The sequence below is a fragment of the Bos javanicus genome, chromosome 28 (genome assembly GCF_032452875.1).
Source record: "Bos javanicus breed banteng chromosome 28, ARS-OSU_banteng_1.0, whole genome shotgun sequence".
Taxonomy (NCBI): Eukaryota; Metazoa; Chordata; class Mammalia; order Artiodactyla; family Bovidae; genus Bos; species Bos javanicus.
The window spans coordinates 44986350-45112354 of NC_083895.1; the positions used below are offsets into that span (position 1 = coordinate 44986350).

Genomic DNA, 126005 nt, shown 5'->3' on the forward strand with positions numbered 1-126005 from the left:
GCTCACGGATGAGAACGAGCGGAGCCTTCCGCCCACTCCCACCCCAGGGCTCTGGTCAGGCATTTGCCTGTCAGGCTCTGGAGCTCAAGGCCACAGATGGGAAGGGTGAGCAGCACGGGAAGATGAATGAACGTAGCTGGAAGTGGGAAACATACAGCGGCTGCTTGTTGGTCAGGCGCTCGGCCTTTGAGGAGAGTGGGCCCCTCCGGGACCTTGGAGAGGAGGTTGCCGGGGAAGGGAGATGACAGGGAAGGGTGGCTGGAGGGAAGAGGCACTGAACTCAGGCCTTGAAGGGGGTCCTCCTCGAGCAGGAGCCATAACCCGAACTTGGCCAGAGAGACGGAGCCTAGGGAAGCTGGAGGGGCCTAACTTCCCAGTGACGGGGCAGAAGCCCACTGTTCAGAGAGCTGCTGTGTAGGGTTCAAGTCCAGGGGCCTGAGCTCAGGGTGTCAGGACAGGAGTGGGTTCGGCCCTGAACGATGGGGCTGGAAGGCCACCAGCAAAGCATCAACTTTGTGTGGGGTCAGTGCCCAATGCTGTATGTATGGATGTGAGAGCTGCACCATAAAGAAGGCTGAGCACCAAAGAACTGATGCTTTTGAACTGTGGTGTTGGAGAAGACTCCTGAGAGTCCCTTGGACTGCAAGGAGATCCAACCAGTCCATCCTAAAGGAGATCAGTCCTGGGTGTTCATTGGAAGGACTGATGCTGAGGCTGAAGCACCCCCTTTTTCATGCCATTTATCTTTGTAAGAAGAGAACAGGGATTGAACCCACATCTCTTATTTTTCCTGCACTGGTAGTCAGGTTCTTTACGACAGGGCCCCATAGATAGGCAGAAACAAAGAAAGAGAGAGAGAGAGGGAGGGAGGGAGGGAGGGAGGAAGAAAGGAAGAAAGAAGAAAGTTAATTGCTTTCCAATTAAATAGTTAAGACAATTACTATCATATAGTGGTAGAATTTTTTAATGAAACAAATATTTACAAAATAATTCTAAACATCTAAAAAATAAACAACTGGGAAATGTTGGAAGCATTTCTTAAAAGAACAGAGAACTGTTCTGCCAAATTTTAAAATGTGTACTAAAGTTCCAACAATTAAGTGTTTTATTGGCGGAAGAATTTGCAAACAGATCAATGGAAGAGACTAAGTAAGCACAGAAAGAAATCTTCAAAATATGTAAGAACTGAGAAGATGATAAAAGGAGCATCACACCCAAGGGGAAAGGAAATATATTAGTCATCAAATAGAATTTTTATTTATAATGAAACCTTAGAAAATAGAAGGAAATATATGTCAATAATTACTAATATCAGGATGGTGGAGGCACTTCTAAGGTCAGCAATAAAAATTACTACAGAAGAAAATGTGATAGATTAAGCTGCACAATCTATGTGTATATATATAGCTTATATATGCTATATCAAAAATACCACATTTAAAAAATAAAAGGATAACACAAACTGAAAAAAAAGTAGTTTCAACAAATATGACAAAGGAGTCAACATCCTTATCATTTAAGAGACCCTTACAAATCAGAATGGTATGGATGGAGCACAGTTTTGTTTAACTCTTCACCAGAGGAGCCTGGCTCCAGTCCGTGGGGTAGCAAAGAGTCGGACGTGATTTAGTGACTAAACCACGAAGTGGAACTTACTATAAAGTTACATTCTTTCCCTAAACCAGGGAGTGTTCCTGGCAGAATAGCAGCAGCAGCATCTTGACAAGAGCTGGGCCGGACACTATTCTCCTGATGGTCCTCCAGGTAAGGGGCATTATCCCCATTTCCCAGACCAGGAACCAGGCTCACCATGTTGAGAGCCAGCATCAGCATCACTGTGGGATCCGAGGCCAGATGTGTCCGGCTCCCAACCTGTACCATTCCCACCAAACCATGCTGCCTAGCCTGAACATCCCCTTTAAGCAGCCACCAAAACATTCTTAATGCTTTAGGACCCTAGAAGACCATAGGCAACCCCCACAGACCTTGGCTGACCAGACCTGCAGGCCCACGTCTTGAAAACCACAAAGATGCCACTGATGTAAAGCACATCCATCACAGAGGCTGTGTCTACTTGGAGAATGCTGTGCCTCTGTTGCTGGCTGAGCCCTGGATCAAGAATTCCCTGAGAGTAGGGACAACCCCTGTGCTAAGATGTAGGTGCTGCATAAGTGATAGCTAAATAAATAAGAACTGAAGCACGTTCCAGGCACTGGCTGGAGACTTGGCGCCCATTATCTCCTGGAATCTCATGGCAGAGACAGTGATTATCTACACCAACCATGATCCTCCTTTCCTCCCTAGTTATAGAACCCTGGTTTTTAATTAAGAGAAGATATACCAGCTAAAATCTTTATTCACCTCCCTCCCTTGCAGTTAAAGGTAGTCTGACTGTTTCTGGCCAATGGAATGAAAATGAGCTGCTCTATGGGAATGCCAGAAAATGTATTCAACTGGGAAGAGAAAGCTCTGTCTCCCCAGCACCCCTACCTTCTTTCTGGCTGCCAGCCTGGAACGCTGACATGATGGCTGGAATTTTCCACCAGCGTGGACCGTGAAGTGACCTTGAGGGTGAAAGCTATATGCCAGGGTGTGAAGAAAAAGAGGGAATCCTGCCCTGCAATGTCACCATGGGACTGCCTTTCTAATGCTGGGGAGTCTGGCTCCAGACTTTCTTAAACCATCAAGACTTAATTTCTCTGCTTGATTGCATTTTAACTTAATCCAAAGCCTTATGAATTACCTCAATGATTCTGAAAGGCGGACTACAAAGGCGGACTGCTAAATTTTTCACTCCTCTGAAATTGGGGAATTTGGGGGCCTCTAGTAAAGTCGGGTAGACTTTTCCAGCACTGTGAACACACCCAGGTGTCCTGGAGTGTGCTCTTCCCCTCCAGTGGGAAATGATGGCTGAAGACTGAGAATTAGGGTCAGTGTGTTCTTCATGACATCTCTCTGCTGCCTGGGACTAAAGAAAAAGTAAAAGTCTACCTTGGCTTGGGACTTCGCTGGTGGTCAAGTGGTTAAGAATTTGTTTTGCGGTGCAGGGGACACGGATGCAATCCCTAGTCTGGGATGACCCCACATGCCACAGAGCAGCTAAGCCTAAGCACTGCATCTGCTGAGCGGGTGTGCTCCAGAGCGCATGTGCCACGTGCCACAGCTCCTGAGGCCTGCACACCACAAACAGCGTCCACGAGCTGCGACCGAAGTCCCCACATGATGCGACAAAGGTCCCATGTGCCACAACTAAAACTCAACGCAGGCAAACAAATAAATAATTTTTTTTAACTAGCAGATAAGATTTACAAAAAGAAAAATCTGCCTAGGCTTAGCCTTGTCGTGAAAGAAAAAGATATTTAAATGCTCCCTTCAGCAGACTGCTTTTAGCTACAGAAGAATTCACCACCATTAATTATGATGGTGATAATTATACAATGTATCAAATATACCATGTAGTTAAAGTATATGATTAAATAATTATCACATTTCATGATCTCTTATGGGTCATTCCAGGATAATGAGCAGAGTTAATTATGTCAAATTACACCTACCTTGTTCCCATGCCGATTGCCCAGGCGTTTACCTTCCTGGACCCCGGTATCCTCACCTGTAAGATGAGAGGTTTGAATGAGAGGCTCAAGGATCTCAGAACAGGGCTGTTCTGAGCCCCGGGAGAGAGCAAGCCATTTCCTCTGGGTCGTGGGATTAGACTTGGAAACTGTGGAAGATCCTTACTACAATGCATAGCACTTCTTGCTTCCAATATTCAATGTGGTTTAAATGTCACATCTCACCCTTTCCTAAATTAGGGCACACGTGGGTTACACGGAAGTAGACAAAAGAGGCTGCTTGTGACTGGAGGTGATCAGTTGCCTCTCCCCCACGCCTGCCCGCTGCCCCAGGGCCAAGGGGGACAGGATGCTGGCACTTTTCTAACCCACTCATGGCACGCCAGAAGTGCTGAATCCAAGGACCAGAAAATCTAGAGGCGTAAACATTTTTAGTACATTTAGTTATCAAAATTACTCTTTGCTCTGGTTTTGCCTGCAATGCGAGCACAGAGGCTGAGACCTTGTAACAGTCTATCCAAAAGCAGCTCGAGGCAAGCTGCCTGAAACCCTTGGCCTTTGTATCCACGTGTCCTGTCCTCTTTGCTTATACCCCAGGACCAAGCAGCCCCTTGGGCTGGCCAAAGTTGTCCAGACATAGGGTGGACAGCAGGGTCCAGCTTTCATTCTGGGGGTCCTCAAACTCAAGGCCAGGTTAATTTGATCTGCTGGAAAAGCTCTGTTCTTCCTCTTGAGACCCAGTGACAAGATTCCCTAGTTACAATCTTCCACTCAAAGGCAGGGCTAGGGAAAGGCTTGAAAGAGAGAAAGCCTAGTTATCTTCTTTGGATGTTGAAAGATGAAGCTGATTTTGTTTGTACCAGCGGCCAGATGCTCATCACCCAATGACCTCCTTCATGGACTTAATTGTTCATAAGTAGAGGTAAGAGAGAATGGCCTGGGATTTGGGAGTTAGAGGGACCTTTGTTCTAACTCTAGTTCCTCCATTTACTTCACTTTCCAAGTCTTGGTTTTTTCTGTGTGAAAGAGAAATATTCCATCTGCATTAATAAATATTTATTAAAAACCTATGATGTGTATATCCTGCGAAAACCATAATTGAAAAAAACACATGTACCCCAGTGTTCATTGCAGCACTATTTACAATAGCCAGGACATAGAAGCAACCTAAATGCCCACCGACAAATAAATGGATGAAAAAGTTGTGGTACATATACCATCGGATATTACTTGGCCATAAAAAAGAACACATTTGGGTCAGTCCTAAAGAGGTGGATGAACCTAGAACCTACTATTCAGAGTAAAATAAGTCAGAAAGAGAAAGACAAATATCATATACTAACGCATATACATGGATCTAGAAAGCTGGTCCTGGTGAGCCTGTTTGCAGGGAGCAATGGAGACACAGATGTAGAGAACAGACTTGCGTGCACAGTGGGGGAGACGAGAGTGGGGTGAGCCGAGAGAGTAGCATGCAAACATGCGCATTCAGTTCAGTTCAGGCACTCAGTCGTGTGCGACTCTCTGTGACCCCATGAACCGCAGCACACCAGGCCTCCCTGTCCATCACCAACTCCCGGAGTACACTCAAACCCATGTCCATCAAGTCGGTGATGCCATCCAGCCATCTCATCCTCTGTCGTCCCCTTCTCCTCCTGCCCCCAATCCCTCCCAGCATCAGGGTCTTTTCCAATGAGTCAACTCTTCGCATGAGGTGGCCAAAGTACTGGAGTTTCAGCTTCAACATCAGTCCTTCCAATGAACACCCAGGACTGATCTCCTTTAAGATGGACTGGTTGGATCTCCTTGCAGTCCAAGGGACTCACAAGAGGCTTCTCCAACACCACAGTTCAAAAGCATCAATTCTTTGGCACTCAGCTTTCTTTACAGTCCAACTCTCACATCCATACATGACCACTGGAAAAACCATAGCCTTGACTAGAAGGACCTTTGTTGACAAAGTAATGTCTCTGCTTTTTAATATGCTATCTAAGTTGGTCATAACTTTCCTTCCAAGGAGTAAGTGTCTTTCAATTTCATGGCTACAATCACCATCTGCAGTGATTTTGGAGCCCAAAAAAGTAGTCTGCCACTGTTTCCACTGTTTCCACTCTTTCCCCATCTATTTGCCATTAAGTGATGGGACCAGATGCCATGATCTTCGTTTTCTGAATGTTGAGCTTTAAGCCAACTTTTTCACTCTCCTCTTTCACTTTCATCAAGAGGCTCTTCAGTTCCTCTTCACTTTCTGCCATAAGGGTGGTGTCATCTGCATATCTGAGGTTATTGATATTTCTCCCAGCAGTCTTGATTCTAGCTTGTGCTTCTTCCAGCCCAGCGTTTCTCATGAAGCACTCTGCATATAAGTTAAATAAGCAGGGTGACAATATACAGCCTTGATGAACTCCTTTTCCTATTTGGAACCAGTCTGTTGACATATGTATTACCATATGTAAAATAGATAGCCAGTGGGAATCTGCTGTATGACACATGGAGCTCAACCCTGTGCTCCCTGACAACCTAGAGGGGTGAAACAGGGTGGGAGATGGGATGGAAGGTCAAGGGAGGGACATCGGTCCACCTGAGATTTACTCATGCTGATGTACGGCAGAAGCCAACACAATATTGTAAAGCAATTGTTCTCCAATTAAAAATTAAAAAAATTTTTAAATCCTATGATATGCCAGGTATGCCAGGTACTATGCTGGAGTCAAAGGAAATGATGACGAACATAATATCAGAGAATGTTGCTGCGCACTGCCAAGAAGCCCCAGGGAGGAAGGACCTGCCGCCCCAGCTGCTGGGGTGCTAGGAGCAGGGGTCCCTTCACAAGTCATGTCAGCACAGAGCTGCCAGGCACCAGGTCCCACCTTTCCCAGGGTGGCCACCATGCAATGACCGATCGAAGCCAAAGGGTGAAGACTTGGCCATCTCTACCCAAATCAGGACACCTCTGGAGGGCCACTCCAGCCCCACAGCTCCCAGAAGTGTCAGACAAGATCAAAGTTTGATTCTCCTTCTTCCCATACCTGCTGCTAACACCTCCTTCTACAGGGTTGGCCCCAAAGAGCCCTCCTTAATAGAGATCCTGCCAGCTAACCCCCATCTCAGAGTCTGCTGCCTGGCAGACCCAACCTGCAACAGAAACAACCTCCAGTCTCTCAGGAAACAACCTGGAGAAAGAGATGATGGGGTGGTTTTATGAGGACCATTGAGAAAAGCAAGTGGGAGGCGTGTGGAAGCTCTTCAGCGGTCCAAAACCAGCCTTGAAGGCGTGCGTTTCTTTCTTTTTCTTAATGGCTTGAAGTGAGTTGAGTTGCAATGTGAAAACCTTTCTCATTTCTTAGAAAGAAAGCCTCCCAGTTCCCCTCCACTTTGCCATCTTCAAAGGCTCACTTCTCTGTCCTCAAAGGCTCAGTCTCAGTAGCCTGCAAGGGGTGACCCCCCACCCCGAGACAGGTGTGACATCACCCAGAGGGGCACTTCCGGTACTCCAAGGAAATTTCTTGGCTCATGTCTGCCAAGTGCCTGTCATTAGTGAAGCCCAATTTCAGAAGCTACAAAAAGAAGAGGGCCGCTTGACCCCATGCCCAGCTGCCAACTTTCCAAGTTCCCCAGTGCTACAACCGACTCTGCAGAAGCAGAATCTTTGGCTCCAAACCACTAATGAACTCCTTCTAGCTCCAGGTTTAATTAGTTTTCATTGCAATATTAATGATCCTAACAAACCATTTCAACTTTCCTGTTGCACAGCTGGAATTCTTTTATTTGGCATTTGGTCTCTTTATAAGAAAATCCCTCACGCATCCTCCTCCCGGCCGGCCCCATCAAAAGGGAATAAGATCACATTCTTACTTTCCTTATCACTTTGGCCAACCCAGGGACAGTAGCTTTAATAATTTTGAAACTGGGAGCTTTAAACACATCACAAACTGCCATACAAATAACGTATAATATAACTCCAGGATTTTAATTACAGTGACTAATATATGTACCAATCTTAAAATCTCTATAGTACCATTAGGTCACACGCATGGACATTACTGGGAGGTTTAAATTTTGCACAAGGTATATCATTAGTTGATCCAGGACCTTCCAGATCTAGAGCTCTCGCCCGGGACTCAGAGCTCATTTGTTGGGCACTTTGAACTACGCAGCCAGAAGCAGCACTGTTTTCATTAGCGACTATGAAAAATGATTAAACATTGCTACCAGTTCATAGTGGTTTGTGTTGAAGGTCGGCTTGCTGCATGGCTGAACAACTAAGCATTTGCTACTGGATTCCAATGGTTCTTTATTTTCTCTGCCTTTCCAAAGAAGAGAGAAGCAACAGTAAACCAACGCATGATAGAACTGTTTTCTGCCTGCTCCCAGAAATGCTCCAGCCCAGCCTTAATGGAATTTGATCTGGATTTATATGAGAACGTGCTGGATTTTTGCTACAGTGTTCTTCTAGCCAGAGATTTGGATTTGGGTGGACCTGCTGGATGATGACTGATAGAAACTGAATGGAGACTCCCAGTGGGCCTCTCCAAAGAAAGGCTAGCAGCCTGTGCTTTAAGTTCAAGGACATGCGGTGAACTCAGATTCAGCTCAGCCAGCATCAGCCACCCAGGAACTATGCTATGTGGGACAGCAGTGCTGAGCTTGTGGTGAGGCTCCAAGGTCAGGGATATAGTCAGTGTAAGTTGGTCCCAGTGGACTCCAGGGAGGGAATAAAGAACAGGGAGGTAAATTGGCCAGAAATATGGAGCATAAGTAAGTGGAATTTATTCCAAGTACACAAAGGTTTATTTAACATTCAAAAATTGGGAGAATGGCATTAAAACATGTATAATATTGTATAAGAAACAAATCACCAGTCCAGGTTCAATGCAGGATACAGGAAGCTTGGGGCTGGTGCACTGGGATGACTGAGAGGGATGGGATGGGGAGGGAGGAGGGAGGGGGGTTCAGGATGGGGAGCACGTGTACACCCGTGGCAGATGCATGTTGATGTATGGCAAAACCAATACAATATTGTAAAGTAAAAAAAAATAATAAAAAAAAAATTAATCAATATAATTCACCACATCAATAGGCTAAAGAAGAAAAATCATATGATCATACTAATTGACACAGGAAAAAATTTGACAAGATATAACACCTATGTATGACAATTAGAAAAAGAAAACTCTCCAGTAAGCTAGGAATAGGGGGTTTCCCGGGTGGTTCAGTGGTAAAGAATCTGCCTGCCAGTGCAGGAGACATAAGAGACATGTGTCTGATCCCTGGGTCAGAAAGATCCCCTAGACAAGGAAACGGCAATCCACTCCAGTACTCTTGCCTGGGGAATCCCACGGACAGAGGAGCCTGGCAGCTTACAGTCCATGGAATCACAAAGAGTCAGAGACACTGAGCTATTGAGCATGCGTGCACACAATAGGAATAGAAAGGAACCACTTGATACAATAAAGAACATTTACAAAAGCCTACTCAATGGTGAAAAGTCAAACAAGGAAAGGATACCTGCTCTGACCACTCCTCTTCAACATAATTGAAGTGCTAGCCACTACAATAAGGTAAGAAGAAGAAATGGCTTACAGACTGAAAATGAAGAAATAGAGCTGTTCTTATTTGCAGACCGTTTGGTTGTTTGCACAGAAAATCCTAAGAAATTCACATACACAAAAAAATTAGAATAAATGAGTTCAGCAAGATTGCAAAATATAAGATCAACACACAAAAGTAAATTGCATTTCTACATATACAAATGAACACCTTGAAACCAAAATTTAAAACACAATACCATTGGTTATTGCTCCAAAGTAAATGAAATACTTAGGTATAAATTTTACAAAACATGTATAGGATCCATATGCCAAAATTATTAAATGCTGAGAAAAGAAATCAAAGATCTAAATAAGAGTAACATATTATGTTTAGGGGTTGGAAGCCTCAACACAGCAACCTGGATTCTAGCCTCAGCTGGATCCCTCTTGGTTGGACCCAGCGCCTGGTCTCCCTCTCCCTGTGTGCCCGCATGCTAAGTTGCTTGGTCCTGTCCAACTCTTTGCAACCCAAGGGACTGTAGCCCGCCTGGCTCCTCTGTCCATGGGACTCTCCAGGCAAGAATATTGGAGTGAGTTGCCATGCCCTTCTCCACTCTCCATGCCTGATCCTTATTTCTTTACTTTGGTACCAATGTGGTAAAGGGGACTTACCTACTAAGAAGCATTGGAGGATGTGGCAGGCTTCCCTGCCCAAGGCATTCAGTCAGCCCAAGGGAAACCTTTGCTAGGGATTTTAGGGTAAGTGGTTCCAGTAGAGACCAGGTTAAAGGGCTGATGTAAGTAGTTGTATTGGGGAGAGATCCCAGGAATGTGAAGTGTAGGATCAGGAAAGAGGGCAGAGAAAACATAAGAGGTAACTCAAGGATGCATTACGGGTTACCCACTGCTAAGGAGGACTGGTTCTCCACCTGACCAGAAACTTTCGAAGAACTTTTTGAAATGCCTTTCAGAATTGTCCTCCTGGGACTCAGGTGGAGAATAGCTCATCTTTTGGCTGTCCCCCTCCACAGGTCGGGGATGGTCCCAGGTACACAGACTCCTACACTTTGGGGCCACACCTGTGTGAGTGCTCAGTGGATCCCCATGGGTGTTGCCACATGCGCTGGTCCCAGGAAGTCTGAGACGGAAGTGAGAGGCGTGTGTGTGGAGTCCAGAAGGGATGGGGGTAGTTCCTGTAGAGCATATTTGTCACCCGTGGAGGTGGCAGTAACTAGAATGAGAATTGTGGACAGATTGGTGTGGTGCTCAAAAGGTGTCCAGCAGCGTGGAAGGTGGGGGCTGGAAGTTATCGATAGCCAAGGCCTCTGGAGGGCAGCCACTGGCGCACCTGGGTCTCTGGCTGGTGAAGCACCTCCTGTCCTCTGAGCGCACCCACACTGCCCTTATCTTGGGGCAGCATGATGGCTCATCTTATCTGACACCCCCCAGGCTGTCAACTCCATGACAGAAAGAGCTCCCGCTTAGACTAAAACACATAGTCATCCTCTGCGCTCTGCATGGAGTCACTCACAAAAGCTTCACAGCTGAGAAAGCAAGGCCCAGAGAAGTGCAGTGATCTGCCCAAGGTCACACAGGCAGTTCAGTCCCCAGCACTGGCTCCAGAGCTTGGGCTCTGGACCATGGCCTTTCTCTTCCTGGGGGAGTGCAGTCCGAGGATGCTGTGTCCACTGCAAGGCTCCGCAAGAGGCTCGGGACAGTGTGGCATGGTTGTGGGAAATTCAAGGTGCCAGAGGAGCAGGGAGGAGGACAGTGGGGGTCATGGGGAGGTTAAGGACAGGGAGGGGAGGAGGGAACAGATAAAGAGAAGAGGGAGAGTAAAGAGGAGAGTGATGCGGAGAAAGGAGAGATACTGAGGGCGAGGAGGCGGGGAGGGGCCGGCAGCTTGAGCCCGGCTCCTGGGCACTAGATCACAGCGCGGGAAGAGGAGCGGTGATCCCTGAGGCTGCCGTGTGGGCGGGGCTGATGCGGAGGGGCTCTGGTCCAGGCTCCAGCGGGGGTGAGAAATCATCAACACATGTGGCTGGGAATGTGACAAAACCAGAGCTTCCCTGGCGTCGGCTGCTGTGTGAAGTGGGCCTGGAGCAGGCAGCCTGGGGCAGCGAGGGTGCTCAGAAAACTGCTGCAGGGACCCCGGGGAGCAAAGGTGTGGCCGAGCCAGGGCGCGCAAGGTCAAGACCCCGCAGGACTAGGAGCCAGGGAGAGGAGGGAGCAGGCAGTGGAAGGTCCAGGCTTCTGCACACAGTGGGTGGGCTTCCCAACCCCAAATCCAAACGGCCATTTACTGGATGCCTACTATGCGCCAGGCCCTGGGCCAGGCCCTTGAGATAGAATCTAGGCTTGTAATCACAACCGTGTTTCCAGATGCGTTTGTCCCTCCTCATTTTACCCAGGAGGAAGCCTTGAGAAGTTCCCGTGGGTGGTAAGCAATGGCAGGGCCAGACCCAAGGGGTCTGTGGGACTCCAGAGTCCGTGTTCTTTCCATGCACCATAAAATTACACTCAGGTCATTTCACTCAGCAAAGAGCATGAAACCGTGACAGCTGACCAGGCTCTGTGAGTGTCACAGTGGCCGAGAGCCAAGCTACAAATCACGCCACGTCACCACAAAAGCCAAAATAACCAGCGCCTATGTGTGGTCTGCTTACTCCAGCTGTCTTAGCTCAACCGGATCTATTGACGATTCACTAATCCAGCCAATAGCTGAGTGCTGACCCACACACTCAGCTGAGCCGGAGACAACACGAATCTGTTTCTGAGCCCTCGGCTTTGCCGGGGAGAGTCTATCATTAAAGTCTCCTTCAGAAGCAGCGGGATTTACCTGGCCTGGCCACAGGGGAGCCCTGGACAGCAGAGCCAAAGACACCCCAAAAGGTGTCTGTAAAAAGCCCCTTTTCTTAGGGTTCCTCGTTTGACCCACCTGTCGATGGCCATCTCAGTAAATTTCATTTGTGACAATGAGCTGTAGTGGCTGAATGCTGGCCCCTAAAAGATACGTCTGTGTCTTAATCCCGAAACCTATGAATGTGGCCTTCTTTAGAAAAATGTTCCTACAGGTGGAATTAAGGATTTTGTGCTAAGTAGCAAGTTCGGTAGCCCCTAAATTCAATGACAAATGCCCTTTATAAGAGAAATAGACATTTGAGCCAGAGAGAGGGGGGCAATGCAACCACATGGGTTGAAGAGATGTGTCCACAAACCAAGGAATGAGTGGGGCACTAGAAGCTAGAAGAGACAAGGAAGAGCCCTCCCCTAGAACCTTCAGATAGAGCTACCCTGCCGACCCCTTGATTTCAGACTTCTGACCTCCAGAACTGTGAGACAATGACTGTCTGTTGTTTAGGCCACCCTGTACGTGGTCACTCGTTTGGGCAGCCGCAGGAAAGTAGTGTGAGACAATGACTGTCTGTTGTTTAGGCCACCCTGTGCGTGGTCACTTGTTTGGGCAGCCGCAGGAAAGTAGCCTCTGACTGTCCAGTGTGCGTTACTGTTTGCAGGAAAATCTGTGATCTCATCCTTCAGGCCCATGAGCCCGCCGGGTCCTGCTCTGCCCTTGGCTGGAAAGGGAATCCCGAGGTTGCATCTGCCTCTTGGGTGTGGAGCTCTGGGCTGGAGCAGGATGAGAAATGGGCCTATTTATAAACGAACAGAGCCAGAGGGCGGGAGCCGGGTCAGCCGAGGGCTTCACCAAGGTCACAGACCCAGTCCCTTGGGATGGGGGCATTGCAGAGAAGGGCCAGGCTCCAGAGGAAGCAGGGGGCGGGAGTGCTCAGGCCTCTCTGAGCGGTGGGGCCGTGGTCCATTTCTGAACAGCCTAACAGGAATGTCCAGCTGGCTTCCAAGTCAGATCTGGTGTCTCGGGCGAAGGGCAGGCCCAGCTGGGTGGGAGTGGATTCTTTCCCACTGCCTCATTGCCGCTCCGAGAAAGGAAGTGTGAGCGCCCGGGGCAGGCGCCCTGCACGCAGCCCATGACTGTGGGCGGCTGTGTCCTCCACGCTCCTGCGGCTCAAGGAGGATGCTGCTATGGTGAGTAAGCCTCCGTGCTCCCCTCGCTTCTCGCTGTAAAGAGCACTCTCTCAGCAGGGCCAGGCTGGAGGGACTTAACCGGGTGATACTTCAGCCCCAGGCTGTCTCTTGGAGGGCAGAAAGCTGGGCAGTAGTACCAAGGATGTGGGTGGATAGGGACTCTGCCGATTAGTGGCTGAGTGGGACCAGGGTCTACTTCCAGCGTGACTGGTGCCGGGCAGAGTTGTCCAGAGGAAGTCAGAGCACACAGGCTGCCGTACCCGGCCCCTCCCACAGGCCTGGGCCTGGGGGATGCTCAGCTCCACAGCACCAGGAGTCTTAAAAGCCAGCAGAAGGCTTTCCTTTACAGCAGGAACAGCTTCTGATCCAGCTAGGATGCCTACCTCAGTCACATCTGTGACCATATCATGTCTCTTGAGTCTTGTATGTCTTTAAGCACTTCTCCCTATAAGAGTAAATTTCTGAGTAGCTATCGCAGGAAGAAGAATGGGGCAAGATTTTTCACCTGCTTGTGTTCTGAGCCACAAGCTTCAGGAAGCATTGAATCTCAGCTGCATCTTCTTCTTGCTGTGTTATTCTGGACAAGTCACTTAACCTCTCTGAGCCTCATCTCCTAGTCTGTAATGTGGAGATAGCCCAGTTTATTTTGCTAAACTGCTGGGGAGGTTAGACGAGACAGTATGTGTGACGCTCCCATCTCCATCCACAGAGCCTGGGCTCATTTCCCAGGACTTTGGACATCTTTTCTGTTTAACCTTTCCCGTCGAGAAAGTTTGTTGGAGCTTCAGAGTCCCATCCACTCCAGCTGGGCACCTGGTCACATGGAGTGATCAGCACAGCCCCATGCTGTCATGGGGACATTCATGCAGCCCACGAGGGACTTACAGGGCTCAGGTACCTGCAGCCTACAGACTCCTCCTCTACCCTCCTCCCCTGACTCTGGACTCTGGCCTCTGGCCCAGCTGCTCATGGTCAGAACATTCAGATTCCAAGCCTGAAACCAAACCTGTATCCTTTTCATTCACTTGTCAAGCCCTGTCTTTCCTGCAGAAGCCTGCCTGTGACCTTCTCAGGGTTAAGCTTATACTAAAGTAGAAACAGAACCAGCATGCGGTAGGGATTGTCTGTGGAGAAGGACTTACTGCCTCCACTACAGAGGCAAGGGGGGCTGGTCCCCGCTGCTGATGGGACCCTGGACAAGTCGCTTTTTCCTTTCAGTTTCCTCATCTTTAAAACAGGTATGTGCTGTGCTTAGTCACTCAGTTGTGTCCGACTCTGCAAAGCTGTGGACTCTAGCCTGCCAGGCTCCTCTACCATGGGGATTCTCCAGGCAAGAATACTGGAGTGGGTTACCATGCCCTCCTCCAGGGGATCTTCCCAACCCAGGGATCGAACCCAGGTCTCCTGCATTGCAGGAGGATTCTTTACTGTCTGAGCTACCAGGGAAGCCCTAAAATGGGTATAATTTTATCTAAGTCTCAGAATGACTGTAGGTTGATCGTCAACCACCTGGCCTTGCCCCTGTCATGTATGAGATGCTCCCCCTCCTCTTGTCCTGAGCCCCAATTTGCATGAGTACAGCAGTTGGCTCAGTCCCCAGATACAGAAGCAGGCTGGCTCAGGGAGGGCCCAGGACTCAGGAGACCCAAGGAATAATAAGGGGCATGATCTCCCCTTCCTGGGAGCTGACAGTCCTTGCAGAGGCTCACCAGAGGGGTCTTGCCCCCAGGAGGGGGATTACTAGGGTGAATACTCAGGCCCACAGCAGGAAATGGGGATGAGTCAACTCAGGACCCCTGAGAGGAGCCTTCTCGGACTTCATATCCATTCCCAGGAAACCCGCACACCATTCTTTTGTGTTAATCACATCTGCAAAGCCGTGGACAACATGGCAACAGCACCCTTAGGAAACTCACTTGAGCCTCTTGGCTGCTCTGCCCACAAGGGGAGGTCAAGGGTGCTGCAGGAGGTGTGTCCCCCAGACTGCAGTGAGAGGGCAGGGAAGACCTGCTTGAGGGTCTCCTCGGGAAAGGCCCGGAGCTGAGGGTGGTCACTGGATCCACCAGCGCTGTTGAAACCTGTAGCATCTGATGGAGCGGATGCTGGGCTCAGACAGCAGGAGACCCTCGGGGCAGACAGCCGGCACCTGCCGTGCTGAGCATCAGCCCCTTCTCTCCCGCCCTCTGGTAGGGACGGATCGGTAGATGGGTTCTGTGGGGCTGTCTCCAACCGCGACTGGGCCCGGAAAGTACAGACAGGAGAGAGCCGTTGTAATCAGACAAAGAGGCCATTAAAACCAAACGTTTAAAATATGACTCCATGTATATAAAAAGATATTCAGGCAAATTAAATGCATTTAGGCCAAATGCCTGGGACAGAATCCCAGCTCCACCACCTGGAAGCCCTGTGACCTGGGGCTAAGAGCTGGTCTTCCTTAAGCCCTGGTTTCCTGGCTTCTGTGGACTGAATGGTGGCTCTCAAAAGATATGTCAACATCCTAACACCACAACTTGTGAATGTGACCTTATTTAGGAGGAATCTCTGCAGATATAATGAAGTTAAGAATCTAGAGATTAAGAGATCATCTTAATTACCCAGGGGAGCCCTAAATCCAGTGACAAAGTCTCTGACAAGTCTCCTTTTAGAAGCACTCAGAGGAGACAGACAGACAGACAGAAAAGAGAAGGTCATATGCAGACAGAAGCAGAGATTGAAGGCATGCGGCCACAAACCCAGAAACACCTGGAGCCGCCAGAGGCTGGTCAGGCACTTGAAGGCAGCTCAGCCCTGCCAACACCTTGAGCCCAGATTTCTGTCCTCCAGAACTGTGAGCGAATAAATATCTATTAACCCTCCCTCACCACCAGCTTGTTACAGTGACCACAGGAAGTATTCTTCAAAGAAAGAAGGTAAAGATCTGACAAGAGAGGATCAATATAGATCATGTGCATTTTTACATACAATAGAATTGTATGCAGTCATGCAAAGAAGCTGTGGACAGTCATTAAGGATGAAGCTGGTGTTGGGAATATCAAGCCGGAAAAACAGAGTACCAGAATACTAATTTGTAAATGTTTAGGAATCGAATTTTGTTTTTAAAAGTATGCCAAAACAGGAAAAATAACGTTGATCATCTCCAGGCCATGTTATACAATTTCCTTTATTTTCTTCTTTGCTATTTTCTGTATTTTCCAAATTTCTTCTCAGTGAGTGCATGCAGGATGCTGTGTTGAATCACTTCAGTCGTATCTGACTCTTTGCCACCCTGTGAACTGTAGCCTGCCAGGCTCCTCTGTCCATGGGATTCTCCAGACAAGAATACTGGAGTGGGTTGCCATTCCCTTCTCCAGGGGATCTTCCCAACCCAGGGTTGGAACCCACATCCCTTAAGTCTCCTGCCTTGAAAAGTAGCTTCTTTACCATTAAAGAAGCCACCCAGGAAGCCACCCGGGAAGCCCCTCAGTGAATATAACTTTTACTGTCAGAATATAAAGAGCCATTCTAAAATTTTCTTCCACAAATGTGACTTAGCTGTGCAAGAGCCCCCGAAGGCCCACTTTCTTTCCATCTATAATCTCATGAGAACCTTACAACAGCCCCACCATAAACTCACCTGTGATTCCATTCTGTAGGTGAGAAAACTATGCTTCAAGAGGTAAATAGTGAGTGCAGAGCCAGCCTGTGGCCAGAGTTGGGAAAGGAACACAGTCGCCCTGTCTTCTGAGCCTTGTGTGAGAAGCCACACTCCCCTACCCCACCGAGACAGCCACTGCTCTGCCCTCACCTCCCTCTCAAGGCCACAGCCAGGATCTGGCCTGTCCTTCAAGTCAGAATGACTGATCAGAGTCTCAAGTGCCCTCCAGGCAGAGATAAATAACAGAGAGCTAGATCCCGGGATTCCGGTTTTGTATTTTTAAATGGAAGGAGAGATAAATCATTTCTGCTAACTGTTTTTACCTGGCTGCAGGAAATGATGCATCGCCATCTTTTAAAAGAAAATTAAGCCTTTAATTCCATGGCACATGTAATAAAATGATACTTCAGCTCTCTGCCTTGAATATATGGCCCGTCGTGTCCTAATTTACTATTTCAATGCTGCCTGAAATGTTCTGAAGTTATTAATGTGGCAATATATTCAAGCACCAAACCTGGCCTTCAAATGCTGTTCAAGCGTTCAATTAACACAATGGATGGCCAGGCGGGAGCCAAAGGGGTCACATCGAGAGGGAGGCCATGCGGGTGGGGTGCACGGTCGACCCTGCTGTAGAGGCCACTGTGAGCCGGAGCGGGAGGCCATGCAGGTGGGGTGCACGACCGACCCTGCTGTAGAGGGCTACTGTGAGCCAGAGCCCCATTTTCTTCCTCTTGGGGGTGGAGATTGTGATGCCTCACTCACAGGGCAAGGTGCCAGGTACAGATCTGTGCCTGGGTCCCCAGTGCCCCCAATGCCACTCTCTTTATTCTGATTCTCTCGTGGCCCACAGGAGAGCTGTGGTGCTTCCACACACACACCAATGCTTAGCATGTGTGCACAAGCTCACACGTGGGGCACTTCATCCCAAGACTCTGAGCAGGCACATCCCATTGCTCTTAGAAGAACAGGCCTTTATGACCAGGGAACTGCCCAATGATCCATGCAAAGATATACTGGGGGGAAGTTTCAATGGAAGATAAAGGGCAGGGGCCTGGGGGCTGCAAGGCCCGTGCTCTTCACCTTGTGCGCCTCCCTCCTCTCCTGTGAGTGTGTGGTGCTGACCGGAGAGCACGTGCTAACGTCAGCTGCCCTCACAAGCCCTGCCCACTGGCACATGGCAGAGCCACTGCACGCGAGCATCCGGATGGGACCGCTTGAATGAGAGCGCCCTTGTTCCACAGAAACTCCCAAATGGGCTCAAAAGACACTGCTGGGGTCTCTGGGGTCAGGGACTTCAGGTCTTTCAGTGGGGCCCTCAGCAGGAGCACCGGGTCCCCTGGGAGGTTCAGTGCAGCCCCACGTCCTCTCCAGGGTAAATCTCATCTGTTTCAGAGACAGAGTTGGGACAGTTCATTTAGCTTTTAGCAAACTCACAAGGGGAATAATCGCAATCCTATGTCTAGAGGTGAAGATATACATGAAATTCTCCAGTGTGGACCAGATCCCTCGGCAGTGGGCAAAAACCAAGCCCCCTCTGATACTCAGAGCTGGGGGCCTGAGGGAGAGATGACAGCGATGGCTGAGACTAATTCTCTGGAGGAATCAGGGTGATACTCAGAGCTGGGGCCTGAGGGAGAGATGACAGCGATGGCTGAGACTAATTCTCTAGAGGAATCAGGGTGCTACTCAGAGCTGGGGGCCTGAGGGAGAGCTGACAGCAATGGCTGAGACTAATTCTCTGGAGGAACCAGGGCGCTGGGGCAACCAGACAAGTGAGCTGAGCAAGTTATTTAGACAACAGCAGCGCCTCTCTTGGGCTTCCCTGGCGGCTCGGACAGTAAAGAATCCACCTGCAAGGAGGGAGACCTGGGTTCCATCCTTGGGTTGGGAAGATCCCCTGGAGGAGGCCATGGCAACCCACTCCAGTATTCTTGTCTGGAGAATCCCCATGGACAGAGGAGCCTGGGAGGCTACAGTCCATGGGGTCGCAGAGTTGGATACAACTGAACGACTAAGAACGACATAGCACAGCACCTCTGTCTTGTAAGATTGCTGTGATTATGAAAATGAATCAACAATGCGATCAGTCACACAGACGTGCTCCTGTTAGCGGCGGAAACCAGCCCACTGCAGGTAGCTCCCTAAAACTTAAGCTGCTCCATTTGTGGCAGACAGTGGGAGTGAGCACTCGACGCCGGGAGTCCTGCTGGGGTCTCCTCTTCCTCATCACTCATATTCCAGTGCCCAGAGCCAAATTCTACCCCAAATAACCTCCCCACTCTCCTCTCCTCTCTGACCTTCCAGGCCACTTACTCCCCTCTGAACACCTACGAAGTCCTTCGACTGGCCCTGCCCCCATCTCATCCCGCAACATTCCATTTTCCATGCTGCAGTCAGAGAAATCTTTTTTACATTTATTTTCTCATTGAAGGATAGTTGATGTATATTGTACAAGTTAAAGGTGTCCAATAAAGTAACTCACAATTTTGAAGGCTACACTCTATTTATAGCTACTGTAAAATGCTGGCTCCATTGCCCGTGTTGCACAGTGCACCCTGTAGCTTATTTTATACCTCAGTCTGTACCTGTTAATCCTCTGCCCTCCATCGCCCCTCCTCCCCTCCCTCTCCCCACTGTAGCCGCTAGTCTATTCTCTATGCCTGTGAGGCTCCTTTTTTTGTTCTATTCACCAGTTTATTGTATTTTCTATGTTCTACATGTCAGTGGTACCGTACAGCGTTTGTCTCTTTCTGTCTGGCGCACCTCACTCAGCATAATGCCCTCCAAGTCCGTTCATGCTGCTGCAAATGGCGACATTTCGCTTTTTATTGCTGAGTAGTTTTCCGTTGTGTGTAAGCATGTGTGTGTATGCATACATATGCCACTTCTTTATCCATTCATCTGTTGATGGACACTTACCTTGCTTCCATATCTTAGCAATTGTACATAATGCTGCCATTAAAGCGTCTTCAAATGTTTATCAGATCCTATTGGCCCTGTGGCTAAACCCACCATTGGCTTCCTATAATACTGGATAAAATGCAAACTCCATGTCTCTGGCCAGCAAGGCTCCACATGGCCTGGTCCTGTCTGCTCTCTACTCTCATCTAGACATCCCCACCCTCAAGCCCCAAGTGTAAGTTCCATGAAAGCAGAGATCCTGTCTTGTTCACAGCTGCATCCCATTGCCGGGCCCATGGTGTTTACAGAACAAATGCTTCTAGAATAAATGAAGGATTCAAAGCCAGGATTCAAACCACCTATAGTGCGCGGTACCACCCGATGGGGAAACAGACACTAATAAAAATGAACCCCTTCAGTTAAGCAAATTTCAATCCCTCCTCCTAAACTGGGAGCCTGTGGAGCCCAGAAGGCTGGAGAAAAAGTTTGAACACACCCAGCCTGCATCTTCAAGGGGCCAAGACAGCCTTGGGAGAAAGTGACCCTACAGGGACCGCTGTACTCAGCTGCACAGGCTGAGGGTGGCCCAAATCCAGGGAGGGCACGGACACAGAGCGACGCTCCCCGGGTTCTCAGCTGGACCAGCGCAGCAGTCCCGGGCCCCTAACCTGCCGCATGAGGACTGAGCCCCCGTTGAGTCCCTCCTTCAGCCCTGCCCCTCTAACTTCAGTTGGTCTCCTCCTTAAGAATTCGCAGACCAGTAAACCCGAGGGCAATACAAGTGGTGTCCCTGGGTGAAAAGGGAGGGTGGAATGTCAGGTGTGCATCTCCTGTCTCTGCTGCATCCTGTCTGTGTGTCCTTGAACTCATTATTTTTTGGAGCTTCAAGCTCCCAGAACACAGAGATGCTTAAAACAATTTGTCTGAGCTGAACCAGATACCTGCATGACATGGCTGATGGAGAGATGGCAAAGCCTGTATCGTGTGGCAGAGTCTAGTTCCACTAGTGTGAGGACCTTCAACAGAAAGCACTTTCTTGTTTTCCTTTATTCGCTATAGCAGCGAGCATAAGGTTACCATGACTCTTTCCCACACATGAGGCCACTGTGGCTCAGAGGCTCAGTGGTTGCCCAATTGCGCACACTGCTGGTGATGAGCCAGTGACTTACCCTGGCCCTAAAGATGGGCCCGACAGCTCCTGTGAGGCTGCCGCGTTCCCAAGGCTGTTGGGCACAGGAACCCAAGACTCTGGTCTTGAGGACTCAGCTTGCTGCCATGCTCAAGTCTGCAGGTCCAGGCGCTCTGCCCCCATCCGACTTCCCCTGCCTTCTAGTCGGCCCTATGGGGTCTCTCCCTGGGTCTACAATTTAAGGGGAGGAGGGGAGGACTTCTGAAAACAAAATCCCTGCCCCCCATAACTGAGTTTAACTGAGAAGTTCCAGTCTGCAAACCTTGGACACACTGCTGACAGTCCCGATGACAGCCCAGCTGGGAGGGCAGCTATATTTAGCCACATGCTTGACCTACCATGTTATCGGGAGCAGAACCAAAATGTTGGGGAGGGAGGTAGCAGAAAACGCCTCCACCCCGTACCGCCCCAGCCGCGCAGCCTTAATGATCTGCTCAGCAAAGTTTCCTCTTTCTGAACACATGTTTTCCCCAATGTTGGGGACATTTGTGACTTGCCCAGTGCTTTGGGCCTGAAGGTAGAGGCCAAAAGCAATCAGCTCCATTTGTAGCAGGAGGAATTTCTGCACCAGGTAGTTAAGAAGCATGTTGGTTGTGGGTTACAAAGCCAAGCTTTCCTCCTGCATCCCTGGGTGCCTGCAACGATAGGAGGGAGTCCATGCCGACAGTGCTTGGGCACCGGGAAGGGGACTGAACCGTCAGCAGGTGAATCTTCATCCCAGATAATCATGCTCCCCGCCTCGTGGAGCTTCTGAAAAGAGCGAATGAAGCATAAGGTGAAAAGCACACAGCACAGCAAGCACCGTGCCTCCCTCTCCTCTTCCCTTGATCCTCACAACCCAACAAGCTGAGATTTAGCCGATGTATCCCCATTCTACAGACAAAGAAACTGAACGCAACACTCAGAGAAGGTGATTTGCCTAAATGCTCAGCGGGGGACTCAGCGATAGATGTGTTGCAGACACATGGATATTTCCCATCTCTAAATTTGACCTGCGTGTTCAATGGCCCAAGGAAATCAAGGTTGGGGGCAGGTGTGATGGTGCTAATTTCCCAGAAGCAGTCTTACCTCTGCTCTTTGAAGTGTCACAGAATTGGCTGGAAGCTGCTCCTGTCGGCAGCGCTGCGCGAGGCTGCTGAAAGTGCTTTTAGCACCTGATTAAAAAGGAGCCTTATTTTCCTGAGCAATTACCAGGCTCGGCTCTCATGATCTCATCCCAAAGACAAGGAAGAAAAATGATGGAAGGCTGGCCTCGAGACACTCACCCCACAGAGCACTAAATGGCCTGGCCTCACCCATGTGTGGGGTATGCCAGGCACAGCATAGGCAGTAACGTCCAGAGCTGCAGGGCAGCAAGCAGGGCTCGCCACAGGGGTGGGCTCTGTCCTTTCCAGCTCCAATGGAGACACTGCACTGGCCTGCATCCGGCTGTGACCTGACTCCTGGGGGATCTGGGAATGAAGCAGAAAGAAGAAAGGAACTAGCCTTTCTTGAAGTTCTCCTGTGGGAAGGTTATCCCTTTTATATCCCCAAACAGCTGTTCCTGGGAGCCTTCTAGTCTTGAGATATTTATTATAGAAAGCAGAGACGTAGGAGGTGACTTCGTGCCCAAAAGCACACAGCCAATAGTTTAGAGAAAAAATGGATTCAAACCCATGCAGAGCTCTAAACAGCCCCTTGCATTATACCGTGCTGTCCCGTAGCATCCCTGGGCCGCCTTAAAGAGGAGCCTGGGCCCTGCGCTCACCTAGGCTTTCGCCCTCTGGTCCCAGTGTGGGTAACAGCGAGGGCGCCTCGCCCCGTGCGTGGCTGAGAACTCCTGCCCCATTTGTCCTGTAATCGTGTCACCCCAAGGGCACTGTACCCCTGGTCTAAGTTGTAACCAAGGCTGTCTCTTACACCCATAGTAGCAAGGAGCCATAAAAAGCAAATGCCCTTTGCTGCCAGAGATGTGGTCACACAGGCAGGCTTACTCATCACTGGTAGCAGTGGAAAGCCATTTGGCAAGATGTATGCGTACAGGGCTTGATAATGTGAATCTCTTCAATCCAATAATCACACATCTGCAAATACATCTTGAGACAATAAATCCAAATAAAAAATCTTACCTATAAACATCTTCATTGTAGCATTTCCTAAGGAGCCAAATACACTGAAATTCCAGGATTTGGAATATTAAGCCATTTAAAATAATATTTTAATTGCAAATTTTATTTTAAAATAATATTTGGATTGCAAGGACTACATTGTCAAAATGGCCATGCAACCCAAAGCAATCTATAGGTTTTATGTAATCTCTATCAGATTACCCATGACATCTTTCACAGAACTGGAATAAATAACTCTAAAAATTATATGGAGTCACAAAAGATCCCGAATTGCCCAAGCAATCCTGAGGAAAATGAACAAAACCAGAGACATAATCTTCCGAGACTTCAGAAAATACCGCAAAGCTGTAGTGATCAGAACAACGTGCTATTGACACAGGAACAGGCGTATGGCTCAAGGGAACAGAATAGAGAGCCCAAAAGAAACCCACACACCTACGGCCAACTAATCTTCAACAGAGGAGGCCAGAATGGAAAACGGAGAAAAGACAGTATCTTCACCAAGTGCTGCGGGCAGGCTGGAGAGCTACATGTGAATCGGCGAAGCTAGAAAACATACCCACCACACACAGAAATAAGCTCCAAATGGCTCAACTCCAGTATAAGACAGGACGCCATAGAACTCCTAGGAGAGAACACAGGCAAACGTTCTCTGACGTAAATAATAGCGATGCTTTCTTAGGTCAGTCTCCCAAAGCATTAGAAACAAAAAGCAAAAACAAACAAGTGGGACCTAATCAAACATAAACTTTTGTACAGTAAAGGAAACCATAAAGAAGATGAAAAAACAATCTATGGACTGAGAGAAAATATTCACAAATGATGTGACTGAACAAATATACAAACAGCTCATACAACTCAAATAAAAAAAATAAAAATAAAAAATCAAATTGAAAAAAAGGGCAGAAGACTTTAATAGACATTTTTCCACAGAAGACGTACAGATGGCAAGCATGAAAAGATGTTCAACATTGCTGATTATTAGAGAAATGCAAATCAAAACCACAGTGAGGTGTCACCTCGCACAGCAGTCAGAGTGGCCCTCATTGAAAAGTCCACAGGCAGTGAACACTGGGCAGGAGGTGCTGACGAGGGAGCCCTCCAGCACCGCTGGCGGGAAGGTAGGTTGGTGCAGCCACTGTGGAAACAGTATGGAAGTTCCTTAAAAAACTGGATCCAGCAATCCCACTTCTGGGCATACATCTGGGAAAAAACACTCTAATTTGAAAAGATACATGCACCCCAATTGTACGGGCAGCACGATTTACAATAGCCAAGAAACAGAAGCAGCCTAAATGCCCATCAACAGATGAATGGATAAAGAAGATGTGGTCCATACATTCAATGGAATCCTACTCAGCCATAAGAAAAGAATGAAATAATGCCATTCCAGCAACGTGGACAGACCTAGAGATTATCATGTTAAGTAAGTCAAACAAAGACATGTATCAAATGATACCACTTATAGTTGGAATCTGAAATGTGATACAAGTGGTCTTATTTTCAAAACAGACTCACAGACATAGAAAACAAACTGTGGTTACCAGAGGGAGAAGGGGAGGACGGGTAAACTAGGAGTTTGGGATTAGCTGATACAAACTACTATTTATAAAATATAATACGCAAGCAACAAGGGCCTACCATGCAACACAGGTAACTATATTCAGTGTCTTGCAATAACATAAATCAAATATAATATGAGAAAGGACTATAATCTGTGTATAACATAATCTCTTTGCTGTACACCAGAATCTAGCACTATATTGTGAATCAACTATACTTCAGCAAAAAATGTTTCAGAAGAATTCATAATATGGAAATAAATGCTTTTGTTACAAAGTTTAATGGCAAAAGAAAGTTAAGAAGTTGTCCAGATGGTATGATCACAGCTATGTCCAAAAAAAAAGTGAATGAATAAATAGTACATGGGACTTACGGGTAGAGGGTGGTTTTTGCTTTTGTTTTTAACAGACTTTAGTTTTAAGAGCAGTTTTCTTTCAGTTCATACTAAGATTCAGAAAAAGGTCTAGGAATGTCCCATATACCCCTCCCAACAGGCACAGCTCCCCCATGTCAACCTCACTGGGTGGGTTTTTTCCCCTACTTTCTTTCCCCCACTCCTAAATTGTCAGATTGTCTGTAACGAGAAAAATAAATTCTATTAGGAAGGAAGGAAATACAAGAGGAAGTGAGGGCAGAAGGAAAGGCGAGAAGGAGCCCTCACCCCAAAGGGAGAGTGCAGATGGCTTCTCAGCCCTTTCGATTTCCAATACACCTTTTAATTGCACGAGCTGTTGGAATTCCTCACCATTTTAAGGTTGTGGCATCATTTCCCCTTTCCACATACTGCTCACAGACCATTTTAATGCTTTCTCATCCCCGAAACCACTCCTCAAACACCAAATTCAAGCCAGTCCCTGATGGATGCCTCCTCAGCTCATTCTCTGCCTCCTTGCGCCTTAGGCAACTTTTCCTAGAGAAGCTGAGCTCCCCGCGACCTGGGCAGAGATTCTCTGGCTTTACCACATGCACACACACACAGATCTCCCTGGTGATGGCGAAAATACGACCTGCAGTCCCCGCCTCCTGCCAGCATGGAGTGAAATGCTGAGCCCGGGTGGGGGTCAGGCCCAGGTGTGCATGTCAGGGCCTCCAGTACCCAGAGCTGTACAAGCACAGGCACTGAAGGATGAGCGGACGCCTCTGTAAGCCCATTTTCTGGCACTCTTTGAACTTTAAATTGAGACTAGATTTTTCCAGGCAGTGATGGTGGAGTTGAAGTGTTAGTCACTCAGTCGTGTTCAACTCTTTGCAGCCCCCTGGACTGTAACCCGCCAGGCTTCTCTGTCCATGGAATTTTCCAGGCAAGAACAATGGAGTGGACATCCATTCCCTTCTCCAGAGGATCTTCCTGACTCAGGGATCAAACCCGGGTCTCCTGTATTGCAGGCAGATTCTTCACCACCTGGGCCACCAGGGAAGCCCTTGGTCATAGAAGGTCATGTAGCAGGTGCCAGGTATACATTTACAGAGGTGTCTCATTGGTTGGCCCCTTAGTGCTTTTATTCATTTATTTACTCTTTCACTCTACAAATAATGCTCAGGCACAGAGTCCAGGTAGAATCCAGAGAGCCCAGCCTACAGGCTCTCTCTTGGCCAGCTCACGACCCAGCAAGTCCTTTTAGGGAGAAGCGGCCCAGCGTGGGGAAAGACAGAGGAAGATGGAAAGGGGAGCCAGGGAGACAAGAAGCCCGGACTTTCCAGGCTGTTCTGGAGCAGTGGGACTGAACAGATGGAGGAAGCTCCCTGTGGGACCTTGTCCGGGGACTGACTTCCAGGAGGCCTGAGGCTGTGTTTGCTTCCCTTGGCAGCCCCCATGCTAGCTCGGAGACCCAGCCTCAGTTGGCTTGTGACCTGGCCCAGTGCGTGTGTGTAAGTGCTCAGTCGCTTCAATCGTGTCTGACCTTTGCGACCCCATGGACTACAGCCTGCCAGGCTCCTCTGTCCATGAAATTCTCCAGTCAAGATTATGGAGTGGGTTACCATGCTCTCCTCCAGGGGATCTTCCTGACCCAGGGATTGAACCAGTGTCTCCTGCATTGCAGTCAGATTCTTCACCCAGTGAGCCACCTGGGAAGCCCTGACCTGTGAGAGCAGGGGCTAATTTTACAGGAAGTACAAAAGAAAAACATAGTCTGGGCCTGGGGGTGAGTTACAAATGCAGAGGAAGTTGCCCACACCTATTGCCCCAGGGGCCCCAAGAGGAGGCCACAGCTCTGCTTACCCTTGGGTTCTGAGATGCCTCGTTTGGGGTGGACAGCTCCTCTGCACGCACACCCATCTCTTCTCTAAGCCAGCGATGGATTGTTTTCATTTCATTCCAATTGAACTGCGAGACTAAACTGGGCCCAATTTCTGATCAGCGTCATTTCTCTCAGGCTTGCTCAGGGAAGACAAAATCCATTAAACTTCTGCCTGCTCCCCTATGAGAAGCGCTGAGCTCCCCATGGCAGCAAGATGGCAGCTCTGGAGGAGAGAGACTCATTTTATGTGGATCAGTGACTGGCTTATTGTAGGTGCTTAATAAATATTCAATCATAACAATCTTAATTACTGGATTACATCATGTCTGTCTTAGGGTAGGATATAAATAAATAATGCCATAATAATAATGAGGCTCTAAAGGAGGGCTGCTCGGTTTGAGTTCCCACTTAGACGCAGGCGGTTTTAATAAATTTGGGAGGATTTCATATTTCATGAAGACATATCTGCTCACAGCAGGTAAATGTTCCTGAAGATAAGCCTTATTTAGTATTAATGCTGGCAGAACACTTGCTAGTTTACATGCTCTTCAAGGTTTAATTCAGCTCAACGTGACACCCAGTTCTCTGAGTGTTTGAGGGTGCCCAGTGGCAAGGAGGTTGATGGGCAGGGTGTTCAGGGTCCGGCCCCCCAGATGGCTTTTGGGGAAACATTGAGATGTGTTAGCCATCCCTCTCCAGCACACCCTAAGCCATCCCCTGCTCAGAATGGAGTTGCAAACAGTCCTGGCAGGTATGAAAATGAAGAAGTTAGCTAGTGGCCAGCAGGAGGGCACATGCCTCGTCTGCAGGGGCAGCCCCGCACATCCCGCCACCCAGTGGCGCCCGACCTTCCGTTTGAAAAGGAGTCAGAGATGCCACTGTCCCACCCCGCCTCCCAAATCTCCCAGGCTTTAAAGGCTGCTACCCAATCCAAGTGACTTTAGAGCAAAAGCCCCCTGCAGCCTTTGGGGCCCCTCTGCCCATGGGCTGCACTAGGTGACCCTGGGTCTGGAGCTGAGAGTGAGGGTGTGCAAGGAACGGTGTGTGCTGGTTCCTCCAAGAAGGCCAGGAGACAGCCAGAAAGCCCCTGGCAGGCTTGTTGGGTGCCCTAGATCTGACCCCAGCTCTGTTATCTGCTGCACTCACCATTTGCCTTTCACAAGTCCCCAGGATCCCGCTCCCTCTGCAAGAAAGCGGGACATGATGAGGCTGCCTCCAGAGCCCTCCTCTAAGGGCCGCATGGAGAGCCAATGCCCCGTAAACAGTAGGATAGCCCTCCGCATGCCATTCACACCAACAGAACTCCAACTAGTAGACGCCCGTTTGTGTGTGTGTGTGTGTGTGCTGAGTCGCTCAGTCACGTCCAACTCTTTGCAACCCCATGGGCTGCCAGGCACCTCTGTCCATGGAGATGCTCCAGGCAAGAATACCCATGAAGTTGTGCAAAAACCTCACAGCTCTCTGAATTTGGGCTGCTGGAAGCTTCTGGAAGCAGTAGTAGTCTTGGAGGGTTGAGACCCAAATGCCAGGTAGTGAACCTGGAGCGGACATGGTGACTTGCAGAACTGCTCATCTCAGAGCATACAGTCTGGCTCAGTCCCAGCCTCCCAAGGCACCTGAGCCAGCTCCGGTCCCACCATGGGTATCTGCTTCCCCTACTCTTCTCTAAAACTGGACAGGACGATGTGAGAGGACCACCTGTGGAGGAGCTGAGGATGGGCAGGGGTCTTGACACCTTGCATTCCCCAAAAGGAAGCCAGAGCTCTGATGGGATTACAGGTACAAGAGCTGGGCAGCCCCCGTGGTTGTGAGCATGCCCTCCTCACTCTGAGGGCCCGAGGTGACCCTCTGCAGCAATGCCTAGAAAGGGTCCTTAACATGTGCAAGGGTCCAGAAGCAGCTTTTACCCCAGAAACAGTTATCACCTCACAGCACCAGCCACTGGAGAGTGACCTCCCCAGCCCTTGGGAGAAAGTAGACAGCTCTGGGCTTTCTAGAGAAACTGCCCCTGCACGGGGATATTTTTAGCTCCACCACCCCATACATCCATTCCAGGGGTGTTAACGTCACCAGTGAAATTAACCATCCACCTTGGCCAGGCAAAGGTGGCTCCAGCCGGGGGTGTGGGGCGGGGGAACGGAAAGTGTCTCACTAAAACTCTGGACTCAGGTTTCCCTGCAAGTTGGTCCGACCATAATCTCTTGTCAAAAGTAGTAACAGGTTTTCTTCACCCTGTGGCAAATCATCTCAATGAAAAATACACCATCATTTAAAAGAAAATAAAAGGAAAAATCAACACATGCACGTATTCTGCTGACAAAGCAATATTTGTTGGTTTTAGGCATCATTTTACCTATCGCTTGGCTATATATTATTTGAGAACTTTTTCCCCTGTAACTACATTTTTACAGTTTTAAAGTTTTTTCCCATGAATATATACACATTTTTACATTAATTATATAAACTCCATCTTTCTTGATTACTTAATGGAAACATGGAACCATCTGAAGTTGCTCAGCTGTGTCCAACTCTTTGCAACTCCAAGGACAGTAACCTACCAGGATCCTCTGTCCATGAGATTTTCCAGGCAAGAGCACTGGAGAGGGTTGCCATTTCCTTCTCCAGGGCATCTTCCCAACCCAGGGATCAAACCCGAGTCTCTGGAATTGCAGGCAGACGCTTTACCATCTGAGCCACCAGGGAAGCGATTGATTACTTAATACTCTTCCATAAATATTTTCTTCTATTTTAAATGTGTTAATGTTTAAGTCTAGCCTTAGCCAATCAAACTCTAAAATTGGGCATTTGGCTGTTTCTGATGCTTTGTGTACCTGCCAATATTTGTAGAGCTGTTGGCCTCGCTAAAGCCACTTTATATCAGATAACCCTAAGTGAGGTTACCAGACAGACTGGAGTCTGAGGGACCGGCCAGGCAGGCCCAGGTGCCACCTCCTCGGCCACGTGGCTCTAGGACAGTCTCAGGTCTCGCCCTGGCTCCCGCGGAGCCTGCCAGCGTCCTCCGGCTCCCTGCTGTGTCTCTCCTCTTCACAGGAGCTCCCACCTCCCCCTCGGTTCACTCTGACCTTCTCATTCTCTCCTTCCTGCCCCAGGGAATTTCCTATTTTCTTAAAATTATGGAACATTTCAAATGTATACACAAGTTCAGAAGACAGTGTAACAAATACCCAACCCCAAAAATCTTGCTTCATATACTCCAACTCATTTCTCCATGCACTGCATTACTCAGAAATAAGTCCCAGATGTCACATCATTTCATTCTTAAGTATTAGCGTGCATGCGTGCTAAGTCACTTCAGTCATATCCAACTCTTTGCAACGCTATGGACTGTCGCCTGCCAGGCTCCTCTGTCTGTGGGATTCTCCAGGCAAGAATACTGGGATGGGTTGCCACGCCCTCCTCGAGGGGATCTTCATGACCAAGGGATCAAACGCGCATCTCTTAGCATCTCTTGCGTCTTCTGCATTGGAAGGCGAGCACTTTACCACTAGTGCTACCTGGGAAGTATTAACGTGGATCTTGCTAAATAATAAAGCTGCTTTTTTCAAATACCGTTTTCATGTCTGAAACATTAGCAGTAATTCCTGAATGACATCAAATACCCAGGAAGCATTCAGATTACCCAAGTGTCTTATAAATGTTTGCTATGGAGGGTGTGTTAGAACCAAGATCCAAAGAGCGTCTGTGCATGGCACTTAATCCCTGTGTCTCTCAGGTGTCTTATAATCATGGCTTCCACCTACTTTGATTTCAATGGCTTATTTGTTAAAGAAATTGGTCGCTTGCCCCCTGGAGTTTTCCATACCCTGGATTTTGCTGATTACTTCCTCATGGCATCATTTAACCGTTTCCGCTGTCCCTGTTATTCCTATAATCCGGTAGTTAAATCCAGAGGTAGAGACTTGTTCTGATTTAGGCTTGTTTTTGTTTGGCAAGAACACATCATGGGTGTTGTGTGTTTATATAGGAGTCCCTCAGGGATCATTGTCTTGATCGTTATTTGTCAGGGGTTTGAAAAATGATAATCTTCTAGTTCTACCCTTCCTTCTTTATTGGGGCTCCCCAGGTGGCACCAGCGGTAAAGAATCTGCCTGCCAGTGCAGGAGATGCAAGAGACAAGGGTTCAATCCCTGGGTCGGGAAGATCCCCTGGAGCAGGAAATGGCAACCCCCTCTTCTTCACTCGTCACTTGGCTCTTTGGACTATTGGGTATCGTTCACACAGGAAAGTCAGGTGAGGCACTCGGCCCTGTTCACCTTTTCAGAAGGATGAACCTGCTCTCTCCATCCTCCAAGAGGACCATGGAGGGTTGTATGAGTTATTCGGGTTTTGATTTGGGGTTTTTTTCAGTATCATTATGAGCTCATGAGTTCAAACATGCTCAGTGTTTCGATCTACCCCGGCTTCTATTTGTACTAATGTAACCTGCTCCATCTGTCGCTGTGGGAACCTCTTCAGTTGACTCCGCAGTTATTTTGATATCATCCCAGCCATCTTTCTGAGCCTGCCTGCTTTGGTGTGACCAGAGGTTTCAGACTCTTCTTACACATTTTCTGTTAAGAGAATGTGTGTCCTTTTTAATGAGCTATCTTCAGAGACAGAAATGTTGGTAAAGAGGAGAGTCATTGCTCTGATGTTGGTTATTATTTTTAGGCCTTTTAAGAAATGCTTTTCATTTTTTAAGAGAAACTATATCTTGATTTCACACTTTTGCATATTTGATTTTATAGAATTTATATTGATATCAAATAAACATTACCAAGTTTTACTTACCATTTTGCTTTTATATTTGCAGCTCTTTTCTCTAACACTAAAAAATGACCTTGTTTTCTCATGACACTAACATACTTCCTAATTTGCTTTATCTACATCTATCTATATTTCTGAGAACAATTTAAGATTTTACTTTACAGTTGATTTTATGTTCAGGTATACCCTCCTTATGAATGTTAAAACAAACTAATGTAGTTTAAAACCATTTGAAATAATTCCCCTTAGCAAAATTATGCCCCCTACACATTAGATTCATTTTGCTCTTAATTTCTCAAGACTGCCTGTTTTAACTTTCTGGTTTAGTTTACTTCGGTCTTTAGGTAAGGTATGCGCGCGGCTGTACACGGAATCCACCAAACAAGGCAGACTCAGACACCTAGCTCCTCCTCTCATTTGCACACCTGTGCCCTCCTGTCCCCCGAGGTACCCATTTCAGTTTAGGGTTTATTCTTAAATTGTTTTCCTTTAATATAAGCAAATACATATAAATGCACATACATATTCTCTCCTGTTTGGGTAAATGGTAGCACACTTTTTTAAATTTATTTATTTTAATTGGAGGCTAATTACAATATTGTAGTGGTTTTTGCCATACATTGCCATGAATCAGCCATGGATGTACATGTGTTCCCCATCCTGAACCCTGCTCCCACCTCCCTCCCCACCCCATCCCTCAGGGTCATCCCAGTGCACCAGCCCCGAGCACCCTGTCTCATGCATCAAACCTAGACTGGCAATTTGTTTCACATATGATAATATACATGTTTCAGTGCTATTCTCTCTAATTATCCCACCCTTGCCTTCTCCCACAGAGTCCAAAAGACTGTTCTATACATCTGTGTAATTTGGGGCAAGGGATTTCTCCTCTTTGACCTTGTTCTCCATCTGGAAAGAGAAAGGCATGGCTTCCTCCCAGGGTGATTGTGAGGATCAAAATACACACCCTATACAAGACAGCTAACGATCCTAACAGTATATTCTATTAAAGCCAAAATATTCAAAGTATCACCATTTCAGCGTCATCAAGATCACCAATGTCACCATCATCAATGCAATATTCAATACAGAATACTACTAAGAAGATATTTTGTGGGTTTTTGGTACTAAGTCTTTGAAGTGCAGTGTATATTTTACACTGACAGCATTGCTCAGTTCAGACCAGCTAGGTTTCAAGCGCTCATTAGCCACATGTGGTTGGTGGTGACTGAAGTGATGGAGGGGCTCAGGTTTGGCACACCATGGCCCAAATCCACCTGCCCCTGTTTTTGCACAGCCCTGTGAGCTAAGAGTGAGCTTCCCAGGCGGTGCCAGTGGTAAAGAACCACCATGACAAAGGAGCCTGGTGGGCTACAAGTCACAGGCTCTAGTAGCAGTAGTGAGCTGAGAGTGGATTTTATGTATCTAAAGAGGAGAGAGAACCAAAACCAGAATATTCTGTGATATGTGAAAATGACATGAAATTCAAATCTCCATGTCCATAAATAATGTTTGATTGGAATGCAACCCCACCTCTTCATCTACAAAGCGTCTCTAACTGGTTTTCATGGCTGAGTAGAGCACTAACGCGGAGAAGGCAATGGCACCCCACTCCAGTACTCTTGCCTGGAAAATCCCATGGACAGAGGGGCCTCGTGGGCTGAAGTCCATGGGGTCGCTAGGAGTCAGACACGACTGAACGACTTCGCTTTCACTTTTCACTTTCATGCATTGGAGAAGGAAAAATCCACTCCAGGGTTCTTGCCTGGAGAATCCCAGGGATGGGGGAGCCTGGTGGGCTGCTGTCTCTGGGGTCGCACAGAGTTGGACACGACTGAAGCAACTTAGCAGCAGCAGCAGAGAGCTAACAAAGGCGGTCTGATCCACAGGCTAAAAACATATACTCTCTAGCCTTTTACAGAAAAAGTTTGTCAGCATGTGCTCCAGAAGCACAGCTGGAGCACAGCTCCTGACCCCTCACACTCCTCCTGACCCATTTCCAGGTCCCTCCTAGTGGCCAACCTCTCAGCTGGTCACCGTGATTTTGTTAGTGTTTGGTCGTATTTTAATAAAGTGGATTTACTTCATTTCTCAGGACAGGTTCTGTTTTTTTCTTTTAAATCTTTTATTGCAAAGTCCTAAGCCAAGAGTCCCAAAGCAAAGTCCTCAAAGAGAGCTCCCAGACCATGTATCCCTCAGCTGACTTTGACAGCCACCAATCTGGCCCCCGGTTTGTCAGACAGGGGGAGCATCTCTAAGGAAGGGTCTTCAGTGACCTGGGCCAGCGGCCTGTTTTCCAGCCACGAGTTGCAAACAGGGCCCCCCAATTAAATCCAGCCCTTCTGAGCTGGGCACCATTATCATGCCCCATCCCTTCACAAAGCCACTAACTCTGAGTTCCTGGTAAGGAGATCCATCTGATGAAAGGGTCTGAAGGTGAGAAGTGTCCTGCTGCCGTGACACCCCATTCTGCCATCAGCCCTGAGGACACCCTTTCACTGTGCTGACACTCAGGTACAGAATCCCACAGTTAACAAAACAAATCAGTAGCCAAGGAGATGCCCTGGCCAGACTTTACTCTCTCCCCCAGAGGGAGGCAAGCAGGACAGGTGGATGGAAGGAAGCCGTGTTCCCTGCGCTTAGGCTTAAAGAGTGATTCGCTAGAGCGGCTAGGATGGCTGCAAGGGACCTAGTGTCTAGACAGGTCAGAGGACAAACCCTCTTCTGCGTCCTCAGAGCCAAGCTTAGTCATGTGGCATCCAGGACCTCTGCAAGCCTCAGTTTTCTCATCTGGAAAGAGGGCGTGTGAACAGTCATCACAGACAGGGAGAAAAAAAGATGCCAGACAGTGCCTGCCACACAATGGGTGCTCAGCAAATAGAGGTTCCCCCGTCTTATCTTTCCCCAACCCTCCAGCAGGGAGCAATTCGCAGTGAAGGAACAAAATGGTGCTGGGCCCCAAGACAGAGTACAGCGGGAGGCTCATTTGCATAAGGGCTCAGAATGGTGCAGGCCACGGAGTAAAGGTTTTCTGTGTGCACCAACAGTACTATTGTGTTGTTATACGTATGATTATTAAGCTTTGCGAAAGCACCAACTTCCTGGAGACATTTATGGAAACAACTCATAAAGAAGACTGAGCACTGGTAAAGAGAGCTCAGACAAGCTGTTCAGCACAACCACATCTCGAGAGCGGAGGATCAGGGGAGCTGCCTCACATTATGTGCGGACATGTGAACTTCAAACACCCAGAAGTGGAAACTGGCCTGAAGGACCCATTCCACATTGCCCTCCTTACCAGCTTCTCAATGTTTCTAATTAGTACAGATGAAGAACAGAGCAGATCTATCCCCAGGTTAAGTTAGCAGCATCACGCACGTCCAGACGGGAGTGAGGCCATTTCCACCCATGCTGTCAGGCAACCAGGCAGCTCCCACGATGCTCCAGAGGTTCTGCGGAGAGTCGGAGCCAGTGAAGTCACCGCAAGGAGTGGACACCATAGCACGCCGCCTGAGGACAGCTTTATTTATGCTCTTGCAGAATGTACAAGCAGGTCTTGTTTTTCTGGATGATCAGGGAGCCGGCTCACATAGCGTTCGTGATTCTACATTTAGAATTGTGTCTTCATTCACATTCTTTCCACGCAGCTCACAGCTCCTGGACTGGGAGAGAGTGGCCACTTTGCCTGGGCCCGTCCCCTGAAAAGATGCCAGCTCCGGCTCACGCAGACCCCACGCTCTTGGTGGAGCTTGGGCTGAGTCGTCTGGCTGTGTTTTGTGCTTGAGGTGGTCCACACCGCTGCCCCACCAGGAGTGAGCCAGACATGGGGTCTCTGGGACGAGACAGCTGGAGGCACATTTTGGGGGAAATCAGATTCTACCGTGGTCAGCTATGGTCAGCCTAGCTGGATTGGGTCCCAGGCCAAACTCGGAGAGCTCCTGCTCCCAGGACAGGCTTTTGCCACGTCAACTGCGTTTTATTGTTCTCTCTCGACCCCTCCTGCTGACGTCATTGACAGAGCTGCCAGCCACTGCCCTGCCCCCAAATGTTCCCTGAACCATCCTTACGGTTCTCTTTTCCCAATCAGCCACTCCAAGCAAACACCATCAGCACCTGCCACACAGCAAAGCTCACCACTTCTAGGATCCTAAACCAGACATGAGGTCATGTTCTCCACCTGTGAAGAATTAAAAGTAAGCTGGGGAAGAAACGTTCTGAGGAGCGGGAGGAAAGTAAGGGGCCCTGTTGAATGGTTTCAGCTCAGGTTACTCATTCCTCAAAACAAACTCCTCCTTAAAATGGGATTTAGAAATACAACTTTTCCTAAAATCCAGAACAAAATGATTTGGGGCAAAAGCAGATAGCATACAAACTGGCTGTATATTTGTTCCAATGTATAATTGTAGGGGGTGGGGGGTGGATTTAAAAAACTAGAGCATCAAATCCAGGATTTCTCAGGTATTGCTGTTGACTCCAAAGCTCTGTTTTTTAAAAAATAAGTCAATCTGAATGCTCTTTACCGAAAGATAAGTAAACGATGGTACAGATGGTTGAAGATGTGGCAAAACTCAGGGAAAAAAATAACAAGTGAATGCCTACCATTTGAGAAGCTTTGTAATATAGAAGCATGTCTGTATGAGCTTATCTGATCTTCAACCCCACAGAGCGCAGGCAATCTGTCCATCTTAGAGATGAGTAAATTGAGGCACAGAGAGGCTAAGTGATTTGGCGGAAATACAAGGGGCTGGGGCTCTAAATCCCATTTATTGTTTGTTTTGTTTTGTTTTGTTTAATGCTGGTTGATCTCTCAAATCGATTCTTTTTATCTGCCAGGTTGGCTAGCATTGATTTTGACACTCAGGGGAGGTAAGTGGGGTGGGTAGAATCAAGGGGTTCACTTTGGGTGTCCCTCAAACCATCTCTGAGTGCTGATCAGTGAGCAGGAGTCCCCACAGACAGGACCTCCAAAGACAAGTTTAGAGGCTCCCAGGAGGAGGAAGGGCTGGATCGTCCTTTCGTTGGAGGTCTTGACCACTCCATCTGCAGGGCCACGAGGAGCTGTTCTTTGTGACTCGTTTGAACTGAAGTGCATAGACCCGTCTCCCTGGGATTCTGCTACTGGTAGGTTCGAGGCTGGAGGTGGTGCCAGGCCTTGAGTTAGGGCTGAGACTGAGGTCGCTGGCTGTGAGTAATCCACCGGGGCAGGCAGGGCAGTCCACAAATAGATTCAGAGGTACAGTGCAACACAGACTTCCAAAGGCTTTGGGCATCCACAAAGCAGGACACCAGTCTGAGACCAGGCACTTCGGCCTTCCCAGGCCCCAAGGAAGGGGAGTGTGAGAAAGGATCTTGAAAAAAAGAAAGAAATTCCTACATTAAAACTCTTGTGCTCTCCCAGGGTCAGCTTGGGGGGAGGTAAATAGAACACCCAGGAACTGGCATGGTGTGAGCAAAGGCAGGGGGTTGGAAAAGGTCTGGGGGGTCTGTGGGCAGTTTGGGGAACAGGTGACCTCAGGCCAAGATAGGAAGTGGCCATGGGAAGGCAGACATAAGCCCACCTCAGGGCTGTGAGAGGCCTGCCCTCCAGAGATGAGGAAGGGAGCTCTAACCTGGCACCTGGGCCTTGCCCACAACCACATCTGTCATGGCCAGGCTCACCCAGTGGGCACTTACCTTACCTGTTCTCTGATTATTTCATATCCTTCAGCAACTCTCATCCTGAAACCCCAGGCTAGCCTTCCCCCAGCCTGCAGCCAGGCATGTTATTTTGCTCCAAAAGCACAGCCCAGGACGGTTCCTTACTCGAGGAATGCAGGCTGCGGTCCTCCGAGCCGATGATGAAACGGGCTATTTCTGCCCCGGGGCATCAGCAGGCCTCTGGGCTCTGGTTCCAAGGCACACACCACAGTGTTTATAATGTTTCCCTAAACAAATGTTTTCCTTTGCATCTTGGGAGATTTTTATTCAAATCTCAGCACTAGAACAGTATTAAAAATCAATCTGAATAGAAGTTGGAATCCTGGGTTAGGATCCGGCTAAGAGGCAAGCAATTTCTCACTCCCCAAGTTATCTATTACCCGTGGCCGATCTGGATGTAAAAATAGCTGCTGAGGCTGTTTGTTTAATCTGACTGTTACATGACACCACGCGGGTGTTGCAGTGGGGACTGTTTGCCTCTTCCCCACCAAGAACACCATTTGGTTTCCCCCGGCTGGGTCTCTATTTAGGTACGCTTCCCCAACTTCCAGTGTCTGGCCAGCTTCTGGTCACTGATTTTCCTCAGGTGGGCAGGTTTGTGAACATTAAGAGATCTGGGTCTTGCATCCATTCCCCTCTATCTCTGGGCAGTCTGGCTGACAAGGGAAGAAATTTTGGCTGCTGGGCAAAGCCAGGCTGCTGGAAGAGTCAGGGTCCTGTCCGGTTCCTGGGAGGCCCGGAGAACAAGCAGCACGACTTGCGGAGAGCAGAAGGTAGGGTCAGATGCCGGTCTGGTTCCCTCGCAGAGGCTGGGAGGCACGAGCTCCCACGGGCCGCAGGGGTGTGCGCTCTGGGCCGGCGGGGCTGGGAGGCTGCCCGCCCATGTCAGGGAGCTGTGCAGGGCGCTGTGAGTGGCCAGGGCCATGTCGGGGCTGAGTTTCTCCGTGTGCTGCGTGTGCCGTGGCGACGGACTGCCGTCTGGACCGTGAGGAAGCAGAGGGTATGGTATAGACGGGTGTGACCTGGTCCTTCCGTGCATCTGTCAGGACACGCTGCTCCCACATGGCTGAGTGGGCACGAGTCTTGGGTGTGTCCAGGGCGCTATGGTGTCAAACGGGTGCGACCTTACAGGTTCTAGGGTGGGAGCCTGGCTCTCTTGTGTCCCCCACTGCGGGGTCAGGCGGGAGCCTACTGGTAATAAAGAGGACACTTGGTCCTCAGGGCCTCATGGCCCGTGGACTCCGAGCGCACGTGTGGCTTCAGCAGGGAAAGCCCCCCAGGCTGCATGTTCTTCCACACCCAGGGGTCCCCAACCAGACAGGTGGGCTGGCCTGAATCTACCATCGTATCTTTTCTCCCTCATGGAGAATTGATCCTTAAGAAGAACAAAATTGAATACGTGTGTAAAGTTAAATAGACCTTAAGAAGTTATTAACCTTAAGAAATTAAGAAGGATTTTTAACACCCCCATGGATATATTGATAATGCAGAGGGCTATGCATGGTGGATGAGGGACTATATGAGAAATCTCTGTAGTATAAATTTTGCTGAGAACCTAAAACTGCCCTAGAAAATAAAGGCCATTTTTAAAAAGACTGAATTATGAATCATTTCTTTCAACATATCTAGTCCAATTATAACAAACAATATTTGCAGTAATATTTTTTAAAACCCAAAATATAAGAGTCCTGGAGAGTAGATTAACAAATGTTTGTGTTAAACGAGGTCTAATTTTCCAGTATTTGTGCTCCCTTTACTACAGCGGTTGGTAAACCAAGGCTGTGGGCTGGGCACCTGGTTTTACAAATAAAGTTTTATTGGCACGCAGCCATACTCGTTCATTTACATAATGTCTTTGGCTGATGCCCACAACTGCCCCAGGCTGTGTGGCCAGAAAAAACTAAACCTTTACTACGCAGCCCTTTACAGAAAATGCTTGCTGACCCCCGTTGTACCACTCCTTAAGACGGATTGTTTTCGTTCACACACAAACAGCAGTAAGCATCCCAGCTTGTCCAGTCTGTGAGCTGGACCCTGCAGAAGCAATGACTCGCTCTGGAGCTCCTTGCCCCTCCACTGGGCTCGTCTTTCCAGTCTAGCTGGTGCAGGAAATGCTCAGCTTGCCCCTGGGAGAATTAGCTTTGCTGTGGAATAAGGCCTAGGTTGAGCAGGGCAGATTGTGCTTATCGGGATGGTTTATAAATAGACACGTCCGGGTGAGCCAGGTCCAGCCTGCATCTGCCCCCTGGTCTTTGAGAGGGGAACAATTGTGCCTGCTCGCTGGTGACCAGAAGCTCATTGGGGTGGGAGTGACCATAGCCTGCTGGGAGGACAGGGGCTGATGGAATGCTGGGTCCTAACAGTATAGGAACCTGGATCCCCTGGGAGCCCAGGAGACAAAGGTGTGCAGATGAGGCGAGGGAAGGCCCGGTGGCCCCGAGGCCCCTGAGGAAGAGTATGTCCACCCTGATGTCTTTTCCCTGGGACTCCAGCAAGTGATTTGGTGTTTTTTGCCTTTTGCTCCTGACCCTAAGGAAGCACAGGAGACCCTTACAGAAAGGGGAAGCCCCACGTCTGGAAATAGCCCTATTCCTCCAGCCTATGCCAGAAATCTCAGTAATTGAAACCAGCCAGCCAACAGAGCCAGGCCTGGGCCATCTTCCTCCTTGGCTTTCAGGCCTTCGCTCCATCTGCCCGGGGTTACTGGAGAGATGAAAAGGGCTTTCAGCGAAGACAGCCTTACGGAGACACAAGTGCTGACGTTTTCCCAACAGGCTACAGTGGTCTTGGTTTTATCTCTGTCTGAGAGTTTAAATCACATTTCAACAGACCCAGCCAATATATAGCCCTATAATGCAATCTCATGTCTCATTTCGTCAGTTGGGAAAACCCAAAACACCTCTTAGTTTCTGCTTGATCCCAGGGGTTGCAGAACATGAGCTGGGGGTATGGGGAAGGAGAGGACAAGACTCATTATAAATGCACAGGTCGAGGCCCGAAAATGGAATGTGTGGAGCACTGCTGAGCTGTGTCACCTCCAATGTAGGTCATCCCCATCATTCTGGAACATTTCCTGGAGGGGGCTGCGCGAGTGAGTACTACGTGGCAGCAATGTCAAGGCTGAGATGGAGTGGGTTCTTGGCTGCCCTCGGTTCCCAGGGCTGAAGAAGGCTTGGTGCGAAGCGCATTCCCTTCTGAGGTGCGGCTGTCAGAGTGTCTACAAATGTGATTCCAAGAGGAGCCAATGGAGCCAACGAACAAATGGCTTTCTCCCCAGGACTTGACAGACCACTCTTTCTCATTGAAGGAGAAAGCAGCCCTTCTGGACCACAGCCCATCAAAGCAGGGAGAGAACCTTCCGCGTAGTCTCCATTCTCAGCTTGGCTCTGAACTCCAGCCCAGAGAAGACACTGCACAGTGAGGGGCCTCTGAACCCATGGAGGTGCCCACGCCTGGCATCAGTAGGAACCCTTGGTTCCTTTGGGTCTCTGCCCCTGGACACTGTTCCCTGGCCTCAGTGAGTCCCTTCTGTCCCTGAGTGGCCCCTTCCCAGGTGGGCTTCAGCTGCTGAGGACTTCAAGGCTGAGTTAAAAGAAGGGTTTCATCTTAGCCACGTCCCATCTTAAAGCCTTTACCTGAAGCTTGATGAGGGAAGAGCGGAGGGGAACCTGAGATTCGCTTGGGCAACCAGTGCTTTCTCTACTCTCTGCCCAGTCTGGAGGTCAGTTTCGTGTCTCTGAGCCCTGCCTGCAATGGCCAGGTCGTGTTAGAGCTGCCGCCGGGCTTGCCCTGGCCTGGGGCGGCCTGGTCACATGCAGCACCACCAGCAATTAAGGGGCAGGAACTCAGACCCACTTGCTAAACCCACGGGCTCAGACCTGCTCCTTGCCCGCAGTGTCCCACCAAGTTCACCATAGGAATCTAGCTTTGTTACTCTGTATGCAAAATGCTTACACAGATCGCCTGGTTTTTTGTTTTGGTTTTCTGACTCATCTAGCATGCAATATTTCCTCAGACTGGTTCCAGTGATAGCTTAGGAGACGCAGGCATAGTTTTCAGGGAAAACAACCGCCATACAAACACTGATGCTCTTAACGTTCAGCCAATAAGCATTCAGATGAGGGAATTGAGCGGTTTGCTCAGTCAGAGGAGCCAGTCAGAGGGCAAAGGTGCGAGCTGGTTCCAAGGACAGGCAAGCGTTGGGGGCTCTGGGCACTCGCTGGCTTGCTTCTCTCTCTTTCATGTCGGGGAAAGGCATTGTCCTCGTGACCTCGTGCCCCTAGCCCTGGCTTGGCGTAGATTGTACGGCGAGGACGGTGATGAGACTGACAGTTACCAGGTGTCAGCCGCCTCACAGACACGGATTCGCTGGGTCCTCACGAGGACCCTGGGAGGCGGGTATTACGTTAGGCTCCTTTTGCAGATGAGGAAACTGAAGCAGAAAGAGGTTTTGTAATTTCCCTAGGGCCACTCACAACCAGTACAGCCAAGAACCATGCCCCGGGAGGTCTGGCCTCAGTCCACGCCCTTCTCACTGTGTTATAGCGCCCCCGTCTGGAGGTTAGAAATGTGGCAAGCGGCATTCAGCGAGCACCTACTAGAGTCTTTCCGACTGGCAATGGCACCCCAGTACTCTTGCCTGGAAAATCCCGTGGATGGAGGAGCCTGGAAGGCTGCAGTCCATGGGGTCGCTGAGGGTCAGACACGACTGAGCGACTTCACTTTCACTTTTCACTTTCATGCATTGGAGAAGGAAATGGCAACCCACTCCAGTGTTCTTGCCTGGAGAATCCCAGGGACGGGGGAGCCTGGTTGGGCTGCCGTCTATGGGGTCACACAGACTCGGACACGACTGAAGTGACTTAGCAGCAGCTAGAGTCTTTACATGCTGGAGCTCACCCTGAAAGCCTGTTGGCGGGTGTTAGCACCACAATGATAGATATGGAATTCCTTCTAAGGGAGGTCTGTTTCAAAAAGCCCAAGGTCTCTAGTGGTGTAAACTTCCATTTACTGAATCGTCTCTCTGTGTAGGTCTCTTCTGGGTCCTTGACACTTTTCATCTCTACCCTTCACCATCACACACAGAGGTGAGAACAGCTGCAGAGAATGAAGGGAGGCTCAGAGAGGTGGAGGGAACTTGCCCAGGTTGCACAGCGCTGGGAAACGGGACATAGTCTGGCTCTAATCTTTCCACTCCCCTGCTGGGTGCTGAGGCTGAAGCCAGCTGGGTGCCTGCACACAGACTGGCAGCAAAGCTTCCTTCCCAACTGCCTTCAAGCAAGCACTGCCTGGAGAGACCACCCTCTTCCCACATCCTGAACCCTGCAGATGGCACTGGTCTCTGCCTGTTCTCCCCCAACAGGCAACTGTCCCTTGGAGAGGGAAGCATTTCTGATTCATCTCTGTACCCTGCATATGCACAGCCTGCCCAGAGCCAGGTCTAGAGCCAGGCAGACACAGCCCAGACCAGTCATTGACCTGCATGCACCCCAAGTGGCCCAAGAGCATAGGACTCACCAGCACAACCTCCCAGAAAGAGGTCCAACCTCCAGTCGCTCGAGGCCTAGGGCAGCAGAATTCCAAGTGTGGTCCCAAGTGTCCCTGGATGCTCTAGCCCTGCCCCAACATCCTGAGAGAGCATCTCTGGGGTGGGCCCAGAACTCTGTTTAACAAGCCCTCCAGGGCATTCTGAGAAGCAAGGGCCACTGTCTTATGAAAGAGGAGAAGAGATTCCTTGTTTATCTCAGCAAGGAGAATTCCAAGAAACTGACTTTTTCCACTTCAACTCAAGTCATTGTTTTAAATAATCCTGTCTGTCTAAAGAGCACTATTCAATTTTTTTAGAAGGATTGCCTGGATGGTAAATTCTTTATCTCACCACTCTAAGCACTTCATAAGGAATTCTGTGAAAAACAGATGCTTGTCAGTTCTGTGACTGTGTCCCCAAAGCAGAGAAGTTCCCTTTCCTTCCCTGGAAGAGCTGGTCTCACAGCTGCCACATGGGTTGGAGAAAAGACAGCTGTCACTTACCAACCAGCCATTTCCGTTCTACGTCCTAGCCTCCAGCAGGAAATGAGGAGAAGGCCAGGGACAGTGGGGCTCTGATGTGTTTGTGGGGTTGGGGAGGGGTTAGAGATTCCCAAGGGCTCTGTGGGACACCCCTCCCCCAGCCCGGATACTCATATTCCTGACACTTCAGGGGCAGGATGCTGGATGCTGGATGCTCCTACGGGATGGCCGTGTCCAGCAGGTGCCTTCTCTAGCTTTACTAAAGCATATGCTCTCTGGTGGGGAGAGGAGGTGCTACAAGAAAGACCTCCACCCCTTCCTACCCTGTGGGGACACCATGGCAGAGGGAGACACCCACCCCGTAACCTTTTCTACTTTGGCTGCTCAAGGAGGGCAAAACTGCTTGGCACAGAGATTGGGGTCTGAATCCCAGCTCTGCCACTCCCTGGCTGTGTGATCTTGGGCAAGTTGCTCAGCCTCTCTGTTTCTTGGCTTCTACACCTCAGATTCCTTTGACACAGGTCCTATCTGACTTGGCCAGTGGTTGTCACCCCTGAGAAAGATGGTGGATGTGAACTTCATGGCAGTTAGCAGGAGCTGGGTCAGCTGTGGTGGCTCTTGCAGCTCTGCTTCTCTGCCTTTGCCACCCAGCCCTGTGGCACCAATTTACAGATGGGGAAATGAAGTCTGCAGATGGTGAGGAGAGCCCTGTGCCTCTCTGCCCTCTTTGTGGTTCCAGGAGCTCTTCCTGGAGCTTCTTCTCTCTGCCCAAGCCTGGGACTCCCCTCAGGGCTGCTTTCCAGGGGTGTCCTCCCATATGGCCTGGCTCTCTTCCCAGGGGCTGGAGAGAGGATGGTTGCCTGAGGGACATCCCAATCCCAGCAAACCCACATGCCTCTTCCTCTGGGAGTCTCCGAAGCAGCCTCCTCTCTGAACAAGGCTCTCCAGAGTGGAGTTACAATTGCCCCTGTAACACCCACTTCATAGTCCATAGAGGCTTCCTCAAGGACCAGGCTGTACCTTCCCATCAGCCCCAAGGCTGAGGCTCAGATTGAGTGATTTGTCCAAAGTCTAACTGATTCCACAGCTCTTAAGTGAACAGTCAGGTGTCCATCTACTGAAAGCCTTGCTGGGTGGCCTGCCAAAGCTGGACTCCCAGGTGGAAAGGGATGCCCAGGACAGAAGACGGGATAGAGTGACTTTGGGTCTTAAGATGAGCTCCAGGGAGCCCTGCGGGTGACAGCCAGGAGTGGGGGACTACAGGGTGCCCAGGGGTGGGGTGGGGTGGTGCCGAGCACAGTTTCTCGGCCTGAAGCAGAATCTCCTGGAGATGCCTCTTTAAATGTAGGATGCAGAGACCCTATCCCTCTCTAGCAGCCCCAGGTTCAAGCTCTGCACCACCAAGTATTAAATGTCTCTGGATTCAAGGTCTTCCTCTGTAAAAAAAGAAGCGTAATTTCTACTTTGCAGACTTGCTTCCTAATTACGTAATAAACAGGAAGCAATAATATAGTATATAAAGTGCCTATCTCATGCCAGGCCCTCTGTAAATGGGGGTTTCTTTTACTCATTCGTCCACTTGCTTAACAAATGAATGGCCCTCTGTTAGACCTAGGAGCTGTGCCGAACGAGGGAGGCAGCGGTGAAGCAGAAAGGCAAGGCCTGGCTCGTGGACCCAGCACCTGGTGGTCTTCTCCTCTCCCTAACAGTATGAATACGGTCAGACCCTAACAGTCCCTGTGTTTGGGCCTTGGATCTCTATTTCTCCATCCAAATGAGAACCTAGCATCACTATAAACAGGGCAACCCCAAACACAGCCTGATCAGGAATGATCAGATTCTGGTCTCAGTTCAGTTCAGTTCAGTTGCTCAGTCCTGTCCAACTCTTTGCGGGACAGTTTAAAAAAAAAAAAAAAAAAAAACCACTACAGACTATAACTCATTATTGAGACCTCAAATCACTTACTATGTTGCACCTAGATTTTTTTTTTTTTTAAATGAATGACTACTATGGAATAGGATGAAAATATCAGAGTGGTCCATGTAAGCAAAGTAAGTTTGCTTCATGAATTTTCCTTGTTTTGTATTATATGTCTCAGCTGACTGTATGCTGTAATGTAGATGTATTTCTTGCTGTGTCTTGAGGGGAAAACGAGGGAAACCTCTGCTCCTGGAACATACGCAGAGAAAGACTGCACACATTCCCCGTTGCCCAGTAGCCTGCGTGTGGGTAAAGTGCACGGGAGGGCGGCTGGGGCTCACAGGGCTCAGGGAGCCTTCTTCTGTGCAGGCAGCCCCCCGGGCTGGGGGAGGACCCGGGCCTGGGGAGTCTGGTGGCTCTGAGCATCTCGAGCAGTGGCTGCCTCAGGGGCTAATTCCATGACCATTCCTTTCCTCAGCCCACTCCAGCGCAGGAAGCTGCACACACCCCCCGACCAGGGCTGGGGGCAGAACTGAAGTTGCTGTTTATTGTCCCAGTTGCACACGCGCAGGTAGAGGTGACGCTGCTTTGGAGCAGGACCTCGCCCTGGTCTCCAGCTCCTGCTGCCCAGAAGAGCCTAGTTTACTCCTATCTTATGTCACTTCCTACCGTTTCCAGAATACAGGACAGGATGTTCCTGGGAAAGGTAGAAGGAAGGGAGGGATGAACTTACAAAGGATGCTCCAAAGGCCTTACTAATGTTCTTTTCCTTTCTTCTGTAAAGCAGTTCTCAGCCGGCAGTGATCTTGCCCCAGGGGCCTTGGCAAACTCAGTGGTACAGAGGCTGAGAAGCCCTGTTATTAATACACAGATCATTAGCTCCATTTTACAGACAAGAAGCCTGAGGCTCACAGACTCCCTGTAAGTTAGCCAAGGTTGTAGTCAGCAAACGCAGGGTAGCACTGGGATCTGGCCCAGACGCCAGATGGGCTCAGCATTTCAGTGGCCCCTGTATTTCTGAAAGAGCTTTATGCCCGCTTCTAGCAGCTCCCCTGCCCTGGCCTGGCAGTGGTGTGGCCCCTGGACTTTGGGTTGCATCTAGCAAGGAGGCCAGAGGGTCACTGGGCTGAGCATCAAAACCATTTCTACCAGTTTCGCGCTTCTCCTTTCTTAGCCTCTCGTGGCTCCATCAACTCCCCTAAGGCCCCCTCTGGCAGTGGCTGGCACTGACCCCCCTCTCTGGGAAGGCACGAAGGAGGCAAGGGCAGAGTTGTTTAGGCTCAGGTCTCTTCTGCTCCTACTTTTACCTTTGATGGCAGCATAGTCACTCCTATAAAGGTAAACTGGGGCACCTCTGAGCTCACAAGAGAGCCCAGTACTCCTCGTCCAAGGAGCATCTGGCCACCAAGGCTGGTCCCCCAGTGTCTGCAGAGAGCTCTTAGTGGAGCCGTGCCAAAAAGCCAGCCAGTGCTGGACCTGAGCTCCTTCCCGTGGAGGGGAGGGTCCAAAGACTGCACTGACCAGGAGGCTTAAGGAGTGATTCTCAGCAATGCCAGCCATCAGGAATGATCAGAAACAGTGCTTCTGTTAGCCTTTGTGGGGTGAGAGCCCTGCCTGAGGATATAAGAGCAACTGCAAATCCGATGGGAGCCTGCAGGATTCAGAGGCTCCACAAGCCCATGTTCATGCTTCATCCCAACTCTGCCTCAGATGCCAGGTCATAGCAGAAATCAGCCATGGAAAATCAGTCCATGCTACAAAGCAGGGCTTTTGCCCCAGAGAGCAAAACATTGCTCTGCCCACCCTGGCCACGCAATCAGGAAACAGAAATGGAACTGAAAAGCAGGTTGCTGGAAGCCAGCCCATCACTTCATCGTTCTCCTCCTCTCCCTGCCTCTGCGCCTTGCCTCTCTGCTTACCTCCTACAACTGGATGGCCCCGGGTGTGTGACGCCAGGTACTGGCACCCTCCTGTCGTGGGGAGCGCTGGTTGGGTCAGACTCAATCTTCCCTGTGCCTCCAACTCCAGACATGGCCCCAGGTCTGGGCAATGCTCGGAGGTTCCTGAGGAAGCATCCCATCCAGACACATTGGACCAGGGACCAAGGCTGGAAGCAGGAGTCAGGCTGCACTGAGTCCCAGAGAGAAAGCATCTCTGCTCCCCAGCTCTCTCCCAAGGGCAGGAGAACACCCACAGTGGCTGTGACCACAGGTCACAGCCAGCTCCTTGCACCTGGCAAGCCCAGGCGGGCTGGTTTCTTCAGTCACATCCCTGGGATCCCCTGGACTCCTACATGCTGCAGGGCTCCGAGGCCCCTGGCGAGCCCAGGCGGGCTGGTTTCTTCAGTCACATCCCTAGGATCCCCTGGACTCCTACATGCTGCAGGGCTCTGAGGCCCCTGGCAAGCCCAGGTGGGCTGGTTTCTTCAGTCACATCCCTGGGATCCCCTGGACTCCTACGTGCTGCAGGGCTCCGAGGCCCCTGTGCGTGTGATGTGATTCAGGAAGGATTTCTATGCATGCCAACTTGGCACTGCTGCTGGGGCCCCCAGTGCCAACCAACCATGTTCCTGGGGTTGGATGAAGTGGGCCCTGTCCTCTCCCAGCACTTAGAAGCCTCAGGGTTTGTGTGAGAACCCTTGGTTTTCCCAGTCTAGCCCCTAGGTTGGGGTTATCTAAGCCAGGCTGGGCCAGGATGCAAGCAGAATCCCCTACCCTGGAGTGCCAAGAGCCACACCAGTGGAGCCAAATGGTCAAACCAAGTGTGCGATGACCCGTGTGCACATCAAAGGTGCATTTTTCATGGTTAAGAGGCACTGCCCAATGGAAACCAGTCCAAGGCCGTCTAAGTGCGGCCTAGCGCCATCCCTCGGTTCGTCCAGCTCTGCAAGGACAGGGCGCAGGTCAGCCCTGCCTGGGCTGGATCTCCAGCTCTAGAACCCAGAGGAGTGAACAAGGACTGAGTGGATGGATGTGGGAACAAGGTTCAAATGTGGCTTCTGAGAGTCCATGTCGACCTCTACTAGAATATAAGTGATCTTGAAGTTTCTGATGTCCAAAAGTCCAGAGGAGTTATAAGAAGAGAGCGATCGTTGCCTTGGGAACTAGCTAGGGAGGAATCATCAAAGGCCAGACTGCAGGGCCCTGGAGCCAAAGGCGGGTGTGATACAGCTCCAGCGATCTGTATGGGACAAGCTACGCAGGGAGCCTCAGTTCCAGCCAAAAGGAAAAAAGAGGAAAGGGAGATGGCAGGAGCGGGCCTGCCACCCCGTAGACACTTGACACAGATCTACACCCCTTTCCAACCAGGAAGTTGATTTTGCTATGTAAAACGTAGGACATAGACAAGGACATTCCTCTGAAACAGGAAGACTGTTGAAAAATACACAGAGAGGTCAGGAGCTTGCCCCGAGAATGGCCAGCAGGGCACTGCCCAGTGTGAAGTGGTGGAGGCTATGTGTACAACATCTGTGATTCACAAGCTGGAGGAAGCCAACTGTCATGGTTCACTATACTGAACTGCTCCTCAAGGCAACCCCGAGTCAATGTCTCAGAAAACCACCCAGAAAGAAGATCGAGAAGAATCAATTCCAACCTGTTAGGGCCTCTGGGTGTGATAAAGCCAACCCCTGTCATTTCCACTGGCTTCCTGCTTCCCCCTTTACTGAAAACTGAAAACACCATTCAATTAAGGTAATTAAATCCACCCAAAGAGCTCAAGCTCAAAAACCACACTACAGGCAAGTGGTCAAACCCAGCAGCCAAGCAAACCCCAGCGGCTTCCTGTGCAATCATGGGAGGGACACAAGGAGAAGGGAAGGGCCTGCCTAGCAGCCGGAGAGCAACCCTCCCAGCTCTCAAGGACCAGAGCCTCCCCAGACAGGAGGGAGCCTGTGCCAACCCGCCGAATGGTCACTTCTGCTCCTGTTGTTGTCATGAAAAACTGGGCTGTGAAGTTCTTAGGAGGTGAACAGAATGATAAACCATCCTTTTCTCCATGGATCCTCAATTCTCCCTTGAGCTCCAGTCCAGGAGCCGGGCCACGCCCTTCTGTGCCTGAGCCCAGTGATCAGAGGGGCCAGGGCTTCATGCTGGAGAAAGTGTGGGGTGGTCAGGCAGTGAACCCGAGCTGAATCCCAATCCCAGTTCTCTTTTTTACATGCTGTGACACTGAGCAGTATCTGTACCTCTTCGTGCCTTTCTTTCTCTGCCTAGAAAATGGTGCTGATAAAGACCTGTTGAACCCATTCCATCAGGGTCACAAGAATCAAACGTGATTATGGATCCCAGAGTGTGTCCTGAACTGCAGAGTAACACGCAGCGATGAGTCATCCCAGGATTGACTCACCGGACTGGCTTCCTCTGACTGTGATCCACTTTGGGTACTAAAAGCTGGTGAGGACCTCAGGTTGCCAGATGAAAAAACAAGACGTCCAGTGCAATTTGAATTTCAGATAAATACAGGGTATCTATTTTTAACATAAACATGGGATGATTAATTTTATAGAGAAATTTGACTAATATAAAGTATGGCCCAAATATAGGACATACTTATACTAAAATATGTTCATTGTTCTATCTGAAATTCAGATTTCTCTGAGTGTTCTGCATTTTTAATTTGCTCAATCTGGCAACCCAGCCATGCCAGACCACCAACTGAGACCTCCCTTGCCGCGTCTCGACTCCAAGCCCAGCCAGGCTGGGGTCCCAGGCCCTCTGTCACTCAGCAACGGTGCGACAGGGAGTATTCCGAGGCTCTGTTATCTCAGAACTGACTCTGCAGCCACGTGGAGGAGTGAGGGGCTGGGGCCTGCCGGGGGCAGTCTGCTGGGGTTCTGTGGACCCGCCACGCCCGCTAGCCCTGAGCAGCTGCGTGCGGCAGTCTGGACCAGGGTCTGTAGGGGGCGCCAGCAGGCTCCCTTTCCCTGGCCACGTCTGTCCTCAGAGCCCGGTGGGGTGTAAGGTGGGGCTGCCTGACCCGTCAGGCCTGGGCTGGCTGCGGGCCAGGAGTCCCGTGAGAGACCAGGAGAGCGTGAGGCACCAGAGCTTTCGACTCTGCGTTCCCAGGCCGCACACTCGCCGCAAACCTCTGTCATCACGTCCTTCTGGCCCAAGAAGCGTACTCAGCAGCAGCAGCTGAGAGCCTTGACGAATGGCCACCGTGACACAGGCACCCTGTCAGTCAGGGAGGAACCAGCCGGGGACCTCACCCCCGAGGAGCTCAGAGCTTGGTTGGGAAGATGGATTCATATCAGATAAAGTGGAATAATGCAGTGACTTTTTTTTTTAAGAATTCTATTAGGAATAGGGGAAGAGAGGAGGAAGTGGTCAGGAACTGGTGAATGGGGAACAGAGAGACACATTCCAGGCAGAGGGACTACCGCCCCAAGGAAGTAAGCCAGGACCAACCCCGAGGAAGTAAGCCCAGGGCGCCGCAGGCCTGGCGGGAACGGGAGTGAGGGAACTGCTGGCTCGCCCGCCTAGAGGGCCTTGAAGGTGAGACACTCAAGAAAGAACAAGAGAGAGGAAAAATGATATCTGTGCAAAATGAGTTATTCCGGTCCACAGTAGTTCCGCAGCATCATTCAGGATGATGTGGGGAAAAGCATCACTTGAGAAAACATTTTGGAAGAGTCAGAATTTAGTAACAATCATGCAAAGGCTATTTCATTGCTCACGGTGAGAAAAAGCTGATTCATGGGGATGCTCCCACAGATCTGGCTTCTTTGACATATTTTAGTTCAAAAAGATGATCCTTGCAATGAAAAGAGGACGAAACACTTCTTCGAGTACAGTTCTCCCTGCCTCTGGCTGCAGCAGCAGTGCGTGCGCGCCCCCGTCTGCTCCATGCACGTCTTCTCTGTGGTTGTATCACCTCAGCCTTCGGCCCCTCCCTGAAGGCTGAACTGGAAAACCCCACCGATGCCTTCCTGCTGGGGACCCCATTTCCCCTTTTGTGCTCTGGTGCTTCGCAGGACCCATGCCCAGCGTCCAGCATCTGCAGATGGAGTGTTAGGAGAGCAGTTCTCAGAAGTCTGTCTAGGCTCCAGGGTTGCGTGTATAAGGGCAGATGCCAACGCTCCACCTGCTGACACCCAAAATTTAGGCATCGTCTCAGCTAATGACCATTTGCAATGTGTCTGTAATCAACACCACAGTTAACATATGCAACAATCATTTTCTGGACGCTAACCCTCCAGAGAGATTCAAAACCGTTCCCCAATGTGGAGCACTGAGTGCGGTTAGAGACTCTGACAAACAGGAAAATGGCAAAGTTGTGAAGTCACTTATTTCTCCCTGATGTAAATGCTAGCATACATTCAGCCTGAAACTCAGCCCTAACTTCACTGGCATATGCCGTGGTGTGAGTGAACACCTGCCAGCCAGCCTGTGGGCCAGCATAAGGATGATCTGCTCAGCCTGCTTCCAGCTCCCACCACAGGCAGATTTTAAATCTTTTAGGGCTTGGAATCAAAAGGAAAAATTAAAGTCACCTGGGTTCAAATTCACTAATTTGAAATTTGTGATAATTCTAGAACTACTGGACTATAAGTCACTTTCAGTAATGTCCCACTAAGCCAGTCAGTAGTGCGAATAATATCATGACAGAAGCTGAGGAATTTGCTAATTTGTAAACAGATATTTCTGTGCTATGCACTGTGCCACAAGGGGAGATAGCCTGAGAGCCAGATAGACAGGGGCCCCTGCCACAGTGAGGCGTCCAGCCTGGCAGGAAAGACAAGCGTTCCACAGTCATCCAGTTAAATACATAATTACAATTATAATAAGTACTTCAGAGGAGAGGGGTATAGCGTGGTGCGAAAGCAGACAGCAGAGAGACTTAGCCTGAGGAATCTGCCTTATTGAAGGGGCTTGTGAGGTGGGTTCTGAAGTATGCATAGGAGTTACGCAGTTAACAGGAGAAAGGTGGAGTCAAAGAACTCTAAGCAGAGGGAACAACCTGTGCAAAGACCCTGAGGCAGGAGGTAGCATGGCATATCAAAGAAGCTGGTAAAAGTCCAGGGTGGCTGGAAAGCCAAGCATGAAGAGAAAAATAGTCCAAGATAAGGATGGAAAGGGAGACTTGTTTAAGGAGATTGATTTTCCTTCTTTCAAACTGGGAAGTCATTAGGCAGTTCTAAACTAGAGGTTGACATGAACAGGTTTGTTCTTTAAAAGCTGCTTCTGGGAGTGGTGCAGAGAATGACAATGGGCTCCTGCCGTCACCAAAGAGAGACGTGACAGCAGCTGGGGCCACACGGGGACCATGGCGATGGGAATCATGTGCAGCGGGTAAGAGGCCTTTCAGAGATGAGACTTGTGGGACCTGGAAATGGCTCGGTTTAGGGAAGGCATGGAAGAGGGAGAGGGAGCAGTCACAGGGAGTCAGATTTCCGGGCCCCTCAAAGGAAGAACTGGCCTGTGGAAAGGTCGTGGGTTCCATATTAAGTGTGTGAGCCTGTGGAGCTGTTCAGGGGACAGATGGAGACAGAGGCTGGGCCCAGACAGGTGACCTGGCCTGGACATGCCATCAATGCATGGAAGCTCGTGGCAACCACGAGTGTGGCTAAAATCCCCTGGTGAGCCCATCAAGGGAGAGGAGAAGAGGTCCCGGGGCCAGGTGCAGGGGAAATCCAACCGTCCAGGAGAGGAAGATAAGGGATGAACCATTAGGCTGAGATGTAAAGTGTGTACATCTCCCAAATCAAGACGGGAGAGCTTCCCAGGAAGATAGTGGCCAACGGTCTTGATTGCACCTTAGAAGTTAAGTCAGATGAGGAGCCAAGTTCCCCCTTAGGCAATCCCTTGGGGAAGGGGAGACTAAAGGCAGAGTAAACGAGTCAAGGGAATAATAGGGGGTGAGGAGTCAGGAAGCATTCAAAAGAACAGATTGATTTTGAAGGCATAGGCATAAATAGGAACTTACCACACCATGAATAAATATTCATTCTTGTTTCTATATATTCATCAAGGCAGATTCCAAGGCCTTGTTTACAGCATGATTTGAGAGTATGCTGTTTTGCCTTATTTGTGTTGCCTGAGGGAAACTGCACTCTTTCACCTGGAAAATGCTCTTATGAGCCAGACTTTTCAGCCACTGAGGTTGGCTTCCTTCAAACAGTTGAAAGCAGGGAGGAGGATGGTTTCGTGCTGGCCTCTGAAAAATGTGTTTCAGCAGCAATGACAGTTAGTCTGTGACCCCCAGCACAGAGCGATGGCTCCCTAAATGTCCACAGAATAGAGGGCAGCGTGGCCTTCTGCACCTCTGTCTTGTCCATACGTGACATGCACTGATTTTACCCTCATCCCGAAGTTGCACCCAGGGGAAGCTGCAGACAGGAGTGTGCTCTCTAGTTAGTGACACAAATCTGAGCTTTCCAAACCACCTTAAGACCCAAGGCCACGGGTCCTGCTCAATAGAACTTCTCTCTCTCTCTCGTTTCTTTTCTGTGTCTGCTAGCCCTCCATCAAAATTCAAATTGAAGACACCCAATTCAGAGCATTGCCACAAACATTTATCTGGCTTCTGTGTTGGTATGTTTGGTACATGAGAGCAAATAAGACTCCCTTCCTGGACTCATGGAATTTTCTAACTGAGGAGCAAATGAAGCAACCATCATTCCTACGACACATGGGTTATGATGGGTGACAGTATGGCATGAGCTATGGAAAAGGTGAACCCAGAGCATGGTCAGGACACGAAGGATGGCCTCGGTATCAGGGAGGGGGCTAGCCAGATAGTGAGCAGCACAAAGTGCCTCTGGGCATCTCCAAAGACATGCGCTCCGCAAAGTTGAGCTATCATGATTATTAATATTATTAATAAACCACTGCGGACTGGATGAATATCCAGGAGCTACAAGATGAGGACAGGCTTCTGGAAGCCCCGGTGGTCTGCATTTATAGTGTGCACAGTGAATTTATTTTAACTAGTTCACACTTCACTCTGAATACTCTTAAAATCCTCCTGGGCAGCTTTTGGGTTCTTTTAGCTGTCAAAACAGATATCCAAGTCTTCTGCCAACAATGAATTGAACACTTCTTCCTTGTGAGTGGATTCAAGTTCAACCACTCTAGTTCTCTTTACTGCAAAACCTGAGTTATTAATTCACAGGGGAAAAGGGCCTTTGGGCCAATGTAACTAGCAAAAAGTGATTCACAACTAAGCCAGTCATATTAAAAATCCCAAAGGCTTGAAGCAGGTTCCTTAAGGTTTCTTGGGCCAGACACAAATTCATGATCACTGGAAGGGATATAAAACCACCTTGCCTATATTTGGAATTTTGTTGAGTTCAAATGTGAAATTAAAACTAAAATTGAAAGCCAATTGTATTACTGACATTTAAAGGTATCTTTTGCACTGAATACCTGCTTGGTTTTTTGGCCTGAGGGGTTCCAACAAGATCACTTTTCTTCTCTCTAGATGGGTAGCAATGTCAGCAAACGTCAGCGTGAAAAGAAGTTTTAAAACTACAGATCCTAAAACGCAACAAGGCAGGCACCTGCAGCTCCCACTCCTGTAGCAGGTACGGAACTAATCCAAGAGCCGGGCCCTGGACACCTCTTCAGTTTGAGTTACTCTGCTGAAGGTTCCACCGGGTATCTGGGAGATCAGCGGGTGGGAGTGGGGAAGCTGAAGCCAACTTTATGATCATCCCATTGAACCCAGGTCAGTCAAGTAAGAGTGGAAGAAAGTATCTGAATGAAGCCAGCAAGAGGGACGTCTCTCTTCTTCCTGAGGCAGAAGGAATGTGGTTATTTTCTGAATACTCTAAATACCAGTGATCAGCTTTCGTTAACTGTTTGGAATTCTGACACAAACCCTAGATCATTTTGGGTTTTTTGGTCACATGCAATAGAAACAGAAACTAGACAAATAAATCAGAAACAGATAAGTACTAAAAGGAAATAGGAACCCTTGTAGACTCAAGGTGAAGGCTGAAGTTCCAAGCCGGGAAAGGACACAAAGAAGGTGCTGCCGCTGACAAAGATGGGCAGGGAGGCTTCATCCTTACATCGCTCCAGGAGAAAGCGTGCCATAGGCTGCCTTGGGTCTCACATGCACCCTTAGCTCTGAGAGGTCTCTGCAGGCTCCTTGACTTTCAGCCCCATGAAGACTGAAGGCCAAGAGTGGAGGAAACTTCCCAAAAGGTATCAAGTGTTCTTGCTCAAAGGAGGGGATGGAAGATGAGTGTTTAAAAAATAATAAGTATCTGCTAGTAGTAGGTGGTATTTAATTGACTGGGGGTGTTTACTTAACTCTAAGATTCTAATTGGATCCCCAAGTATCCTATTTCTGTGCTATTGTGGAAGTAGAGAAAGCCCAGTGTTACTGAGTTCAGTCTTATTGAGGTCAAAACCCCAGCATTCAGGATACCAGAAGACTCCCTGACTCTATTGTTAAGACCTCAAGATACAGAAAACTTGACTAACAGTGGCTGAAGCCACGGAGGGCCCCTAACTCACCCCAATAACACAGATTCCAGAGGAGGGGGTGGTTCTGGCCCAGGCTCACAGCCCTGCAGTGTCATCAAGGACTCAGGAATGTTCTTTTGTCCACCAGGTGGTCCTCAGCAAATTGACCTTGAGTCAGCATTGTTTCTCCCTCAGGGTTGCAAAGTGAACACCTCAGTGTTACAAGTTGAACTGTGTGTGTCTGTGCGTGTGTGTGTGTGTGTGTGTGTGTGTGTGTGTGTGTGTGAGCGCGCACTCAGTCGCTCAGTGCTGTCCAACACTCTGCGATCCCATGGACTGTAGCCTATCAGGCTTGTCTGTCCGTGAAATTCTCCAGTCAAGAATACTGAAGTGGGTTGCTCTTTCCTACTCCAGGGGATCAAACGAATACAGTTTCAGGCTTCTTGTGTGCAATAAAGCGAGAAGAAAGGGCACGAAGAGAGCGGAGACGATGGGGATCGTTCCTTTGATCAGAAAGGCAATCATTTCCCCAGACGTCAGAATGCTTCCAACCCCTGTGGTCAGGAGTAGCTGTGTGGGGGTCTGAGATGATGAGCATTAGCTTCTGCAGGTTTTTGAGCCAAAGTAGACAAGGGAACAGGGGATGGGGATGGGGTGAGGTAGGCCAGGTGAGGGGGCTAGGCTGCAGCTCTCCCCTTCAAGTGCCTCCTAAACGGCACTTACTATTCTTTCTGGGGAGCAAGAGCGCAGATTTTCAAGGCACATAAGGACAGTCTTTTCCAGGGCCAGTCAGTGGCGCCTCATCAGCTCATCCAGTTTACTAGAACTTGAGGTCCTTTGCTTTCTCTGGCAGCCCCAACTCAGCCCTTTCATTCATAAAAAGAAGTCAGCCTGCCCACAAATCAGCATTAGAAGCCTACCAGAGTGCTGTGGTCCAGAGACAGGAGGAGAAACCTCCGAGGAAGGCCGGCCTCTGGGATCAGATCAGTGCGGCCGGCATGGTGGCATCGGCCATAGTGGGACACCCTGTAGGTGGCCTTCCCTGAGGAGCCAGGATGGGACTTGGGACTCCCGACCTGCGGCCCTGCCACCCTGGTGGAGCATCTTCATCCTCCATCCCTAGCAGACCTGTTCAGGCCCCGTGCTTACTGTGCAGGCCGGCCAGGCTAGCAGGGTGTGCCGCCTCTCCAGCCTCCTCTGCTAACATGAGTGGGGAGGCTGTGTGAGTGTATCACCTGGCAGCTGAGGCTCACAGCACCCTGCTGGAAGTTCACTGTCCAAATGCCCCCCACTGGAGCCCAGTCTAGGGTCCATACCTGGTATTTTATCTAACGTTTGACATACTCGCCCCGGCCCTGGCCAGGCCTGCTCTAGGCTTAGGAGGTATGTACCCCTGGTAGTGATCAGGCTCCCCGTCAGGAAGCAGCATCCTCGCGAAGAATCCAGGAGGGAATGCAGTGAACCACCTCACGCATGTTAGGATGGCTACTGTAAAAAAACAACAACATCATCAACTCAGTGGACGTGAGTTTGAGCAAACTCCAGGAGAGAGTGAAGGACAGGGAAGCCTGGCGTGATGTAGTCCATGGAGTCGCAAAGAGCGGGACATAACTGAGTGACTAAACAACCGCAACCACAACTATCAGGGAAAAAAAACAAAACAGAAATTGGAAAAAAAACCAAAAATTGGAACTCCTGCTCACTGTTGGCAGGTGTACAAAATGACACAGCTCATGTGGAAAATAGTATAAAGACTCCTCAAAAAATTAAAACTAGAATGACCATGTGGCCCATCGATTCCATCTCTGAGTATGTGCCCCCCAAAACTGAAAGCAGGATCTTAAACAGACATTCAGACACCCGTGTTCATAGCAGCATTATTCACAACAGCCAAAAAGTGGAAGCGAACTCAGTGTCGACTAACAGATGAATGGATAAACAAAATGTGACATATGCATACAATGCAACGTTATCTTAAAAAGGAAGGAAATTCTGACACATGTTACAGCATGGATGACCCTTGAGGATATGATGCTAAGTGAATAAATTGGTCACAAAAAGATAAATGCTGTCCGATTCCACTCAAATTAGATACCTTAGAGTAGTCAAATTCGTGGATACAGATAGAAGAATGGTAGTTTCTAGGGGTTTGGGGAGAAGAGAATGGGGGTTATTATTCAGTGGGTACGGAGTTCAGTTTTGCAAGATGAGAAAGTTCTGCAGATGGATGGTGGTGATGACTGCACAACAGTATGAAAGCACGTAATACTACTGAAGCGCACACTTACAATGGTTAAGAGTGAACTCTGTGTCCTGTGTACGTCACCACAATTTTAAAAGGAAGGAGAATGTAATGAAGGGGCTATAACAGAGGTGGGGCAGAAAGGGGGAGACCCCAGGAGGTGGAGTCATTCAGAAGTGATGACAGAGGTGTGGGCAGAAACGGGGAGACCCCAGGAGGTGGAGTCATTCGGGAAGTGACAGCCGGGTAAGGGCAGCAGGGAGAATCAGAGCCCGGGGAGGGGCCGTAGTTAGAGAAGACTGCAGTACTGCCCGGACCCCACCCACAGTCAGAGCAGGAAGCAAGCAGAGGGACGGAAATGCCTGGCCTGCTGGGTCCCCCTCAGTCCAGGCTCCTACCAGCACCTCCCGCTGGCCACACCCAAGGGCACGTTGGAGAGCGAAGGATCCCAGGCTGTAGGGTCTGTGTCCGCTTGGGGTGGCTCTGGGACCAGGGCAGTCAGCAAGCAGACAGTCTAGTGGCTCCTGAGCACCTGGTTCTTATAGGCTAAGCAGAGGCTGGTCAAGAAAGAAGTGCATTTTATTTTAGATTGTGCTCGGGACCACAGAGGAAATAAACCAGGCACTGTGACAGGCGGCGAGGAGGAAACATGGAATGCCAGGGAAGCTCTCTGCAAAAATGACACATCTGCACTTGAGGCACTGTATTAGTCAGGGTTCTCCAGAGGAACAGAACCAATACACACATATACACATGCATAAATGCAAACACACACACACACACATATCCTATTATTTATATATATACACACACACACACACCCATGTGTATATATGTATGTATATGCACATGGAGGGAGAAGGAGCTTACTGTAAGCAACTGGCTCATGTCACGATGGGGCTGGCAAGTCTACTGTCTGCAGGCAGCCAACACGCTGGACCCCGAGGGGGAGCTGATGTTGCAAGTGCAGTCCAAAGCCTAGAAGTAGGATTGCCTACTGCTCAGGGCTTCTCAGCCTTGTGGACAAGGCCCACTCACATTGTGGGCCTTTAAAGCAGTACAAACTGCTTCACTGGCATTTGGCCAAAACCTGGGCATCGTGGTCCAGCCAGGCTGACACGTAAAATCAACCATCACGGGCACCCTTGCCCACCCACAGCGGCGTGTCATCTTATATGATGCCACTAAGTTGGGTATCATATTCATACCCTGCACTTCTTTCCTTTGCAGAGAAAAAGAAATTCCCACTTTGCAATTGCATCTGATCATCAGGAAGCTCTAGTTTTGTGGGAAGAGAGCTGCATCCAACCCTTCTGAAATCATCCCCAGAGGCACCCACTGGCTGACAGGGACAGGCTTGCTGGCTGGCGGACGATGCAGGGGAGCAAGAAGTGCATGGACGGCTTCAGCGACTCCTCAAGCATTGGCAGCGTGCTGGACGATGCAGACAAGGAGGTGAGCAGCCTCACGGACCGCGCGTTCCGGAGCTTGTGCATCTCAGAGGACGCATCCTTCCATGACTCTGACCTGGCCCTGTCCCCGGATATCACCCGCCAGGTGTTTGGGAATTTTCACCAGGGGACGGTGAGCCATACACACAGGAAAAGCGGCATCTGGAGTCAGTTACCATCCCAAGGCACTGAGCATGCAGGCTGGGCGGCCACATTCCAACAGCTGCCCAAGTATGTTCAAGGGGAGGAAAAGTACCCCAAAAGCAGCTCCCCACTGACACCAGCCCAGAGGCGACTGGAAGTGCCAGTTTCTGGCCTGAGGAGCAGCAACAAGCCTATTTCCAAAGTGTCATCTCTGATCAAATCTTTCGACAGGACCGAGAGCCAGCGCTGTGACAGCGGGCCTCCTACCAGCAAGCCCCCAACTCTCAAAAATCCCCCCAAATTTGCCCCTCTTCCGGAAAGTGGCGTCAACTTCTGCTTCGATTCTGCCTTTCTGACTGTCAGGAGGGTGCCTGCCGAAGTCTCCAGCACCCATCAGGCCAGCCACCAGCCTGGCCGGAAGCACGGGGAGCAGGAAGCCCCCAGGAATCCTGAAATGGCCAGTCACGGCCCCAACAGCTTCCTCCCAACATCTGAACATGCAGCCAATTCATTCGAGCCAAAGTTCCCCTCTCCTGCCCACAAGGCGGCCACCAGTGAGCCTGGAAGGGGCCAGGAGTGGGCTCGCAAAGGGACCTTTCTCCATAGTGAAAACAGTGCTTTTGAGTCATGGAATGCCCACCAGCCGAGGCTACCCGAGAGAAAGGATGCTGCTGACGCTGTCCCAGAAAGCAAGGCTCTCAAGCGTTATGAGGACACGCCCTTGTTAAGAGAGCCCCCGGCATCTGAGCAAAAAACCTCCCCCTGCCATGTCCGGGCCAACTGCAGTCAGGAAGAGAACAAGATGGCTGCAGGGACTCTCTCCACATCTGGAACCTGGGTGTCGAGGGATTTGGGAGCCCAGATATTTGCTATGGAAGAAAAAGCTTCCAGCTCACAGGCTGACCCTCCTCCGTTGAAACCGACCCATGCCCCCTGGAGGAAACCAAAGCCTGGCAAGGGAGGGAAAGACAATCTACAAGATGCTTCGGAAGAGAAGAAACAGACGAACTGGAGAGGCCCAGCCTTGTATACAAAGCACAATCCCCAGGTGCAGTTTCCAGAAAAGGATGCTCTTGATATGCCTGTGGAGCCCCACGAGCATTACGATCCTCCTTTCAACATCAGTAAGCTTCTGACCCCTGTCATACCCACCAAACAGGTCCTGGAGTCGTCTGACAGCCAGCCAGCGGAGATAACCCCTACACCCCCAGGACAGCTAAATGGATACCAAGAGAAGGATCCCAGTGATTGTCAGTCCCGGGACAGCTACAAATCTAAAGCCCCCAGCCTGCTGTTCAACCTCAAAGATGTGCGGAAGCGTGTGAAAAGCACATACAGTCCCTCGCCTCTCATGAAAGGCCCAGATGAGAAAACCAGAGGCAACCAAGAATCCCTGAGCAACGGCGGACTCCTTCCCAATGGGCTCGAGGAAAACCCTCCAGATGAGTTCTCTAAGGAGACACCAGATGACAGCCCTTCTGTGCCACTCACCAGTACCCAGAAGGACCCCAAAGCTGACCCTGATGCAGCCTCTGCAGACACCTACCTAACTCCCACCTCACCATCAATTATCACCAAAGCCCCCTTCTGTGTCAACGGCGAGGCTGCCAACAGGAACAACTATGAGAAGGATGATACCAATGGAGAATCAGAGATGCATGATGTCAGGCCCAGCTGGCGTTCAGACTCCAGGCAACGCCTCCGCAGGAAACATCTGTCCCTGAAGCTTTGCAGCGAAGACCCTGAGGCAGGGAAGGCTGCAGAGACCCAAAAGACCTCCGGCCTAGAGAATGGATTCTTGAGATCCATCTCTCAAGAGACAGAACCCGAGAGACAGGCAGGACTTCAGAATCCAAACTTCAACCCGAAATTCTCCCCAGGGCCCCTTTCTCCCGAGGAGGAAGATGTGTTTTATAGCGACAGCCAGTCTGATTTTATGCCAGGCCTCAAAAGTAAGGCCAAATTCAGCACCAGCTCTTCGGATCAGTCCTTTGCCTCGTTTGAGGATCAGCAGAAGACGTGGTTCGCGGAGACCCAGCAGGAAGACGGCAGGAACAACATGAATGCAGGTGACGGTTGGAAGGATGAGCAGGAGAAAGTGATGGAGGAAGATGAGCTAGAGTACGGTGCCGTGAGTAATGGGAATGCGTGCGTGGAGGAGCACAGCAAGCGGGAATCCTTGCCAGAAGAAGAAAGTTTGCCAGGAGGTAGCCCCAGGAAGGTGCCGAGGGAGGAAGCTGATTTCAGACGCACTGGGACCGGGGGAAGTAAGTCAGATACAGCTCTGCCACATGCCGGAGGCCTCGCCCCTTCACCAGGTTCCACTTCAAACAAGCACATACTCTTCGCAATTAAAGACAACACGCTGAGGGCCACCCCCGTGATCAAACCCATCATGCTGCCCCTCTTGAGGTCCGTGTCCTCGGAGTCCCCACTGGGCAGTGGCCACAAAGAAGAAGAACTGCCAAGGCCAGGCTGGGGCGGGGATGCTGGTCTCTGTGCCCCTGAAAGCCAGGAAATGCCCAGCACGCTGACACCCACCAGTGCCCGGGGCACACACGTGAAGGGCGTGGCCTGTGAGGGGCTGGAGGACCAAGAGAGGGTGCCCAGCGCCACCAGGCCGGAGGCCTCCCAGGCAGCCCCAAAGTGGCATGTTCCATCTTCTCCACTCACAGGAGAGGGCCAGGGGCTGAAGCCACCCCAAAAGGCCACACAGGAAGTTACGGTGAACAACTGCAAGAGCGGTTCAACGGACCCGGTGAAGCTGGACGCTCCAAGGTGCATCCCCACCATAACTTTGCCGGAAGATGACCCAGAAGACCAGCTACCCCCACAGCAGCTGGGGGCTTTTTGGGAAGAGCAGGTGCAAGGCTTCAATAGTCACTTTTTATCTGCTCCCAGAGCAGGGCCCCCGGGGAGAAGATGGGTCACCGGTGAGCTGGCGGCTTCCCCCAATGCCAGCTCCCTGGAGGAGAACAGTGCATGCTCCCCTGCTGCCAGCAGCATTTGGGACGATGCTTCCCAGGCCCTCAGTGAGCCTGGCCTGCTGCCAGGGGAGCCTCCGCGCAGCAGCCCCTGGGCCAGCCCCAGCCCTGGCAGGGTGGCCCGGAGGGAAGACCTGACGCATGCCCTTGCGTGGGAGCCTGGCTCCGACCCCCAGCTGGAGCCATCAGCCGAAGACCTCAGGACGCTTTCTCCAAGAGGCTCACTGCTGGATGTGGCCACCAGCTCGGCTAGCCTCCTGGAGAAGCCAGAGCCTCCTGCTCAGCTGGAGAGGGCGGCTGGCAAGCCACCTGCAGTCCCGCCCAAAACAGAGAAGGCCCTGCGGCGGGCAAAGAAGCTGGCAAGCAAGAGGAGAAAGATCGACCAGCCACAGGAGAAGCATGGAGAACGCCGGGAAGAAAAGCTGAACCCTGAGGACTCAGAGCGACGGCCGCTGTCCCCCGGAGAGAGGCCCCGCCCCAGGCTCCCCGTGGTCCGCGCCCTACCCCCTCCCGCGCACCGCCACTCGGTGTCAGCCCTTTCAGAGCCAGTCCAGAGGAGGCCTGGGGGGCCCCAGTCGCTTACACCCCAGCCCCCTTACCCTGCCACCCAGAAGGTCCTCCAGGACCCCCAGTCTGGAGAGTACTTTGTCTTCGATCTGCCGCTCCAGGTGAAAATCAAGACCTTCTATGACCCAGAGACAGGCAAATACGTCAAGGTCTCCATCCCATCCTCTGAGGGGGCCTCCCCTGAGCCAACCCCGCCGGACGCCCTTGCTGCCCCCTACGTGCTGTACCCCGGCTTCCGGCCCCTGCCCGTGACGGCTCTGATGCCCCTGCGCTGCTCCTCTCAGCTCTCTGCCCCCACCTTCCTAAGGCAGCGCCCTCACACCGCGGAGGCAGCCGGCCTCAGGCCCCAGAGCGTCCACGAGGTGGGCCTGCAGCTGCCCTCTGCGGCTCCCAGCAACCCCACCCAGCCCTCTGCAGGCCAGCGCCCCGAGGGGCCCCCCCAGAGTGCAGGGCAGGAGGGGGGAGATGCTCCAAGCCTGGGCATCATCCCCACCAACGACCTAGAGGACTTTGCCACAGAAGGCATTTCTTGAGCATCGTAGTGGACAAACCAGCCCCCGGCCCCACAACAAAACCAGAAAAGCTACTTCCCTCTCCCCCTGAACAATCACACACACACATACACACATCAACTCATACTCAGCCATTTGAGATCCCTAAAATTTGTGAGGAAGCTGGGATCCTGAGCAAACCCAACCTGAGGGGCTCGCCTCCCTGGGAGGGCGCTGCTCTGCTCACATAAAGAGTCCCTTCAGAGCTCCTGGATCCCGGACCCACTCCTCTTCCTTTCTCCCTCCCTCCTTGCCTCCCTGTCCTTCTCCCCTGACCCTGGCACCCATGTGTATCCAGCCTGATTCCTAACAAGCCTTCCCTTCAGCATCCCATCCACTCCTCCTCAAGGGCCGGCTCACAGCCTGAGCACAGCTAAGGCCCCCAGAAACGCTGTACCCTGCTGAGCCCTGGCTGGCAACACACCGCCCAGCACATCCCCTTCTAGGTCAGGTCATACAGGGCCCACCCCACCCTCGCTCAGACCCAGCAGCTCTTCCGGCTCACCTTAGGGGGGAAATGGCTGAGAAGCAACCCAAGGCAATCTTGCAGAAATATTTATTTGAATAGAATGGGTTTTCTTTACTGAAGAAACTTTCCTCTGAAGGCTATTTTCTGATCATCTTGTAAAAAGTGAAACAAGTTTGCAGATGAGGTGTTGTCCCTGGACTCTTATCTTTCTTCTGTGGCAGAGACGGGTCTGTGCTGGTGAGTAAACAGTCATGCCCTCCAGGTTTGCCATCATGATTGGGCAGCTACCCAGGGTCTCCACTCGGAGCAGAGTGGCCTCAGCACTCACCCACCACAGTCCCGGTGTCCCTGCCTTCTTGGGCCAGGCTCTCCCCTAGCACTGGGCAGCAAAGATGAGGGAGACCCTACCCGCCATCAAGGATGACTGGGACCCAAGTCAGGCCCTGACAGTCCCGATGTAATCACTGGTACCTGTGCCCTGTGCTCAAAAGGAGATCACACTCCTCCCGAGTCCCTCTGGGATTTGGAGGAAAGACTCTGAATCAATTCAGGGTAACAGGGTGCAGCAACCGCCTCTGCACCGCTGAGAGCAGTGAGGGTCTGTAAGCCGATGCCCACTGTGGACAACGTGTTGGGAAAGAATCAGGCCAGCCTCGTGGGCCTCTCCCTGGGGCTTCCGCGGAAGCTTCTTAATTTTTGTGCTGTGGGAAAGACGGGGGCTAGAGTGCCTTCGTTCTCGTTTAGAAGGGGCAGCTGTCGGGACAGCTGTCGGGACAGCACTGCTCACGTCCCAGGGGACCACACAGACTGCATTGCCCTGGACCCTTTAGCAAACATGCCATTTCTAGGCTGGGAAGACGGGGAGGCCCCCAGCTCACCGTGTCCCAGACTCACACAGATACTGGGTCTTTAAACATATTCTGGGTTGTGATTTGGACTTAGAGTTTTATATACCTGCTTGTTTTCCACAAAAGTACAATCGCACCTGAATTTCATTGTGAAAATGCTCCACAAGTCCCCGGCCCCAGCCCAATGCCAGGAGTCTTGTCTACACCTGTGAGTCAGCTGGTTGGTTAGCCGGGAACTCAGGCAGGCCGTTGTCTGAGAAATCCGGTTCCCACGAGTCACTCACTGGGATGCCAGTGAAGAGAACAAAGTTGCAATCTTGGCTCTGCCAACAAATCACAAGCATGCTCTCACTTGTTTTCCGTCTTACTCAAACAGGAAAGATAGTATCTCATTTCAAAATTCTTAGGACCCAGGAAAAGAATTACCTAACAAGAGTCCCCCACTTAAAAAATAACCATAGTTACAGTAACCATGTCCCCACAAAGAAAAATGTACTTTATATAAGGAGAGTTCAAATTTGGGCACCGGGCTTCCCCAGTGGCTCAGTGGTAAAGAATCCTCCTGCAAAGCAGGAGATGTGCGAGATGCCGGTTTGATCCCTGCATTGAGAAGGTCCTCTAACAGAGGGCACGGCAACCCACTCCAGTATTCCTGCCTGGAGACCCCCATGCACAGAGGAGACTGGCGGGCGACAGTCCGTAGGGTCAAAAGGGTTGGACACGACTGAAGCAACTGAACGCAGACACACGTTGGACTCCAGTCACTTTCTGGCCGAGGAGCAACGTGAGCAGGGCCATTGATGGAGCTGAAACCATAAAGATAGATGCTTGGAGATCAAGAGCAGCTCCCAGTCCTCTGCCCCTGTGGATGTAGAAGAGGAAAGCGTGTCTGCCCAAATGCAGCATCCACTCACAGATCTAGAGTGAGGATTCCTTCCTTGGGCATCTGGCCCCCCAGCAAGTCAGCTGGATGGAAGGCCTCCAGCACTCACAGCAAACGACCTAAGTTGCTTAGAAGCAGATAATGCCTCCGGAGACAGTGAGGACCAACTCATTTGCAGGCAGATTCCTTTCTGTTTCTGCGTGGCGGTCGGGGGCAGTTACTGCTGCCTCCTTCCTTCCTCCCCCCATCCCTCACTCTTATCCTTTTTTATTCTTTTCTTTCCTCCCTCTCATTACATTTCCAGAGATCCTGCTCTGTGCCAGGTGCTTCACTGGGCACCAAAGATACCATGACAATGAGATCTGATCTCTGTGCCAGGGAATTCAAATCTGACAGAGAAGAAAGACAAGCCCACATGGTAAGGGATTTAGCACGGTGGTCTGAAGGGCATCTGGCTCAGCCTGGAGGGAAAAGGGGACTTTTGTGGGAATGACACCTGATCTGACCCAGGAAGTACAAAGCAGTGCATCAGCTTATGAGGAAACAAGAATTTCCCCATCTTTGATCTATCAAACAAAGATAGACATGTATTAAATACTAATCCATCTGTCTTGCCATATCAAAGTGTACTGGCTTAGCTAGTTGTTCAGGGCTTCCCTGGTGGCTCAGACGGTAAAGCATCTGCCTGCAATGTGGAGACCCAGGTTCGATTCCTGGGTCGGGAAGATCACCTGGAGAAGGAAATGGCAATCCACTCCAGTACTCTTGCCTGGACAATCCCATGGACGGAGGAGCCTGGTAGGCTACAGTCCACGGGGTCGCAAAGAGTCAGACACGACTGAGCGACTTCACTTTCATTTTAGCTAGTTGTTCACTAGCATTTCTAATCAGCACGAGCACAGAACCAAGTGTAGCCTGGTAGAATAGACCTTTGCTGATATAGTTGGATGGCATCGCCAACTTGATGGACATGAGTTTGAGTAAACGCCAGGAGTTGGTGATGGACAGGGAAGCCTGGTGTGGTGCAGTCCGTGGGGTCACAGAGAGTAGGACACAACTGAGCAACTGAACTCAACTGCTTCTGAACTGACGCTTCGCTCACCTGAGTTGCCCAGAAAAAGCGCTATTTCTCCCAATCTGTTTAATAGCATAGTGGTGAGAATGGTGAACATGCTTACGGAAGCTGTAGGTAAAGGCCACGCCTGCGTCTTCTGTCTAGTGCCCTGCCCCTTTACGATGACGACGGCTCTTCCAGGCGTCTCCCAGGGAGGAACAAGAATGCGGAGCACTTTGAGTGAATGATCAAAGGTCCTAGGGCTCTTCAGTGGAGAATGACCAAGAGCTCACAATGTCCATCACACAGGCTGTGCCAGCCCCTGACAGAGGAGCCTGGAGCTTGGCCTCAGACCTCGCCACAAACCTACGAGAGGGACCATCATTAGCGTCACTGGCGAAAGGGAAGCAGAGCATGGAGATGTGGAGCAACTTCCCACAGTCAACAGCCACGGAGTGAGGAGCCCACTCACACACCCATCTCTCACCTCGGGGTGAGGAGCCCACTCACACGCCCATCTCTCACCTCGGGTGAGGAGCCCACTCACACGCCCAGCTCTCACCTCGGGTGAGGAGCCCACTCACACGCCCAGCTCTCACCTCAGGTGGGCACTCAAACCCTCAGTCATGTGTCTCTAAGTGTGGTCCACGGACCAGGAACCTCCACAAGACCAGGGCACTTGTTAGAAATCCAGAGTCTCCATCTGCATCTCCAAAAGATCCCCTAGTGATTCGTTTGCACATCAGACTTTGAGGAGTGTTAGCAGCCCCTGTCCGGCCTGGAAAGGAGAAGATTTAGGGGAACAAGTTGATGTCTTCTTGTCTTTCAATGTAACTGTGGGTGAAGGAAGAGAAAGCTACATGTCAGGGTGGGAGTTGAGGGGGTGCTGACTCACTGACTGAGAAAGGCGCCTCTAATGATGACAGCTGTCTCCACATTTGGCACGAGTAGCCTGGGGAGAACTGAGCTCAGTGTCACTAGGGATGTTCAGTAGAAGCTGATGACCCCTCTCCCAAGACTGGGATGGATGCGGAAGTCAAAAGGGACCTAATGCCAGCTTTTGAGACCCCGGGTTACATGTGGGGCTGCAGCGTGCCAGTGTCATGAATCCAAAGTCTATGCAGAGGTTGCCCACATGAAAGAATGCTTTCACTCACATGAATTCTTTCAAATGAGTGAAATAATTGCATATAAATGAGGGGAGGTCAGGGCAAAATCTGAACTCTAAGCACGTGGAAAGCCTTTCGGCCCAGATAACAGACACGCTCTCGGTGGACACAACTGTCTTATGTGGTCCTTCCACATCACTGGCGTCAGTGAAGCCCCGTCTCTGTGCTTCCTTGCACTGATACCCCGTCATGTATCTGTGTTAGGAATACATCCGAGAGCCCTCCATCCAGGGAAGTGTGATTTCAAAAGGCCTCCGCATCGCTCCTGATCCACACATGTTAACTACACTTCCACTGCCAACTTTGCCAACTTCCCAGAGGGTGGATCCTCTCTGTTGGAAACCTTTTGACCAATGTTCAATATCACTAATCACTGGGGACATTCAAATGAAAGCCATAATGTGGTGTCACTTCAGACCCATTAGGAGAGTGACTATAAAATTAAAAAAACAGAAAACAAGTGTTGGTGAGGATGTGAGGAAAACTCAAGATTTTATGTATTACTGGTGGCAATGTAAAATTGTGCAGCTGCTGTGAAAGCAGTTAAGGCAGGTCCTCAAAAAGTTAAACAGAATTACTATGTCGTCTGAAAATTTCATTCCCCTGTACGAAAGAATCAAAAGTATACAGATCTCCAAGAGATATTTGCATACCCGGATTCATAGCAGCATTATTCACATTATCCAAAAAGTGGAACCAATCCAAATGCTAGTCAACAGATGCACAAACAAAATGTGATATAGACATACAACTGAGTATTATTCAGCCTTTAAAAGGAGGGAATCCTGACGCACGCTACTACACGGATAAACCTTGAGGACATTAAGCTGAGTACAACGAGCCACAGCACTTCATGGTCCCACCTTTATGAGGCACCCGAGTAGTCAGACTCCTAGAGACAGAAAGAAGAATGCCGATTGCCAGGGACTGGGGAGGGGGTGGGATGGGTGGGGAGGTGATGTTTAATGGGTACAGAGTTCCGGTTGGAAAAGGTCAAAAATGGCTAGAGTTGAATGGTGGTGAGTGTACTTAATGTACACTTAAAAGTGGTTAAAATGGCAAATCTTATCGTATTTAAATTTTGGAAAACAAAACCAAAAAAAAGCTATTGAGCAGCACAAACATCCCACTAACCCTGAGGCCCCAGCGCCGGGTTGGAGTTGGCAGAGCCAGTACACATGCCTCCACAGAGGATTGAGGAAGAGGAAGCTCCTGGGCCCTGCCTCCCAACAGGTCCTCATCTTCCTGGCTCCCACGCTCAGCAGCCCACTCAGCAGCCCACGCTTCCCCTGGTGGCTAAGCCACAGTTCCGGTCGCCGTCCCTGCTGCTCTCAGTCTCCTGCCCCCAATTCAGTCAGACCCCAAATCTGTCGACTCTACCTCCAGATATCTATCAACGCATGAGCCATCTGCACCCCACCACCCCTCACCCCCACTCAGAGCCCCCTCACTGCCACCACTCCCAACACGACTCCCTTCCAAACCACCACTCCCCTCAGGTAGCCCAAGGTGCCACCTAATACCCCAGGGCTCCCTGCTCACCCCAATAAAGAGTCGGGCTCCAGAGCAGGGTGTGCAAGGCTATCCCATGCTGCGGGACACCGTCTTTCCGGCTTCATCTCCTGCCTGTTCCTACAGCTCCCTTGGACTCCCACCACCTTGAGCTTCTGTGAGTTGGTCATATGGGCCATTCCCAGCCCCTCTGCACACTCTTTGGCCCTGCCCACCGACCTGTGCCCAGCAGAGTGGAGTTGGTGTGTGAGTTCAAGACCAAGTCAGAGAGCGCCATGCCACTTCCACAGGTCCCCTGGAATGAGCGCTCTGTGCGTCCCCAGCTCCCACAGAGCAGTCCACGTACTGGGTCACTCTGCTATCGAAAAGCCCACCCTGGCCCACATCAAGATGGCTTAGAAAGACCCTGAGATGATAACAGGAAGAGAGAGAGAGCCCTGCCCTCCTGTTTCAGCTCCAGCCTCTGGCTGTCCAAGCCAGAACCACCTTACCAAGCCATTCCCAGATTCTGGATGCACAAAACTGGGAGAGACACTGAAACAGTGAGTGCTGCCATTGGAGGCTCCAAGTTTCAGAGTAGCGTATTACACAAGAGACAACTGGAGCCCTCTCTCCCAGCCTCCCTTCCCTCTCCACGCTCACCCTCTCCCTGGACCCTCTGGACCCTCAGCCCCTCCCCACCAACCTGCCCGTGGCCACTCCCGCCCTGGGGTCTTCCCCTAGACCCCGTCTTCTCTAGAAGGACAGCCCTGATGCCCCAGCTCCTCACCGTGCACCTCATTTTCCATGTTCATGGCATGTTGTACTTCCCCACCACAGCCCATATTATAATTGCCTGTCTTTCTTGCCCACCCAAGCATCAGGTTTGGAGGGAGGGATCTTGCCTGTCCACATTCTCCCTGCATCCCCAGCAGCTAGCATGGTGCCAGGTCCAAGGTAGGCCACAGGCAAACATCACTGAAACTCCATGGAACTCTTCTTCAAAATTCTATAAAATATATTTTGGGAGATGCAATCAATGCCATTTTGATCTTCTTTCCTCACTTTCCAGATTGTTAATACCAACTAGAAGAGTTAAGCCACTACCACACCAGAGCAGGCATTCTTCTGCCCCTCTCCTGTGATACGGGCAGCCAAGGAAGGAGACGCCCCACAAATGGGGTCTCAGGCCCCCAAGGCCCAGGAACAGATGCTCCACAATGTAACACATAAGTCGGCATTCACATTTAGCTAATGTTCTTTGATGAGAAATTCCAGGCCTGCCAACAAAAGGGGGCCAAAAAGCTTGTCCAGGACTGACAACATCCAAAACCCAAGTCAGAACCAAGTTAATCTCTGGTCTCGTGGCGCTAAAGTGATGACATTAGACAAACCGCATTAAGTGAAAGTGGCGAGTGTTTCTGAATTCTATCTATTGATACAGGGAGGACTCGGCATCAGACCACAGTCTTCTGAAGTAGTTCATCATGTCTGGCTGCCAAGTGGTAAGGCCAGGTTAGTACACATGTGGGTTTAACCTGTAAGTCACCTAAAAAAAAATCAAAGGTGCTCTCCTTCAAGACAAGAAGGATAGTTTCCGCTGGTTTTCTTTCTTCTCATTTCCCCTCAATCCAATGAAACTGACTGTAGTTCCACAGACAGAGAAACTAATATTATTACAAGAAAATTAAGTGGCTCTAAAAGGTAAACAGCATCACCACCTAAGGTGTCCACACATCCATTTTAAGTCTGTAAGTAGAATTTGAAACTTATCAAGCATGGAAGAGCTTTAGAAAATTCTAGAGGAAACATTGTTTGACATCCTCACCTCTCAGTGAATTTCTCTACGAGTTTTTGAAACGAGGTAACTCTGAAGGTTGCTAGGAAGTCAAACCAGCCGCGAAGAGATTCTTCATATTCCCCAAAGTTCCAACACCTTCCTTCTGAGCATGTTCTTGGGGCTTCAGAAATGTAATATAGCTGATCCCAGCTAAGCACATTTGCTGAAGGAACCCTGACCACATTGTCTTTGCTGACAGGGAATCCACCCCTGGGGAGACCTTAGGTCTTATTCTTGGCATGGCAGATGGGGAGAGGGACAGGGCAGAAGCCACCAGAAGCCAGGAGGGAAACAGAAGCCATATTCGATCCTCTCCAAAAATGTCTACAGCATACTTGAATCTAATCTGAATCCCCCAGGCTATTGGCAGAAGATGCTAAGAGAAAGGGTTTTTCTAAGTAAAGCTGAGCTCATATTGGTGGCCTTGGTCTAAAGTAACTCTCAGTACAACTCCCTTCTCTTTGCTGCTTGAGCAGGGAATCCAGCAAATCAGAAAATATGTGTCCCTCCAAAGACATTGGACACCTCTGTCTTCTCTTAGTACAAAACAAGGTTTTCATAGAGACAAAAATTAGGGTAAAATAAAATAAATTATAAATCAATAGAGTTATAATAGAGTTCAATAAATCAATTGAACTAAATTATAGTTCAATCAATTATAGTTCAATTTCATATAAAATATGAAATATTCCTATAACTGAATATCATATAGAAAGAAGTATGAATAAACTTAAACCACACGTAGAAACACAGATGACTCTTACTGGCTAAATATTCACAGCAATAAGATCAAGCCATAGAAGGAAAACATTTAAATGAAACTGAATTAGTTATTATCAATCAAATTAGAATAAGGAGTAAATAGAGACACTTCATAACGGTGAAAAGGCCAATTAATCAAGAAGACATAATGATCCTAACTATATGAATCTAATAACAGAGCCACAGTGAAATGAGTAGCATTACCCAACAGATGGACAAAATTAAACATTCTGACAATCCCAAGTGTTACCAAGGACACAGTGCAATGAGAATCCTCACACACCGCTTGCCAGACTAGAACTTGGTACAAACACTGTGTTAGTTATCTATTACTGTACAATGAAATAACACAAAACAAAAACTTTTTAGAAAATTAGTAGTTTAAAACAACAAAACTTTATTTTCTTGTGATATTGTGGGTCAGGAATGTGGGAGTGGCTCAATGTCCCCCTTGACACTGAGTCAAGATGTCCTGTGAGCTGTATATATCTGGCCTTCCTCAGTCAAGCAGTCTGAGGGAAGATGGAAGGTGCCCACTCCCACCCCCTCCCCAGGAAAGGGGGCCCTGCAGACTTGCCAGCCACACAAGCAGAGAGGCAAACCACCACCTGTGCCCACCCCACAGAGGTACCTCCCAGGCACTGCTGACAAGAGGCCCCCATCTGTCCAGAGCTAAGGGTCAGGCCTGGAATCAGGGTTCACACGCCCACTGGCCCACTTGTAATTGAGGAAGTGGGCTCGTAACAGAAAGACCAAACACCAAAACAACAGTCTTTTGTAGAGATGAAAGCCTTTATTACAGGGAGGCCAAGCAAGGAGACAGGACGCAAAGCTCAGCTCTGTCTCTCCCATCAGCTTTTTGAGCAGGGTATTTATCGTGAGAGTAGGGAATAGGAGGGAGTCGGAGCTAAGCACTGCCTCTTGGACGAGTAAAGGGAAGTTTCAAGAGTCCTCTGTGCGGGCATGACTGTTTTTCCTATCTCTTCATGGGACACAGTACGCATTGAGGAGGGTTCTGTGCGTTACATGTGGATTTTTAGCCTGTGACATCCAAAGTTCACTGATGGGTTATTCTGGTCCTTCAGAGCATCTGCGCAGGTGGACTGGAAGAAAGTCATTAGCAGGCTGCTTCCTCATCTGAGGTTTCTTAGGTTTGCTGTAAAACAGGAGATCAGGGTTAATCATCTCTCTTTTATGCTGTGGCCGTGGAGGTGCTACTTCATTTTTCCCTTGTTTCACATTTGGTGACTGAGCAGTCCACTCTGACCCTCAGTATCTTTATCTGTAAAGTGGAGACCATTCTAATTCCAGATTCCTATGATGGTAATGAAGATTGGGTACTTTAGTATGCAGAAAGCACTTAGCCCGTTGCCCAGCACCCACTACGTGCTCATCAGCCTGGTTCCCGGGACCACAGCCCCTCATTGCTTAGTAGAGGTCTGTGGGTGGCCTTACAGACTCAGGGCTTGGCAGTAGCCAGCTCCAGGCTGGGTGAGGGGTCTTGCTCACCGCACCCACATCTCCCATTCCCGAATGCTGAGGATGTCATTGTTTGTGGGTTTCCTCTCACCAAGCAGGCCTGAAAAAGCTGCAAGAGGAAAACCTCCAGGAACACAGGGCCTCCTGGTACCTGGGGGACGGCTCCTGATTTTGCTGCAGCTGCAGTTCAGGCCCAAGTTTAATAAAGGATAGTTCCTAGACTGAGGGACTGAAGGGGAATTGGATTCAGTCGACAAAGCAAATGCAGCTTAATTGGAAACAAGCTGCTCCTCCCTCCCTGCGCCAAGTCCAAGGCCAGAACCCCGGAAGCGAGCCTGGTGGGAACCGTCATGGCCTCTGGGAGTGAAGCGTGGAAGGGAAGGCTTATCTGCTTGGAGTCCTGGCACAGGCCACGGGCACAGTCAGCACGACCCGCTCCCTGAGAACAGAGGCCTGTCAGAGCCTGTCCGAAGCCCCTGCACCCAGAGGAACAGGGCTGAGGGAAGTGACAAAGCTCCCAAATGCACACAGGAAGTAACAGCCAGGAGTCTGGATATGAGCATCAGGAGGTAGACCTCCAACCACGAAGCAAAGTCCAAGGTGCCTTGCAGTCCAAAAAAGAGGTTGGGGCAGCTTAACAGGCTGCAGGGCCTGCGGGCAGCCAAGCCCAGGCAGGATGGGAAGGTCACAGTCACAGCCAGGTGGAAAAACAAAGGCTGGACCTCTGCAGGGTCCATGGGGGAGCTGTCAGAAGGACAGCGGAATGAGAGCTTCCTGTCCCTGCTCAGACAGGAGACTCAGCAGCCTCTGTGGGGCCCCGGGATGAAGCTGCATCCCGGCTGGACCACCACCCCCTGGCTGGCCAGTGGGGGAGGCCACAGAGTCAGTCCGAATGCCTATGATGACAACAGATCTTTCTAAGTCGAGGAGCTTTCCTGATGTCAGTCATGGGGGATAATGTGGGTCCTTCCAGCCACGGCCCCTGTCCCAGGGCAACCACATGAAAAATCCAGAGCCAGAGCCACCAGGCAAGCTGTTCTCAACTTCCTGACCCACTGAACCCGTGAGATGTAATAAAGCATCAGCATCTTAAGCCACTAATTTTAAGGTGATTTGTCACTCATCAAGAGATCACCAAAACAATGGAAATTTCCAGCTGGGATCCTCTGTGCTCCACTGTGCTAGAGAGGACAGAGGAAGATGGAGTGCTGTGCTTGGGTTAAAGGAGACAGACCCCTCAGGAGGAGGTGGCTGGCCAGGAAGAGAGCAGAAAGGAAACCTGGCCGGGTACAAGCTCTGGCAGCCAGCCCTCCCTACTTCAAAGGGCTGGGCTCACTTTTTAGGAGCCTGGTGAGTGCCTTTCAGGTAGGCTATTATGATCGCCATTGTACTGAAGAAAACCCCGAAGCCAGACAGGTCAGGACACACACACACACAGAGCAGAGCTGGGATCCAAACCCCAGGTCTGTGCTCCCACAAAGCCCACTGCAAAGAGCTGCTTTTCCAACACCATGGATCCCCAAGGGAGAGCCCAGCCACACTGTTCAGCCTGCAAGTGTACGGGAAGGGTGGGGAAGGGTCCTGAAAGCAGAGCACCCCAACCTGGCTCCTCCGCTCCCTCCCCTAAGCAGAAGTAACTCCATCCATCCACAGAAACATGCTCCTCCCCACAAACCCATCCCTGCCCACCAGCCCCATCACTGAAGCCCTACACAGACCTTCAGAGGAACAAGAGGGGCTCACTTTATGGTCTGTTTAGCTCTCAGCAGTCAGACAGAGAACAGGCACAGAGATGCACCATGCCTCAGCAGGCTATACTGCAGATGACAGTCCCACAGCCTGAGGCTTAGTCTTGGGATCTGCAGGCTTCAGGCGAGGCCCAGAGGCAGAGCTGTCATCTAGGGGCACTGCAACAGAAGGCCAGGCTCACCCAAAGTCAGAAAGCTCCACTCCTGGGACCCGGGTTGGGTGGGCAGCAATAGCGAGACAGGCAATGAGGAGCCTTAGACTGCGGGGCTGTCTATGCAGCAAATGACCCTTACCCCCAGGTCTGCTACAGGGCCTCTCCCCAGCTTCCAAAGTCTCCTAAGAATGTGGGGTTAGAAGATGGTGCTGGGATTAGGCAGAGAGGGATGCTCAGAGGCTCAGAGGGTGACAGGATGCTAAGTTTCCCTAAGTGAGATAGGGGGAGAGGAAAGCATGAAGAGATCCCCAGACTCCCTTCTCCCAGAGTCCCTGGTAACGATGAAGCTGAGCTGAGCCTGCAGGTGTGTCTGAGCTAGGAAGGGAGGCAACCTAAGACGGTGGAGGCACCAGGGGACCTGGGCTGCTGGGTGAGGCGGGCCAAAGAGGGGATAGGCTCCTGCACCCACAAACCTCCTCATTCCAAATTCATCCCACCAGTAAACAGAGAGGAATCTTCCCCATAAAGAGGGATTCCAACTGCTGCCATTACTAATCACTGGCAATAAAACTGCTAAATAAAGACGAAAGACAATGATAAATCTACAGGAGGGCTGCCCAACAGAACAATTATGCTTGGGAGACAAGCATTCATTCATAGACATCATCACTAGGCATGCATTATTAATAAAATAGACATTGAGCTCAGTAGATAATGAAAGGAAAGGAGACCCCAGCCTCCCCCACCCCAATAAAGTCTCCCACCACCCCTCAACCTTGGCAATGAGCTCTATCATGAGCTCTCTGAGACTGGTGAGGCTGCCAGATGGTGCCCCGGCCTAGTGAAGGCATGCCCTCTGTTTCTTTCCATCCTGGGGACAGGCACAGCTCCCTCAGTCTCTACTGCTGACTCATGCCTGGGCCCAGCTCCTCCATTCCAGGTTTCAATATCTCCCCTCCTATACGGGCTTCCCTGGTGGCTCAACGGTAAAGAATCCACCTACAATGCAGGAAAACTGGGTTCGATCCCTGGGTTGTGAAGATCCCTTGGAGAAGGAAATGGCAACCCAGTCCAGTAATCTTGCCTGGGAAATCCCACAGACAGAGGAGCCTGACAGGTTCATGGGGTCGCAAAAAGTCAGACACGAGTGAGCAACTAACACTTTCAACACTTTCACTCCAGTTGTTACATAACAAATTATCCCCAAATTGAGCAGCTTAAAACATTTACTATCTCACAATTTCATGAGTTAAGAATTGGCCCGGCTCAAGGTTGCCGTTGAGCTTCGGCCAGGGGTGCAGTCTCATCTGACGACTGCTGGGGAAGGGTCTCTCCAAGCTTGTCTGGGGGCAGGGGGCCTCTGGTCCTCCTGGCTGTTGGCCTCTCTTGGTCTCTCACCACATGGCCCTCTTCACAGGGTGGCCTCTCCATTCCCTCAGTGGCATTCCCAAGCCCCGCAGTCAGCAGCCCCCGAGATGGGAGCTGCCATCTTTTCATAGCCTAACCTGGGAAGCCATACCCCACAATTTCTCCTGTTCTTTTGAAACGAGTTAATGTATGCAGTCCACACTCCAGGGAAGGGGATTACACAGGAGGCAGGGATCACTGGGCTTCCCTGGTGGTTCAGATGGTAAAGAATCTGCCTGCAATGCAGGAGGCCCAGGTTTGATACCTGGGTTGGGAAATTCCTCTGGAAAAGGGAACGGCAACTGACTCCAGTATTCTTGCCTAGAGAATCCCATGGATAGAGAAGCCTGTGGGCTGCGGTCCATAGGGTCACCAACAGTCGGAACGACTGAGTGACTAAAACTTTCACTTTCAGAGATCACTGGGGGTCATTCATAAAGTGCTTGCCACACCCATCCATGTGGGAGAGTGGGTGTGGGGGGATGGTGACGAGATGGGACTGAGAGGCAGAGGGGCCTGCAGGCTCAGAGGAAGTGCAGAGCCAAAGAAGGTGAAAGGAGGAGGGAGGGAAGGAAGGAGGGAAAGGAGGGGAAATGTTTTCTCCCAAGCTGTGTTTGCATCTCCTCCAGCAGAACAACATGCTGAGAAAGTGATGAGGAATTTGGGGATACGTGTCAACCCCACACTGGCTCCTTAATTCCCCAATTAAACATAGTGATGCAGATACAAAAAATAGGGAAGGTGAAGAGGATCCTTGCAGAAAGTGGGGCAGTGACGTGTGGTCAGAAGTCCTGTTCCAGCTGTCCGGCACCCGCTCTCTTCTCTCTCAGCACTTCTCCACCCATGCCCATCACCCCTGCCCCCATGAGAAGGGGTGGCCCATGGAGAAACAAGAGCCCAGCAAGAGAGCATCTGTTCAGGACAGGAACAAGCCAGCGCAGTGTGGATGGCAGTGGGCCCCACTGCCCTCAGGCTCCATCACACTGTTGCTCTGCCTGGCTCCTGGGAGGAAGGAGGTCAGAAGGACCAGCACCGGGGAGCCAGCTCAGAATAGACCTCTAGAGAAGGAGATATGGACATTATCAAAAGCAAGAGAGTGGATGTGCCACCCATTTCCATGAGTAACTGATGACCACTTAAACTGTGAAGGAAGGGCGGAGCCGGGGCTCCAGAAACTAGCAGAGCCAGGGAGGCACACTGCCTCAGTGGGCCCCAAAGATGGGATGCAAGGATCCCAAAAGCCCTTGTAACTGCGCACACTTTCTTCCACCACCTACCCACACACCTCCAAGGGACTTTTCCTCACCATGCTGGATCAGCAGGAGAACTAGCTCAGGCAGGCTGCAAGACTGAATTAGACCCAAGTGCCAGAGGCACCAGAGGGGTGGTGTGCTGCCTGGTCCCCAGTCAGCCTCCAGCCCACTCTGCTCTACCGATGATCTCCCCGCCCTCTGCCTTCCGCCCAGGCGATGGGGAACAGGCAGGCAATGGGAAGCAGGAGGAAGCGGGGGAGGAATAATTATCACCCCAGCTCTCTTGCCAGGAGACTGCGGGGTGGCAGTGGCTGGATCCCTCTTCTGGGCACCAATGCTCCTGCTCGTCAGTCCCCTCTAGAGGAAAGCAGAGCCCACTGGTTGCAGCGCCCTCTCGTCAGGCCCAGGGGTGGGAATGGCTCTCCCACCTGAAGGGTTACCAGCCCTTCAGGTCATCCACCACCTCTCGTTGGCCCTCTTTTATCACACCTACGTGCTTGAAAACAGTCCCTCTCATAAGGTCTCCTCCATCACCCATGGGAGTGTGCCAGCTGGGCCCTGACTGATGGAGATGAGCTGGAATCAGTCAAAATATGGGAGCTGATGGAGATCAGGTGGAATGATAACCAGACAGAAAAGGAGGAAGGCCTTGGGAGTGGGGGCCATGGGCTGAGCCACACGGGGTATTTGATGGCTGTGCACGAGTGTCTAGCTGCTTCAGTGGGCAGTGAAAATTCCAGGGAACTCTCTGTAACTCTATGCTTGGAATACCAGTCTGCTCACAGGGAGGGGCATGATGCCTGCAGCAGCCTTGGAGAAATGGGAAGTGGGGTGCCTGGCTCACCATGTCAGCACACAGGGAATCAAGCTGTCTGCCTTGGAGTGGGCAGGGCTGAGGAAGTCTAGAGAAGGTGCACCGTCCAATCTGCTCACCCACTTTGCTTCAGCAGGATGCTCTTCCCCTCCAACAAGGCAGGAGGGCTCACAACACCTTGGAGTTCACCAGAGAACATACCTCTGCCTGGAGACCGTAGTAGTAGGGAAGGAAGTGTAGCAAAAGGCAGAGCCGGGGCTTTGCCATCAGAGGACCCCATGTAAAAATTCCAGCCCCAACAGTCACTAGCTGCTTCACTCTGGTTGGTACTTAAACCTCTGAGCCTCACTTTTTTCAGATGGAAAATTAGAAAAACAATAGTAAATTTACGTGAGCATCAGAAATAATAAGTGAGAAGCATCTGATAGAGTGCCTGGCACATGGACAGTATCCATTAATTATCATTATTTTTATAATAAAAGATAAAGTCAACCCAACAGCCCTTCATAGTCTGATACTGCCCTGCATCTCCTATAGGGTGGAGCTGACTCTGGCTCACATGGGCCCTCCTGCCTGTCCTCAACCTATGCTCCCCACTCCTCTCCCTCCACCCCAGTCCTCCATGGCTTTGCTCTTCTCACTTTGATCTGCACTGACTCTTGACATGAAGACATCAACTTTCCCACAGGCAGAAGTTCCATCCATTATACTGAAGCCTCTAAATCAAATTTCTCATGCTAAGACTTTGGAACATCAACTGATGAATGGACAATTTAAGTTAGTCAAGGGTTTAGTATCCACATATGTATCCATACAGCAGTGTTTGTGTTATACAGACTATTGGCTTTTATTATCTTAAAAAGAAAAGTGTAATGGAGATCAAGTTGCTAAGTGGAATTAAAGCAGGAAATGATCAAAATCCTTAGGCATGCTGCCACAAACAATGCTGTGCTTTCACACTGGTGCTGACTGGGCCAGTCTGGACACTGGGTGCTCATCTGTGTAAGGAATAAACCAGTTGAAGTGCATTTGCTAAATGCTGAGAGGAAACATGAAGAGAAGCTTCTAGAGGCTAAGGGCATCAGTGGAGGAAATGCAGGCATGTGGATTGAGAATTCACTTCAGAAGAACATTCCAGAAGCAGAACCATATATGCTAATATGGAATGTTCCCCAAAATAAATACTTAGGAGAAAAAAGCAAATATCAAACAGTATGTATGATATGCTGCTACTTATATGACAGAGGATACATACATATTAATATCTCTGGACAGATAAAAAGAACCAGATTGCAGAGGGCATCTTTACATAGAGAAACCAGAGGAGGGAAGAAGATATAATTTACCCCACTTTTTTTCTTACCATGTGATTGTAGGTTATAATGATTTATATGCATAGAAAATTCATGCATCCGTATGTTCTGCTTATAGCTTGCTATAGATTTCTTAGCCAAAGCAAACAGGCTGGCATTCCATCTCTTCTTGACAAATTATTCCAAAAAGTGAATGAGTCGTCACCAAAGTCAACTTCACTTCTCCTACTCAGTCCTTTCCAGAATCCCTATCAGCAAGGCTTTTGCACATTGAAAGATGTTCAACAGACTCGTGAAAAAATGTTCAACACCACTACCATTAGGGAAATGTAAATCATGAGTATGTACTCAAAAGAATTGAGAGAAGGGTCTAAAAGAGACGTTTTCACACCCATATTCATAGCAGCCATATTCACAGTAGCCAAAAAGTAGAAGCAACCCCAGTATCCACTGATACATGAATGGATGAGCAAGACGCGGTCTGTACACACAATGGAGCCATGTTCAGCCTTAAAAAGGAAATAAACTCTGACACTACAGCATGGATGAACTTGGAACACATTACGCTAGGTGAATAAGCCAGTTACAAAAGGATAAATACTGCCTGATTCCACTTACACGAGATACTTTGAGTAGTCAAACTCACAGAAACAAAGGATAGAAGGGTGGTTTCCAGGGACTAGGGGGAGAGAGAAATGGGGGGTTGTTGAATGGGCGGAGTCTCAGTCATGCAAAACGAAAACTTCTGCAGACAGTTTGCACAAGTATTATGTTAAGAATATGTGAATTTACTTAACATTACTGAACTGTACACTTAAAAAGGTTAAGATGATAAATTTCATGTTGTGTGTACTTGACTACAATTGAAAATAAAATAAATTTCCTCTGTCTTATAAATGTCAATGTAGTTATCTGACAGAGCCCCTTAGAAGTTACGTTCAGTTCAGTTGCTCAGTCATGTCCGACTCTTCGCGCCCCCATGAATCGCAGCATGCCAGGCCTCCCTGTCCATCACCAACTCCCGGAGTTCAACCAGACTCACGTCCATCGAGTCAGTGATGCCATCCAGCCATCTCATCCTCTGTCATGCCCTTCTCCTCCTGCCCCCAATCCCTCCCAGCATCAGAGTCTTTTCCAATGAGTCAACTCTTCGCATGAGGTGGCCAAAGTACTGGAGTTTCAGCTTTAGCATCAGTCCTTCCAAAGAAATCCCAGGGCTGATCTCCTTCAGAATGGACTGGTTGGATCTCCTTGCAGTCCAAGGGACTCTCAAGAGTCTTCTCTAACACCACAGTTCAAAAGCATCAATTCTTCAGCACTCAGCCTTCTTCACAGTCCAACTCTCACATCCATACATGACCACAGGAAAAACCATAGCCTTGACTAGACAAACCTTTGTTGGCAAAGTAATGTCTCTGCTTTTGAATATGCTATCTAGGTTGGTCATAACTTTTCTTCCAAGGAGTAAGCATCTTTTAATTTCATAGCTGCAGTCACCATCTGCAGTGATTTTGGAGCTCCCCAAAATAAAGTCTGACACTGTTTCCACTGTTTCCCCCTCTATTTCCCATGAAGTGATGGGACCAGATGCCATGATCTTCGTTTTCTGAATGTTGAGCTTTAAGCCAACTTTTTCACTCTCCACTTTCACTTTCATCAAGAGGCTTTTTAGTTCCTCTTCACTTTCTGCCATAAGGGTGGTGTCATCTGCATATCTGAGGTTATTGATATTTCTCCCAGCAATCTTGATTCCAGCTTGTGCTTCTTCCTGTCCAGCGTTTCTCCTGATGTACTCTGCATATAAGTTAAATAAGCAGGGTGACAATATACAGCCTTGACGTACTCCTTTTCCTATTTTGAACCAGTCTGTTGCTTCCTGACCTGCATACAGGTTTCTCAAGTTACGTTACATATAGTTAATGTTTGTTGTTTAGTAGTTAAGTCGCGTCCAACACTTTTGTGACCCCGTGGACTGTAGTCTGCCAGGCTCCTCTGTCCATGGGATTTCACAGGCAAGAAAACTGGAGTGGGTTGCCATTTCCTTCTTCAGAGGATTTTCCCGACCCAATAATAGAACCCAAGTCTCCTGCTTTGCCAGGAAGAGTCTTTACCGCTAAGCCATCAGAGAAACCCAGTTAATATTTACTTACTCCCTCTAGTTGGTGTTTTAAATCATGATGACTAGCACATCATGTTGAACTCTCAATTTTTAAAAAGCATATAGCCACTCTATGACCCAGATACAGAGCAGCGTGAAATGACAGGGAGCAGAGGTACAAGGGTGGGGGACAGACCGGTGGTTGCCAGGTTAGGGTGAGGGAGTCTCTTAGGGGCGATGGTGAGTTCTGAATCCTGATTGTAGGAGATGTTTACACAAAAATATACATGTGATAAAATGCCATATCCTTCCCCATAAAAAGTCAGCATATGTAGAAACAAGTAAAACCCAAATCAGGTCTGTATTTCCGAGTACTATCAGAGTGTCAGTGTCCTGGCTTTGACCTTTGTACTAGGGTTATGTCAACATTTTCTCTGGCGGAAGCGGTGACAGGAACGAGAAAGGTCTGTGCTGTGTTTGCAACATGCGTGTGAGTCTAAAATTATTTAATAATATAAAGATGTTTTATTTTTTCTCATGATTTTAAAACAATTTTTTTGGAGTATTGTTGCTTTACAATGTTGTATAATTTTCTGCTGTACAGCAAAGTGAGTCAGCCTTACATATCCCAATATCCCTCCTCTTGGATTCCCTTCCCACTTAGGTCGCCACAGAGCATTAGGTAGAGCTCCCTGTGCTATGCAGTAGGTTCTCATTAGCCATCTGTTTTACACAAAGTGGTACATACACATACGTATTTCAGTCCCAATCCCCCAGTTCATCCCACTCCCTCTGACCCGCCTTGGTGTCCATGAGTTTGTTCTCTACATCTGTGTCTCTGTTTCTACTTTGCAAACAGGTTCCATCGTAGGAAAAGAAAAGGGTTTTTTAAAAATTATGTATCCAGTATTTTGAGAATGGGTGGTATTTTGTAGCTGTCCAGAAACAGAGCCTACTTTGTAAGAGGTAAGGTGCAGCTGGACCTCTGTCCACAGGACCTCCACGTGACTCAGGCAGAAACAAGGCCCGTCTACACCACACGTGGGGTGTCCTGGTTCATTGTGCTCTTGTGTCCCTTGTCCCTTCCACCTAGAGGGCTTTCTCCCTCAGCCCAGAGGGCTGTTCCACCCTCTTTGTCATCCTTTTCTGGGAGAGCTCACAGCCCTCCTGGGCAGCAGTAACCCCCGTGTGCCAGGCACAGTGCCCCCACAGCTAAGCCCCATTGTCTCCATTGACAGATGAGGACACTGAGGCTTGGAGATGACGAGGGACTTGCCAAGGTCCCACAGACAGTGGGTGGATTCAAAGCTACCCCCTAGCTGGCCTCCTGTTCCCCCTACGGGCCACCTCAGCTGCAACCTGCAGACTGGCCTCTGGCAGCAGGTGCCAGGCAAGCCGATGGCGACAGGGTGCTAATTCAGGGATGAGGGCAGAGCAGCTGTTCTCTGAGTCCTGGTGGCCTGGGGCCACGCAGCTCTTATGCTCCCCGTTAGATAAAGTGCTCCACTTAGGAGAAGCTCTCTCCCGGCTACGGGGCCATTAGCTCGCTGACTCCTGGAAAAGCCGTTTGGCCGGCACTGACAGATGTGGCCATTACACAACCACTTAGCCTCTCCCTGCCCCATCCAGACCTTTGCAGGGGGAGGGGGCCTTGAAGCAGGCAAGGCCCAGGGGAGGGTCTGCAGGATTCACTTCCTGGCCACCCACCTCCTTTGCTGCTCTTAGGCTGCATTCTGCCCAGCCCACGCTGCTGCAGCAGGCGGTGGCTTCAGACAGCGCGGTTTCAATGTGCCGCAAAGGACCTTGTTATCCTGAGAGTTGTTCACAAACCGCCTTCACATGCACCATCTCCCTTGATCCTCACCAGAACCCTATGAAGTCAAAATTAGGATAATTACTTCCTCTGTGCAGTTAAGAAATGAGACACAGGAAAGTTAAACAGCTTGCCCAAGATCACCAAGCTAATAGAAGGCCTTGACCTCAGGCCTCTGATTCCCAGATCTGTGGTGCTTCATGCACCGCACACTGCCGTGATCCTGCGGGGGTGTTCCCACGGATGGGGAGCTCAAACAGCCTCAAAGCAGGGTCTCCAGCGCCAGGGGGTAGGACAAGGGTTCTGTCTGCCGAGCAGAGGCATCAGGCCAGAGTCGCAGCTTTGCCCCCTAGCAGCAACTTCCCCATTGGCAGAACCCGGGCAGCCCTTGCCCTGGAGGTCCCCTGGCTTGGGTCATTTACCTCCCACGCTCTCTGGACCTTTTGTTCAAGCTGGATGAGTGCCCCCACCACCCGCGTGGTACAGCCATTTGACAGCTGGCAAACCTCCTCTTCCCTCCAGCAGCACAAGCTTCTCTGCACAGAGGTTGCTGTGACATCTGGGGCCCCCAGCTGATCCAGACCAGGGCTCCACGGCCAGAGCCGCAGCCTCAGCACTGTCTGATAGCGCATCTGGGTCCCTGACCCTGCACAACAGCCAGGATGCACCCAGCAGAGTCAAGCAGCCAGTGACCGGTGGGAGGGGTCAGTGCCCACATCCAGAGGAAGAGCTCTAAAGAGCAATGGCCCATCTCCTGCACAGAGCAGGCTCAGAAAACAAGGAGCTTTGCTCTGCAGAGGCCGTCCTCCCAGCCCAGAGGCCCGAGAGCAGATGGCAGACAGTGGCAGCAAGAGAAGGCTCAGTCCTGAGGCCCAGCCTCCAGTGACCTCTCTGACAAAGTGCAAAGAGAACACCCTGGGGTGCTGGGTATGTATGCTCTTGGATGATGCTGCCCTCCACTAAGATGCCTTGTTTTGCCCTGAAGTGACTCAGAAAAAGGTGGCTTATAAATATCTGTCCAGGTAGGGTATAGAACTTTTCTCTAAAATATCCTTCCTGGTGGTTATGAGGATAGATCCTGGTTTATCCAAACCTGTCACCATGCCTCCTGCCACAGGACTAAGGGAGCATGTGGGCCTGGCTTGTTCAGGAGGACAGCTCCTGCAAGGGAAAAGATGCTGCTCTTCACACAGACAGAAGACCCCTGGGGCCTGATGCCCCACCAGCACTGAGCTCACTACCCACCTTAGACAGCACCAAGTAGTGCTGGGACCGTGACGTGAAAGTTGCTCAGTCGTGTCCAACTCTTTGTGACCCCATGGACTGAGGCCCGCCAGGTTCCTCTGTCCATGGAATTCTCCAGGCAAGAATACTGGAGTGGGTTGCCATGCCCTTCTCATGGAGATATTCCCAACTCAGGGATGGAACCTGGGTCTCCTGCATTGCAGGCGGATTCTTTACCATCTATACTACCAGGGGGTCTAAATGCTGAATCAATTCTGAGCTTTATTATCATCAGGAGGGGGTTCTAGACAAGGACAGGCAGTGAGGATGGCTCAAGGGGATGCCTAGCATGTCACAGCCCCAGGATCCATGACTTTCTTGGGCACAGGGCTGGGCACACCTCCATCTTTATGTTTGTACACAAGTTCACCACCTAGGTGTTTAGCCAAGTCCCAGAGAAAATTCATCAAATGTTGGACTCTCTGGAGTCTGGCTATGCCCAGGAGTGGAGCCCAGAAATGGAGCTATCTTTTTTTTTTAAGAGTATTATAAGTCCTTTATGGTGCCTGTCTCTAAAGAGCATAAATATCCTCCTTGAGTTTAAAGTGTCTAAATGAGTTGGTTTTTTCACATCTGAGCCCTGCTCTACTGCTGGTGTGCTCTCCAAGGAGGGGGCATATTTCCAGTGTCCACCCAGATGGCATGTCCCAGGGCAAGGCCAGGACCACGACAATTGATATCTGATAAGACCAGAGGTGGACACCCAAGCCATTCTCTTTTCCTGTCCCCTAAACAACCCACACCTGACTCAGCACCCCAGCTCTTACTCCAGGCTCCCATTCAAGCTCTGGGATCCCAAGACCCAGATGGCAAGATACCAGGCTCTCAGCCATGGATGTGAGTCTGCAGAGGAGTTGGGGTTTGCCACCCCCGCTTCCTAGGAAAATCACGTGAGCTGTGGGAGAGTATGACCTCTAGGAGAAGGCACATCCTCAGGCTCTGAGAGCCAACCAACCCTGTTTCCTTCTTGAGAATATGAGGTTTTTACCCCCAAAAGGTCTTCCAACCCTTGATATGCGTGGGGCTCGGTCGAAGAAGAACTAGTGTTTACATTGCACTTCCTCTGCGCCAGGCAGCACTTAGCAGTCGATTCATGTAAACTTCAAAGAACCCTGTGAAGCTGGTACCATAATTTTTCCCACTTTACAGAGAGAACCAAAGCACAGAGAGGCTAAGGGACTTGTTTAGAGTCACACGGTCAGTAAGAGCTGGGATTCTGAACAGGTAAAACAAGCTCTTAACCACTTCAGTCAGGTTCTGAACTCACCAGAGCTCCACTATTCCTGGTGAAGCCAGGAAACAAGAAGAGAGAGTGCGGCTCTGTGATGCGGAGTGGGGGGCCCCCTAGGTGCTCCTCTCCCAGTGGCTCCAGACACCATCAGCAGCCCCAATCCCTGCTGGGCGGGCCCTCTCCCAGTGGCTCCAGGCACCATCAGCGGCCCCAATCCCTGCTGGGCGGGCCCTCTCCCAGTGGCTCCAGGCACCATCAGCGGCCCCAATCCCTGCTGGGCGGGCCCTCTCCCAGTGGCTCCAGGCACCATCAGCGGCCCCAATCCCTGCTGGGCGGGCCCTCTCCCAGTGGCTCCAGGCACCATCAGCAGCCCAGTCCCTGCTGGGCGGGCGGGCCCTTGGAAAGGTAGACACGATGCAAGGGCCAAGTGTGCTAGCCAAGGGGCAGATAAAATGGGTTCAGGCTGACCTCTGCCCTGCGAGACTGGACCCAGGAGAGGGAGAAGCTGGGGTGGCATCTCCTCCCCTCCACAGGCCATCCCCACCTGGACACAGTCCATAGATGGTGAAAAACGCAAAGTAGTTACCCCAACTCTCCGCCTGTCACCTGCTTCCCTGATGGCTCAGAAGGTAAAGAATCCACCTGCAATGCAGGAGACGTGGGCTCAATCCCTGGCTTGGGAAGATCCCCTGGAGAAGAGAACAGCTACCCACTCTAGTATTCTGGCCTGGAGAATTCCATGAACTCTATAGTCCATGGGGTTGCAAAGAGTTGGACACAAATGAGCAACTTTCACTTCACTCACTCACTCCACCTGTCCAACTGGCCCTCATTACACCTCCATTGTCCTCTTGGGATCCAAAGACTGAACCCGGTTATTCTCATGAACCCATGTATTCAGCCCTCTCTGGGTGACAGGCAATGAGGCCAAGCTCTCCCTCTTCCCACTGAAGGCTACCATCCATGCAGCTTTGGAGAAGTTGCCCAAACTTGCTCTGCCTCAGTTTCCCTATCTATGAAATGGAGTAGTAATGTTTACCTTGTGAGTTGTGAGATTAAATGAACTAACCTCTGTAACGTTCCCAGACAATGAAAGGGTGGCAGAGTCTTAATAAAGGGAATTATTTATTAAGGGAGATCCTTCTACCCAACTGAGAGACCAAACACTGGGTATTCCTAATCAAGCACTAAATCTGAGAGATGGAGAAGGGAGCCCTGAGTTCCATAGGAGCCAATGTCGTATGCCCAGGCCACCTACCTCCGATTCCTTGTCACCCTCACTGGTGCTCAGGTGCCCACAGGTCATCACCCCCAACAAGACTGGGCCACTGACCCCATCATGCCTCCAGATTCCTTTCCCATAACCCAGAGAGCATTGAGGAAAACGCTTCCGAAGGCTTCAACCAACAGAGGGATACTAATAATTAATCAGTCACTCAACCCCAGGGGCTGCACCTCCTTCCCAGCTTGAGCCCAGCTTCCTTTCTAGAGTGACATTATGAAACCCTGCAGATGGGACAGCCTACAGGGGTTCCAGTGTTCCTGGGTGGCTTAGCGGTGAAGAACCCATTTGCAGTGCAGACCCGCTCCAGCAGGGTGCTCTTGCCTGGAAAACTCCATGGACCGAGGAGTCTGGCGGCCACAGAACACGGGGTCGTAAGAGTCGAACACAGCTTGGTGACTAGACAGCAGCAGGGACTCCGTCAACGGCTGCCCTCACTGCTTCAGAGGGCAGTTCTCACCAGGGAGGGCCAGCGAGGGCGTCCAGTGAGGCCGTGTCCGTCCAACCACCCCTCCGTCTGTCCCAGGACACAAGAGCTGACTCCTACGTGCGCCAGAACCGGGGAGGTTCTGGCCTATACAGAGGCCTGTCTTGTCCCAGAATCTGCTAAAAGTTTCCAGAGCCGAGGCCTCTAAGCCCTCCCCTGGAAGCTCCGGAAGGACTCCATTTGCAAGCTGGCCCAAGTGGAGAAGCTCGCCTGCCCGGGCCTGCGGCCGGGGAGGCTAGGGGAAACAAAGAGAGAACCTGAGCTCTTTGTATCTTTCTTTTTAACTCTTCTAAATTTATTCAGGTATTTAAATAAACAGAAACTACAGCATGCAAGGTGATTTTCCCCTTTGTACAACAGAACTAAGTACTCCATATCTCTGCAGAGGCTTGCTGCTTTTTTTTTTCCCTTTCTTTCAGTAATATCAGGCAGACTTTTCGATGTTATCCAGTTTTGCACAGTCACTAGAGTGTCGCATCATGAATTATTAAATCAGTGCTTCGTGGTAATACATAATTTCTTATCAATTATTCATGCTAATGTGTGTGTAGTTTACTTAATTGTGTTATTGACGATCAAAAGTAATTTCCTGAAAGTCCTCAAGGACACAAAATTTAATCAGCGTAACTACTTTTCAGATGCGATGCTGTTAAGAATTCTTAATTTGCTCAACAGTTCACTTATTTATGTTGCTTTCTGGAGGAAATACGAGTTTAATCAAACAATTAGATTGAAGAGTTAGTGTACATAAGGGCTTGAGCTTACATCGTTCAACGGAACATTCGTAATTACAGAGAAACGGAAGCGACTTTGCCGCTTTTTGGCAAATCGTTTCATCTTTGTACTCAACAAGCAGAATACAGCAGGAAGGACTTGATTTTTTTTTTTTAAGGAGACAGTGTATTTTATCAAACGCTTTGTGGTAATCAGAGAACGAGGCACAATACATTAAGGGTGTTATTTGGGGGGCTTCTGGAAGGGAAGGTAAAAAGGGGGGCAGGGTGATCTGAAGCTAGAACCTTTGATTATAATAACCGAAAGGAAAACAATCATAAAAGCAATAACGGTTTGCATGGAAACACCATGAGCAAGCCATCAGAGACTGCAACCTTTCTGGGAACAGATATCCCTGCCAGGGAGCGACAGGACCCACGTATTGCACATTTCCCCTGTGATCTCTTCAAGTTCACTGTCCACACAAGAAAAAACAGACACGCCCAACCGAAATGGAAACTTCTAGGAGATCTGGCCCTTTGGAATTAATTCTCTGCACACCGAAAGGGAGCCCTCTTCCCCGTGCTCCACTTCTGCACATACGCCATTCTTGTTTCCTACTTCTTTTCCCTTCCATTTAAAAAAAAAAAAAAAAAGAAGAAACAGCTAGGGAGCCCCTTCCACGTGCCAGAGACCTGCAGACAGGAAGTTCATCCAGACGCGCACTTTTCAGAGGCATTCCCAGGGGTTCGTCCTCCTCTGAGGACTCAGTGTCTCCTGGACCAGAGCACTGCTTTCCAGATGGTCAGCGTCCCACCAACCTAGAGATCCAGTCCAGAGAGGCAGGGGCTGCAGGCGGGTGCTGCTGTTACGGGGCCCACACTTGCTCTGGGGCTTCAGCGTCAAGGTGGCAGCGCCAGTTCTTGGAGCTGACGGCCCGTGTGGTTGGCCAGCAGTGCCCAGTGGCAGAGCTACCACGTCCCCCTGGGGACAGGCTCTGTCCTGCTGGCACCTCCCTACTCCACAGCTTCTTACCTTCCAACCCAACCACGCCCACAGCCAGCATGGGAGAGAGGGCACTGCTGCTCGTCTTGCTGGAAGGGACAGAGCTGGCTGGGATCTCAGCAATTGCCTGGCTCTTAATGTCAGGCGGACAGTCCCATTTCATAACATAAGACTGAGCCCTGGGCATCTCTCAAAGATGACCCATGCCACAGTTCTCTGGGTTGATAAGACCTCCAAAGGCGGTCCAGGAGAGGGACAGGTAAGTGAAGGGTGAAAAACTCGCCTTCTCTCCAGACTTCTGGGCTGAGATGGAAATCCCAGGGGTCTCACCACAGAGCAGACTCTGGTGCCCATGAGTACCGTCGGGGCCTGACACCAGAGAAGCCAGGACAGAGCAGCCCCACTGGGGGGACTCCAGAGGCACTCTCCATTCACTGGGGGGGCTGTGGTGCTCGCTTCCTTTCCTGAGTCTGTGAGGAGGCCCAGGGCAGCAGGCTTCTTCCTCGCTCTTTGGAGAGTTTTCCGTGGGGGCCGAGGCTGGGAGAAGCAAGGGGGGAGGGCACGGCGGGCTTGGCCACTCGGGCCCCTCATACGCTCTTCTCGCGCTCACTCTGTTCCTTGCTGGGAGGGGTCTTGTCCTGGCTGCCGTCCGGGGGTGCCGGCTTGGCCACGGGGCTGGGGCTGCTGCTGGTGGACGGCAGGAGGTTGGCCGACTGCAGGACAGCCTCCGAGTGCTCACGAGCCTTCATGCGCAGGGCGGCCACGCTGGCCGTGCGGTTCGTCTGGCAGCCGTAGGTGGGGAGGAAGGAAAGTCCCATGGGGTCGGGGACACAGCACGAGCACAGGGGGCCCCCTGGAAGAAGGAAAAACAACAGGCTGCCATCACTGTCCACATTCCAGTCTCTCAGACTTAGGGTTGGGGTCAAGGGGTTGATTGATGCTGTTTATTTCCAAACACTTTAGGGAGAGCTGACAAGACCTCGGGATTGATAGGACAAAGGATTACTACCAGAGCATCAGGGAGAACCGACCAGCCTTGGTTCCCTTACCAACAGGTTGTGTGGCCTTAGACTAGTATCTTGACTTCTCTGAGCCTGGGCTTTTCCTTCTATGAAATGAAACGATCCCCACCTCACAGGATCATTATGAGGATCCAATGAAGTAATGCCACACGCTCCAAACTATGTGCCGAAGCATCCCCAAGGACTCACAAGGGCCCTGCAAGGATGTTTAAATTTTCAAGGGCAGGCGGAAGCCAGCCACATCTATCAGATGCCACGCCAGCTGCCACACGAGGCAGCCCACGGCTTCAGCAGGAGACCTCGCTGCACTCCTTTCAAGGATGTCATATTTCTGTGAAGCCAGATTTTGCAAACACCACACAAATAATCCACACGGAACAGAAAATGAGGAGCAATGCCATCCAATGTGATTCCAACTTTAGAGAAATCATGCAGAGCTCACTGATGTGCTTCCCATTAGAAAATAATGGTAGCTCTTTAAGAAGAAAAGAAAACTATTATTTTTCGTTCAATACATGTGTTATTTTCAAATGACTACTAAGCTTTTGGGACAGAAACACTTACTGAGTTGCTTGGACCTAACCATCTAATGAACAGAACTGCAGGTATTTTTTATAGCCCAAGAGAGACATGAAACATTAACCTGAGGTTCAAGGGACACTCAGGGCACCGTGAACTAAAGTTTGAGAAGTTCTGAAGGTCTTGGTTGGGAAAGGACTCAGTACAGGTTCAGTGTGTGGAAGGGGGCTTTGGAACAATGGTCTGTCTCCAAGGCTGCCGGCCAGCACTGCATGAAGCTCTCCGGGGCCAGGGCTGAGAGGAGACCTTTCCTTTCATGGGTCACCCTCGACTGTGCACTTAACCAGTGGCTGTCTCACGGGCGCCTGGCACTGTTCTGAGCCCTAATGACTGCTCAGCAGGAATAAGGCAGCAAGAGCACCGGATCATGGAGCACAGTTCCAGGGGAGAGGCACAGTGTAGTCCAGGCACGCTTCATGTGAAGGCAGACAGTGGCGAGCGCTATTTAAAAAGTGAATGGAGTGTGATGCTTGGTAGACAGCTGAGTGCAATGTCAAAGAAACAGGGACAGGAACACCCAGGAGAGAACATGACAGCTAGGGAGAAGACCAGAGCAGTGGCACTGAAGTGGGGACAGAAGTCACCTGCAGCAGGCATTCAGGTGACCAAAGCCAGGGCTGCAAGGGAGGACGACCGCCAAGGAGCCAAGGAGCCACCAGGACCAGGCAGGACGCAGGGAGAGGAAGCTTCAGCAGACTTGAGTCAAGTGTCTGGAGCGTAACTTCCTTGAGGAGAGGATGGGGAGGCTGCTGTGATGATGGGGTCCCAGCTGATGGCACTCTTAGCTCAAGGTGGCCAGAGGGGAGGTGGTGAGAGATGGCCAGATTCTGGATTTATGCTCAAGGTGAGCGCCTATACACATTGCTCACAGACTGTAGGTGGAGGGTGATGGAAAAGAGAATTCACAGATAACACCTGGGTTTGAATGAATGAACGGAGGTGCCATTTCCAAGATGGGGACCAACAGAGAGAAAGGGGTGTGTGTGTGTGTGTGTGTGTGGAGGAGGACATGGAGAGGCTAGCCATGGAATCCTGAGGTCCTAATGACCATCCAAGCTCTGCAAACAGAGCTGAACCATGCTGGCACCCCTACAAGGGCAGGCGTGGGGGCAGGAGACACACAGACCTGCCTCCAGACTGGGTGGGTGGACTCAGCTGCTGGCCTGACGTGATTTGAGAGATTTCCTGAGCCTGTGGACAGGTCAAATGGCGCCCCCCACCCACCACAGCCTCTGCCCCAGCCAGTCTGGGCCAGCTCCAGAGACTATCCCACCAGGGGAGCAGGAGATGGGAGTCAGTGCCTGTCCCTGAGGCCTGAGCCCAGGAGCAGGCAGCAAAGCCAGCCCTTCTAGGTTCCACCCACCCCTTGGCTCTTCTGAAAGTGCTCAGCAGCTTTGGAGGAAGCAGCATTGCAAACAGGGAGTAGTTTTGGACCAAAATCCACATCTGTTGAATGAATCGAAATTCCCCCTGTGGTCTTCAAGACCCTGAGTGCTGGGGCCCCCAGTGCCCTCTCCTCGTGCTTGTCATGCGCTACCCACGCTTCCTTTCGGATGTTCAAACCACCATCACACTGAAGCCCTGCACAGGAGCTGTGCTCACGGGAGCAGGCCCTGTACGTACCAGCACCGCAGCTCTCAGCACATTGTGACTTTGTGCACCTCGGCTTTGGAGCACTCCTAGGCAGTGGGCTCTATCCCCTTTTGCAGATGAGGAAACTGAGGTGGAATAACAAGCGGCAGAGCTGGACCTCACACTAAGTCGCTCAGTCGTGTCCGACCCTGTGCGACCCCGTAGACGGCAGCCCACCAGGCTCCCCCGTCCCTGGGATTCTCCAGGCAAGAGCACTGGAGTGGGTTGCCATTTCCTTCTCCAATGCATGAAAGTGAAAAGTGAAAGTGAAGTCACTCAGTCGTGTCCGACTCCCAGTGACCCCATGGACTACAGCCCACCAGGCTCCTCCGTCCCTGGGATTCTCCAGGCAAGAGCACTGGAGTGGGTTGCCAGTTCCTTCTCCAATGCATGAAAGTGAAAAGTGAAAGTGAAGTCACTCAGTCGTGCCCGACTCTTAGCGACCCCATGGACTGCAGCCCCCCAGGCTCCCCGTCCCTGGGGTTCTCCAGGCAAGAGCACTGGAGTGGGCGCCACTGCCTTCTCCACTAGGCAGAGGACTGGCGCCTTAACAACCATGTCCCTCTGTCTGGAGAGAGGACACACTCCTTCCCCTGTCTTGGACCCTTCATCGGGTTCTGCCTGGGAGTGAAGAGACCTTTCCTCTGACTCGGGGTTCTTGTCTCTTTTTAGGGCTCCATTTGACCGTCGTGGCCTCAGGGAGCCCCTCGGGACCTCCCGTCCAAAGCAGGTTCCTGGGTTATACTCTCCGTCAGAGCCTCGTGCTCTGTCTTCACGGCACCGGCCACAAACAGCAGGTGGGTCACTAATGGTTTGGGACTGGCTTGTGGTCTGTCTGCCCCATACACCCCCAAGGGGGCCTCAATCACTACTCTGTCCCCAGCCCTTAGCACAGCACCGGAACGGGCCAGGCCTTGAGAAATAGCTGTGGCAGGCAGAAGGGAGACAGGCAGGGCCACCAGGCCTGGCATCCGCTTGCGGGATCAGCCTTCAGGAGGCAGCCTCAGCAGCATCAACCATGCCCGCAGCTGGGGCATGCCCAACCTCCTTTCCCAGGGACAGGCTTCCCTGTACTGGAGTCAGGCTTCTTTCTCTCCCCAGAAGCACATTTGGGCATCTTTCTCTTCCTCTCCAAGCCCGCTCAGAAGGAAAAGGAAACTCACCCTTACAGCGCCCACTGTGGCCCCTTGTCATCATTCTGGCCGCCCTGAGCGGAGGGCATCATTCAGCCCCACGTTCCAAGTTAGGAAACAAGGAATTGCCCAGGTCCACACAGTTTATTACAGAAGGGGGCCTTCTCCTGCAGGTCGTCCCCTTCTCCTCGACTATGCTGCTGCTGCTGCTGCTGCTAAGTCGCTTCAGTCGTGTCCTGTGCGACCCCATAGACGCCAGCCCACTAGGCTCTGCCGTCCCTGGGATTCTCCAGGCAAGAACACTGGAGTGGGTGGCCATTTCCTTCTCGAGTGTGATAGGAGGTTAAAATGCAGCCGTCACTTCCTGCCTCAATTTTGATGGAGGGGCCGATGCGGCAGGCAGCAGATGGCGAGACGAGCGTGAGCGGATCACAAGCGCCCAGTTTACACACAGAACTCTGAGAGCCCATTCCACAACTGCACCTCCAGCTGGCTTTCGCCTGGTCGAATTTCCAGCGACAGCAGGAAGCAAACAAAAAGTTAAAGGGTTCAAATTCCACATCCTGCTGGTTCTGCTTCTCCCAGCGTGCTCACAGGCAGCCACGCACTGACAGCAGTCTTGGCCTCAGTGAGACCGGGGGTCGAGATCTTGGGCTGGAACAGTGCCTGTGCCCTGAGCCCAGGGGCCACACCAAAGGCCAGGACTCACCCAGCAGGGGAGGTCTTCCTCCCCTCCAAATCCCTCCAGGGGGGAGCCAAGCAGGAAGAGAACAGAAGACGAGCACAGTGAACCCTCTCAGCAGTGGAAATACTGATGATTTTCCTTTCTGTGCCTGCTTAGAACATTTCTCATTTTTCTACAATACCTGTGCATTTCTTTTAAACACATAAGTTTGATTTTAAATTAATGTTCAAAAGAAGGAAGACTGATACTAGACCCCCACCCTCAGCACATTTGGGGAGGGGCCACGAGGGGCTGGGGGTCTGAGGGCAGCTTGACTGGGGCTGTAGGCTGCGGGGGACCCTCAAGAGGCCACAGTCCCCAGAGCCAGGCCTGGGCAGCCAACCCCATGTCAGACAAGCCCCAGAGGGGCAGGCTCAGCATATGTGTCTCGGGCTGGTTCTCGTCCCCAGCAAGGCCTTACTCTGATATGACACCAGAGAGGGCGTTGATCAGGCTATGACTCGGTGAAGAGCTCATCACCTGCGAGATGAAGAAGTGCCACTTGGACAAGACACAGCCTCCTGGATCCGCAGCCTACGCCTGCTGGTTCACGCCTGCAACAGGCAAGTCCCCACGAAAGTCACTGATAACTACGTTCCTGGCCCACAAAACCCAGATTCAGAGGTGGAAGATACAAGTTAGTTCATGGAATGGAGGGAGGGACAGAGTCTACGCGGCTTGCCCCCTTCACCCCGACACTAGACATGGGGAAACTGAGGACCGGATGAACCCAACGACTCTGGGAGACTCTGCTTATAAACGCTAAGGGCTACGCGTACAGCCTTTTTTTAAAAAAAGGAAATTCCAACCTAGGCGACAACATGGATGAACCTCGAGGACATTATATTAAGGGAACTAGGACGGTCAGAAGAAACACAAATTCTGTTCGATTCCACTTGTATGAGGTACCCAGTAGAGTCACATTCGTAGAGACAGGAAGTAGAATGGTGGCTGCCAGAGGCTGAGGGGATGCGAGCGAGGGGTGGGGTGTAACTGGTGCACAGTCAATTTGGAAAGATGACAGGGTTCTGTAGATGGATGGTGACGATGGTTGTACAATAATAAGGACATATTTAACACTTCTGAACTACACACTTAGCCGTGGTTAAGACAGAAATTTTACCATATGTGTATTTCACCACAATTAAAAATAAGTTCTTCAAAACAAAACTGTAAGAGCCAAGGGAAAGTGAGGTCAAGGTCCTCGAGAGGATGAAGACCGCTCAAGACTGGGACTCCTTGATGATCCTCCAGTGGGTGAGGACCCCCAGTGCGTCTCAGGCCACCCACACACACATGTCCATGAGCAGCACCCTCAACCCACCCAACCCCCACACCTCTGGCCGAGGAAGCATCATGGTACGCACACCTCCCTCGAGTCCTTTCTCTGTCCCTTGACTGTACAGTACTGGTCAGGTGGGGACTCCCAAAGCAGGACATCAGACCCTGAGAGATGTGCCCAGGCCAACAAAAGTCTTTGGCATGACGCCATCACAGACGTCTCCCTCTTTCCTCATCAACACCCCAAGTCTGGAGAGCAGCTGACTGTCTATCAAAGGTGGGCGGGCGGGGGGCGGGCGCCGATGCTCTTTGTGAAGTGAAAATCACTCAGTCTTCTCTGACTCTTTGCGACCCAATGGACTATATAGTCCATGGGATTCTCCAGGCCAGAATACCAGAGTGGGTAGCCTTTCCCTTCTCCAGGGGATCTTCCCAACCCAGGGATCAAACCCAGGTCTCCCGCATTGCAGGCTGAGTCTTTACCAGCTGAGCCACAAGGGATGTTCTTTGGTGGAGACACAAATGTCTGAAAGCCACACGGAGGAGTGCTGAAAAAAATGAACCACTGCGACTCACCTCCTCTCTGCTCTGCCCTGCCCTCCCTGGACGAGAACACAGAAGGCATGCCGATACAGAAGGCAGACACAGAACACAGAAGGCATGCCGATACAGAAGGCAGACACAGACAAGACCAAGAGAGGCCATCTGAACCAACAGACGAGCTCAAAGGCAAACACTGAAATGAATCGAGTTCAATGATATTTATCCGGGAAATGGGTAAAGTCTACGATCTGTGCCCAAAGACCCAACTGTCCAGAGGGGGATGTATCTCAGCAGTAGCATGTGGTCAGTATGGCTTCCCAGTAAGTTCACTGTGACACCGTACGGTTGTGGGTTGCCTTAACAGAGGCAGAACCTGCAGAAAAAATGGACGGTAAAGTCACAGTCAGACCGTCAGGCCAGAGGGAGGAAGCTGTAGGGAGGAGTAAAAAGTGAAAGAACGGGGCCTTTTAGGCACAGTGGACATGAGGAAACTGCGTCTCCCTGGTTTAGGGCAGAGTAGAAGCAGCAGATGGAGGGAGAGAAGGAGGGGTTTCTTTTCTTTACCATCAGTGTGGATGGTGGTCTCTCTCTGAGGGTGATGGGTTTCTTCTGGTCATGGACACTGAAGCCCCCTTGACAGGATGTTGTAGAGAATCTTCATGCACACTATGGGCTAACAGACACATTTTAAATCCCCTTCAACAAAAAATGAGTGGTTTTAGAATGGGATGTGAATTATAAAGCTACGTCTTCCTTCCAACTTAAACGTGCTTGCAGAATTTCAACTGATTTCAATTGAACTTAAATTGTCCAAACACCAGCGTCTCCCTTAATTTCCATAACCATTTTTTAACATAGGGGAAAAAATGATTTCTACAAATAGGATCCTTTTAGACCTAACTCTTGATTTCTCCATGATTTCACAGAACCAACAGCAATGAGATTTCTCCAAGTGTTCTCCTGCCCGAACACCTTCATCAGCCTGGAGCACTGTGGACAACAGAAATAGCAAAGTATGAACGCACGCTTTGCAGTGCTCAAGGCAGCAGATGACCCCATGGCCACCAGGTGAAAACCCAGACTCCAAAACATGCATTTTGCCCTCAGAAAACAGGCTCAAGGCCCTCACCACATACGTGAAGACTTCCAAATGCACGGCTAACATCACTTTTCTGTCTTACAAGGCTGCCACAAGCTAGAAAGCAATGAGACTGTTAATAGCAGAAACATCGATGGACAGTACTGAGATAAAAGACAAAAAATCTATAAAACAGCCAAAACATTCAACATGCGTGGTAACCTGGAGCCATTTAGTACAAGGCAAGCAAAGTGTCAGGCTTCAGAATGGCCTGAAGCCGTCGGTCCCTGGCCACAGGAGCCACCGCAAGGGACGATGATCGAAAGGGCTCTGCAAACCACACCAAGCCTGTGTCTGCTAGTGATGGGGTGGCGTGGAGTCAGCCACGAAAGAGACTGTCCTCCTCTTGTAATGTCAGGGTGGTAGCAGATACTTTAGCAAATGTCTGTGCCAAAACCGAGTCAGAATTATCAACACGCTATCAGATGAGAACGGTGACAGGCCACCTGGGGTCTGACAGCCAGTGGCAGCCTGCAGACGAGGAGGAAATGGGCTCTGAAGTTTGACTCCTGGTTCCGCTGTTAACTGGCCATGGGACATCACACCTCTTTCCAAGCTCCAGCTTCCTCATTTATAAGAGGTAATATATCCACCTCTATAAAGCACCTAGTACTAAGTCCTCCAACAATTAGGATTTCCGTGACCACATGCAAAATCAAGGGCAAGAGTAAGTTACAGTGCACAGCTTGTTCTAGTTAGCAGTTCAGTTCAGTGACCAGCAAGGAACTAGACTTGCTGTGAGCATCCCCGGGAGGACACACAGATCCTCCTCGAGATGCGTGGCTGTGCTGCGAGCATCCTCCACCCTGCCTTACACACAATCCCGACACTGCTCTCACAGCTGGGGGCTTCCCTGATGAGCCCATTCCCATCAGAGCAAAAAGTAGAATAATTTATAGTGGGTTACCATTTCCTTCTCCAGGTAACAATAATTTATTAATAATAAATAATTAATAATAATAATAATTTATTAAGAACAATTTATTCTGCCAACAGAATCTTGAGGAGTGAGCCAACAAACTTTAAAAGTCTCATCTTTTAATGTCTGGATTTCCATACTTGGGGCTCTAGTTTTCTTTTGCTTTTTATCTGTCAAAAACCTAAAATCATGAGTGGTATAAAAATTAAATTAGTACAAACAAAGTCATTCCCATGTGGCAGATAGCAACAAAAAATTATGAAGAAACTAACCACCCAATTCTAGAGAATTGACTGAATAAGTTATAATCACCTTATTGAATGCACTAAAGCTATGACAAAATTATATTGTAAGAGGATATTTGGTGCAAAAATACAGTAATAGTAGAATATTAAATTTTAAAAAGTAGGTTAAAAAAACAGTAGGTCAAAATTATCCCATTTTGTGTGTGTGTGTATATATATACACACACATATCTGTATATACACACACATACATATATACATAGTACATATGTGTATATGCACACGTGCAGCCATGTACCATATCAGTATAAGGTCACAGGCATGTATAGTAAATAACACAATTTAGAAATAGAAAATATTTATAAATTTAAACATTTGATTTTTTAATTCTAAATAAGCTTTAAGATACATAAATTTATTGGAGATACATATTTGTAAATGGGAAGAAAACAAATGTACCAGTAACAAACATTCATCGTGGCTGATGCTGGGTGCTAAGATTATGAATAAGCTTTATATTTTTGTGCTTTGTGTTTTGTTGTATTTTCTGCTTTTTCTAAACTGACCGAGCATTACTCTCACAACAAGTGTCTTTCTCGTGACTCCTGATTTCCCATCTCCTTTCATTCAGATGATGGGAGAGATGCTCTCCTTTAGAAGGGAGTTCCACTGAGGTTTCTAAGGAGTAAGAACTGTGTCCTCAGCACCCAGCCGAGACTCCATGGCTGCTAATGGCCTCAGTCTGCACTGGAGCTCTTGACTGGCAAGCATGGAGCTGAGGCCTGGCCGTGGAGGACCCACCAGGAACATTTCATCCATTTCCTGTTTGGTGGGGATCGAAGTCAGTGATCCCTTGCATGGGATGCAACCCAACCTGCCAGCCAGCAAAGCCCCTACAAGGCCAGGACTTCTTCCCTCTCACCTACCGTAGGTGCCATCACCCAAGCCTGTGCAAGAGCCTCCTGCTCCCCAAATGCAGACTGAAAATTGTTTTGTTTGGAGAACTTACTACCTCCTGGACACTAAATTAAAACGCACAATTAGATTTCCATTAAGTTACAGCAAATTCTGCTGAATTGATTTAATCGGCCTACATTGCTATATGACATCATGCTTTAAAGGCTTGGCCTGAACATAAATACTTAATGTAATAAATACAGTCTGAAGCATTTGATCTCCTCGGCAGTTTAATTGATCTACTACAGAGTCTGACAGGAAAGATTAAGTTAGTTCTGTCTCGTCTCTGCCAATAGCATATTTTCATCATATGAAGGCACAAGAACGACAATTTCGGTTACAAGTAGAGCTGTTGCACACCGATTTTTTGCTACATGTTCATGTTAAGGGTAAGACTATTGAGCAAGTAAGTGCGCAAGTGGATTTATGAAACTTTTCATATACATATAGTTCATTTCTTTTTTGCTTCATTGCAAAGTAGAACAGGCATGTTCTGTGATTCCTAATACCAGATCCTTACAGTTTGTAAAGAGTGTGGGGTAACAGTGTTGGCAGACGCCTATAATATTTAAGCAGAGATTTTTCAGTGCCATGGCTAAGTGTGTTCACCAATAATCAAATATACAGTAGGGTCCAATTCACTCAGGTGACTTCTTTCACAGAACTCCCAAAGTGCTTTCTCCCATCTCTGTGTTACCGTTCTTATTGCCTCTTTAACAGGATTTGTGTTTATTTTTGTACCCACCTCACCTCCCAAACTTGCAGGGTAAGAGCCTTCACCTGTCCTCACCCCACAGCCCTGATTCTAGAGCTAAAACGTCCACTCTGGATACAAAGCAAACACTCAATTACATTTAGGGGAGGGAGGGAGGAAGGGGAAGTCTGTCTTTCCGGATCTAGGAAGCACATTTTGATTCCTCAAAGTTGCCATCTCCCAGGTCCTAATCTGCCTCAAAACCCCATGAAAAGAAAAACTATGGTCACCACAAAGCTACCCAACCTAATTAATGCCCAAAATCCCCAGGTTCATTTGCCAGGTTACCCTGGGGTGGTTTAGTTGCTAAGTCATGTCTGATTCTTGCGACCCCATGGACTGTAGCCCGCCAGGCTCCTCTGTCCATGGCGTTCTCTAGGTAAGAATACTGGAGTGGGTAGCCATTTCCTTCTCCAGGGGATCTTCCTGACCCAGGAATCGAACCCAGGTCTCCTGCAGTGCAGGCAGATTCTTTACCAACTGAGTCACAAGGAAAGCCCCTACCCTGGGGGAGTAGACGCTAAATCCCTCCCCGTCAACCCCACGTGCGCACGCACTGTCCCGACATTTGTTTATTCACCCAGCAAATGCTCCCTGATGGGAGTCAGCTCAGCCAACCACTCCTTGTGCTGTGGCCCAGTCTGGGGCCAGGATCGATGTCCCGTTTCTGCTTGGATGCCGTTGAGGGGGCAAGCAAATGATGACAGCACCCAGAGCCAAGAGCCCTGCTCAGCAGGGGAGCGGCAGGACAAACACTCTAGGTGGTCTGATGCCAGTGAGTGCCACCCTCCCTCCTTCCAGCAGCCCCCAGAATGGGCAACCTGCCCCCCTGCTGGCTCTGGGCATAAGCCAGGACCTCTGCTCAGCTCTGCACTCCAGGGCCCCATTGATTAGCAGGAAGGGCAAACCCATCAGCACCCATAGGAAATGGCTTCTGGAAAGTGAGTTGCAGTTTTTAAAGCCAGAGAATGACAGCAGGGGCCTGTAAAAGGAACAGAATCAATATGGGGTGTGGGGAACTGGACACTGGGGCACTTGGGTCCCTGGCCTGCCTTGCCTCTGGCAGGCACACTATGCGACCTTGGGCAGTCCTAGCCACCTCTGAGCCTCAGTTTCTCCCACTGTATCCTGGAGAAGCGGGGGTAGCATACTCATCAAGGAGATTCCTTCCAAATGTTAAGTGCTGGCGTCCTCCACCCCCGTCTTCCTGACATCGGCTAGGCACAGAGGAGCTAGGGCTGACCCAACCACGTCCCCCACGAGGACAGATCACGTCTAGCCCTCGGGCGCCCTGCTGCCCCAGCACCTGCCCCTTTGGAAATAAGCCAGGGCTCCTGCAAGGCTGCGCTGCTTTTCTGAAGCTGCACACACGGTGGACCTTAGGCCAGGAGCCTCTCCCATTGAGCAGTCAACTCTGCAGGAAGTGGGATCCTCTGCCTAGTCAGACTTCACTACCTTCTACTCTGCACCAGCCTCTGTGTTAAGGGCAGAGGTGAATGCCTTGGAAGGATCTACAGGTGAGTCAGATAAGGACCGTGCCCTTAAAGCACTTATAGTCAGGACTGGAAAGTTAGGTGAGTTCAAAAACAAACCTCTCAGGACTTCCCCGGTGGTCCACTGGCTAAGACTTCCCACTCCCAATGCAGGGGGCACAGGTTTGATCCCTGGTCAGAGAACTAGATCCCACGCGCCACAGCTAAATTCCCACATGCTGCAACTAAAGCCTGGCGAGGCCAAATAAATAAATAAATATTTGTTTAAATCCCAACTCACGTCACAAGGCCAGAGTATCCTCAATACCTGTGCAGTCAGTCTCCACAGAGGGCCTTCGATGAACCACGCTTCAGTGTTCACACCTGTGTGCAATTCCCTCACTTGCATCTGAGCTGGCTCTGTGAGCAGCTTCCATCAACAGAATTCAGCAAAAGTAGCACTGTGCCTGTTCTGAATGTAAGTCTTAATAAGACCTGGCATCTTCTGCTTTTATAATCTCAGAATCCAACCAACATCCAACTCCCACCAAAGAGAGAGAGAAAGAGAAAGGCAGGGCACTCTCAGCATCCCTGCCAGGGCACCAGGCACAGAGGCCTTGCCATCCTGTATGTATCAGCCCCAGCCACCATCTGAATGCAACCTCATGAGACACTCTAGGCAAAAGCAGCAACAGAACCATCCAGCTGAGCCCAGCCCGTCCTTGGAATTGGGAGAGACAATAAAACCGCTCCCTGCAGCCGCTTTTATTATACTAAGTTGGGGGGTAAAGTAAAACAGTGCGGAAACTCGGAAGAGAGGTTATCAGGGAAAAAATTTATGAGCCAATTTCTTCAGGATCGTAGACAAAAAAGCCCTAGACAGAATACCAGCCAGTCCATCTATATATAAAAAGAATAATATGTCACCTCTAATTTGGGTTAATTCCAGGAATGCACAGTTGGTTTAACATTAAACAATCAACCAATGCAATTTACTGTATTAATATTTGAGAAAGAAAAATCCTGTGGTTTTCTCAACAGCAGCAGGAAAAAGTATTCCATGAAATTCAACATCCCTTCATATTCATGATTTTTTAAAGTAATAATTAAAATAAAACTCTTAGAAAACTAGTGCAAGAGGAAAATATCTTCGCTTGATAAAGCGTATGTTAAAAATAAAAAGGCAGACAGCGAACACGATGGTGAAACCTTGGTGAGGCTGTGAGAGCTTTCCCCTGAGATCAAAAATGAGGGCATAAAGCCAGGATCAGTCACAAAGCCCAGCTGTTGTATGATATGATTCCACTCAGTGAAATATCCGCAGTGGCAATGACAGAATGTCCACAATCTGCAGAGACAGAAATATTAGTGGTAACATGGGCCAGGGAGGGTTGGGGGTGACTGGCTGCTAACAGGTCTGGGGTGATGAAAATTTTCTAAAGTCGATTGTGTGATGGTTTCACAACTCTTGTCTATACCAAAAAATCACTGAGTTGTTCGTTTTAACGGATGCATTGCATGGTATGTGAATTGTATTTCGATAAAGCTGTTACTGAAAAAAAGAACAAGGCAAGGATGCCTATTTTCACCACTTCTGTTCAATACTGTGCTAGAGGTTCTGGCCAGCACAGCTGGACAAGAGAGAGAAATAAGTGCAGTCTGCCCTCTCGTATCCCCAGGTTTTACATCCTCAGATTCAACCAACCAATTGAAATCAACCCGCCAATTGGCTGAATACAGAGATGTGAAACCCTCAGATATAAAGGACCAACTGTACTCACTATATTACCACATTTTCTATAAGGGACTTGAGGATGGGCAGGTTTCGGTATGGCAGGTGGGGAAGGGCACCCTGGAACCAATCCCCGTGGATACCCAGGGACGACAGTATAAGAACTGGAAAGGGAGAGACGTATTATTGTCGTTATCTACAGATGATCTGATCATGAACAGAGAATACCACAAAAAATCGACAACTAAACCTAATTACACAGATAAATCTCCCACATATGCCGAGTCAAAGGAACCAGGCAGGAAAAAGACATCCCATGCGATTCTATTTATATGTATATACATGTACCATTCAAAAAAGTTCAGACTGGACAATAGCGTTTCAGAATGCCTACTCAGGTGGCTGGCAAAACCGCATTACCATTGCAGTCAGCATGACAGTTTCTTTTAGGGGGAAGGAAAGTGACATGAGAAGGATGGGGCTTCTAGGGCACAGGCAGAGCTCCAGAAGAAGGCTGGCACATGAGTGCTTAAAAGTATTCAGCAAGTTCTACATGCATATTTTCTGAATTTTCCTGATTATCATAGTTCATAACAAAATAATTTTAATTGCTTACTAAGATTGTGATTTTTCTTTAAAAATCACAACACAGAGGAAAAAGTGATTAAGAGAATTAAGAGGAAAACATTTCCAGGGGCTTGAAAGAGGAAGAGGCTGCCTCCAGCTGTGAGTTTAAGCCTGATGGGGAAACACTTATTGGCCAGTAAAGCCCTCCCAGTCTCAGATTCTGGACACTTTACCTTGGCTTGGAAGCCCAAGGGCCAAGTCGGGAGGGCACATTCTGGGGTAACTACGGGGCTTTGTTCCCAGGAAGGACATGGCCAGACCCTTTCCCAGCACTGGATGCCCTGCCCCTGGCCTCTCGCCTCATCCTCACACATGTGATGCAGGCTCAGGAGGCTACTCTGCAGCATCGACTGAGCACCCACTGCATGTCAGAATACCCTCATCTGGAGGGACCCAGAGGGATGGAGCTAGGCTAGAGTTGGGACCAGGTCTGGCTGCCCCCGGGCTCCTCCCCACCTGGGCCGCCCATGGGACCAGGGCCTCACCTGGAGTGGGTGGAGAGGGGAGCGTAAGAGGAGGTCAGACCTCCTTCCTCAGCTCTGCTGCGCTTCTCTCAGCTGAGGCCTGACTCCAGGGCTCCACAGACGACACGGAGCGTCCCCACAGGACTGCCTTGCCACGCAGGCGGCCCATCTTCCCCCCTGTCCCCATCTTGTTGAGGATGGTCAGCTGCGATGCCCCGCCTAGCCAGGGACAGCGACTCCATGGCTAAGTTATGGAAGCTCTCCCCTGGCAGCTATAAGGAGTTTCCACCTCACACCCAGCTCTCCAAATCACAGGCTAGATACAGCCAGGCTAAGCACACCAGGGAGAGGGCCTCCGCGGACTGCGGCCCGTCCTGCGGCCAGCACTTCCCCGGAACAAACCCAAGCACTTCCCTCGGCCATTAATAACCTCCTCTGCGTTAATGAATTGTGAACACGAGGCTGGCCATTAAGACAGTGCAGGAAAACTCTTTGTGTTGCAAAGGCTTTTTCTCTGGACACTCATTACTGTTAACACAAACCCTGGCTTCATGGGGTAGGGTCCTGCTGCCTTTTTCTTTTCTGGTTTCCATGGGACATCCAATACAGAAATACCCTCACTGCCTGCCTGGTCAGGATGGGCCCTCTCTGACCACCCCGGAGTACAAAGCACATCACTGGCTGCGTGAAACCCCAGGGAGGGAATGAGTGCCCTGACCAGCAAATCTTACCAGGGATGGGAAGGAGCCACCATCACCGCCAAAAATCAGGACAATGGGGGTTACAGGAAATAGGTGAATGTCAGCAGTAACAAGGACTCCCCACGTGGCACGAGTGTAAAGAACCCACTTGCCAAAGCAGAAGACACAAGAGATAAGCGGGTTTGAACCCTGGGTCGGGAAGATCCCCTGGAGGAGGGCATGGCAACCCACTCCAGTATTCTTGCCTGGAGAATCCCATGGACAGAGGAGCCTGGCAGGCTACAGTCCATAGGGTCGCAAAGAGTTGGACAGGACTAAAGCGACTTAGCACGTCTGCATGAAAGTGATAAAGTTCACAGAAATAGGAGAAGCTTGGAAGAAAAGACGTTTTATTGGGTCTTAGAAATATGAGTGGGACCCAGTGACTTGGAAATGAGAATGGAGGAATCTAGTTAATAATGATAGTGTTAACTCACACCTCCCACTGGTCTAGAAGCCTCAGGTATTCTAACTCATGCTCCCCCCACTTATTCCTATAAATTCAGTCCTGTAATGTCAAGATCCCCAAATTTACAGATGAGGAAGCAGAGGTAGAGATTCCCAGTACTTTACTCAAGATATACATGGCCAGGGACTTCCCTGGGGGGCCAGTAGTGAGAATCTGCCTTCCAGTGCAGGGGACACAGGTTCGATCCCTGGTTGGGAAACTTAAGATCTCACATGTCACAGGGTGACAAAGCCCACAAGCCACAACTAGAGAGCCTGCAAGCCAAAACTAAGAGCCAATCCAGACAAATAAATCGATTAATTAAAATACATAAGTAAACTTCAATAAAAATTAAAAGATTAGCATGGCTAAAGAATGGAAGCGTGAAAATCCTCAAGGCCACTCAGAGCCCTTGCTTAAAGCTACGGGGCTAGCTGGCTGCTTGGTAATTAAAGGAGGAAACTTTCACAAGTGTGTGGTTTTCAACCACCTGGCTCCATCACCACTGGACAGCCTCCTGGCCCCTCTGTTGGACTCGGCCCAGTGCCCACCCAGGGGCCTGCCCAGCAGAGACTACAGGCTAGTCTGCCACACCTACACACGTAGGCTCTCTGTTTAACCAGCCCACCCAGAGGGTTCATAATCTCGTGTCCTTCAAGGGAGCCAACCCCACCTCACATGCTTCCTGGGCTCCTGATTGCTTCAGCAGCCTTGCTGACCCATCTAGCTACATCTCCCCGTGAAAACCCCTCCACACACCCCAGCGCTGAACCTGCTGAATGGCTGTCCCCAGTGCTCCAGCCCCAGAGTGGCCCCCCAGCCTCCTGGGGCCTGGCAGCAGAGCCGCCCAGCCCAGGCTGTGGCAGGGGCAGGACTCCAGGAGGCCTCTGCCCTCAGCCCCTGGCCTGAGGCAAGTCCACCAAGCCAGCCCAGGGTGTACTGTGCCAGTTCTGAGCTGTGCATATTTTCCAAAGCCAGGGGTCCTTTCCAGCTTCATCTTTGTTTTCCCAGCTCTCCAGCTGCTTCTGAACCCCAGGACTCTACCCTCAACATGTCTCTCCGTGCAATGAAAATGAGGGCCTCTAATTTCCTAAGAAAACTATAATCCAGAGTTTTCTGCTACTGACTTCTCAGTCTGGGTACTAAAGCTGTGCTAAGCAGCTGGGAGACCTGTTCCCCTTCATCTTTTCTGGACCACATTCCCCCTTAATAAAAAAAATTAAAAGCAGAATCTAGACACACCGGCGTGTGCTAAGCCACAGTGAAAGGGCTGCCAGCACTCAGCCCGTCCACCCACTCACGTTGGAGGCAGAGCTTGGCGACACCCCACAGCTCTGTGCTCTGGCACCCCCACCTAGCACAGTCCCTCTGTAACTAGCTCTCTGCATCCACTCTTGCTTGCCTCTTTCTCCTCCAGTGCCACCTGCTCCCGGAGGAGATAGTCAACATTCCAAGAATGCTTTTGTTCTCAGAGCACATTCCAAGCCAGTGTTTCCAGGAAAGTGAGTTCAACAGTTACTTTAAGGACCTAAGGACTTGAAGGACCAACAGCTAAAGCAACTCAGCGCGCTGCGCCTTGCCAACCTCCAAGCTGCCCGCAAACACTCCTGGAGGCTCTCAGCACGCTGCGCCTTGCCAACCTCCAAGCTGCCCGCAAACACTCCTGGAGGCTCTCAGCACGCTGCGCCTTGCCAACCTCCAAGCTGCCCGCAAACACTCCTGGAGGCTCTCTCAACGTTCCCCGGGCAAAGACTGCACATCTGTCACAAGAGCACCTAGAACCAGAGGACCAAGACTCCCTACTCAGAGTCCCTCAACTTTATAGAGAATGCTCTGCAGGCAGTCAGCTCTAGAAGCACTGGCCAGGGGTGCTCCATGCACCTCCAGGGAACTGATCCTGCCTGGGCACCAGCAGCCCGCATGCCCCTCACACTTAGGCCGAGCTCTGGTGCATCCTTGGCTTGGATCCTCAGGCCCTGGTCTGGAGTCTTGGGAGTGACACCAAGAGCACCGTCCAGAGCAGGGTCGGCACAGGCTGGCTTTAGTCCGTGGCTATACGATCCTACCAGGACCACAAAGTCTGGGGAAGGAGACACGAGCACTGGTCTGAGTCCAGAAGCTGAGATTCCCTTTGATTCCTTTCCTGGGGTCATTTGCAAGTTGCCTCCGGCCTGGAGGAGTGGGTTAGGATCTCTGGGCTGGAAGGGCTGTGGTGCTCAGCTGACAGTGGTCCTGGTCTCTGGGTGAGTCCAGACTCTCCCCCACCAGGGCTCATACCCAGTGGATTCCTAGCTGCTCTCATTTGCCAGGGAGAAGAGGTGGGGGTGGGGGGTCCAAAGCCCCTACAAGCAGGTGCCCACCCAAAGGAATGAATGAATACATCGTGTCTGGAGGAAAGAGCGCATCAGGACCCATGGCGATCAGCCCTGATCTGAAAGGGGAGACCTTGCTGATATAAATGACATGTGAGCAAGTGGTTTTCCTTCCTGGAACCTCAATTTCTTGTTTACGAAAAGAGGGATGGGCGTGGAAGTCCAGGTATACACCTTCTAGCACCCACATGCATCAAGTTCCCAACATGAGGGCGCCCCCTTTTTGCCAGAAGCCCCTGAGAAGCAGAGTTCAGGGCACCAGCTTTGCCAGCACCTAGCTGCCCAGCCACCTGTGTGGGTGAACTCAGGAGAGGGAGGCTGGGGGACAGCCCAGAGGTCCTGGCCCTGAGCCAGGCCTAGAAAATTGGGATTGCTTCTCTCTTGGGTCCAGACTGGGCCACGCACTTAACTTCTGTAGCTCGAGGAATCCTGATAGAAGGAGACGTTGGCTGTAAGAGTCTACAGGTCATAGGCCTCAAACCACTGAACAAACATTCCACAAAACAATCAAGGGTTGAACCCCGGGGCATCCAGAGCCCACTTTCAGATACACACTTGTTACCCCAGGTCCTGAGGCAGAAGTGAGTCTACCAAGCACATCTCCAGGGATGGCCAAGCCCACCTGGACTGGAGCAAGGCTGTGCTGATCAGCTGATGTGGTGGAGACTTCTAGCTCAAAAAACCCCAGTGTGGCAGTGCCACCTCACAGGTCAGGCACTTTTAGAATGCAAAAGAGCCCCAGCTAGTGCCAGCTGTTACCTCAGAGCCATCCCAGCCCCACGGACCTACAGTGCTGCTCTAGAGCCTCCCTGATACGTCGCTGACTCCACTGGCCTATGTGAGAACTAAATGGGACCAACCACAAGACGGTTTTAAACAGCTAGATTACTGGCGTGGTTTGCTATTCCCTCCTCCAGAAAGAAGAAAGAAAGAAGGAAAGAGGCAGAGCGCGCAGAATCGATGCTTTCGAACAGTGGTGCTGGAGAAGACTCTTGCGAGTCCCTTGGACAGTAAGATCAAACCAGTCAATCGTAAAGGAAATCAATCCTGAATACTCTTTGGAAAGACTGATGCTGAAGCTGAAGCTCCAGTACTCTGGCCACCTGACGCGAACAGCTGACTGACTGGAAAGACCCTGATGGTGGGAAAGACTGAGAGCAGGAGAAAAGGGTGACAGAGAATGAGGTGGTTGGATGGCATCACCAATTCATTTGATATGAACTTGGGCAAACTCTGGGAGACAGTGAGAGACAGAGAGAGCCTGGCATGGGCGGTCCACGGGGTTACGAAGAGTTGAACGTGACTTGGCAGCTTAACAACAGCCACCACCAGGCAGAGCACAGAAAAGGTTTTCGATAATCACTCACTTCCCTGCCTTTCCAACATGACTCAGCTTGCAGAGACTAACAAGCCGGCTGCTCAAAGAGATCAGATAGTAAGGGCCATGGCGGGTAAGGAGTAAGGATGAGCAGCGAGAGGGGAACTTTGCTGGGAAGGGCAGAACTGAGGAGAAGCTATGACTACAGGGAGAAGAACACAGAAAGCAGAGGCGGGCGGGATGCAGTAGAAGTGCCCCACAGGGAGGCAGGCCACAGGCTGGCCTGGCCAAGGATGTGCCCATTCGGCCCAAAGACTTGGAAGCCACGTTTAAAACATGCGATTGTTCTAAAAAATATCTGGATTTCCAGCTTCTCCTGAAGTTTCAGTAGTTCTGGCAACGTTGGTTCCGTATATCCATTTGCCTACCAGGGGCTGTCTTGAATGGCAGTTGACACTTGAATGGGCAAATGCTCCCCAGCCCACCCCCCAGCCCCACCCAGTTCTGCTGAATCTCCAGGTGCCCCTTAGCGTGATCCTTGCATAACTGCTGACGGTAGGGAAGCGTGCCTTTTCCCCACCCCTCGCTCAAAAGTGGGAGAAAGACACACAGACTGAGAAGCTTGCGTGTTTCAAAAGATCAAGAGCTCATTAGTATCTGGGGGAGCGAAGGCAAAGCCTCATGTGCTCGCTTCGCTCACTGCCTGCCTCGCTCTGTGAACGTGGAGTGTGCCGCCTGCCCCAGCACACCTCGTGTCCCTGACTGCAGCCAGGAAGGCCTTCCAGTGAGGATGCCCAGGTTCCCCGAGCAGGTGCCACCACAAAGCCAGGATGTGCCCTGGCATTGTGTGCACTGTGGTTCCCACCACCTCTGCAGAGCCGGCACACCCAAGCGTTCCCTCCATCAAAGGAGAGTCTGCTTCCAGCCAGGCAAGTTCAGGGCAGGCCCCAAGGGCGTACTGGGGTGGGGGGAGTACCCACAGCAGAGGAAGAAGAGGAGGATGACAGATTCGCCTGCCCCTCCCCCCGCCCTGCTTCCTCCTGAGCTGTCCTGCATCCCCCTCTCGCCACTGCCTTCGGCCTCTCAGGGACAGGCAGGCACTCTCTCCTGCTCCCTGCCAGCAACCTGGGCCTTTCTCCCCTCCTTCAGCCACCACAGGCCTCCACCAGGGCCTCAACTTGCCACAGATCCCTCAAAGGCTGTCCCAGCAAAGAAATGTAGGATTCACCTTCAACTCATGAGGCTGGAGTGAGGCAAGCAGAGAATGTTGATAAAATAGTCAGTCACTCCCAGGAGCTGAGCTGGCCCTCACCAAAGTAGAGATGATTCAACAGACACAGGATTGCTCCTCTGTCTGGACAAGCTCCCTGAATGATGCCTACATCCCACTGGTAATCTCTTTCCGGAACCTCCTCGTAATTAAGACCCCCACCTTCACTCTCAGAGCCCTGTCAGTCTATTAGTCTGTGACTGTGTCCCAAGGCCACTCTGCAGAGGGCCTCTACGTGGCCCCTGGAGCTGAAGGAAGCAGTAGGAGGGCACACGTCCAGAGATGGATGGCGCTGAGCCTCATCCTCCCACACCAGGATTTGCCCAGCTGCCCGGACCACTCAGAAGTGGCTGCAGGCCTCAGGCCCCCACCTCCTACAGTGAAAAATCCCACTGTGGGAGTGCGGTATCCAGGGCCTGCAAGCTCTGGCCCTGCACCTTATCTCTCGGCACCATCCCATGAGCACCTAACATACGGGCCATTCTCCAGACAAGCCTGGATCTCCTCCCTGCTGCTCTGCATGCCTGTTCCCTGTGCCTAGAACACCCTTCTGCCCTTCTCGCCCTTTAGGAGATTCCCCAGGGAGGCTCCATCATGCCCTCCTTCAGACTCCAGAAACTACATTTGCAATGCAGATTGCCACAATGTGCGTGTATGTGTGTGTGCGTGCGTGTGTGTGTGTGTGTGTGTGTGTGTGAAGACCCTGCTGGAGGGAGACCCCCTTGAGGCCAGGAAACCCCAGACCCTAAAAAAGAACTCACAGGAAACACCCTGGGGGGCCTCTCCCACTACTAAAAGGCCAGAGCCCACACCTGCACCTCCACCTCCGAGACCCACTGCGACAGACAAACCCCAACACCAACTTGCTGCCCACACCCACTCTGGGGCCCAGCCCTGCTCCCGGCCAGCACAGCTGCCTGGCTTCCTCACAGAGTGGCTTTGGGGCCAAGAACTAAAAGACACTGGATGGACCCATTCATCCAGTGGGTTGCCTGAGAAACCCCCAACGGACAGTCCCACCAGAGTCCCTCTCTGTCGGCCTGACAAAAATGCCCCAGATGGTTTCCACCCTTCAAACCATAGCAGCCTTTGAAAAGAGAGGAAATCTAAGAAACCCACAGCTTTAACAGTTCAGACCTCTGACCTGGAGTAGGAAATAGCAATCCACTCCAGTATTCTTGCCTGGAAAATCCCAAGGACAGAGGAGTCTGGTGGGCTTACAGTCCATGGGGTCGCAAGAAGTCAGATATGACTGAGCACGCATGCCGATCTCTGACATCAGGAGGCCCCGGGGAAGGCTGGTGGGTGAGCTGCGTGCATGGAGAGGGTCCTCACAAGGTGGGACAATTGTCCATCGCAGGCCTCACCCATGAGCTGCAGGCTAGCACCTAACACTGATCAACTTGAAGTGGGGAAAGGAGAGGGTGGGATGAATTGAGACAGTAGCATTGGCACATACACACTGCCACGTGTCAAATAGACACGCGGCGGGAAGCTGGTGTGCATCACTGGCAGCCCAGCCTGGCGCTTGGTGATGGCCTAGAGGGGTGGGGTGTGAGGAGGGCACGAGGCTCAAGAGGGAGGGGAAGTATGTATATATACAATTATGACTGATTTGCGTTGTTGTATGGCAAAACCCAACACAACGGTGTAAAGCAATTTTCCTCCAATTAAAAAAATTTTTTTTTCAATTAAAAAAACATAAAATCAGTACCAATGCAGTGGCCCCTCCTGAAATAGCCACCTCTCAGCCAGTCCTTTGGCCAGCGCACTGAAACTTAATGACATTCACCTGTATTCTCAGGACATATAGAAATCAGGCAAGACAGCACGTGTGCAAGGGGATGCTGTTTGCAGCCCTGGCGGAGCCTGAGAGAAGGAGAAACAGAGCTGCACCCGCCCCAGGCGCAAGGATGGGCCAGACCAAGAACAAGCTCCAGGATCCCCGGGGAGGAGGCACAGGCCAGCCGAGTCCAGACTCACCTTTCAGGGAGGCGACGTGTGACAGGGCCTGGGCGTAGGTGGCTGTATTCAGGAGGGTTCCCGGCAAGCAAGAGGGGAAGAACGGCCCTGTGGGACCCACAGTGCGTCCCAGGCTGGCAGAGAAAGAAAACCACAGGGTGAGCTCTCCACCCGGCGTTCCCGCCAGCCCCCGCCCCCAGGCCCGGGGTCAGCCAGCCTCACCTCTGCTGGGCCTCCAGGGCCTCCTTCTTGCTCCGGGCCTGGTCCCCCGGGGGCGGGGAGTTGAGGTTTCTCACGGGTGGAGGCGTCACCTCTGCCATGGGTTCCTTGGCTCCTGGCTCCTGGTCAGAGGCCCCTCTCTCCGTTTTCCTCCATTTGGCTCTTCGGTTCTGGAACCAAACCTGAGTCCGTGAAGGAGACACACACACCCGGAGAAGGCAGAAAATCAGACAGAAGGAAGCAGAACCTAAACCCAAAGGCCTGGTCCCCATGCCTGGGCCCGTAGACACCCAACAGCAGGTGTGGGGGAGCACAGCCTCCTCTCTCCAGAGATTTAGCAAAGCGATGCTCCCTGAATTGCAGCTTCAGACCCACAGGTGGGTCGGAAAATCAGTGTAGAAAATGTGATAGGCATTTTTAAGATTTTATTTTTAATGTGGACCATTTTTAAAGTCTCTGTTGAATTTGTTTGGAGAAGGCAATGGCACTCCACTCCAGTACTCTTGCCTGGAAAATCCCATGGACTGAGGAGCCTGGTAGGCTGCAGTCCATGAGGTCGTAAAGAGTCGGACACGACTGAGAGACTTCACTTTCACTTTTCACTTTCATGCATTGGAGAAGGAAATGGCAACCCACTCCAGTGTTCTTGCCTGGAGAATCCCAGGGACAGAGGAGCCTGGTAGGAGGCTGTCTACAGGGTTGCACAGAGTCGGACACGACTGAAGCGACTTAGCAGCAGCATTGAATTTGTTATAATATTGCTTCTGTTTTATGTTTTGGTTTTTTGGCCATGAGGCATGTGGGATCTTAGCTTCCTGACCAGGGATTGAATCCACATCCCCTTGCATTGGAAGGCAAAGTCTTAACCACTGGACCACCAGGGAAGGCATTCTTAAATGAGGATCACATCACAGCAAGTATCCAAATGCACCGCCCAGAGTAAGGGTGAATTACCCTCTTGTGGAAATTCTCAGTGCATGTAAGTTCATTTATTTGATGTGGAATGTGTTTCCTACGGGGAGTAGGGGGGATTCATCATCAAAGCAGTTTGTAAAACACTGCCCTGCGGTTTCCTCCTGCAAAATACTCATTCTCTCTTCCAGCAGGTGTGGCCTGAGTGTGTCTGGACTCGTGCATGTGATTTAATCCTGACATATCATCACATCACGACAAGTACATCACTTGTACACCGAATAGAAACACTGACTCTGGAGCTGGGTCCGGCTCAGAATCCTGGATCCCAGTGAATCTGATTCAGAATCCACTGCGATCTTTTCAGGCAGGCAGCTCTTCTACCCCCATTTTACAGATAAGAAAACTAAACACAAAGTATTTAACCTGTCCAAGATGATTCAAGTGCCATGTGGCAGATCCACAATTTGAAGCCCAGTGGCTTAGCTGGGGACCGTGATCCAAACTGTTTGGGAGTAATAATAGTGCCCCCCCCGCCACCCGCCACAAGCATTGTTGAGAAAAGAACACGGAGCGCGGCGCCTGGCACAGAGCAATTAATCACGCAGTGCACATGGGCTGGTGTTACTGTCTGCACCATCTTCAGGTTAGGAGGCAGCTCACGATTCACCTCCTCTGAGCGCCTTCTCAGAGGCGGGTGTGGAGTTCTTCAAGCCCTGGGAACTAAGACTGTGTTTGTAGGAAAGCCTCAGGGCAGCCAGGCAGACCGGGCCCAAGGTGTCCCCAGAGGTCAGGGAAATCCTGCTGTTCTTAACTCTATGCAGCTAAACCTCTTTCCCCTCTTTCCTGGGAGATTAGTCCTGGTTTAAAAAAAAAAAAAAAAGCTTGGTAGACCTCCTCCTATTCCCCTGGGCATCCTCTCCTCCTGTCGACAGACTGGCCCAGGAGAGAGCCTGGGAGTTGAGGCTCACCCCACCTCCAAATTTTCATTCTCCTTTAACTGCGTTTCTTTCTTTTTTAATCTAGTTGGTTTTTAATTGCACATATCAGCAACCATTGAATAATGATTTTATCTATATTCTAAATTTAGGGCAGTTAAATGCAAAGCAAAATGCAGACACTTTCTGGCGTCTTAATTGAATGAAGGTCACAGCTATAACAACATTTAATTGAGCTATTTTTCATTATCATATTTTAATGACTTTGCACTGACAGTTCGCCTGCTTCTGAGGAAAGAGCATGATGGAGTCGTTTATTTCCCTATTTAGTTATTGTTTGACAACATCAGCTTCGATTAAGACCCTGCTTTATAGAACATTAATCATATTTGAATGAGCAAGGGGTATAAATGTAAACACATTTCCCTTCCCGCCAGCAAAGCCATGTCCCCACACGGAGGCTCACTAAACAAATGCTTCACAACCATCGTCTGTTTGCATAACAGCCAACAATAGCCCGAACAACAATCCCCGGCTTTAACTGTCACCGCCCCTATCTCACCCTTGCACCTTTCAGGGAGAAGTTATGATCCTGCACTTCTGAATGCTCAATAATTGTGTCATTTATCTCAATTTGCAGTTCAGTCTTTAGGCAGCTATTGGCAAGCTGGCATTAAAAAAAGAAAGGATAAACAGCATCCTGGCCAAAGGAGATTTTCATTTCCAAATAATAATCAGTTTAATTTGCCCGCATATGACCAATGATTCATGTTCAGATTTAATAATCAGGATCACATAATCTGATTATAGGGGAAATAATTTGTTTACAACCCCCAATTTACTGCTCAGAATTCCATTATCTCTCTTCAGCCATTGGTTTTTAAGAGATACTAACATGACCCAGGGGAACCGAAAGCAAACTATTATATTTCCTACAATTAGATCTTTGCATAGTCTTAACCCCAAGCCCCTACATAAAAAAGAACAGAAACAGCATGGAGGAAATCCCATAAATAAAATGAATATATAATTGTGCTCAAAGAATAGCTCTCCCGGAGAGGCGGCGCTGCGACTGTATTCCTCCTGCATTCGGGCACATCTGCTGGGCTCGACGGGCTTGTGCACTTAAATGTAATCACCATGGAGCTTCTAAAAAGAAATCCTGCTTAGAGACGGTCACCGCAGGCCACACTAGGCTCAGAGGCAGCCCTTCGATGCTGCCGTTTAAAGATTTTTAAATTGCCCATGTTCTTCACATCCACTTCACTGAAAGAGTCCACACACTGGAGAAAAGTTGGACATGATGCAATTTCTGGAAAGCAGATCCTACCCTGTTCCCATATGAAAACAGAGTTCTCTGCAATTGACCGGCCTTACCCCAGAGCGGTCAGAACTGCTTTGAGAATAGCATCTCAGCTCTTTTTTTTTTTTCCAAAGCAAGGAAATGGATGTGCATTGATGTAATTTAGTACCTTAGAGACGCGGACAAATTAGTGTAGAACATTATCACTAGTTAATTATGAATGACCGATTAATCAACCTAATCTAATATTCCACATTATGTTGATGTTATTAAAGTGCATCATGAAAATGACAGATAGTCTTCATTTGCTTTCTTTGGCCAAATGTGCACTCTGCAGTCATGATGTCAAAAAAAAAAAAAAGTTTGCCAGTTTTAATATTAGAGAGTTAAATAATTAAAACGAAGGTTTACCTGCACTCTGGCTTCTGTGAGGTTGATTTTCATGGCTAGCTCTTCTCTGGTAAAGACATCAGGGTAGTGTGTTTGGGCAAAAACTGCCTCCAGAGCTTCTAGCTGGTAAAAGGAAAAAATATTTACTGGTGAGAGGTTGCGGCTAGGTGAGAGGAAACAGAGGCATATTTCAAATTTTCTATGAGTGGTGAGGAAGTCATTTCACAGATCAAATAGGGGAGGAAGAGGAAGAAAAGAGCTCTTTGAAAAGATCCCACAGAATTCAAATTTCAACCGTGATGACTTAGGAGCGAAGACTCACTAACAACCTTAGGGCTACGCCAAGAGGTAGGAGAGAGGAGCTAAAATGTATATATGCCTCTACATTTAAAGTGCAGCCTGCGGGGCTTTCACTATAGGGCTTGGAACAGCAGAAGCAACTTGCACAAGCCCTCACTGCGTCAGCTCCACGGAAGCCGCCCAGGCTTTCTGCTCCAGGGTGCTCTGGGAGAAGGACAGGTTTAAGGGCCCTGGAAACACTATGTCAAGGCTCCAGTTGTAGCCCTTCCACTGATGGACAACGATACCGTCTACAATTCCCTCAACCTCTTGGGCTTTCTCGTCTATCTGCTGGGGGTGAGAATACCTGACCTGCCTCCCTCAGAAGGTTATTTCGAGGTTGAAATGATATTGCTACACGGCTGATGTGAACATGTCCCCGAGATTATCAGCCTGACACAAATGGGCACCAGCATCACTGCCTCTTCATTTACTATCTAGGATGACAACAAGGTCCTCTGCCCTCTCTCCAAACAGATTCCTCGACACACAAATTGTTCAAGAAAACAGAAAGATCCGGTTTAACATAATTAAGTCGGCGGCCTTATTTTAAAAGACAAAGAAGAGCTGCTCAAACTCTAAGTGTTTTGGAGGCAGGAAGTGGCCGGCTCTCAGAAGGGGGACATCATCACCTGCTGAAGAGTGAACGTGGTCCGGTTACGGCGCTGTTTTCTCCGCAGAAATCCATCGTCGAAATCTCCCGTGGAATGGTTGCCAAAGGGTGCAGTGCCTGCGGTGAGCAAACTGGGTCAGTCTGAACACAGCTCCACCCCACGGTCCTCACGCAGAGCCCCTGCTACGCACCCTCACTGGGAGACCGTGGCCTGTCCCCTCCAGACGGAACCTCGTCTGGCTAAAAGGGTTTTTCTCTGCTCCTCCTGGCATGCGCTGTCTCTCTCTGTCCCAGTAATCTCTGACTTTAAGCTCAACTACGCCTATTTCATAGGGTGATGGCAACCTTACTCCCCTAGACAGCCAAGCCCACTTGTGAAATTCGGGACCCTCTGAGTCAGGAAGGGTCACTGACTTGAGACGGAGCCTTCATCAGCTTTCTGGCTCCAGCTGCATCTCTGCACCTTCAGCTCATCCCTTCTACTTCTGATCCTTTAATAGAAACCTCGAAGTTTCCCTTTTGCTCACCTGTTACTTTACTTTTCCTTGTTTCTATAAACAATAAGGATTAAAGGCTGGGAAAGGGAGACGAAAGAAATCTCCAAGAGATTTCCCCAGCGCTCCTCTCCTAGAACTTCAAGGCATGAGCAAGAAAGAAGTTTATAAATGAATATTAATACCATTGGTCACAGCTCATCGGCGCCATAGTGGATCTGTTATATAGATGTCAATTAATAAGAAATCTGCTCTAATAGTGACTGTCCTGAATTCCAATCAGACTTCAACAGAACCATTCTCAAAGGGCATCCCAGCCTCTGGCCAGGCTCATAAAAGACCCACTGCTCCTGATTCTCTGAAAAGAAAGGCATTCTTTCCACAGTTCTCCCTGGCAGCCTCCAAAGCTCGTATTAAGCCGGAACAGAGTTTGGCCCCAAACGTGCATTCAGATCATTTTCCAAATGTGCATCATTTACTTGACAGTCCACAAAGACTTTTTAATAAAACAAATGAGCAAGTTCCCATTAGCCAATGAATGCTGTACCTGCCATGGGCTCCGGTCTCAGAACCACTGCATGCTCGGCATTAGGAGCTGACAAGTCACACCGCCCAGGCATTATCCCTCTGAAGGACCTCAGGCCCAAAGTAGCAAGGTCCTTCGGGCTTTTAAAAATTCTATGTACTAAAAGGAGTCCCTCCTACTCATTACGCTACTCCCCTCATCCTATGCCACGAGACCTCCACTCTCTGGTGAAGACTTCTCCCTCCATTGTCTCATCCAAATTGCTTTCTTCCTTGAAATCCTCAAAATATTTTTCTCTAGCTCATTGGAAACTTCAAAGAGACAGACTCTAAACAGTCTTATTCCCATTATTTTGTGGGAAACCAAATTGTCTCCTTTTAAAACAAAGCACCTGACTGGTGAGGATGAAGGGTAACCTTTAAGACTCTCCAATCACAATCAGCCTCACAAATTTCTGCTTGCTTGTCCCAAATTGTATCACAAAGTGTACATATAATATCTTTAAATGAAACCCTTTATGCCACACTGGATCCTAAAAAAGGGTGACAATTGATCAAATTAATAAGAACAAAGATTGACAACCTAATAGAAAAGAAAAATATGAGAACATGTTTTTTACTTAAAAATAAATAGAATGGTTGATAATATTATGAAAATTTAGACCCTTAAATAATTAAACAAAATATTTTTGCAAAAAAAAAATAAGATGCACAATTATAACCAGTACAGATAAAAGCCTAATGCATTTTACATGCTCTTCACCATTCGTAGGAGCACAAATAGGTGAAGACTTATTAGAGGATAATTTGACAATATCTGCCCAAAATTTTAAGTGTATATACAGGTATTTAGTCTATAAATATACTTAAAAAGTGTGCCAAAATAGAGAGAGAATATTGTTCCTGGTAACATGATAACAGAAAAAAATGGAAACAACCAAAGTGCCCAACCGTAGACATTTTCTGTGCAACATATAATGGAATACTACACAGCCGTTTAAAATAAGCCGGTAGATCTGCATATGTTAACACAGAAAAATCACCAAAACCTGTATTAAGAAGAGGAAAAACCAAGCACTGAGTGATGTGGCAGTATGATCTCAGTACAAAGAAGGCATAACGTATACAGGCAAAAATACATGCATGAGGTAAATGCAGGTAAAAACATATTTTTCTTGAATGAATCACAAGAAACCAACAATAGGGAGTATCTTTAGAAACAGAGATAGAGAAGGAGGATCTCACTTTTCAGTGTACAAGTTTCTGTTCTATTCGAATTTTCTGAGCAGGTAGATGTAGTCCTTTTTAATTTAACTTCAGCAAAATTAACTGAGAAGTGAGACTATGAGCCATATTTGCTCTCACCTGTATGACTTTCTAGATTAATAAAAATTAAAAAGCCAATAGGCAATAATGAGATGTCAGATTCCAAAGATCTGTCCTCAGCCTTTCCATCTGCAGCAGTCACCTCCTCCCCAGCAAGACTAAACTAAAACACCCCTTTCTGTAAAGCTGGCTTTGAAACACATCTGCCAAGGAATAAAAAAGTTCTTAAAATCCCATTTCCTTTTCTTCTGGTCACAGAAATCAGAATCACCGTTGAGGTGGATGTGCCCAGATGCAGGAAAGATGAGCTGAGCCGAGGGTAGCAGCAGCTCAGTGCTCTGGGGCCACGACAGGCTAGCCAAGGCTCTCCCCAAGTGACTTCTGCAACCCACTCTGCAGGCTGGACTTTCCCCTTCAGTCACCCTGGCAGCCCACCATGAGCTAAATGCCCAAACCTCAACCATCCCACTTTAATGGAGAGGTGAGCTGCTGAATACCAATCAGTCCAAACCCGAGATTCAGATATGCAGAAAAGGTGTGTCTACTGCAAAAGCAGAGGCTCTCCCTGCAGTCCTAGGTCAGGGGATGAATCTCTCAGACCTTTATAAAGCCCATCAGCATGGGTCCTTGGGAGTAAAAGGAGGTAAAATGCAGTCACGTGTCTGTCCTTCCCTTCTTAGGAATGCTGATCAAGCTGGCAGGGCTTCAACACTGGTCTTCCTTAGCCTGCTTTAGAAAATCTTACTGAACTCTTAAAAGCTTCTATGGAAAAAACAAAACAAACTTTCTGAAATCCCTTGAATATGGCCCAGCTGAAGCCGGCTACTGCTGCAGGTAACCAGCGCAAGGTGAAGGAGCATGCTCTGATATTTCAGGTCCTCCACCATCTCACTACCTTTCGCCCTGCCCCATGCCTTTGATTTCTTTACCTCCAAAACTCACTCACCTCCCCCACCCCCAAATAAATCAGAGGAGTAGGTTGCCACCAATTCTTGGTATTGCTCCCAGTTATACGTCATGAGACTACTGGTCTGAGGAAGGTGCTGTTAAAGGGCCAGAGTGTGTGGCTTTGCATTTGCCTGAGGCATTAGTAATCTCCTCAGTTTGTGGAGGGCCCACCCCTGAGGAGTCCTCAAGACCAGCCATCCAAGCTCTCCCCTTCTCACCAACTTATCCCCACCTAACAACCTACCGCAGGGGCCATGCCAAGGTTCCTGAAGGGAAATTGATTCTAAGAACTGGAGACCCTCAAAGACCCAAACCCTGGCCATGGGATGCCCATGGGAGTGGGAACTGGTTAGCATTGGGGGTCAGAAAACCAGTGAGTCACAGAGGAGGAGCCATGCCAGGGCACTTGGTGGGCAAGGCCACCGGACTCCTGAGGGCCACGTTGTCCTGGAGCAGACCTTGGGGACCCTGAGCAAGACTGCCTTGGGCAGGGAATGAGAGCAGCCTGGCAGAGGGTGGTTGGGCCATGCAGGCCGCCTAGTCCACCGTGAAAGATTGATGCAGCCCCCTGGGCAGGGGAGTCTCGATTAGAGGCGTGACACCAGCATCTGTGCTAGGAGGATCCGCCCGTCCTGGCAGGGCACATTGCCTGGGGCTGACCAGCCCAGGCAGGGATGGGGGAGGTAGGAGGCAGGTGGCCACGGGGGCGGAAGGCTGGAGCGGGATGTGGGGAGGGGTCTAGGGGGCCTCTACCCAACTGCGGGTGGCTGTGCCCCTCTCCAAGCGGGGACCTAACCTAACCAGCCCCAGCTGCCGCTTGGGCCCTTTCTGGCGGGCACCGGCTTTTTGGAGCAGCTTCGGCTCGGCGCTTACTCACCCTCTAGCTGTGGTGGACAGTGGAAATAAAACATCGCCGACGGCCCGATCGACTGCACGGCCAGGACTCGGGAGGGTGACCGCAGGACCGCCAAGGCACGCGTACGCGTCGATCTGGCCCGGCTGCAGAGCAAACAGCGATAGAGTCGAAGTCTCCCTCTGCCTTAGCCTCCACCCGGCCCGGGAGCGCACTGGGCGCTCCCTTCCTGGAAAACCCCCTCCCAACGCCTTCAGCCCACTGTGGGCACTGGAGGGGAGGTGGAGTGCCGTCGCAAGCCGGAGACCCTGTGGGCAGCCCTTCCGTTCGAGTCCACCACCCGGACAGACGTCCCCCAGCCTCGGCCCCAACACCAAGCCTACGCAGTCTGGTTCCCGGCTCTCAGGGGTCCCCACCGCAATCCCTGCTCCCAAGCCACCTCCGCCGAGTCGGCGAGCGCGCCAGGGCGCACCGGGCTCGGTGTGTGGGTGGGGAGCCGCGCGTACCTCGGCGGGCGGCGGGAGAGGAAGGCCGGAGCGCGACCGCCTCTGGTCCGTTCGCCGGCTCGACTGGCAGCGGGCGGGGCTGCGCGCGGCTGGCGCCCGCAGGACCAGAAAAGTGACTCGGGAAGTGGCCAGATGTCTTGCTGTCTGTCTACAGCGCGCGCCGCCGCTCAGCACTCGCCTTTATAATCTCACGCATAATTGGCCTTAATCTGATTATTTCCAGCGCTGTCTACAGCGAGTAACTTGGATAGGTCTACTGGGCCTTACAAATGGCCCACGTGGTGTAAAAAAAAAAACAACCCGTCATTTCTTAGCAAACATCAGGAATGTCTTTCCTCTTTTCTTGTAGAGGGTTGAAACAATAACCACTACCACCACCCGCAAAAGGCATTATTCTCTGGCCACTCCACCCCACCCCCACCCCGAGTTCCCTCTGCCTCAAACCTTTTTCTCCGCAGGAGCTTGACTTTAGGCTCCCCTTGTCAGAGGCCTGGTGACTCCCGGGCTGCGAATTGACAAAGAGCTGCTAATTGTCGCCACCGGATGGGTTTTGGGGGGACTCTTTGCACACGGCTTCCCTTTCCAAGCGACCGTACAAAAGGAAAGTTTGATTTTGTTCTCAGCAAGGGGTCCCTGAATTTATGTTCGCTTCTCCATGCAAATGATATGCGGTGGGACCCTTCGCAATTACTTTTAAAATGCATCCGAGGCAGTCACTCAGCGGAGAGAGACCGCCCTTCCCTCTGCCTGGGTGAAAATTAAACTCTAAAGTACCGGGCTGAAATTTTCAAGTCAGGGGCGCGGGATTGGATCAAATCACATAAACTGCAAAAAAAGCAAGTCTAATGGCGCATAATTGGTTCTGTAATAGCATTACACTAGGATAATAGCCCGTTACGGCCCCCTGCACTATTAAGTGCTTCCCTGGCGGAAAGCCTTTATGATATTAAAGGGGGAATATAATGATATTTTGGTTATTAAATGCGTGTAATTAATTTATGCACCACTGAAAATAAAGTTGGTATTATGACCCACTCAAGATGCATCAGAAGATGCAAGTCAGACAACTGTTGATAAGTTCTGGTGTCTGTGTTCCGTCTAGACTGCTGATTTTATTTTGGGACGATGGCTTCTTGGACAGACTGCATAAATTGAATATTTTATAAACATTCTAATGCTGTGTTCAGGATCCCTGGTGAGGCAGTAGGTCGGGTCCTGCATCGCCTGGGATCCAGCCTTGATCTTAAAGACACAGTGAGTGGGAAGCAGAAGGCCTGGGGGCCCACACATGCACACCCACCCCCAAGGAAGGTGCATCGAACTGGAGGGCAGATTGGCTGCCAGGGCCCTGGACCACCCGTGGATGGCCCTCTGAAAACCGCCAGGAAGAAGAACCAGGACGGCTTCCTCAGAGACAAATCGGGCCGCTACACTTCAGAGGCCCCTCCTGGGCTCAGCCCACCCAGGCGCAGAAAGCCGACCTCATCTCAAGGAAGAAACCACTGGAAACGCTGGCTGGATTCTGAGTGGAGACAGCCCGCAGCGCCAGCTTCACCAGGGCCACCGATTCCAGGAGTCCAGGCGACCCGCCAGCGGGGAGCATGCCTGCAGGTCTGGGCAGCGGGCGCAATAGCAAGCTGGGCTGGTGGGGTAGTGAGAGAGCCATTTCCACTCCATCCGGAAAGGGCTAGAGCCCTGAGAAGCGACCCTGTTTCAGCTCAGGCCAGGAAGCTCAGCGCGCTCTCTCTGTCTTCCTCAGAGCACCCGTGCTCTCTGGAGTTCTTTTCAAGAGTCGGAGTCTCCCCCTTGAGTGCCTGGGTCTGCCAAAAGCTCCCTCAAACTCCTACTTACCCTAAGCGGCCTCCTGTAAGCACCCTGCGCGCTTCGGAGCCGAGTGCCTGTGAAACGAGGTGAGGAAAACATCTGGGCTAGCTCCACAAGATGCTCCAAGGAGCACCTGAGTATCTGTGTAGGAACCCTAGGAACCAGGCGCCCAGCGCCGCGTTGGCCCCAAAAACCAGCTAGGTCCAAGCCCATCTCAGGTCCCCATTCCTGACATCGGCCGAAGCAGTTTCCTGTCAAGGCCCAGAGATGTCCTAGGCGCTGGACAGGCTTGTCCTGGGTCTGCAGGCGGGGCGCTCCCCGAGCCTCCCTGTCGGTCAGAACCCTGGACAGCGGCACCTGTTTCCACCGGGAGGCTAAAGGACGCGACCAGTCACAGGGTCCCCTCTGCGGCCCTGTGCTCCGCGGCGGCGGGACGCACCCCGCCAAATTCTGGGTGTTGGGACCCGATCCCCATCCTCTTCTTGTCCCAAACGAGAAAGTTACTTGGGACGCTCGCTCAGTGCTCGCAGCAGGGGCTGAACTCTCCGTTCCTCAGCCCAACGCCCAGCTTCTGCCCCGCGGCGCCAGCCGGGAAGCGTCCCACTGCCGCTCTCCGTCTCCCCGGCCTTCCCAGCGTCCCGCACCCGAGCCTGGCTGTCTGCCCGCTGGGACGCTTAGCCGGGCTCCCGCAAAACACTCACCCAGAGCGGGGCTCAGAGCCAGCGGGACCCTCGGTCTCGTTTCCCCGAAGTTCCTCTCCCCCAGCCTCGAGGCCGGGCTCGTTCCTGTTGGCAAAACAGCGAATAAACAACCAACCAAGCAATCACGGAAAGTAAAGGCTACAGCAAACTTTGATGACGGCTCTTTTTTTCCTCGGATTGTCTCCGACCCTCCGGGCCGGGACCGGAAAGAGGTGACTAACACGTATTGCTACCATTTCCCTCCCCTCTAAAAAAGAGCTTCGGTAAGGAAAAGGTTATTTTTTCTTAATTCTTGTGCGGTAAAATGTATTTTCCAATTAACCAAATTCACCGATCTGTCCCGCTTGGACACTCTGATAATTTACAACCTAAAAGTGTACTTTCTTTATCTAAAGACCAAGGTGACTGCTTTTAATTTTCTCTAACCTCTTTACACTTGATGTTCACCAGACTCATAATGTTAATTGGCTTCATATACGGATCATCAGTTTAATGAAGAAATAAATCCTGTGTTGCTTTATGTTTTAACAGTGATTGCTTTAATGAGGAATGTGACGTGTTCCAAAATCAAAGCTGCAGGAGACATTAGAGGGGGCTTCTATTAGGACGGGAATGCTTATTTAAAGTTAAAACCACGGGTCATATTTCAACAG

General features: G+C 50.3%; 2 protein-coding genes and 1 long non-coding RNA gene across 12 annotated transcripts; 1 reads left to right on the top strand and 2 right to left on the bottom strand.

Annotated features, from left to right (window-relative positions):
* The first annotated feature begins 13032 nt into the window (after nt 1-13032).
* C28H10orf71 (chromosome 28 C10orf71 homolog) lies at nt 13033-64191 on the top strand. Of its 10 annotated transcripts, XM_061405670.1 has the most exons (5): nt 13033-13147; nt 35637-35742; nt 52355-52468; nt 54600-54702; nt 59064-64191. In XM_061405670.1, the coding sequence occupies exon 5, from the start codon at nt 59208-59210 to the stop codon at nt 63510-63512; it is 4305 nt and encodes a 1434-aa protein (XP_061261654.1). In that variant the 5' UTR covers nt 13033-13147; nt 35637-35742; nt 52355-52468; nt 54600-54702; nt 59064-59207; the 3' UTR covers nt 63513-64191. The 10 variants fall into 10 exon arrangements, with proteins under 10 accessions (XP_061261654.1, XP_061261652.1, XP_061261657.1 ...); XM_061405668.1 differs by lacking the exon at nt 52355-52468; XM_061405673.1 differs by lacking the exons at nt 52355-52468; nt 54600-54702.
* LOC133240583 (uncharacterized) lies at nt 35054-37596 on the bottom strand. The gene is made up of 2 exons (XR_009734263.1): nt 37223-37596; nt 35054-36897 (listed from the first exon to the last, which is right to left on the bottom strand). It is a non-coding gene; the product is annotated as an uncharacterized LOC133240583 (long non-coding RNA).
* Nucleotides 64192-88694: 24503 nt separating the features above from the next.
* Nucleotides 88695-122693, bottom strand: DRGX (dorsal root ganglia homeobox). Its single transcript, XM_061405677.1, has 6 exons — nt 122346-122693; nt 118195-118292; nt 117245-117346; nt 113684-113862; nt 113483-113595; nt 88695-90982 (listed from the first exon to the last, which is right to left on the bottom strand). The coding sequence occupies exons 1-6, from the start codon at nt 122377-122379 to the stop codon at nt 90717-90719; spliced, it is 792 nt and encodes a 263-aa protein (XP_061261661.1). The 5' UTR covers nt 122380-122693; the 3' UTR covers nt 88695-90716.
* Between the last annotated feature and the right edge of the window lie 3312 nt (nt 122694-126005).

What these genes read in the sequence shown, in the direction of transcription:
- C28H10orf71 (XM_061405670.1), top strand. Translation starts at nt 59,208, where the DNA reads ATGCAGGGGAGCAAGAAGTGCATGGACGGCTTCAGCGACTCCTCAAGC.
- DRGX (XM_061405677.1), bottom strand. Translation starts at nt 122,379, where the DNA reads ATGTTTTATTTCCACTGTCCACCACAGCTAGAGG. An exon ending in TCACAGAAGCCAGAGTGCAG is followed by an intron (nt 113,863 to 117,244) that starts GTAAACCTTCGT and finishes TCACGGACTCAG; the next exon opens with GTTTGGTTCCAGAACCGAAG. An exon ending in ACACGTCGCCTCCCTGAAAG is followed by an intron (nt 90,983 to 113,482) that starts GTGAGTCTGGAC and finishes TCCTTCTTCCAG; the next exon opens with GGGGCCCCCTGTGCTCGTGC.